Consider the following 144,179-nt stretch of genomic DNA (forward strand, 5'->3'; position numbering starts at 1 on the left):
ATTGTCAATGGTTTGATAGAGGACAGAGGAGAAATGATTTCTAATGTCTAAAGGGTCAGTCCCTAAAAGATGATTAGTGAGAAAAAGACAATTAAAAAACAGGTTGCTGTGATCACAATTGCATTGCCTGAAAAGGTGATAAAAGCCGATTCAATTATGTTTAAACAGATTTATACACTTGAAGGGGCAAGTATAGGAAGAAATAATGGAATTAACTGAATACCCGTATCAAAGAGATGGCATAAGCATGACAGGCTAAATGGTCTCCTTCTTTGTCAGGAAAGATGACAAAATGCAGGACAATTTTTTCTCTTGGCCATTGATTGGGTAAAATTGGTGCTGGTTCCGAATTCATTGCCAAGGGGTGGAACAATCTAGCAGTGTCATGTTTAATGAGCTCGGTTAATGTAACAGTATTTAATTATTTGAGGCATGGCACATTAAACACTGTCAAGTGTGGGAATTTGTAGAGATTGTACAGAGATAGGGACCAACATCATGATATGCTTTTTATGAATAAGCACGTGGAGCTTCAGTTACATAAAAGCCTTGGGACAGTATATCCTCAATATAAATCACATGTAATATAAAGCAATATTATAATTTGACAAAAAATCTAGTCAACGATTGGCTTCTGAAATACTGGTGAGTTTTTATTCGTTGGCACAGGTTTATTACAATCTTCAATCTCTTGCCTCACATGTGCGTCACACTCAAGTCAGGTAAAACAAAAAGACATTTCCAGTGACACTCTCTCCAGGTGAAGTATAAAGGTTGCATTAAAATGTGAAGGACAGGATAACATGCCGTATATTTTTACCAATACGGGCCATTGTAAAAGCCAGCACTTATCCATTCCATCTAAGGCTTTACACAGGAAAGCACCAAAAATGACACATATGTACAGTGCATTAATTGCAGGTAAAAGCTGAAAACATTAAGTGGTCATAATCAACTGATTCCATTGGTTTCTTCACTTTTTTTTTACATATTAACAAGATTTTCATATTTGCTCATCAGAAGTACAATTCACTACTCAATTTTACTTTGACTGTAACTTAATTTCTCACATTTTCAGGTTGTACTTAAGCACAGTAAAACAGTTGACGACAGCTGTCACTTTTAAAACACTAGAGAATAGAGGGCGATGCTTTTGTAAAAACTCATTTACGCTACTCCAGTTTGTTTAAAGCCTCACCACTGAGTGAGGATTAGGTTATTTTGTTACCCTGTGTAAAACAGTTTCTAATTTTCAAATCTTCCTTCAACATCTTAAAGAATGTGATTGGGAACGTATGTAAAGTGAAAGCATATTTACACTGCTCTTTAACTGGGCAAGATGAAAGGATGCATCTAACTTTTGACCAACAACTTTCATTCTTTAAAGAAAGCAGCCCATCCAAAATTGACAAATGTATATTTTCTCCAGCAATTTACTTTTCTTGTTTGAGCCTACAAGATTCAATCCATTGATAGCCATCACACTATACATGTCTTAGGATAATAATGATAATCTTTAGGAGATTCTGGGTTTCTATATTTATGACTTAAATATAAAACTTAAAATAACTCAATTAAATGGATTGACACACTTCAAAGTGATCAATATAGAGCACCCATTTCAAGAGAAACAGTGCTATATTTCTCACAGTAAAAAAAAAGACTGTTTATCTTTATAAAACAGGAAATATACTGTACAGGGTAATTTTTGTTCTACATTTGACAAGTCTAGAGTTGGAATTTAAAAACAAAGTTAATCAGTTTAAGTGCTTAAGCAGTATACAGTGTCCTTTTTAATTGCAAGAACAACAAAAACAATCAAAAAAATTCTTAACACCAAATTCTCAAGTCTGTTAAGACCTTTAATTACCTGGAACGAGCATCCTTTAACTCCAGTGTAGAACGATAGGGAGAACAGCACAGATCAGGAGAAAGAAGTTGAGATACAAATGTGTTCTGCAAAACTGAATATAACCCAAAGCTCCACAGATGACAAGACCCAATATGCATGGCTTGAAGTAGTCTTACACAAGAAAAAATGTTTTAAAGGCCTTATTCAACAGTTTGTGTACAAGTTAACAAAAGTATTATGATGAAATGTATGTCTTGAAGGTTATTCCACAAAGTAATACAAGTCAGTGATCAACTGTTTCTTTGCATCCATTTTTTTCGTAAACAGCAGTGGTGTATGTGATAAGCCAGCAAAAAATTTACAAAAGCTGTATATAAAAAGTTGCAGAGAACTAAAATTGGCATCCAAATATCCCTAGGTTGAAACCCAAGCCACCTTACAATTATGAATTCCAAAGGAAAATACCAGGGAGACAATTGGATGCAACACCAGTACCTTAATTTCACAATTCTATCAAAAATATACAATTATCTAACAAAAAACCTTACTAGTTATGGCTTTGATCTTCAGCACTATATTATACATCACAATATAAAGTATCGTTATCAACATTGCGCAGGTCTCCATGCAAAATTTATTTATACATATACAATGTATAGTAGCAATCAAACTAGATCAAACATTCTTTCACTGAACACTTTTCAAGTCCATGCCTTTGGGACTTGATGTACTTGAGTCAATTACTGTGGAGCTCCTCTCAGTCATCTAATACTGGATACTGAACTTTGATTGGCAACAGCATATGTTGAGGCCTTCTCTTCAGATAATGTTGCAACAACAGGAGTTCCATTATTTGCCAAATAGCCTTGTTTGAAGGTTTCAAAGTATGAGGCCTGTACAGGTTTATGACACTGAAGAACTTTAATGGCATCATCTATTTTAAACCATTCCCTTTTTCTCCCTAAATAAAAGGAGAAAGATTAAACATACACAATTGATAATTTTTATCACAAGGATAGTAGAGGTATAAGTAAGGTTTTTTTATATAAAGTTACAGTTTATGCATGGATTCTGGTACCCTGGTCCATTTAAGCATAAGTGATTAAGAGTTTAGTAGTTCAGCAGTTCTACACATTTGTGAACATGGACACAAACTAATTCTCTCCACATGAGAAATCTATACGAGAAGTAAAAAACCCAAATACTTAGACTTGCCAAAGCAAGAAAAAAATCTTCATGTAACATTGCTGCACTTTTGAATTTGGGAAAATGAGGCACAGCTCATAAAAAATTACTCAAATTAGCATGGCATTACCATCTGGCAGAGGAAGACATAGTCGAGGAAGAAGAACACAGTCACAAACTGACATTAGCATATTGAAAGAAATTTCCTCCAGGAACCCTAACAGAAACATGGCTGAGAAAAGGGCAGGACTGGCAGCTCAATGTTACACATGTGACGGAGGTACAGGTAACGGAGGAGGGGATGTTGCCTTTTTGATAAGGGAGGATGTAAGAGCAGTGCTTAGAGACGACATCCTTGGAGGATGGTCCAGTAAAGCCATACGGGTAAGAACTTAGAAACAAGATGGGGAACGTCACTCTCGTGGGGCTGTACTATAGACCCCCCCAATAATAAGTGGGAACTTGAGGAGCAGGTGTGTAGAGAAATTGCTCATAGTTGTAAGAATAACAGGGTTGTATTAGTGTGAGGTTTTAATATCCCTGGTATTGACTGGGCCACCCAGAATGTTAAAGGACTGGACATGGTGGAATTTGTGAAATGCATCCAGAAAAGTTTCCTGAGCCAATATATAGAGGGACCTACTCGGGATGGTGCAATACTGGACCTCCTCTTGGGGAACAAGGCAGGGCAGGTAACTGAAGTGGCAGTCAGGGAGCACTTTGGCTCTAGTGACCATAGTTGTATTAATTTTAAGATGGTGATTGAAAAGGATAGGACAGGTCCACAGGTTAGGGTCCTAAACTGCAGCAGGGATAATTTTGAGGGAATTAGGCAGGATCTAGCAGAGGTTGATTGGGACAGCCTTTTGAAGAGAACGACGAATGGCAAGTGGGAGGCTTTTAAAAGTGTGATATCAAGAGTACAGGAGCAACATGCTCCTGTTAGAATGAAGGGTAAACCTGGCAAGTTTAGGGGACCTTGGCTGACAAAAGATATTGAGGCTCTGGTTAAGAAAAAGGAAGCATACATTGAGTTTAGAAGGTTGGGGACGAGTGATTCCTTTGATGACTATGAATAGATGAAGAAAACTCTTAAGAGGGAAATTAGGACGGCAAAGAGAGGGTACGAGATGGATCTGGCAGGTAAGGTTAAGGAAAATCCCAAAAGGTTCTAAAATATATTAAGAGTAAAAGGATGACAAGGCAGAGAGTAGGTCCCCTTAGAGATCAGCCTATGTTTCGAGCCACTGGAAATGGGTGGGATTTTTAATGACTATTTCTCTTCAGTGTTTACGGAGGAGAAAATCATGGTTGCTTAAGAGACAAGGGAAACAAGTGGAGATGTTCTGGAGAACATTCATATCACCAGGGAGGAAGTATCTGCAGTCTCACAGCACATTAAGGTGGATCAATCCCCAGGGCCTGACCAAGCACATCCTCGGACTTTGTGGGAGGCTAGAGAAGAAATAGCGGAGGCCCTTGCGAATATACTTGCTTCATCGTTAGCCAAAATTGAAGTTCCTGAAGACTGGAAGGTGGCTAAAAAAGAAATAGCGGAGGCCCTTGCGGATATACTTGCTTCATCGTTAGCCAAAATTGAAGTTCCTGAAGACTGGAAGGTGGCTAAAGTTGTTAAGGGTAGCAAGGACAAGCCAGGGAACTATAGGCCAGTCAGCCTGACATCAGTGGTGGGGAAGATACTGGAGGGAATTCTGAGGGACAGGATCTACCAGCATTTGGATAGACAGAGTCTGATTAGGAGGAGTCAGCATGGCTTTGTGTGTGGGAAGTCATGCTTGACGAATCTTTCTAGAGTTCTTTGGAGAGGTAACCAAAAGGGTAGATGAGGGTAGGGTAGTGGATGTTATCTACTGGGACCTTAGCAAGGCCTTCGACAAGGTCCCACATGGCACGCTGGTCTGGAAGGTTAGGTCCTATGGAATCCAGGGAGAGCTAGTCAGGTGGATTCAAAATTGGCTTGGAGGTTGGAAGCAGAGGATCTCGGAATGGAGTCCAGTGACTAGTGGTGTGCTGTAGGGGTTGGTTTTGGGACCCTTGTTATTTGTTATTGATACAAATGGTTTGGATGTGAATGCACAAGGCTTGATCAGCAAGTTTGTAGATGACACGAAATTAGGAGGTGTTGTTGATTGTGAAGAAGGTTATTGTAGATTACAGGGGGAGATCTTGATCAGTTACGGAAGTGGGCCAAGGAGTGGCAAATGGATTTCAATACAGATAAGTGTGAGATGATGCATTTTGGGAAGTCAAACTAGTGTAGGACTTGAACTATGAATGATAGGGCACTAGGGAGTGTAACGGAACAGAGGAACCTAGGAGTACAAGTGCACAGTTCGCTGAAAGCAGTGTCACAGGTAGACTGTGGTGAAAAAGGCATTCTGCATGCTGGCCTTCATCAGTCAGGGCACTGAGTGTAGAACAGTACAGCACAGTACAGACCCTTCGGCCCACAATGTTGTGCTGACCTATATAAACCTATTCCACAATCAATCTAACCCTTCCCTCCTACAGAGCCCATAATCCTCTATTTTTCTTATATCCATGCATCTATCCAGGAGTCTCGTAAATGTCCTTATTGTATTAGCCTCTGTCACCACACCCGGCAGTGTATTCCCAGGCAGCCACCACTCTGTGTAAAACAAAACCTACCTCTGACATCTACTGCAAACTTTCCTCCACTCACCTTAAACTGATGACCTCTGGTATTAGCCATTGCTGCCCTGGGAAAAAGATGCTGGCTGTCCACTGCATCTATACCTCTCATAATCTTATACACCTCTATCAAGTCACCTCTCATCCTCTGTCGTTCCAAAGAGAAAAGCCCTAGCTCGCTCAACATTTCCTCATAAGATATGTTCTCCAATCCAGGCAGCATCCTGGTGAATCACTTCTGCACCCTCTCTAAAGCTTCCACATCCTTCCTGTAAGGAGGCAACCAGAACTGAGCACAATACTGCAAGTGTGGTCTAACCAGAGTTTTATAGAGCTGCAACTCTTGAACTCAATCCCCCAACTAATGAAGGCTAGTAACACCATACGCCTTCTTAACCACCTTATCAACTTGCGTGGCAACTTTGAGGTATCTATGGATTTGGACCCCAACATCCCTGTTCCTCCACACTGCCAAGAATCCTGCCGTTAACCTTGTACTCCGCCTTCAAGTTCGATCTTCTAAAGTGCATCACTTCATATTTTTTCCAGATTGAACTCCATCTACCACTTCTCTGCCCAATTCTGCATCCTATATCCTGTTGTAACTTATGACAACTTTCTACACTATCCATAACACCTCCAAACTTTGTGTCATCTGCAAACTTACTAACCCACCCTTCAACTTTCTCATCCAAGTCATTTGTAAATATCACAGAGCAGGGGTCCCAGAAAAAATCCCTGCAGAACACCACCAGTCACTGACCTCCAAACAGAATCCATCTACTACCACTCTCTGCCTCCTGTAGGCAAGCCAATTCCAAATCCACACAGTCAAGTCTCCATGGATCCCATGCCTCACGACTTTCTGGATGAGCCTACCATGGGGAACTTTGTCAAATGCCTTACTAAAATACATATACACCACATCCACCACTCTACCTTCAATTTGTTTTGTCAAATCCTTGAAAAACTCAAGTTGGCTCATGAGGCACAACCTGCCTCTCACAAAGCTATGCTGACTATCCCAAAGACAATGCTTCCCCAAATGCTTGTAAATCCTGTCCCTGAGAATGCTCTCCAATAGCTTGCCCATCACTGACATGAGACTCACTGGTCTGTAATTCCCAGGATTATCCCCTTAAATCTTTCTTGAACAACATTTGCCATCCTCCAATCCTCTGGTACCACTCTTGTGTCCAGGGAGGACATCAAGATCATCGTCAACGCCCCAGCAATCTCTTCCCTTGCTTCCCGTAGTAACCTGGGGTATAGCCCGTTCGGCCCCGGGGACTTATCTGTCCTAACATTTTTCCAGCGACTCCAACACTGCCTTTCTTAACCTCGACATGCTCCAACACATTAGCCTGTTCTACGCTGACCTCACATTCATCAAAGTCCCTCTCCCTGGTGAACACTGAAGTATCCATAAAGGACCTTCCCTACCTCCTCCAACTCCAGGCACATTTCCCTCTTTATGCCTGAGCAGTCCTACCCTCACTCTAGTCATCCTCCTTTTCTTCACGTACATGTAGAACATCTTAGGGTTTTCCTTAATCCTACTCGCCAAGGCCTTTTCATGCCTTCTAGCTCTCCCAAGTCCCTTCTTAAGCTCCTTCTTGGCTACCTTAAAATTCTCAAGAGCCCTGTCTGAAGTATGCTTCCTTCTTCCTCTTGACTACATGTTCCACCTATCGTCAACTATAGTTTCTTCACCCTACCATCCTTTCCCTGTCTCAATGGGATAAACCTATCCAGAGCCCCATACAAGTGGTCCCTAAACAGCCTCCACATTTCTGCTGTGGATTTCCCTGAGAACATGTGTTCCAAATTTACAGCCTCAAGTTCCTGCTTAATACCATCGTAATTAGCCCTCCCCCAAGTAAAACTTTCCCTTATCATCTGCTCTTATCCTTGTTCACGGCTATGTGAAAGGTCAGGGAGCTGTGGTCACCATTTCCGAAATGCTTGCCCGCTGAGAGGTCTGTCACCTGACCATAGGAGTTGGGACATTTGGAGTACTGTGCACAGTTTTGGTCACCCTGTTATCGGAAAGACATGGTTATTGCTTGGAATACAAGGAGAATGAGGGGGTGACCTTATAGAAATGTTTAAAATTAGGAGAGGCATAAATAAGGTGGACAATAACAGTCTTTTCCCCAGAACTAGGGGGCATAGGTTTAGGGTGAGAGGGGAAAGATTTAAAAGACATCTGAGGGGCAACTTCTTCACAGTGGTGAGTATATGGAATGAGCTGCCAGAGGAAGTGGTTAAGGCAGGTACAATAGTATCATTTAAGCAGCACTTGGATAGGTACATGGAGGGGATGGTCCTGGAGGGATATGGGCGAACATAGGAAATTGGAACTAGCTAGGTGGACAATGTAGTCGGCATGGACTTGTTGGGCCGAAGGGTCTGTATCCATGCTGTATTGCTCTGACTCCAAGATCCACCAAGAGGCATTTTCTCCTGATGCTGAAAATATTCAGCCAACCTTAGGCTGAACGGTTCAGTTCAATCATAGAGTAAGACAAGATCATTCCAGTTACAATGGATCAAACAATATTAATAGAAAACCAGAAACAAACTACACATTTACAACCTGGTTTATGTGTAGATTTTCACCTCGTTTGAATGACGTGGAAATCATCTCACAACACCACAGGCAAATTATATATCATTGAACCCTCGGGTGATAATGCAAGATCAATTCTAAAATATAAATGAATCATAAAATTATCAAAACATTTAAAATCTCAATTTAAAATAGTGTGGAGAGTTGATAGTTTTATCTTACCAATATTTACTGAATCCTCCCAATCTTCTAACACTTCTGTTATTACCAGAACATACACATATGTTCTATGCTTTCTGTCTTGATTCTGAAAAATAAAATTTATGTTATTTCACAAATAACCGACTTTGGCTGCAAAACATTATAGAATACTAGTTGCGATTGCACAGGTTTTTCACATTTAGAAAAAAGTTCTATCTTAAGGAAAATATTTTTATTCCTTAAAAAGATGAAAGGAATCTTAGATCTTATCAGAAAGATTTCATTTTTCAGTTGCATCTAGAGTTCTACGTACTTCCACAAAGTGGGTGAAAGAAGCACTGTGTTTGTATTTGAGAGAAAAATAATAATTTAATTAACAAGTACCACCAGTGACAGCAACCTAATCAAAAATTGGAAGAACAGAAAATAAATCATCACATCACAGGATGTCAGGATAGCAGCTTGTGAGAACGTTCTGTTTTTTCACCTGTCTTAAAGACATTTGCACAACATCATAATCTAATTGAATAAAAGCAATTAAAATTTGTACCTTAGACCAACTGTAAAATAATACTCAATTGGCAAAGAAACAATAACTAAATGAATAAGTTATGATAGTCATATAGCAAGCCAAGCAACAAGCTGTGGTACGTGGGGGCCGATGGAAACCAGAGAGATCCAGAGTGACCACATCTGCAGTAAGTGCCATCACTGTGACTATTTCTGCTTCCATTATCTTGCCCAACTCCATCTCTGCTTTAGCTGGTCATCCAATGCACCCCTGTTCAGGTTTCCTCATTCTATTTACCATTGACTTTAACATCATCCAAACCTTTGCTTCCTTTAACCTAACACTTCAATCCCCATTTAGCAACTGCTCTTGTGTTAGATGACCTATGTTGGCTGCATGTTCAATATCACCATTTTAAAATTCTTAGCCTTGTTTTGAAGTAGTCCCACCTCTCCCTGTCACCATATTCTACTCTGGCCTTATAACCCTCAGAGATACCTGCACTCTTGATCACTTTGGCCTCTTGATCATCCCACTGACAGATGCATCTTCAATTGCCACATCCCAAAGATCTGGAAGATCCCCCTCTACTCTACCCCAAAAAAAGATACGATGAAAGGCAGGTACAATTACAATGTTTAAAGGGCATTCAGACAGGTACATGGATATGAAAAGTTAAGAGGGATATGAAAAGTTAAGAGGGATATGAAAAGTTAAGAGGGATATGAAAAGTTAAGAGGGATATGAAAAGTTAAGAGGGATATGAAAAGTTAAGAGGGATATGAAAAGTTAAGAGGGATATGAAAAGTTAAGAGGGATATGAAAAGTTAAGAGGGATATGAAAAGTTAAGAGGGATATGAAAAGTTAAGAGGGATATGAAAAGTTAAGAGGGATATGAAAAGTTAAGAGGGATATGAAAAGTTAAGAGGGATATGAAAAGTTAAGAGGGATATGAAAAGTTAAGAGGGATATGAAAAGTTAAGAGGGATATGAAAAGTTAAGAGGGATATGAAAAGTTAAGAGGGATATGAAAAGTTAAGAGGGATATGAAAAGTTAAGAGGGATATGAAAAGTTAAGAGGGATATGGACCACACTCGGGCAAATGGGACTAGCTCAGGTAGGCAACTTGGACACTGTGCTACATAGCCTTGACTCTATAAAGCACAGACTTAGAAATATGACCTACGCTTGCTGTGTTAAACTAGGGAGAAAGCTTCAGAAGAGCAACTGCTTGAGGCTGTCAAATCTGCACAGACTATTTGTTTCATGACACTGGATAGAAGTGCTAAATTAGAGCAACAAACTTAGATTATTAAGTACTGGAACAAAGACAACACTGCAAAAACTCAGCAGTTCAAGCAGTATTTATGGAGGAAAAAGATGCAAGTTAATATTTTGGATCAAGAACCTGCATCAAGACTGAGAGGGAAGAGAAAAGCAGTATGAGGGAGGGGTGGGGCAAAGGTTGGCAGGTGATGGGAATGATGAGCAGATGGGACCAGGTAGGGCAGGGAGAGGGGGAGGAAAGGTGAATGGAGAAGAAAACTAGGTGGACAGGCGAGTGTGTGTGGGAGGAAAACACAGGCAGGTTACCCAAAACTGAAAGATTCAGTGTTCATACCCTTGGGTTGTAAAAGCTACCCAAGCGGAACATGAAATTTCTTCCAATTTGTGGTTGGCCTCATTGTAGCAATGGAGAAGGCTGTGGGCACACTGGTCGGTATAGGAGTGGGAAGGAGGGTTAAAATGGCACGCAAGCAGAAGCACAATATAGATTGCAACAAGTACAGATTACATCTTTGAAGGACAGGTTAGCCAAGCAGTAAACAATAAAATATATGCAATCCTGGCATTTATACAGCTACAAGATTTAAAAGTAAGAAAGGTAATCTGGCAAAAGGTATTGTGACCAATAACCAGGCACTACACCTTTAGAAGCAACATGAAGACAGGAGAAAGTTACTTAAATAGTCTTAGCATTGAATGATTAGTGTTACTTGTGGACACTGGGAAGCAGGCTGCATCTTCTCTGATCCTTAGATCAGAGAAGACCAAGTTTAAATTTGATAGATGTTCAAAATCATGAAGGACTTAGATAAACTGCTAGATAAAAGATACTGGTTTAACAATTGCCTTCAAAACAGAATTGGATAAATACTTGCAGGAAAAAAAGTACTATGTTATGGGCAAAGGGTGGAGTGATGGGTCAAACCAAACTGTTCTTCAAAAGACAGGAAAATCTATGGGGCAAATACTCTCAACTATGATGTATTTGTTTTACTGTTTCTAATGACTGTCCAAAACTGAAGATTGGTACAATCTGACTTGTTTCTGCGGTGAGGTCTGCAGATGAAACTCTTATGTAGCTTGGAACACTTATTGCCCGTTAGACCTAGTCCTTTTTGCAAGCCTTCTGAAGAGATAATGGAATTCATAGATCTCCCTGGGATGGTTGAATCTGCCAGAGTGCTAAACAACCACATCCGTACTACCACTCAACTTTCCCACAATTCTTTCTTGGTAACATCCTTCAAGGTTAAAATCAAAGGCATAACACGCTTCAAGTCTGACATTAATTTGCTCTGTGCTTGTCCCTCTTAAAAGTTATACCTTCAGAGTTTAAATTCATGGAGCCTCCTTCCATAGGATTCCACTGAATTATGGCCTTTTGAACTTCAAATTGTATATGTAACAAGCCAAGTTAAAACTGGATATGATCAGTAACTTGCCCATCAATTCGAGAATTTGTGCACTTAAGCCACTGGATATTGATTACATTGCCTATTATCTGCATTGTTCACTTTGTTCTTAATATTGTAACATTACCTATCACTGATCAATTTTCCCATTAATTACTGTCATCCAGATCAAAATTACAAACAGCATAGAAAGCAAACATATTTTCTGCAACTGTTTGCTAGTTGGAGCGCCGACATTAATACTTCACGTTAAAATAGGAACCTACCTCAAATATTCCAACTAATCTTCCTAATGTCCCTTTGACTCCAGCCTGCAAAATAAATAAGTTTGACATTTTAAAATCCATGTCCACTTAATCAAAAGGAATTTGAACTCTTTGATCTACAATACTTTTGGAAACCATACAAAAGGATCTCTGCCACATTATGTTAGAACAACTATATTTTTAACAACTATATTTAGAATTATAAATTTGCAACTATATTTTTAACAACTACATTTAGAATTATAAATTTGCCACTGTCATCGATAAAGGACAATGATATTAATGCCAATGATAGGGTTAGAGAGATTCAGGCAGATGCTCCACTTGATTAAGATGTCAATAAATGCACCTCTGGTGCTTTTCTCTTATTTAGATATTCAAGAGAAAATTGTACAAATAAAAAATATCTTGTCCATGTAACTGCCATACAGACAACCCAGGAATACATGTATACCAAGCATGACTGTAATTCAGAGGTAAAAACCAAAATCTAAAGTATAAAAACATAGAAGTTATGCATTATATTAAATTCCTCTACAAAGCCTCTTTACAATCCACTGCATCCCAACGTGAATTCTTTATTGAAATTAATAACATACCAAAGATTTCAACAGTTGGGTTGAGCTAGAGATAAGGGGAAGGGAACGGTAGGGAGAAAAGTAAACTTTAGAAATGCCCACTTTTCTAATACTTGATTTCTAACAGAGTGCACTCTATCAAGTAATGTATTTCAGATGACTACTTCCATAAAATTTACAAATTTGATCATGCCTCACCCTGAAAAGTACTTGGGCAGAATGGCCCATTTTTGTGCCATATTTTCAGTACAATTCCATGAAATTATGTACTTCACCCAGATGATACATTCATTTTAAATACTGTGATCTCACCTAACGAAAATGTGGCTCTTAAAATAGAGTTTACAACAAGTTCAAATTGCTAAAAGATATTTCAATTTGCTTTGTATTTTTGCTTCATATATGCTGGGATGGGTGATTGATAATTTTCTATTGTGTCCAAAACTCTTAATCATTATCCTTGGCTGCTTCTTCCATTTAAGAAAATGATAAAAATTATGGGATTTTTTAAAAATATAGTTGTTATGGGTAACGTAGAAGACTCATGTTCAAAAAGAAACAAAAAAAAGGTACAAAAAGTTTTGTTTCCACCTTTCACCCTTGTCTACAGACCTTTTAAGCCAAAGGACCCGCTTTTGCCATTTCTACTTCACAGATGGACTTTTGTGTCCTGTGCTATACACGACTTGGACAAGGACAGGGAAAACTCTTTCCATGGAAGTGAAAGTTTCCAAGTATGAAATCACAAAGTAATATTCATCTTTTCAAAAGACAACTGTCAGCGTGCAGACCATACATTAAGTGAAAAATGCTGTTTATTAACAGTAGCACATCAAATGTTGTCAAATCAGGCTCCTCTATCAGCTGGCCTACATTTACAGAAATGGCTTCCATTCCATTAAAGATGGCATAAGAGTATTGAACTATCACTCAGTTCATCAACTGTCATTATTCAGGCAATAGCTGTGACATCCGTTACACTGCACTCCAATGACAGATATGCCAAGGTTACATCATTTTTACTAGTCAAGTGCTGATTCAAATGAACAATCCCCAACTGAAGAACAGCCAGAAGTATAAAAAAAATCTTTTGACGTTCCTAAGCTTCATCTATAAGACTATGCTACATAATCCTTGAAGGTGCAATGCATGCACCTTGGATTGTTCATATTATGTTCCGACAAGAAACAAAAAAATTGAGCAGCATGATTCATTCTAATTTTCCAGCAGCAAACAACTTTCTGGTTTACAATTAAATAATACAAAGCACCTGACAGCAATGATTCAAAACATTTTGATGTAGTTTGTAAGAGCACATTCACTGGTGGCAACAAGGCCACAGCCATCCTTTGGTAAAACTTCCATCATAAAAGCTGCAAACACCTTGAGAACAAACTGTTTTTGCAATTTCCACTGCAAGGAAGAAAGCACTCCACCTTCTTTCTCCACCACTCTAGTGGTGAACTGCAAGCAATTAGGAAGGCAATTGGTATGTTAACCTCTATTGTGGTGTGTACAACGTGGTCTGTTACAATCTATTATGCATTCAGGAGTAAGGCATCTTACTGCAATTGTATTGGGCCTTGGTGAGACCACACCTGGAATATAACGTACAGTTTCATCCCCTTTTCCCCAAGGAAGAATATACTTACCCTGGAGGGTTTTCCTTATGAAAAGAGATAGAGTAGACAAGGCATGTATACTCCAGAGAGTTCAGAACATAATAATACAGGAGTAAGTCACTCAGCTCTTCAAGCCAGCCCTGCCATACAATAGAATCATGGCTATATCCTAGCCCTCTTCTGTGCCAGTTCTCCATAAGCCCTCAATTCCCTGATCATTCAAAAAATTATCTGCTTCCTGTTTCAAAATCCTGACAGATCCAGAAAAATTAAGCTTACAAAATTCTTACAGGACTCAAAAGCCAGGATACCGGGAGGATGTTTTGCCTATTTGATGGCGAGAACCTCAGTTCTCAATTGTAGAATCAGGTGAAGGCCATTTTCTCCTGGAGAATGGTGAATATTTGGAATTTTCTACCCTGGAGACTGAAGCTTATTGAGTTAATTCACAACAGGTTGATTGATTTCATGATTTTAGAAGATGGTATTGGTATTGGTTTTGGTTTATTATTGTCACTTGTACCGAGGTACAGTGAAAAACTTGTCTTACAAACCGATCGTACAGATCAATTCACTACACAGTGCAGTTACACTGGGTTAGTACAGAATGCACTGAGGTAGTACATGTAAAAACAATAACAGTACAGAGTAAAGTGTTACAGCTACAGAGAAAGTGCAGTGCAATAAAGTGCAAGGTCACAACAAGGTGGATCATGATGTCAGAGTCCATCTCATCATATTAGGGAACCGTTCAATAGCCTTATCATAGTGGGATAGAAGCTGTCTTTAAGCCTGGTGGTATGTACCCTCAGGCTCCTGTATCTTCCATCTGATGGAAGAGGAGATAAGACATATTAAGGGATTCAAGGGAAATGTGGATAGTGCAGAAGAATGGCGCTGAAGTCACTAATGATTTTGTTGAATGCAGAACATGCTTGAAGGACTGGATGGCCTACTCTGGCCTTACTTCTTATGTTCGAATGCAAACACCATGGATAGCTACTGTTTTATCTAATTTTAAGTTGCCCAGAGGAGTGTGTTGAGGACTGAGCTGTTCATGTAACATTATGCTTTTTCCAAGTGAAAAAGTGTCTACTAATACAGATTCACGTACGAGCTATCCATTCATGCAAAAATCATTGCGCTTTTACTACTAACCAAGAAGTAAATGATAAACATGATATTACTGTTTCTTATATCTGGTCATAAACTAACAATATTATGGCTTGGTGTTGTTCACACACACAAATATTCCAAACTACTTGCATGTTGTTATTCTTGACCAAGGAATGAAAGTTCCCAATATGCAGAATTCAGATTAATATACTCTTGGATTTCATACACACTTCAGTTTATTGACCCAAAATAACAAACAGATTTTCCCTATTACATATTGATTCTCACACAAGTTCTTGGTTTCCATTTTTCACCAGTTTCTTCTCTTCATTTGGCAAGGTTACATTTCAACTACCAAAATAAAAATGCAAATAAATACATACAAATACAATTATTTGAGAAATATAGTGATCCTACTATTCTAGCTGTTTCAAATCTGGGTGCAGTCTGCTCAATTTCTCCGAGAGTATATTTACCACTTGATGCGACTGGAGGATGACCCGGGCAGAACACATCATTCAAAAACATTTGAAAGATTTCAGAAAAGATTAAATAATATCAACAAGACAAAATAATGCATGTAAAAGTTCTATCACTTTGCATAAGCCACAGATATGTCAAGTTCATGTCGTTTGAGGAAAAAAAACAGTTACAGACTCTAGGAGTCATGCAAAACCCAAATACTAAATTGCAACAGCCTAGCTGTTATTTTAGGTCATTCCAAAACCACTCACATTTTGCAAGTCCTTAAGGCACTTTAGCACTGGCTAAGATTAATCACCAGGTGACATTAAGTTTGAGTTTTAAAAGTCTGACTGTTGTAGCAGAAAGAGAAGACAGTGCAAGCGCTTCCAGTTTTGAGATCCTGAAAGAATTAGAGCAGCTGGCGTGTAATGTGGTCAGGTAGCGTGGTGGTTTAGTCAACAGATAAGATGCTAGAGTTCTGAACCATTGATCAAGAGATACTAATTCAAACCACCAGCGCAGAGAGGAAATACAAATTCAAGTGAATTTTTTAAAAATTGAAACTAAAAATAAGCTAGTCTCAGTAACAGAAAACTATGCTATTGCTGGATTGTTGTAAAAACATTAGTTCATTAACACGCCTTAGGATACGAAATCTTCCATTCTAATCCAGTCTGACCTATAAATCACTCCAAATCTATATGATTGCCTCTCAACTTGTTCCTCCTTTCAGGAGCAAATAGGGATCAATAACTGCCAGCATTGCCAGCAACACCTCTACCTTGAAGGAATAAATACTTTGTTTAGAAAAAATAGTTTTAGTAGCAAGCATGGAGTCATACAACATGGAAACAAGCTATTCGGCCCATCACATGCATGCAGACCATCGGGCACACATCCATATTAATCTCATCTTCCAGCACTCGGTCCATAGCCTTCTATGCCAGAGCAATTTAAGTGCTTGTCTCAGCAGTTCTTAAATGATGTCAGCGACTATGCTTCACACTCTCTCTGGCAGTGTATTCCAGGTACTGACCACTCTCTGGGTGAATAAAGACCCTCTCCAAATCTCCCACCCCTCACCCTAAATTTATGTCCTCTAGTTTAATTCACATCTGATTAGTGGAAAAGTTTCCTCCTTCTACCCCTCATAATTTTACATACCTCAGTCAAGTCCCCACTTCACCTCCTCCACTCCAGGGAAAACAAACCTAGCCTTTCCTCATAACTGAAACGCTCCATCCCAGGCAAAATCCCAATGAATCTCCTCTGCACCTTCTCCTGCACTACACATCTTTCTGATAGTATCTGATACCGTACTCCAGCTGAGGTCTGACCAAAGGTTCATAAAGTTGGAGCATAAGCTCCCGACTCTTGTATTCAATGCCCCGTCTAATAAAGAACAGCATCCCATATGCTTTCTTAACCACAATCAACCTGCACTGCTACCTTCAAGGATCTTTGGACTTGCACACCAAGGTTCTTCTGTTCCTCAATCCTCCCTAGGACCTTACCATTCATGGTTTACGTCCCAGTCTCATTAGTACTCAAAGTGCATCAGCTCACATTTATCAGGATTAATCTCCATCAACCACTTCTTAGCCCATTTCACCAACACACCCATATCAGCCTGTAACCTAAGACAACCCTCCACATTGTCAACAACTCCACCAAGCTGTTAACTGTAAACTTACTCATCGTGCCGCTTGCATCCACATCCAAATTATTCAGGTGATTATGCTTCCAACATCCTAATCATCCACGTATGTTCCTTTACTGTAGCTGCAAGTACATGCTCCCAGTCTACCTTTGCCAGGTCCTGTTTTATTTTAATAAAATTGGCTTCCCCCCGATTTAAGGCCTTTATTCCTGGTCTATCTTTATCTTTTGCCATAATCACTTTGAAAGTGATTAAAATTTAAAGCCTTTTACTTTCTGGCCTTCTGTCTGTTGGAATGCTTTAATATAATTGGCTGATCAGTCAGCTTGATGGCATCCATAGTTGCAAGTCACCAGAGATCCCTTAAAATTGGCAATGGATTGCTATCAATGTCCGGAAAACAAAAATCCACACCACTGAGTCAGGATGGGCAGTGTTCTTGGATGGCGGCAATTTTTTATGGAATGACAATCATACAAGAGTAATGAAATGGCCCAATCCACCATCCTTCCCTGTGTTTATGTGGTTTTATTCGTGGGATGTGGACTTTACTGGCAACATCATTTATTGTCCATCACTAACTGCCTCTGAACTATGAAGGCAATTAAGAGTCAACATGTTGGCAAATTTGGAGTCACGTATAGGCCAAATGGGATAAGGAAGAATTCTTTCTCCGAAAGATATTACTGAATCCAGCAGTTTCATGATCACCATTACTGGGACTAATGTATTCAGCAATTCCAGATTTATTCAATTACTTGAACTTAAATTCCGCAACTGCTGCCATGGCATTCAAACTCCTGCCTCTGGATTGACTAAAGACGCTGGCTGCCATTCCAATAACATAACTACTACCATCCCCATAATCCCTGCAATATTTTCTCATTTCCAAAACATTATTTATAATTCAGAGGTTACATGAATACAGAAAAGTTAAAATTTAACAAATTTATCAAGGTTAAGTCTCCTAACATAATTTTGCATGTTCATGAGTTATTTTGACAGTGTCTAAGTTGCAGGCATTTCATACTTGTATCTTGGGAAATACATGCAATTGGTTTCAAGTAATGAACACAATTAATCATTTTAATGTGGGATAACCATGTTAGAGCCAAAATCTATTTCCACAAAATTCAAAATGAACCTCCAGCATTCCAGACAGCATGCAAGATAATGATGGAACTGCACAGAGAATTATTTGTTTTATCTAAAGGAGTTCATACCATTGCAAAGAAAAAGCACAAGAATTGCTGAATAAAGAATTACAAGCTTTGACTGCAGGAAACTATTAGCTTAAATTGTAAAAATCAACAGCACAAAAGAAAACCACTGAGATCATAAAACCTGTGCCAGCTCTTTCAGAGTCATTTAGTCCCACTTCCATGGCCTTTGATTGATTTACAAATCTCAGTTATATCTCCATTCCCTTTTAAAAGGAACATTTAAATCTGCTTACAATGTCTTTTTTGACAGTGCATTCCAGTTCATAACACTTTCCAAAAAAAAATCACCTTCCACTAGCTTCATTCATTTTACAGATTAAATTGACAATGCTGTTGAATGCATCTAGCTTATGCTATAGGATTTCACTGAACCAAAGCAACAGTCACAGGTGCACAAATGTAGCTGGTTCAAAGGCACAATTTGTAGCTTTGTTTTCTGAAGTTTCATTATATCAGTGAGTAGGAATGCCATGTAGATCAGGGATAAGAAATCCTTAAGTGGCTCTGGCTCCCAATTACCAGAAAAGATTCATGTTCCAAGAACAGTTTACAATTAAACCAGCGCGCTCACTTCCTTCCTAAGAGAGCCAAAAAATATCTTTAACGTCACTGTATCAGCCAATATTTCTGTCTCCCTCAGACGGATTTGCCTTTAGGGACTATCAACTTAAGACCAATGTGTAATAGAAATGCAACTGAAAATGCAATAAAGTTAGTTACAGTAAAACTCTGATGATCCGTGATTGATGATTCAGAAATCCTAGTGGTTTGGCCTCTGGCTCACCAGGTGATGTTTGCTGTGCTTTTTCCCCACTTCCAAATGCCCCTGTCCCCATACTCCCTTCCCAGTCACAATGGCCCCCATTTCTGCTCTCCCTTTAAACTTCACTGGTGAACTGGAAAATTTATTATATGCAACATCAAAAAAGTCAATTAAAAGGATGTTGTGATATTAATAGAAATAACATCTAATAGTCCAGAAAACTGGCTAGTACAGCATCAAAGTCCCGATTGGAGTTTTATTGGATATAGCTATTTGGCAGTTAACATACTTTTTAAAAAATGCTTTGGTTCTTTTGTACATGAGCTTTGAGATTTTAGTTAAATTAAAGCAAAGCACTCCGAGTAAGTCAGGCACAAAGAGCAGATTCATTATAATTTCAATGTTAGAAAAGCTAAATGCCCAAGACTATTATTGGGATGGTAATGATGGTTATGAAGTATTTTGGGATAGAATTATGCTGTGTAAAGAGTGACGACTGTAGCCCTATGATTCTTCAGAATTATTGGCAAGAATTTTCTGTTGTCTGAAAGGTTCCACTATGAATGGGATTAAACTAGTTCCCTGTGGTCACCATGGATGTAACAATGGTGTGCTGCAAGAAAATGGAAAAATCTCCAACTGTGCAGTTCAGAACTTTTTTTTTGAGGACAGAATTAGTATGGTGTTGAAGCAAGCAAATTAAATGGACCCTGCCTCCTTATCTGTACAAACAAATTCTCTTGGAAAGTTTAATTTTAATTTCATTTCTGAATGGCAACAACATCCCTATCTTGATAATCAGTTTGACTCCTCCTAAAAAATAGCAATGTCATCAGTTCGAACTTCTCTCCCTCTTCAACATCACCCCAAACCACTGTTGCCACATTTGGCCAAGATGATCTCCCAAACACATTCAGTTTATCACCAACATATCACCCACCTTTAGCCTGTAGCTCATTTGCTGAAACATTTATTAATGGCTTTATTGCTTCTTGACTTCTAATGCTCTTGCCCTCTGACCATTCATGCTCCACAAGTCTGAACTTGCCCAAAACTCTATTGCCCTAATCCAATTTACACCAAATTCTTTTCACCCATCGTCCAGACTTTCAATCTTTCTGGTATTGGTATTGGCTTATTATCGTCACTTGTACCAAGGTACAGTGAAAAACTTGTCTTACAAACCGACCATACAGGTCAATTCATTACACAGTGCAGTTACATTGAGTTAGTACTGAGTGCATTGATGTAGTACAGGTAAAAAACAATAACAGTACAGAGTAAAGTGTCACAGCTACAGAGAAAGGGCAATGCAATAAGGTGCAAGGTCACAACAAGGTAGATTGTGAGGTCAGAGTCCATCTCATTGTATAAGGGAACCGTTCAATAGTCTTATCGCAGTGGGGTAGAAGCTGTCCTTAAGTCTGGTAGTATGTGCCCTCAGGCTCCTGTATCTTCTACCTGATGGAAGAGGAGAGAAGAGAGAATGTCCTGGGTGGGTGGGCTCTTTGATTATGCTGGCTGCTACACCAAGACAATGAGAGGTAAAGACAGAGTCCAAGGAGGGGAGGCTGGTGTCCGTGATGCGCTGGGCTGTGTCCACAACTCTCCGCAGCTTCTTGCGGTCTTGGGCAGAGCAGTTACCGTACCAAGCTGTGATACATCCAGATAGGATGCTTTCTATGGTGCATCAGTAAAAGTTGGTGAGAGTCAAAGGGGACAAATCAAATTTCTTTAGCCTCCTGAGGAAATAGAGGTGCTAGTGAGCTTTCTAGGCCGTGGCATCTACGTGATTTGACCAGGACAGGCTGTTGGTGAGGTTCACTCCCAGGAACTTGAAGCTCTCAACCCTCTCGACTTCAGCACCACTGATGTAGACAGGTGCATGTATACCGCCCCCTTTCCTGAAGTCAATGACCAGCTCTTTAGTTTTGTTGACATTGAGGGAAAGGTTGTTGTCATGACACCATGTCACTAAGCTCTCTATCTCCTTCCTGTACTCTGACTCATCGCTGTTTGAGATATGGCCTACAACGGTGGTATCATTTGCAAACTTGTAGATGGAGTTAGAGCAGAATCTGGCCACACAATCATGAGTGTATAGGGAGTAGAGAAGATGGCTGAGGACGCAGCCTTGTGGAGCACCAGTGTTGAAAATAATCGTGCCGGAGGTATTGCTGCCTATTCCTCACTGATTGCAGACCACTGATTTCTAATCCATACACTCCTCCAATTTTGGCTTGTGCGTGTCGTGATTTTAAGTGCTCCATCAAGCCCCAAGCTCTGGAAATCCCTCCCTAAATTTCTCTACCAATCTCTTCTTTGTAAAAATCCTAATATCTCACATGACCTGGTGTCAAGTTTTGTTTGGTACTGCCTCTTGAAGAGATTTAGATTTTACCATGTTGAAAATACTAAATAAATGCAAGTTCATTGAGAAAAACACCTATTTTTCCCTTTCAACTAAATTGCTATTTTTCAAATAAACAATCCACACATGTCGGAGAGAATATTTGATGAAAACTACTCTATAGTTATCAAAAGCTGAGCTATGTTGTACAAATAACGTCAAGACCATCAAAGTTGTGCAGCCACATTTATAATATGAAAACAATAGTTCAATTCACACAGCTCTTGCTTATTTCTCAAGTGAGACAGAATTACGAAAAATAGGCCCTCGTCTCTCATAATGGGCATAATCACACAAATGCAATTTATATGTGTCAACCAATATAATATAGTAATGCTGCACAACTGAATAAATCTAATTGCAGACCCTGAGGCTGGAACTGAAAAGAAACCAGAGATCTGCAGAGACAATGACATGAAAATGATTTGACAAGTCACACAAGTTGCTGAACTGCTTCACAAGCCTACTGTAGATGCTTTTGATCCAGAAATCAGGAGAATAAGGGACTGTGTTCATTATAAAGTCAAAAATATTTGCAATCTACAAAAACATACTGTAGATCAAACCCTTGAGGTCCAAAACCGGTAAATAAACACATCTATTTATTAAAAAATGAGTGAAGCACTTGAGAGGTTGTTACAGACAAATGAAGTTGAAGCTAAATGGATATAGCTGATGGTTATCCCTACTTGACTGAAATAAACAACTCCCTATTTTAAATATGAATGTTTAGCAAAGTAAGATTAACCAGACGAATCACATGCAAGCTAATTTTACTATCGAATTTTACAATTTCTTTGTTCCACATTAATTTTTAATCCATCTTTTGTTCAGTAAATTTTGTGATGCACGATTATTTTTCTCCCAGGTTTGGGTGGATGGAACTTAAGCAGTGATTCTCCCATTTATTTGGAAGAGCCATAATAACTCAGTAAAACAGCACGAGAGAGAAAATTTGCCTTCACTATCTAGGCTGAACTATTTTACCACTTTCGGCATTACTTCATTTGTGCTAAGGACCTCAGTTTTGAAACATTTTGACAATTAACCTGTCAAGAATTTGGAAATATTTTGTAAATTACGCAACTTAAATCCAGAACATGCTACGAAGCACAGTTTTGACACTGTAAAAATAAATTCTCAATTGTCTACCACATTGAAAGTAACAGAGTGCACAAATAGAAGCCAGATGATATTGAGAAGGAGAGTCATATGATACCATTTTCTTTAAGTTCTCTAGAAAAAAAGTCCCTTCTAGTAGTTCTTGCTGCCTTAAGGAACACTAAACTAGCATTAATACAAAGCATTTATCCCAATTTTTTGACCCTTGCAATGCAAGGTTATTCTTATCTGGGTAGATAAGGCTGAAAACAACTGATTATGCCAAATCTGCATTTCATTTCTAAACAATTTTTAGCAGGAAATGGGGGCAGGTATTTCCCCCTTGCAGAAATTATAGAATGATATCAGCTAGAATTTATAACACTTAACATGGCCATATAAATTTACATGTCAGGTTAGAATTAGATGCTGGCCTATCCAATTCATCCTTTGGCAAAATTGCAAGTTTCTCAATGGGGAACATTTATCAATTTTAGGGATCTTCTTTACAACATAACAAGAACAGGAGTAGGCTTTATGGCCCTTCAAGTTTACTCCACCATTCACCTTAGCTGATTCAATCACAGCCCTACTTGACTGTTGTTCATAACCTTCAATCTCCAAAATCTGCCTATTTTGGCCTTCAACAATTCACTGATTCAGCCTCCAGAAATCCCTGGGAAAAAGAACTCCAAAGGTTCATGACTCAGTAGAAATTTCCCCTCGCCTCAATCTTAAATGGCTAACACCTTATTCTAAATCTATATCCTGTTGTTCTGGATTCCACAATGAGGGGAAATACCTTTACACCCTTCTTGTAACAACCCATTTGTGTTGTCACTGTCATTGACTACACTCAGTCCCTTCAGTATAGATTATAAATTGTTGAGGCCCAACACTGATCACGAGTTGCAGCTTGCCAATCTAGAAATCCCATTTTCCCAATTCTATTTACTCTGGGCAATCCTCCATCCATACTAATACACAATTTCCAATGTCACAAGTTCTCATCTTATGTCACCTTTTCTGTTGCATCCTATTGCATGCCTTCTGTGAATATAAAGTACCTCCATCCATTGGTTCCCCATTATTCATCTTGCTTGTTACATGCTCAAACAAATCCAGCAAATTCATCACATAATTTCCTTTTCAATAAAGCTACAACCAGCTGCTACTACTACCTTAGTAATGGGTTCCAGCATTTTTCCAGTTATCAAGTTAACTGGCTTATTATTTCCTGCTTCTATTTTACTCTTTCATGAAGGAATATTACATTTATTTTTTCTAATCCACTGGGACTTCTCTGTAATCTTGGAACAATACGACCAATGCATCATTTTTTTTTCTGCAGCCATTTCCGTTAATACCCCAGGATGCAGACCATCAGGTCCAGAGGACTTGTCAGTCTTTAATCCCATTAGTTTACTAAATGGCCTTCTCTTAGTGATAATGATCCCCTCTCTCTTGCCTTTGGATATTCTACTGTTAATAGGAATGCTTTAAGTATCTTCTATTGAGAGGATTAAACATATTTTGATTGAAGTCTCACTTAATGACATAACAAGATTCAACTCTCACAGATAATTGCTGGTACCACCAAAAGAATATGCCAGAGGCTTGGAATAACCAGTCTTAAATCCATTTTGACTTGAGTTGAAATAGAATTGGGGATATAAACAATGAGTTGAGATAGAAGGGAACCTGTATCAGTGCAGCATTTTGATTTCTAGAAAACATTCAGTAAGGTATTACATAAAAGGCTAGTGCATAAGATAAGAGCTCAGAATATTGGGTTGGTGGGTTAAAATGGATTTAAGACTGGTTATCACAGAAGTGAGTCACAAAAATAAGGGTATTTTGCCGACTGTCGGATCTGGTTATTTTCAAATCCACAGGTTCTTCCATGAGTCCAGGAATGAGTTGAAAACAACTTGGTGCTTCACAAAGTTTAAAACGAAGAAGCAGTCACAGAGCACATGGCACTAGAGCTGAGACAAAAGTAACTAAAGATGAGCTAGGGCCGGGGGGCGGTGGGGTGGTGGTGGTGGGGGAAAGAGAGCAAAAGAGTGATGAACAAAAAAAATGACACCTTTTATGCCAGAGTTAAGAGGTACTCCTTAGCTAACAATAGTCCAATCAGGAAACCTATTAGATACCTGTGGCAAAACCAACCAATGAGAAAACACATTCATTTGATGGATGAACCAATAAGCTAGGAAGCGGCCATTCCTTGTGCAGCCACTTAAGGCTATTAAATACTATACATGTTTTTAAAAAAACTATTTAAAACAGTTGAATCCAACAAGACCAAAGAGTCCTTGGCCCTCAATTATTTCCTTTCTATATTAATGATAGAGGAGGGGGCAGAGTGCAAGGTATCCAAGTTTAATGACATCACAAAAATAAGTGGGAGGACATGCTGTGATGAGGTTGTTTGGACTCTGCAACAGGGTATAGACAGCTTGAGTGAGTAGCCAAAACTGGGTAAACAAGTTAAATGAAAGCAAGTGTGGGTAAAGCATTTTGGTAGGAGAAATCAAAAGGCAAGACTATTATCTAAGTAGAGAGTAATTACATATGAATGCAGAGGGATCTATATATCCTTAGATATAAAAGTTTCCATGCAACTACAGGAAGTAAGGCAAATAGCATAATGGCATTTATTGCTATGATGTTGGAGCCTTGTTAAAAATAAGTATTGTTACAGTCCACAGAATGTTGGTGCAGCCACACCAAGAATAGCATGTGAAGTTTCGTCTCCTTATTTAAAATATACACTGGCATTGGAGGCAGTCCAGAAGACATTAACTAGGCTAATTCCTGAGATGCGAGGTTTGTACTACTAGGAACAGCAAAGAAAAGTTAGAACTATATCGTTTGGAATTTAGGAGAATGAGGGGTGATTTTGTTGAAACAAATAAGGCATGACAAGGTAGCTGTTAAGATATTTCCACTTGTATGAGAGACTTGAATAAGGGAACAAAGTTACAAGGAAGTAGTAATTTCAAACTGAGGCATATAGGAATTTCTTCTTTCAGAGGGTGGTGAATTTCAGGAATTCTCCACCTCAGATGGTTATGGAGATTATACCACTGGAGGTATTTAAAGAGGAGGTAGATACATTTTTGAAATATCAATGTATTGAGGGCTATTGGGAACTGGCACAACAAGTTATTTGAGGGCTGGGGTAGATCAGCCATGATCATGTAGAGTAACAAAGCAGATTGAGGGACCTACTCCTGCTCTCAGTTCCATATTCGTATTCTTGCATGCATTCACATTTGTCACAGTGCTTGTCTGAGTAACCCTCTTGCCTCCAAGTCAGAAGATTCAAGTGAATTGAAGTCCCACGACAGAAATCTGAGTACATTCCTGTTGGACATGCCATCTTCCTCAAGAAACATTAAACCAAGGTGTCATCTAAACATTTGGGAGCCATCCCTGGTTTTCCTGGTCAACACATATGCTTCAGTTAATATCACTAAAACAAATCATTACGCACTATTGTCTGTGGGAGCTTACCATGTGCAAATTAGATGTCAGACTTGCTATGTTTTAACAGTCCCTACACTGAAGGTACTTGATTAACCAAAAAGTGCTTTGGGGTATTGAGTTCATGAAAGGCATGTGTATTTTTACATTTTTCTTCTATTCCATGCCCATTGGGAAACGGTGAATAAGAATGAACAAGTTTTCAACCAATGGTACATGTATCTCCAAACGGGAAGGGATGTGGCAGATATAATCCTGCCAATGGGCTTAAAAAGGTGCTCGCATCTGCTGCTGGTATGACATCTATCTTTAACAAGTCTAATCTGCTGGCTTTGCAGCAACCAATTAATCAAGTCTCCAGAAATATGTATTTTCAAAGTTTAATCTCGTTTTGTCTGTGCATGTGCAATCTTTTTTTTCATCTTTCTATGCTTGCAACTGCACATTTTACACATAATTACAATATTGCTGAATCAGTAATCTACAGAGCTCTAATTTTATCAGCCTTTTGTACTTAAGCAAAAGCTAGAGTCCTACCTCTGTATAATTAAAAGTACTGCTTGACTTTGTGAAAATCTAACAATTAGAACACAGGACAGACATACTTAACAACTCCTTTGCAGATTATACCTGTAAACTTTATAACAAAGCACATTACTCTATTGGCTTTATATTTTAAGATTATGTGCAGAAAATCTCATTGATCATAAAGACAAATTATCGATGATAACAAAATTAAATTAATATTGGAAAATAACTGACCTGCATTCTGCTGGGGAGATTTGAATCTACCAGTGCTTACCTATTTAATCTGAAGTTTGGAACTTCAATGTCCTCAACTTACTGCAGGATCATGTGCATCTATATTTCATAACTTTTCATGAGAACATAAGTGATAGGAGCAGCAGTAAGCCATCTGGCTTTTCGAGCCTGCTCTAGCATTCACCAAGATCATGATTGATCTTCTACATCAGCTCCATATTCCTGCATTATCCGCAGAAAACTATTGATCTCTTTTGAATGAAATCAATAATTGAGCCAGGTATTCACTACTCGAGAGGAAAAGCTTATCCTCATTCAGCCTATCCCTTATCCTGAGATTGGGTACCCAGGTTCTTGATTCCTCAATTAGATTGTTGCATTCACCAAATCGAGCCCTGTAAGAATTTTGTAGGTTTGAATCAGACTCTCTCATCCTTCTAACCTACTCAATCTGTCTATTGCCACACATCTGCCATTTCAGGAACCAGTCCAGTGCATCTTTGTTATACTCCCTTCCTGGCTAATATATCCTTAAAGGAGACCAAAACTGTACAAAATACTATTGGTGCCAGGAATGGTAGTGGAGGCAAACACAATAGAACCACTTAAGAGGCTCTTAGATAGGCATATGAATATGCAGAGAATGGAGGGATATAGACTTGCTGTAGGCAGAAGGAAGTAGTTTAGTTAGGCGTTTAATGACTAGTTTAATTAGTTCGGCACAACATCATGGGCCAAAGGGCCTGTTCCTGTGCTGTACTGTTCTACGTTGCTATCTCACCAAGGACCTGAACAATTCCAGTAAGACATCTGCTCCTGTATCTAATCCTCTTGTAATAAAGACCAACATACCATTTCCCTTCCTAATCTGTTGCTGAACCTACACCCAGGTTCCTTTGGGCATCAACACTACTCACTCACCACTTAAAAAAAAGTTTTTGTTCTGTGCATTGAAATGGATAACCTCACATTTTTCCACATTATATGTCATCTGTCATGATCTCTTCCACTCACTTAGCTTTTCTATATCTCCTTGATTCTTTCTGTAACTAACTCCCTATTGACAATCCCATGCAGTTAGGTATCATCAGCAAACTTGCCAATAAAACATGAAACCCATCAGCCTAATCATTGATATAAATTGTGAACAGTTGTGGTCCAAGCAGTGATCAACTGTTGTCACCCCAGTAGTCTTAGCCTGTCAACTAAAGGCCCATTTATTCCTACTCTTTGCCTTTTGCCTATAAACTTATTGTCAATCCATAGTATAACGTCCTCAGTTCTATTGCTCCAAATCTGAATAACTTTCTGTGTAGAACCTTAGTAAAAGCTTACTGAAATTCTTACATCACTACTTCCACCAGCTCCTCTTCTTTTCTATCATTTAAACAACTGCAAGCATGATCTCTCTACCTTAAGTTGTTATTTTCTAGCTCCTACTATGTCATTATAGATTCCCTACTTGGAATATTGTGTGCAGTTCTGGTCACCCCATTATAGGAAGGATGTGGAGACTTTGGAAAGTGTGTGGAAGCAGTTTAAGCAGGATAGTGCCTGGATAAGACTGTAGAAGCTGCAAGGAAAGGTTGGACAAACTTGGGTTGTTCTCCCTAGAATGTTGGAAGCTGAGGGGAGACGTGATACAGGTTTTTAAAATTATGAGAGGTAAAGATAGAGTGGACAGTCGAATCTTTTCCCCAGGGTAGAAATGTTGAACACCAGAGGACATGCTTTTCAGGTTAGAGGGGGGAGTTTCAAGGCAACGCAAGATGCAAGTTTTTTTTAAAAAAACGCTGACAGCGGTAGGTGCCTGGAATGGATTACCAAGGGTAGTACTGGAAGCAGGCAGTTTAGAGGAGTTTAAAAGGTTTTTAGATAAAAAAAAATGAATATGAAGGGAATGAAGGGATATGGATGATACACAGGAGAAGGACAATTAGTACAAATTGGCACCAAGATTGGCACATTGTGGGCCAAATGGCCTGTCCAGTGCTATACTGTTCTATGTTCTCTTTCCTTCCATTCTTAAATAGTGACATCAGACTTGCTGCCCTCCATTCTGAAGTATTATTCCAAAATTCAATGAATTTTGAAAAGAAAATCAATGATCAAACTAACTCTACACTGACCTTTGGTGCTGTACGTGTGAAGTTTGCACTTTCTCCCTGTGACTATATGGGTTTCTTCCAGGTGCTCTGGTCTCCTGCCATATCTCAAAAACGTGCAGTTTGTTAGATTAATTGGCCACTACAAATTGCCCCAAGTGAGTGGTAGAATCTGGGGGAATTGATGAGAATGTGGGGAGTGTAAAAATGGGATTAATGTAGGAATGGTGGAAATGTGTCGGATTCCGTGGGCTAAAGGGCCTGTTTCTGTACTATATCTTTCTGACTCCATGACTTTCCACTGCTGAGCTATCAGAACCAGAGTCAGGTTAAACCTTCATAGAATCTGAGATGATTTCTTATTTAGTGTTTCCAAATTTCAGAGCCATCCAGAACTATCTTAAAACCCTTGACAACTAGAACAGTCCTCAAAGCTAGAATCAGAGCATTGCAAGCTATCGGAGGCTTTTAGAGAAATTTCAAGGTAGAACTTCTTCAGTTTGCTACTGCCACTACTCAAGTCTCTCTGTACATGGTGCTTTGAGCCATCAAAATGGTCATTTTGCTTCCAGGCAAAGCAATATCTGGCCCAAAATTGGTTGTGCTGGTGAAAGGGTTACATAACTGTGGTTGGAGGGGGGGGGCATGAAGTGGAAACATGAGTGCAAAGTTTAATGATTCAGAATATCCACGGCTGCGAACAACATTCTTTTACTGCAATGAACCATGCACCAACAACCAAGCTGTAGATAAACCACACTGGCCAAAACCAGTTTCTATTCTGGAGTTACTTGGCTGCATAGTTAATCTATTGAATCTATTACTGTTGTTTTCTTTCTGCTGGCAACCATAACCACAATACATTAGGAAGTATTTCACATAAAGGTGGCCAAATATTTTTTTTCCCAAATGCCAAGAAAGTGAAAATCAACATACTTCTGTTCCTTTGTCTCTATGGTTCAATATTTTTTTATTTACTTGCTCATTATCCTCTTGCCCAAATTAGCTCTTTGGATACCTTTGATATTGAAAGACACCATGGGCTATAAATTCTATAGTACTAGGGAAGGTCTGTTAACTGTCAATAAGCAATGAGCCAATTTGGAGTCTTCTGGAGAGTTCCATTGCTGTAAAATTTTATTACATAAAAAAAGGCAACAGGAAATCATTCAGCTCCTCATATCTGCTCCATCAAATCTGATCATCTATTTCAGCACCACTTTCTTGCAGTAACCCTATATCCTTCGATTTCCCTAATAACTAAAAATCTATTGATCTTGTTCTTGATTATACCCAGTTACTGAACCTCTTGGGTTCACTACTTGTATGTGAAAAAATTTTTCTTCATTCTTGTCCTGACTGGCCCACTCATTTTTAAGACAATGACCACAGCCCTTGAAATCTTTGCCAGGAGAAATATCTACTCTGTATATACTCTCAAGCCCCTTAAAAATGTTTCAATGGGATCACATCCAAATTCTAATAAAATAAGAAATCTAAATGAGATCACTTCTAAACTCTAGAGAATAGTTGAGAGTTTTGCTCACTCTCTCCAGATACATCAAACCCACAATCCCAGAAATTAATCTAATGACTTTTGCTGCACTCTCTCTTTTGCAAGTACCTATTCCCTTAGCCATGGAGACTTAGCCTGTGTACAATATTCTACATGCAGTCTCACTCGGCCTCTATATGAAAACCATCAGTGTTCCCCATTGCTTGCTAGACCCGTATGCTGAATTTCAATGATTTGTGTACAAGTACACCAAGGTCCCACTGAACACTTAGAACTTTCAATCTCTCACTGTTGAAAAAATGCTCAGCTCTTCTATCTTTTCTACAAGTGGATGACCTCTTATTCTTTAGATAATATTCTACCTGCCACATCTTTGCCCATTCACCTACACGTCTATAATCCAGTCAAGTCCTTCTGCACCCTCCCTACTGCCCGCATAAGCAAACTTGCACCCTTCATCCAAATAGTATAAACATCTGCTGCCCCAGTGCTGATTCCTACTACCCCAGTCCAACCATAGCCTCGCAACCCAAAAACAATCCACTGTTTTCTAATCTCTATTTTCTATCCATTAGCCAAACCATGCCAGTATATCACTCGATGCTATAATTTTGTTTAATAACCAAGGTGAATGTGCCACACAAAAGGGTACATTCTTAGCATTCCAATGCCTCTCCTCCACTTGCTAGGTCACTAAATGAATGGAGGAAAGCAAAGTTGGTGGGTCACGGAGAGGGTGACGGTGGATGTGTTGTTGAGTGGGGGAAGAGACCTAGAGGGAAAATAACTGGGAGAGCCCAAAGGAGGTAATGCACCTAGTTGTATCAGATTCCAAGCACTGCACTCCAAGTCCCCCTTAAGTTATGCCAAAACATGTTGTGAAGATCAGCTTTTATATGAGCAGTCTGCACAGCCTGTAGGTTGATCATGCACCAAAGTCATTATTGCCAGTGGTTTCCAAATGTGCACTGCACACCATGGATGCCACTGAGTCTTCTCAGGTATTACAGAACAGTATTTCATATGTATGGACAATTGAAGTTTCATAGCTAAAAGTGTAAGAGGCAAGAAATGGAAAACATTATAGCATTAGTCTCTGGCTTTGTGTCGCTAGATAGTTCCGTACCAATAAAATGATTTTTTATTAAATCCTACCAAGCATCTAGTCAAGATATTTTTAGGCTTACCAATGTCCAATATTTGACAGCTAAAATTACATTTACAGATATTAGGCCTTAAAGAAACAACAATCACACAAACAAAAGTGAAATACTACAGATGCTGGAAATCTGAAATACATATTGCTAGAAGTACTCAGCAGGTCAGGAAGCATTTGTGGAGACAGAAACAGAGCTAACATTTTGGGTTGTTAACCTTTCATCATAATAAAGAAGCACATTTGGTAAAGTTTCTGTTAATTAATGCTAGAAAGGGCATAATCTATGCTGGTAAATTACCTATTGACTATGGCACCAATAAGATTTCTTTGCTATAAATTTAAAGACATTAGGAAATGAGTTACTAAGGTCGAGACAAATTACATTATATAAAGCTGTGAACATTGTGATTCATAATTTAAAAGCTTTAAAATGCAAGAATTCCACAAAATTACATATTGCACAAAGCTAAATACTTGCTGAACTGTGTAACAGTATGACTTAGTACCCTGCCAAGAACAGTTCTAGCTTTGCTCAACAGACTCACACCCCTATGCAGACTTCTGCACAATCCAAGCTGAGCTCTTCAACAAGCTTAAGAAAATTCAACTACACGTCTGAAACATAGTCAGGGTGGTTAACTGTTTCAAGCAACAATAACCAAAAAGTGGTGCATGAACTTCATGTTTTTTTTTACATAAATGAGTCTGTTGCACATTTATCATTAACTAACAATAACTCTTTCCAAAAGTGGAAACATTAATGTCAAGGTAACCAAACAGCCCAACCTGGACTGCACCAAAAGAACTCTTTGGTGTGCAGGCCATCTACCTAGAGCGCAACTAGTTTTAAACTCACTTCCAGAAGACCAAATCACCAGGCCAATTTAATCAAAAATCTTGCTGCAATTACTCACTGTTCTCAATATTAGGGAATGAAAACAGCAGAAGAATCAAACGTTTGCCTGATATCAACACTGGGTTTGTGCTATAATGAGCTCCGTTAATTTATCACTACCTCATTAGGTGGATGCAGTCCATAGTACATTTCAGCAGTGAAAATTCTGAACTGGCAAATTAACCCACAGGCACAATGCAAGACTTTATTACCTTGTTCAGCCATGTCTATCAACCTACAATTTGCACACTGATGCTGTCACAATTTGCACTTCTGTTTCGGATGCTGATTACACCATGAAAATAATAAAACTTAAACCTTTATATACCAAAACAATTACAGAACATTTGAAGCTCAAAACAACTGGAAATATGTGAAGTACTGCATTTATAAATGAAGGGAATATTACAAATGATGAAACTTCAATATAAAATCATTCTAGAGAATGTTTATTCTCAATTCTCCAGGTACTTCAGATTACATTAGAGGTAAACTGGGAGATACAGCTGCAAGGATTAAAGTGTCAATTAAATATTGTGCAAGTGAAAGCCAAAAGGAATAAGAATGGAATTTTCTACATTTCATCCAAAATTACACTTAGCGATTTCAATTTTAGTGATTTCAATTTTAGCGACAGACTGAAGAAACTGGCAGGCACAGTTTAATCATCCAACAAAAATTTGATGAATAATCCATTTAAAAAAAAGTTCAAAATATAGCTAGAGAACACAGATCAAATGAGTGTTCTGTACATACTTCTTCACAGACTTCTCGGACAGCTGCCACACTTGGTTCCTCGTCAGGTTCCATGCCACCGCCTGGCACAATCCATTTGTCTGGGTGACGACTGCTGCTGACCAACAGAACCTAGGATAAAAGAGTATTTAACTTAGGAAAAAGGGCACTGTTTTCTTCCATCATCTTCAATTGCATTTGAAATGCATTAGATATGTCCTGTGCAAGGAACCAATATTTCAAAATATTTAGCACACTTTGAAATAAAGGCTTCAAAGGAAAACAAAAACCCCCAAAGATCTCAAATACCTTTTTTCTAATTTTATCGAAGAACTTCATGAATTATCTAACCACTAATCTTGACACTTATATTTTTAGATCCTCGATAGAACCCTGCAAAAATATTAAATTTAGTTAAACAATTGAATCCATTTTCCTTAATGGCTAGATATAATTTCAACAGCAGGGTTCTTTTTCACCTATGCCATGTAATTTAGTTATTGTCCATATCAATAATGCAATATGTATTATCTATAAGCAAAGTCAGGTGCATGTGTGAATTGTAAATGTGAATAATGATTACTGCAGTATCAACAATAGAACCCACTTAACCTGCTGTACCTGATAGAGCTAGATCAAGTTTGAATGTCTGCTTGATTTCAACTTTTTATTTTTTGTGAAGTAGCAATCACAATATTTAAATATGACTGTTGAAAACAAGAACTCTAATCAATTTTTAGTATGAAAACAAAATCTAATCCCCACTTCATAATTTCATACAAATCTTAAAAATGTCCCTTCATTACAATTTAACCTGTTGCTATTTTAACCTTCGACACAATAATACTGATTAAAAAAAGGTTTGTTCATTAAAATGACCATAGATATGGAGGAAATTCACTTCAATTTCTACAGATTTCTACCTCAGTGCTTCTGGGCAAAGATTCTACATCCTCTCAGCTAGCAAGTTCTCCTCCAAATCACACACCTCCCTGACTTGGAAATATACAACTGCTCCTTCGTAGTCACTGGGTCAAAATCCCAGAACACCATCTAACAACATTGTGAAATTGCCTTCACTAAAAGTAGACACTTGGAGTTCTATTTATGATTCTCAATTTACCAGCAGTTTTGATTTTTTGAACCATGATCAAATTCATGACACATACAGGCAATTGATTTATTAAAATACAATCACCACAATCTCAGAACTCCCATCTGTCATTAGGATCAAGCTGGGGAGATAGTCAACAGAAAATGAGACATTAACTGTTCATTAAACTATCTTGCTATTTCTACAGGTTACATTATTAAAAATGGAAAGGACCTGCACCACACAAACATGGCTGTAAGGAGGCAGAGACTGTGTTGAGTGATTCAGTTCCCAAAACCTTTTCACCATTTACAAGGCACAAGAAAATTAATAAAAAATATTTGTCCTTTAGAATTCTTCAATAACCATAATGGTTGAGGCGTCAACATTAAAAGAAAATGAAGCATCATATCAGTTAATATCTGGGTTTAATCAGACCTGCCATTTAAACACTACACCTTTTGTACTATGTATTTAAATAGTAAGTCATATTTTGAGATACGACTTTTGCCAAGTTGGGGTGGGGGTATACCTCAGAAAATAACTTTTGGGTATTGTCCTTATTCTCAAGACATTATACCATGTTTGCTTTGATAATGCAGCGTTATCATCCTTAACATAATTTTGACAGCAATTTTGGATCAATGCAACCTCTGATTTAATTGCAAGAGAGGCCCGCATGCAGGATGTGCTTCTGCTCATTATCTTGTCAGATGATGAAGACAGTTGAAGAAAGTTACTTTCTAATAGTTTATAACAAATGCATCCACATCTGACTTAGAATCACTATTTTAAAAGGATCCACTCCATGTTAGAATTTTCCTCAATTGTAGTTAAGGATCTCAAGTGAACTATATTCAACAGCGTATTAGCATTTAAATATCCAATGCTATTCCATTTGCAACTTAATATATTTTACACTTCTCAGATAAGCAGACAAACAAAAGCATGAGAAAACACAGTAGGAGAACTTGAAATTCATATCATACCAACCTTTCAAACTGTCTCGATATCAAGAATATTGTACTTCAGATTACATATCCAATGAGATCTAAAATATAGCAGGGCTGAACAGTGCCACCCATTGCAGATCATGTGCAAATATATGCTTTAATTGAAAGGGAAGAAATAGCACACAGGAAATCTTATTGAGATACACTATTGTCTATCTCGATTAACTACAGATCTGTTGCTTTTATGTTTCAGTATTGTAGGTCACCAATTTGTTTGAAATAATGTATAAACCCATCAGCAGTGAGTGCATTACAATGGTTAGGCATTCAGTATAGGGCACTGCATGACACTCAGGAATAAACATCAGATTCAATCATTTACACTAACCTGCCCGATTTTATCCAGTGCATTGTTTGGATAATCTAACTGTCTTCAGCCACAAAAGGAAGCACGAGATCAGATTACTGGCACTAATAGAGGATCCCAAATTGAAAAGCATCATGCATGAAGAGGTGGATCAGCTGCAAACCCACTGGAGGTTGATGATAATCATTGTCCAGAATCATGCTGGACGAGTGGACACAAGGGCAGAATATTAAATCCAGCAGAAATGAAATTGTACCCCATTAGGAATCAGCAAAAGGAGAACAGATATTAAAATTGTTCAAAAGGGAACTTGTAGTAGTACAAAGTACATTGGGAGATGCTGGCAATAACTAAACTCATTGAGAAAACTTATAAAATTACTTATGTACCTTTAGTTAAACTATTAAGGTTTTTTTTATTTATATATACTTATGACTGAAAAAGAAAATTAAAGGATACAAATACTGGAAAGCTGAAATAAAAGCAAAGTGCTGCAAATACTCAGTAGGTCAGGCAATCTCATAGAGGTGAATGAAGTTAACATTTTAGGTCAATGACCATTGATCAGAACAGATTGCGTTCTGATGAAGGGTGATTGACCTGAAACATTGTTTCTTTCTCCACAAACTTCTGTGACCTGTTGAGTATTTTTAGCAACTTTCTCCACAAACTTCTGTGACCTGCTGAGTATTTTTAGCAACTTTCTGTTTTTATCTATTTACTATAGCCTTATAGGAAAGTTGATAGTCACATTCGTAACAGAGACATTTTCTTGAGGAAACATTACTTGCCATAGCACAATTACAAACTGCCAACCTGAGCAATAATATTGTTGAAACAAAACCTTTTCAACAATATACTATTTAAGTTTGAATAATCTACAATCATTAATCCTCATACTTGCTTTGGCTGATAAACTGCATAGCCTTGAACTTCTATTTCTCCCTTTCAAATCCATCTTCCCATTCCCTCAAAACACAAATTCACCTTTCAACTTTCATTTTTTGGCCCAGACTCTACCTGGCTATTGAAAGAGGTGATGATCAGAAATGCCAGCATTCAGCTATTGAAACTGCAGTGAGCCTTGAACTTCCATGCTTGCAGTTCAAATGTGAAAGCCCAAGACTTATCCTTGACAGCTAAGCCATCTGAACTTGTCAGCGTGCAAGAGCCCAGTCTTGCTGCAATTCTCCACTTGTAGGGCAGGGGTAGGAAGGTAAAGTGGAGCTACCTCTCAGATCCTGCACCAGTTCTCAATATCAGAGACATCCAAAAACTACTGCAATTAATTACAGATGCCAAAGCCATGCCTTGTTCACTGTTTTGTTGTTTGTCAAAATCTGCTATGGGGTTTTGGAGCCAGAGGCTCCTTCCTGTACAACCTGAGGCTCTGTGTAGTTATAGAGAAAAGTCTACACCAACCATAATGCCAAATTAAATTGATCCTATCTGCCCACACATGGTCCTCATCCCTCTATTGCCTGCCTGTTCACGTGTCTAAATGCTTCTTAAATGTTGCTATCCTATGTGCTTCTACAGCAGCATGTTCCAGGCACCTACCACTCTCTGTGCAGAAAAGCTTGCCGAGCAAATCTCCTTTGAACTTTCCCTTTCTGACCTGAAATCTGTGCCCTCAGGCATTTCCACCCTGGGAAAAAGACTCTTTGACTAACTACCCTATCTATGCCTCTCATAATTTTATACCCGTCTGTCAGGTTGCCCCCCCGCCCCACCCTTAATGCTCCAGAGAAAACAATCCAAGTTTGTCCAGCCTCTCCTTATAGCTAACACTTTCCAATCCAGGCAACATTCTGGTGAACTTTCCCAAAGCCTCCACACCCTTCCTCTAATGCGGCAACCAAAATTGCACATGATACTCCAAATGTGGCCTAAGCAAAGTTTTATACAGCTGCAACATGACATCCCAATTTCTATAGTCAATGACCCAACTGCTGAAGGCAAGCATGCCATATCCCTTCTTTACCACACTATCCACTTGTGTTGCCACTCTCAGGGACTATGCGTTTGCACCCCAAAATCCCTCTGTACATCAATACTCCTAAGCACCCTGCTACTTACTGTGTGTGTTCCGCTTGCAGTTGAGATCAAGCCACCTTGTACTGTCATGTAGAAAGCCTGTTACGTAGAGCCCGTGTCTGCCCAGGTAAGTGTTTGGTGGTGGGAGGGTTTGCATATGTGCCCATGATATCTGACCTAGTGTCTTGCTCAGATGGTTTACAAGATTATAATGTCACAATTTCACTTATAATGAAGGAATTTTCACTAAATCACTTGGAAATAATTTGAAGATCTTTAGGGGGTAGGACTATTGGGCTATCAGAAGTTAATCATGGTTGAGATTTTTTTCCATTTTAACCAGAGGGGAGATGTCTAGGTGGGCCTGTTTGAGGGTGAATGGAGCTCAGCAAGTGCAACCAGAAGCACCCCACTCAGAGTGAACTAACCAGCCCTGTGACACCAGTTTGACTCTCCAAAGAAGCCACAGAGGCCAACAACCAGCGTAAAGTAATTTCACTTTTTAAACTGTTTTGTTAAATGTTATTAAGGTTTTAATTAACATTTTTAGTAACTAGTTTAATAGTTTAATGTATTTTCAATAGTTTCAGATTCCTTCCATCCATGGCACTCAAAAATGTTCAATATTTTGAAAGCTGTTTGAGGCAAAGAGTGGTTTAGCCATTGGTCAAAATTTCTGTCATGGCAATTTTTGTGGGCCAAGCTTATTCTCTTCCTGTCACCCCAATGCCCGCCACACTGGGAACAAGCCATGGTGTGAAATCACCGAGGGAACCACGTAAGTACAGACTTGAATAGTAGGGGTTGGCAAGCAGTTTGTCATCTCAAAGAATCCAGGGTCTTTGTTTTTTTTTATTACTGCACTTGATTATCATATTAAAGTAGTTTTATGCTCATCTGTCTTTATATTACCATGCATATGCAATCTGTGATTTATTGATAGCTTCAGTTGGAGTCATCCAATCCATAATGAAGATGCAATGACCTTTTCTTTGATATAATACTATCTAAACAGATTCAATACTTCTATTTTCTAGCATCAGGGTGTGTTTGCAATGCTACCAAACAAAATTAGACTCTTTGACAGCAACTGGATTTACTAAATAAGGTATGGGTCTTCCCCGCATTAGGACTTAATGAACTGAGCAATGCTATGTTGGGTTCATCTTCAGTACTGCACTGGTTGGAGTGGTACATCAAAAGCATAACTTTGCTGCTTGCAATCAAGACTGACAATGCCAGTCTTATGCAGCCAAAATGTAAACCTACTGGATTTGCTAAAGCCAGCTGCTGGGAATATCAGATTTATGTTAACTGCATCTTTCACATGATTACATTTAGCAAGTCCAGCAGATTTATTTTGGGCTTGCTACTGACTGCGAGATCCGCACTTTGGGAACAAGAATTTCAAAAGCACTGCTACCAGTATTAAATCACAGTTGATTAATAAGACACCATACTTTGAACCTTCAACAGGCAAAAGATGAGGCACAAAATAAAAAACACTTGCCCATCAACTTGGCATTGAACATTGTTGGCAATGAAATAATGCACAACTTTATCATTCACTGTGTCTTGTGGGTCCAAAATACACAGACCTTGTAATTCCTTCACATAAGTTCAAAACACAAAGTGCTGTGCTGTTTAAAATCAGCTTAAATCCTAATGCATTGGCATTTCATGGCATTTCTGGGCATCTTATATTATATATTTGAGGCTTCTTATAACATTCCAATGCATTTCCTTGTAAATTTGAACACAATTATCCTGTAGCCTATTATGAATACTGATTGTCTGCATTCTCTTATTTTCTCTGTAGAAGGAATAAAATCGTTAAACGTCAAAATATGCCCCCAATTGTCGTGGGGCACACGGGTGTCAATTCTAATCCTGTGTATTATTTAACCACTTAATATTGGCGAACTGCAGGACCACAAGCTTTTCCAATATCAACTGGAGAACTCAAGGAGAGAAATTACAGGTCACTGCATTTTGTCAGCACCTGTATTAATTTCAAATCTAAATGTACAAATTGTTTTCAATATCTTCTAATTATCCATGTTTTTCTAGGTAATGTTAACTATTTTGCATGTTCCTCCACCCACCCCCATTTCTTTTTCTTGTAATTCATTTGAGGGCCAACTTCTTCATGAGCAGGGGGAGCATTTCTTATCCATTAGGGTTTTTGCTCAAGAAAATGGTAGTAAGCCACCTTGAACCATAATGGAGTGAAGACATGTAAACAATACTTTCATGTGTGAATTTGCAGGTCTTTTCCCCAGTATTGACAAAGGAATAGTACTATATTCCAAAGTATGGATCACATGCAACTTGGAGTAATCTGTAGATGTTCCCTCAAATCTGTTGTTTCATCCTTCCAGATGGGAGAAGAATTGGGAAGTGATGTTATCCAGAGAAGTGTAGAATATTACATCACACTACTGACAAGCATCCAGTGGAAACTGCGTAAGTTTTGAGGAGCTGGGCTATGATTCAGTCATCACAGAATACCTTAATTTTACAGTAAATTGTATTTACATGGCTGGACTTAACTTTCTGGTTAATCATGCCCCCAGGGTGTTGATAGTGCTTATTACCATTCTGCTGGATCGTGGTCAATCCAGGTCCTTCGCCTGCAGACATAACCACACTTTTCCAATAGCCACAATTTACATTTTGAAGCTCCATGACAGATCAGTATGGAGGTCTGGATTCTGCAGCCATTCTATGAGAAAGAATAGATTATGATAGCTACCAGGACTCAGGCAGTAGATTCCTATGACCAATGGCCTTTTGCCTTCCCACTGCTGTCAAAGGTCTTTTTACAGGCCCTTTCAACTGTTTTTAAATGTCTCTGTCAATCATTTAAACAGATTTAGAAGGAAAAATGAATTTACCTGAAGTAGTAGAAATAACAAAATCAAAACAAAAATAAAATCAAAACATTTCACTGCTCTTTAATTCAAATTCAACAAGCCAAGTTCAGGATGCACTTATTTCGTTACTGCACTCTGATTAGACCAAACTACTGAGCCTCTGGCGAAAAATCTGTATGCTCCAGCTTAATGAATGTCAACATTGACAACACCAGGCAGTCTGGCACAGCAGCATAAATCTTGGAAAACAAAACATTGCAGGGTTTTATCTATCCATATCCAATGCTCAAGTCAATACATATTAGTTTTCATTATCTGGTGGTTTGATACAATTGAGTGACTACCTAATCTGTTTTAGAAATCAGAAAAAGAGTCACAACACAATTGTGCATCTGGAGTCACATCCTCAGATCAGACCAAACAAGTACAAATGATCTTCCTGAAAGGACAGTGAACTGGGATTTTTATAGCAATCTAATAGTTTCATGCCCACCGCTACTACATTTTTTTCCAGATTTCTGAAATATAAAACTAAAGCAAATTTCCCTCACCCTATCCACTATCATGTGAAATCATATCCCCAGATGATTATTCTTTGGATTACTACCCTTGCAATAGATCTATGCTACCATATCCGCAAATACTTTTACAACATTTAACTGTCATTCAGCCATTACTTTTGCGCAGTGTTGTTTGTTTATCCTTCTGTTTTCATATTTCCATTGAAACATTAGTTTATCTTTCATTTTTCAGTGCTGAAGGACCAAGCCCAAAATATTAATAGTTTGCTTAGAGTTTTTCTGGTCTGTGAAGCTCAACAGTTATTGTTTATGCTTAGTATCTGACACAGCAATTAAACATAATGATCAGATTAAATAAATAGTTTTGAAAATGTTACTTCAAAAAGCAAAACATACTTTATATTTACATATTCATGCTACATATAAAAGTAACTTTTTTTTGAAAAACTGCACAGAGAAAATTAATATTGTATTGGTTGGGAACAAATACATGGAACTACCTAGAAAAATGTAGAAACCAGCTTCTGGAGCCATGAGGATCAAGTTACACTGGATTCATAGAGCATATTTCAAAAAGTTTACTTTCCAATGAGAACATCATATTCAAGAGGCATCTCACAATACTTGAGCTTTTCAAAAAATTCTAAGAACTTCAGGAAAGGAGATTTTGTATTCATTACTGAACATAGAAGATGGATTTTTCACGTCCTGCACAATGATCCCAGTTTATTTCTGAAAACAAATTCTGAAGCTTGTTTCATCCAATACCAGCTTGCAAAGAGCAAAATGTAACCTGATTAATAAATATATTTGAACATTCCCAATTCATTTTAGACCAGTGGAATTTGATGGTGTAAAATGTAATCTGATATGTCAGAGATTTTGTTTTAAAGAGGTGTTTAAAATATAGATACTGGGTTTATCTCTGGACAGCACAATCATTTTCTCCAACATTCAACTGAAACAGTTTACTGCAATTCGTTATTTATTACAGCTACTGTTCAAATCCTGTTCTCTTCTACTGAACCTTTAGGAATATTAAGTATAGCTCAACTCAAAAAAAAAACTCAGCACCAAGTTTAGGAAATGTTTGACCAAATTATTTAACAGAAACTACTAGTAGCTAATGCCATCAATAAATTATTATGTTTGAACCATGGTACAGATGAACACAACATTAGCTAATTAATGAGTAGGCGAGTACTGTGCTCCCAGACATCATCCAGCAAGTGAAAAAAGCAAAAAAAGAATTCACATATCCCTATCAATTTAAATAAAGTTTTTCACTTGGTTCAGAAACTTACTGCCCAAATTCCACTTTTATAGAGAATCAAAAGATTTGCATTGGATACACTTGAATACTATGCAGAAATGGCAAGCAACTCAACAGCAGTATGACTACAACAACCCAGTAGCACCAGCAGCTCTCCAGCAGTTTGTAGAACACTTCAAAGAGCAGCATACCAGCTGGAGATCACACATCATTTGACTCTCTTCAACCATCGCATATAACATTCTAACAAAAAGGTTTTCTTTTCCCCAATTTATTCCCCAAATTCTGATATTTCCTTTAACTTTACATAAATTTTGGAAGTTTCTGCTGCACTTCAGAGAAGCATGTGGTGTACTAAAAGCAAATCACAGCTGAAGACATCTGGCATACAATAGAACATAGAACAGTACAGCACAGGCTCCTCAGCCCAGGAAGTTGTATTGAACTAATTAATCTAGGAATTAAATACCTAACTAAACTAATCTCTTCTGCTGACAAAATGCCCATATCCCTCCATTCTTTGCCGATCTAATAACCTCTTAAACAACTATCATATTTGCCTCCACTGGAACCCCTGGCAGCACATTCCAGGCACCCACCACTCTGTGTTTAAAGAAAAACTTGCCCTGCACATCTCCTTTGAACTTGCCCCCTCTCACCTATATGCACGCTATGTATTAGACATTTCAACCCTGGGAAAGAAAGGCATGGATAGAGCCTCTCCATGCCTCTCATAATCTTAAAAACTTCTATCATATCTTCCCTCAGCCTCCACCACTCCAGAGAAAACAATGCAAGTTTGTTGAACCCCTCCTTAGAGCACATGCCCTCTAATCCAGGCAGCATCCTGGTAAACCTCTTCTGCACCCTCTCTAAAGCCTCCACATCCTTCCCATGATTGGAGTAACCAGAAATGAATGCAATACTCCAGATGAGGCTTAGCCAGAGTTTTATAAAGCTGCAACATAACTTCCCGCCTCTTGAACTCAATGCCTCGACCAATAAAGGGTATGCATGCCATACACCTTCTTTACCACCCTATCAACTTGTGCAGCCACTTTCACAGAGCCATGGATGAAAATCCCTCTGTACACTTGCCATTAACAGTGTAATGTCCCTTTACCTTTGATCACTCAAAGTGCAACACCTCACATTTAGCCAGATTAAGCTCCATCTGCCATTTCTCTGTCCATATCTGCAACTGATCTATATCCTGTACCCTTTGGCAATCTTCTATACTCTCTGCAACACCAATTTTTGTATCGTTTGGGAACTTACTAACCCACCCATCTACATTTTCATCCAGGTTATCTATAAGTATCACAACCATATAAATGTTTGTCAGAAATTTAAACAAACAATGAAAAACCTTCCAAATGTCATTCTCCAGCTGAACAAATCAGCACATTAAAGATGCATTCACTAGCCCTAAGACACATAAGATCTTTGAACATTACATAGAACAGTGCAGCACACGACGGGCCACTCAGCCCACGATGTTGTGCCGATCTTCATGCTGATTTTTACTAAATGTCCTTCTCCTGTTTATCATCCATATCCCTTTCATATTCATGTGTCAATCTGAAAGCCTCTTAAACTCCACCAAACTACTACCCCTGGTAACCCATTCCAGGTACTTACCACTCTCTGCATAAAAAAAACTTGCTCCTCACATCACCTATAAACTTACCCTCTCTAACCTTAAAACCATGTCCTCCGGTGTTTGACATTTTATTTCTTCAATGCAAGTACAAAATCAGACATCAATAAAACACACTATCAAGTCTCCTACAGGGGCAAGATTTGGTTTTGATCAACACTTCTCCAGGAAGTGCTTCCAAAGAAATTTGAAAGGGAAGCTTTAACAGCAAAGTAAGAAACTGTACTAGAAAGTGTCAGAACATTTCTACTCTCCTATGATATCAGCAATGCCTCCCAGAATACAAAATTCTGAAATAAAGAAATGAAGAAATTTCAAGATCTCATATACAGCTCCATTGTAAATGACCCTTTTTGTAATGGGAAGTAATTTTGTTTTCTTGTATACATACAGAATTCAAGTTGTGACCATGTAGCTTTAGGAAAATAGTACATCTGTCATTATAATCCAATCAATTTTAGTTCATAACAAGTTAAAAAGTAAGTTAGTTTTAAAAACAGTAAGCAAATTGGCTCAGTTGGTGGGATTCTTGCTCAAATAAGAAAATTATGGGCTCAATACTCGCGACTTCAAGATAATAATCTGGCAAGATAGAGCAGTAAGGAGGAGTGCAACTTAACTTAAAGTGCTGACTTTCAAGAAAGACTTTTAAACCATGGCTCCTTCTGCTCTCCTAGGCAGATGCAAAAGATCCCTGTGAACATTTTGAAGAGCTGGGAAGTTATCCCTGGCATCCTGGTCAATAATTAGTTCACGATCAATATCACTAAAACACTATATATACAGTATATATCAGCTTTCTTTTTTGAGGAAGCTGTGGGCAAACTGACTGTTGCATTTTCAGAAGTACTAATTGGATGCAAAGTGCTTTGGATATCCTGAGATCATGAAAGGTACTCTTTAACCCCAAGTATCTTTCCACATTTTAATAACCTCCCACTCTAAACCTCTAAACTTAAGATTTTTTTTAAATGACTGCAAAATATTGATTTTAATACCTGATATTAGAAATATCACTTCCTTTCACTAACCTTTGGAAGAGTCTCTCAATACCCCACCAGTAGTTGCTTCTTCTAATGAGGACATCACAAGTGTCCAAACTTTGAGGTTTGCAGGGTAGTTTTCAGATCAGAGCCAAAGAGCACTGGCTGAATTTATTTCCACATGCATATGTTATGTTATCTTGAGGATAACTGGGCACTCACAGAGACAAGAAATTATATACTTGGACATCACTTTGTCTTCCAAAGCATAGGACACCTGCAAATACACCTGAACAAGTCTTAACCAATGGGTCAGGAACTGTTTCAGCATAAAAGACTCCATACTACTTGGCCATTGATTGATGCATCCATCTTTTGCCAGGTACATGCCTTAAACTTTCCACTATTATCCACTGCCAGCACATCTCCAGTTGAACTCCTCAAAATCATCCACCCTGGACGACTCCTCCCACATTCATCTGCCTTTCCCTTTCCACCACCACAATCCCCCCCCCCCAAGAAATTATCCACCTGACTTTCACCCCAAAATGATTTACCTGATTCCCTGACTTCAGCACCCCTCCTCCTCATATCTCATGATCCTCTTTTTGAGCCTATGGTAATCCTTTTACTAACCACTGGTAGTATCTACAGGGGGCAGTGCTTCGAGAAGGCAACATCAATCATCAAAGATGCACAGCACCCAGGACATGCCATCTTTTCGCAGCTACAGGCAGGAGGTACAGAAGCTCAGAGTCCCACACCACCAGGTTCAAGAACAGCTACCTCCCTTCAACCATTCAGTTCTTGAACCAACCGGCAAAACCCTAATCACTACAGTTTGGCAACAATATGTCCACTTTGATCACTTTGCACTGAAATAGACTGTTTTTGTTCTTATTGTGTCATTCTTGTAAAAATTGTATATAATTTATGCTTAATTTACGTTTCTCATGGGCGTTGTGCGTCAGATGCCATGTGCCTGTGATGCGGCTGCTGCAAGTAAGTTTTTCATTGCACCTGCGCACACATGTACTCATGCACATGATAACAAACTCAACTTTGATTTTAAGCCACTCAACCCCATTCTGAAACCTCCCCAAAATATTTACTGGCAATCCTCTCTGTGATTAGCTTCCCTCTGCAATTTCCTCAATTGCACAAAATCAAGGAGGAATACCTTTTCAACACAATGTAGTAGACATTATACATTATAGAAATTGGAAACTGTTCAAAGCAGACCAACTCAAAAGTAATCAATTTAACCTGTAAGCGATGTAAGCCCCTAATGGCCCAATTTAACCTTCAAGCCATAGGTGACTCTAGAATGTTGCAAACCCTAAGGATTTAAAACTTCTGCAGGACATTTCATGTTAACAACAAATGAAACCTAACATTTCCAAACATATTATGGAACTCAGAACAAAAAAAAATTACTTAAAGCAGTCAATTCAGGAAGAACATTGAGAGATACAACAATCCTAGCAAGGATCTATCTATCACTGAACAAGCCTTGATGCAAACACCTGTTCAAGGGTTAATCACATACTCTCTTCACTGCAAGGTTTGATGACCAGAGTTCAACTGTCTGAGCTCATGATCACCATAAACAAGATGACCATTCTAATTACCCAAAGCACTCTCTCTATTGGGTATTACAAAAGTGTCTAATCAAGGTGCAGTGCAGCTGGACAATCCTAATCAGTCCAAAACTAAACATCCCAGAAACAGTACAAAATAGAGTTTAGAAAGTCAGAATGCACAAAATGTCACATCAAAGTAAGTCAAAGCAGTCAACCATAGTATTTGAGTTGCTTAAATTTATCAGTTGAATGCAATAAACAGGAAAATCAACCAGAACTTGAAACAAATCAAAGAAGTCTCTGCTAATATGACAACGTACTATAATCACCTTCAACTGTGTTAAAAAGCAAAATCATCTGTTTAATATTTTATTGCAATATCTTTGCATGAATTCTATTAAAGGGTATTCAAGAGCAGAAATCTGACCCTAAATCTAATATTAATTAATTTACAATCAACTATTATCGAAAAACACAAAACTGCTGAACAAAGGCACAGAATTTTCCAAAAGGTCAAATAATTAAATATGGTTTTCTAAGTTTCAGGCATAGAACTGGTACTCTTTAAACATTATTTGGTAGCTCCAGATTTTCATCACATCAGTGGATGAAAGCCTTTTTAGCTAATTTAGGAAAGTACTGAAATGTTCTTGACTACTTCAGATTTTAGTACTGAAATACCGAGGATTCTCATACAATTTAATCCAATGACAGAAAGGAACACAAGATGTTCACTCATAAGATGATCTTAACAAACATGATTTGTCAACCACTCCTATGTGACAAAACATCTACCACACCATCCTCATCCATCATCTTCTCTTTGTCGAGGATGACTTGCTTCCATTCCTGTTCTGAGGAATGGAAGATGCCAGTGAACAAATCTTTTAATGTGAGGTGGGCATTGCAGACCGTCGACAAATGGTCTTGACAAACAAAATTTAGATTAAATGGCAAGAGGGACAAGATTACTTCAGACCAAGTTGTGGTACATAGACTGGACAGTTACATACATAGGGACACACACACGCAATGCTACCCACAGCCTTGCCCCCCTGTTTAAGAACATTTTTTAGGAAGATCCTACAAATATGCTGAGGGTTCTGTACATTGCAACAAATTAAAATAAACTGCATTTTTTGAACAACAATATGCCCTCATTTCTTAATGGGGTGGGATACAGAATGCACATTAAAATCATTTAAAACAAAATTGAACAACAAACCTTTGTATAACAAAGTTAATCAGCAATTGATGAGGAGAAAGGTTGGGAAAATTTCTCTCAATACAGAGAGAACGGGTACCTAAATGCAAGCAGCAGCTGAAACCAGCACATTATAAAAGAGAACACAGAACAAGATTAGTTTTGAATTGTTCTGGGAAAAAAGCCAAAATAGAGACAATGGACAAAAGGCAACTTCAGCCTAGGTGCATAATGGAACTGCATGTGGTGAGGTGGGGAAGAGGAGGGAGTGGGGAGGAGCCCAGAAATCAACTCAGCTGGTTACCTCAGCCATCACAGTTCACAACAATACAATTTAAATAACTTAAACATGCGTTTACCTACTTTACCAGCTGTGCAAGTATGGAAAAAAAACAGTGCATTCAAACACCATGGAGATTCTTTATGACTGAAACACAATATTCAAACGGAACTACATTGCAACTCAATGTTTCATAGCAGTGCAATGTTTTAGCCAAGGAAACTGAACACTAAAGAACAAAACTGAACAGCACCCATTGAGATGATTATAACTGGAGTAACAAGAAAATAAAACTGATGCTATTTAGGGCTGCAATTAAAAACAAAAGAGTGCCTGTTTTGGAAAGATCAGTGGACATAAAACATTAAATTTTATTTAAAAACTCACAGTATAAACTTGGATCTTGCTGAATGATCACACCATTTCACCACTTTTCTTATTTGAAGCTTATGACTGTCAAACTTATAATTTCCATTAAATTAAAGAAGAGCTTCCAATTGCACATGAACCAAAAAATTGCTTAAAGTAACAAACATTTTGAGGAGATCTTCCTAATACACCCAGGATGCTGTATATTATTGTAGCAAATTGAAATAATCTACATTTTTTGAACAACAATGATGTGCCCTCATTTCTCAATGGAATGGGATACAATCATTTAAAATCTGACAACAAAACTTTTGTACAACTTAATAAAAAGAAACTTCTATATTACCATGACTTTGCAAGACCGTGTTTTTGGTAAGTGTCAGTGGCATATGTGTTATTAATCTATATTTTATTTCTTAATATTATTTATGAAAGGAGCTAGTCACATTATATTTACTTTACTACAACTGCTGGATAAACTAAATATACAACATTGCTGGGAAACAAAAACTGTTTGTACTAAAATGGAACACTCCAGCTGTTGATGTTTTAATTACAGAAGTCTTTTGAGAATCTGTGGAGAACTGTTCCCTGCCTTCAGTTGCCTTTGCAATGTACAAAACTTACTTTATGTGGCTTCAGCAATGCGAATTTGTGAAAAACTATGGTCCAAAATGGCAGGCCCCTGCTAGGCATATGGAGAAACCAGAAAAGCCCCAACTACAAGATGATTGAAAAAAAATCCCTGAGAGCTGGCAAAGCCACGTCACTACTTTGATGTCTGCCAAAGCTTTCAAAGACTTGAGGCTGCTGGGCTTCCCTTCCACAAAAATTAAATCACAATAGTTTATTAAAACAAAATTTATTAAATTCAGCTTAATTTATTCTTAACTATTTTCCCCACAGCCATTATAATCCATTTCAATGAATGGGTTCAAGAGTCTCATGTTATTCTGCAGACAGATTCCCCAGCACGGAAATTGAAGATAGAAAATCTGAGCTCCAAACTAGAGGAGTAATCCTGGACCTGCTGCCACTTGAGGGGAAATGCCAGCAAGTTCTGACCCAAAGCATCCATTGACAGGAATTGGCCATTCAACCAAAGTGGTTAATGCTGCATTTCAGGCTCAACACTTGCTTCCTTCTCCCATCCTCTTCATCTAATACCAACAGTGCTTAACCTCAACTGATTACAATAATCTAACTTATCTTTAAGCACATCTATCCAATTTTCTTCAAACACTTGTCGTATGAAGTTTCAAATGCTTATAACTCTTTGGGAAAATAAGTTTCTTTCAAGTTCTCTTGATTTATTGGTACCTTGCCTCAGGGTGGATTGGATAACGAATGCAGTAAATGGGAAGGGGTGGTGGGGGAGAAAGAGTACTGTGGGATAAAGCACAAGGTAACAGTTCTGGAGGAAAAAAAAAGGGAAAAGAACAGATTAACAGTCTAAAATTGTGCCTTGGACACCACGGGTAGGGAAAACTAAAATGTGTAAAATAATTGAACTGAAGAAAATGAAGACCAAGAACATAGATTCTGAAGCAGGTGGGTCTTCTGACCACATTAGAATGCTACATGATTTAACAAGATCATCTACCTTATCAAACCAATTTTCCTATCCTATTTTCCACATCCTGATATTACTTTAATAGTGTTCAGAAAACTATTTATCTCTGTTTTGAACACATGATGATTGAACCTCCACAGACCATAGAATAACCATACAGCACAAAACAGGCCCTTTGGCCCACCATGTTGTGCCGTCCATCAAACCAGACCTCAAGTGTAGAGTATTTAAAAGGTATCACTCTTTTGGAAGGAAAACATTTTTTTCATTTCAGTCTTAAATGAACTACTCCTTGTGGGATTACAATATCTAGCTCGAGACTCCTTGACTGGGGGTAACAACTTCACTACATCGATTTTGTCAAGACCTCCAAGAATTTCAAATGTTTCGATGAGGTCACCTGTCATTCTTCTAAATTCTAGAGAACAGAGGTGTTCAACCTCAGAATAAAAAAGTGTCATGGCTAGGTGGAAGATAATCAAAACAGCTATAGAATGCTTGCCTTTAAATCAAGATGTCTTTAAGTTATATCAGAAGTTATGCTGGGCAACGTATCTTTGGAAGACTACACTGGCCCTGAAATGGTGCAGCAGCATGTTACCAGGAGTACAAGTTTTGACTTAAGCAGAAATTTTCCCCACACAAGCAGAGTTGCATGTCTACTTCTTCCAAAGCACCAAATAAAATCAATGTTGCAGTCAACCCCACTCCAAGTACAACCAGCATTATACTGCCATCACCAATCTGAATGGACCAAGTTTCCAAGACATTGAAGTGAATCAACGGAGCAGAAAATAAGTTTCTACTGGTTGACAATGAATGAACTGAAAATTAGACCCAACCCTTACACAGTGATCTAGAAAGCACTTCTACAAGCTAAAGGGTCATGGAAGTTTAAGATTTCAGCAAAAAGGCATTTCATGCATGGTTATTTGTTAATTTTAACTCTGATATTGATAGATTGTTAACCAAAGGCTGAGACAAAGGGACCAAAAGCAGGTACATCAAGTTAGGTCAAAGAAACTACTTCACTTTCACTGACTCATAACATGAGGGACTAAATAGGATACCACTAATTCTACTTTCTAACTTTCATATATTCTTCAGATGATGGCAGTCTTAGCACTTATTTACAACAGTGTGGATTCATGGCCCATTTATGAGTTGAACACAAAATTCTGGGGCAACTTTCCAGAGAATAAGGGAATTGGGCTAGAAAAAGCAACATCTTTCAGGTGATACAAGCCCCAATATACCTTCTCAGGTGGACACAGAATCTCATTGTAGTATTCTAAAGAGATTGTGAGACAATGAACATCTGGCCTCAACTGATCATTAAATACTGACTCTATTGGAGAAAAAGAACATGGCTTTTATAATCCTTAATGATTCAATTTTGAAGCCAGTGTTCATATCTGTTTTTAACTTTCCCCTCCCTATCTGTGCAATCTCCTTCAATTTGAGTCCTCTTTGTTAATTCCAGCCTCTTCCACATCTTTCACCCAGCACTGATGATTATGTGGCCCATTATTAAATTACTTGGTAGAATCACAGCTGTGATAACATACCAAGAAGAGCTTCTTTTTGGGCGAGATATTGCAAAAGGAATGGGACACAAGAATACAAAAATATAGTAGCCCCTCAAGTCTGCCTGCCAGTCAATACGATTATGGCTGATTTGTGCTGGCCTCAACTCTGATTCTATGCATGTTCCCTGTAAGCTTCAATTCTTCAGGCCTTCAAATATTTATCTATATCAACCTTAAATATATCAAATGATCTGGCCTTCAGCACACCCATGGGCACAAAATACCAGAGATTCTCGATCCTCAGAGCAAAAAAATTTTGATGTACCTCAGTTTTAAATGACCAGCCTCTTATTTTGTAGCTATGTCCCCTTGTTCCTCATTTTCCCATTAGAGAAAATATCTCAACACCTACTCTGTCAAGCTCCCTCAGGATTTCATATATTTGAATAAGAGTAAAATCCAAGGAATACAGGCTCAAACTATCTGGCCTCTCTCAATCGGACAATTTTCTTCTGATGAATCTACAGTGAACTGCCTCCGATACCAGTAATTTTTTTTGGCAAGGGGACCAAAACTGTGAACAATAATCCAGGTATGACCTTAAAAACTGTACAACTGTACAAAACCTCCCTATTGTTGAACTCTAACCCCTTCGCAAGAAAGGCTAACATGCTGCTTGCCTTCTTAACTACTTGTTGGACCTGCCTAACTTTTTGTGACTCATACACAAGAATGCCTAGGTCCCTCTGAACTTCACTCATTTGGAGTCTCCTCCCCCACCCCCTTGGATAACAATCTGTCTTTTGATTCCTCTGACCCAAGTACATGACCTCACACTTCCCCACATTAAGCTCCACTAGGCAAATTTTTGTCCAATCACTCAATTGATCTCTCTCCCATTGCAAAATCACAATGTCCTCATCACAACAAACCCTTCCATCTATTTTTGTATCATTGTCAAACTTGGAAGCCTTGCATTTTGTTCCTTCCTCCGGGTCATTAATATAAATAGTAAACAACTGAGGGCCAAGAACTAAACCTTGGTGTCCTCCACACATTACATCCCTCCAGCCTGAAAAAGACCCATTTATTCCAACTTTCAATCCATGTTCACACCCTTCCTCCAATTCCCTGGGCTCTTAATTGGTGCACCAGCCTCTTGTGATACTCTAACATCATGCCAACAAAAGATGCTAAACTAATTGACCTATACTTCACTGCCTTCTGTCTTCCTTTTTTTTTGAGCGAGAGAGAGACTGGTCTGAGTTTGGTTCCAGTTGTTCTGAGTGCCAGTTTCCGTTCCAGAATCAATTTTGGGGTCATTTTTTTTTACAAAATCCTGAATCAAATTGGATCTTAATCCAAACAGACTTGCAGAGCTAGTGGAGAACTAGTCATTATCAATTCCACTCCTGGGGAAATCACCTGATCTTAACGCTGTCTTGAGCAGTAATGAAACTAACCCATGTTTCAGTGAAGGAAATGTAATCAAAGCTCTAATCTAATAAGTATCTGATCTAAGCTCTAAATTGAAGAGTTTAGGCTTTCACTATCTGCATGGCTCCACCTTCACCCTCCCCGTACTCATCTGCCCAGTCTTCATTTGGGTTGGTTAAAGAAATTAGATTTTAACATGATGGAATTCCAGACCACGTCACTGAACCTTAATTAAAATAAATGTTTCACCCAGGAATTCATTTGGTGTGCTTGCGACTCATGGCACATGGCTGAATACAAATTGGAATGCAGAAAGTAGTCCAATTCTTTTTTAAGAATGTGATTTTGTTGCAAACATGCAATCAACACATTAAAAAATACAACACGTTAATTATCCTTGGCATCAATCACACCTATTAACTGCAATTAATAGCCTCAGTTAAAACAGATTGACTCAAGACTGTCACACTCAAGATTGTGGAAGTTTGTTGTGAATAAATCAGCTATCAATTTTCTACAATACAACCCAAACTACATATCAGAGAATAGTACATTGGCTGTAAACTACTTTGGGACTTTGCAAGGTCATGATATCCAGAGTCTTTTATATTTTACCTACTGCAGTAAATTGCTTTGTTCTTCAAACACTGTAACCCAAGAAGCCAAGTAAACAGGAGTCCATATAGCCTTAAATTGATGGTTTTTTTCATTGTAAAGTTATTAGCACTGATCAAATGGGTATTCTCTTCTGTTTGGATGTCTATGGATAAATATTCTTTTCTTCTGGAATACTGTTCATATTATAATTTATCTACACCCATCATTGTTCTGAAGAAAAAAGATACTACCATAATTGTGCAGTCATTGTTTGTGTATTGCTCTGTTCTTTGGAATGAGTTGCATGGGGCACCATTGACCATTGCAGAGGAAAAATAAGTGCAACAAACATTGGTTAAGGTGCAGAATTATTACTAGTGTAGAAAGTAGTAAATCTCTGAATGCTGCTGTACCACAGAAGGATGTGCAAGTTATAAATATTGAAAACTGTCTGCTCTGAGTACCCTGAATATTTCTCTCAAACGAATACTCAAAAGGAAAAATTTGCAGGGTACTGGGGCATGTGCACATGACAGGGTCTTTGAAAGAATAAACAAGCCATATGGGTTGTCTTTTCTACTACTCAACCATTACTAACATATTAACATTACCAGTGTGGGATGGGTACTTTGCAACTATGCAGATGTTACAGGTTTGGGAGTTGCTGTTGAAATGGCCTTGAATGTTTAGTCCACTGCACTGGATAAATAGTATTTGCAGTTACAGTGCACTGGCCGAGAGCATCTTTGTTCAACATGATCGGTGGGGCTACTTAGTTATGCATGGTGCTCAGCTTTCTAATGCCATTAAAACTAATGCATCCATTATACGCCTCAATTTCCACCTTACAGGTAGCAGAAAGATTTTGGAAAGTTAGGAGATGAGTTATTCGACACAATTATCCAGCCTCTGATATGTAACCACATTATATATGTGGCTGCTTTAAGTCAGTTTCTGGTCAATGATGATATCAAGCTACTTATCACTATTAATTTGGTCATAATAATACAGTTGAAATCCAATGAAGGCAGTTGACTACACTTTATACTTGTGTATTGAGAATGTTACTTGACTTTTTTTCAACCTAAGCTTAAACATTACCCAGATCTTACCGAATGTCATCACAACAGACATACCAACAATTGACATGACAAAAGAAGCAGCTGAAGATACAAGCTATGTCTAGAACAACACCCTGAAGAACTCCTGCAGCAATAACCTGGGCACGATTGGATAAGCCTCAAAGCTGTACAGCCATCTTCCTTTTGAGGAATGACTCCAACCAATGGAAGGTTCATCAATTCCCAATGACTTCAATTTTACCAGGGCTCACTGAGGCTGCACATAGTCAAATGAACCATAGAATTGCACATTGGAGGAGAGGTAACTTCCAAGATATGGAAAGTGGTCCAACTAAGATGGAGCGGTCATGTTGTTCAGATGAAAGACGAACGTCTGCCGAAACAAATCATCTACTCCCAGCTTAAAGTAGGCAAACGTAAAAGAGGCGGACAACAGAAGAGATTCAAAGACGTCTTAAAAGCCAACATGAAGAAATGTAACATCGACATCAACAATTGGGAAACCAATGACAAGGACAGGAAACTCTGGCAAACCATCATCCGAAAAGGAACAGCAACCTTCGAAGCCAACAGATGTGCAGAATTAGAGGAAAAGATAAGAAAATGGGAAGAGAGGCAGCAACAACCAAAGCCCGATCTGCCATCTGGAACTACCTGTCCTGAATGCGGAAGAACTTTCAGAGCCAAGATTGGACTCATAAGCCACTTGAGAGCCCATCGATAGATCAACGGAACGAAGACCATCATCCTCGACCTCGAGGGATAGCCACGACGACGAGAATTGCACAATCACAGAACTGGCTCAAGAATCACAGAAACAGGCTCTTTTGGCACCACCCCTTCCATGCCAACTGTGATGCCCATCTACGCTAATTCCATTTGCCTGCATTAGGCTTGTATTCTCCTGTGACTTTCTTATCCAAGTTCCTGTCCACATGCCTTTTAAACATTGTAAAGGTGTACAATGTAATTGTCACTGCCTCTGGACCAGGCTGCAAGGAGCAATGGAGATGTGTGGACACAACAGAATATAAACTGAGCACCAGTGAGAAAGGTACTTGGGATTAAGCACAGCTTGACAGCACTGCTGACATCTATCCATGGTGATGATCGAGTACAGACTGATGGGGGAAGGGAGAAAGAGAGAGGGTGTGGACATTCTAACTGGATTAGTTCTGTGGACAGGACACAGGCAATTTTCCAGAGCCACTAGGTAAATGCCAGTGAGAGATACAGGCAGTTCTGGGATATAAATTTCAGCACTGCTGCTGGAATGTTGCCAGGGGCCAGAGCCTTTGCAGTAATGAGTGCAGTCAATCATTTCTTGACATCACATAGAATGTTTTAATAGGCTGAAGTCTGACATCTATGACGACTTTGATCTGAGTGTGGTCCATCCCATCCAGTACTTCAGCAAACACTTCAGCTTCATGTTTTGCAATGGGAGATTCAGATGTAATTAATGGGCTCCGCCCATTCATGGAGCAGTCTCCACCACTTAATGTTCATATTCAATTAAATAATTTGCAATTGGATGCAAGGTTGTGGAGTTTTAACATCTGATTTGATTGTTGTCAGGTCTCTCACCTCTCATCTTCCATGCTGTTTCCATTGTTTAGCATACATACGTTCTTGTGGTGTTGCTTCCAAAGATTGGCTCCTCATTTTTGGTAAGCTTGATGCTTCAGCTCTCTATTAGAGTGAGATTAAGTTGTGACAGAAACTAACTGCTCCTGCAAATGGCTACAGCCTCATGAATATTCTGTTTTGAGCTGCAAGAAATGATTAGAATCTCAGACTGTATACTAATCATGTCACACAAACTGACAATACCCTGAGTGCAAACAGGGCTCAACTCGTGCAGTGGGCATTCCTATCAACACTGAGATCAGTTGAACCTTCAATGGGTAAGTTCACGAAGACAAGGTCATGTTGTTTTTTCTTGCCTGTTCCCTCCAAGCCAAGTCTGTTGATTGTTTTCTTCAGGACTCAAACTGTTTAATTTCTACTGAGCCATGATCAGTAATGTCCATTCACTGCACTTTTATCACTGCTCAACACAGATTACCAATTCATTAACCAAGGAATAGTAGATGTCAATTACGTTTCCTTGTTCAAGTTTAGCCTCACTCTATCAAACATTGACATATGTTTGCCATTGAGTCAATCTTTGCCATTCCTAGGATAGCTTCCTTCTTACTGCATATCCCTGTTCCCCATGTTCAGTGGGTCTGTCTTCATATTCGGGGAAGGCGTGGAGAAATGTTGGCTGACAATATTTTCAGTTTGAACCATTTATTACATTGTCACAAACAAGGATGCTTCTTGGAAGTATTAGCAATGATTTAAATCAAAAGAGTGACTGATCACAAGATTACGAATCACAAATTGTTTTGAGAAACCCTTGTTGGCAATCAGACCGAAATAAATGTAACTGCACGATGAATCAAACCAGTATGAGAGGAAGGATAATAGCCTTAACATTCTCTAACTTCATGAAGAAACAGTAATGAACTGGGACATTGATTTAATTAGACCCAAGATCTCAGAGATCTAATAAACTGAAAGTAACAAAAATGGCCATCTACTTGAAGTGAGGTGAGAAACAATGGGTTCAATCTAAGACCAATGATAATCAAGGCCGCAACAACAGGCAGTTGCTATCTGAAATAATAATTTAGTATGGTTAGCGTAACGCTTTACAGCGCCAGTGACCCGGGTTCAATTCCGGCCGCTGTCTGTAAGTTTCCTCTGAGTTGTCCGGTTTCCTCCCACATTCCAAAGACATACAGGTTAGGAAGTTGTGGGCATGCTATGTTGGTGCCAGAAGCGTGGTGACACTTGCGGGCTGCCCCCAGAACATCCTACGCAAAAGATGCACTTCACTGTGTGTTTCGATGTATACGTGACTAATAAAGATATCTTATCTTATCAATAATGATAACCAAGTGGTCATAAGACCCAGAGGTAATGCCCTTGTATGAACTGTGAGAAGAAATCAATTTCACATTCTTCTGTATCTGATTGGCTCAGTACCAATAACTAAGATGCTACACAAATGAGGCGGGAAAATGGAGGTGATGCTGTAGCAACCAATAATCCAGCTGCAAAAGGTTGAAGGTAAATGAAAAGGGTTCCAAGTTGACTGAACTATCGATGTGGGTATCATCTTACTTGAGAACAGAAGGAATAGGAGTGAGCAAGGTCTTGGTAACATGATGCAACTCCTTACTGAACCCATGAACAACGTGAAAACCTTGCACCAATACTCAGGAAGCAGGAACCTTGAATCAGAGATTCAGAGAAACTTGGGTACCACAAGTCAGTGACTAATCAATTTGTGTCTTGACCAGTAGCTTACTGTGCAAGATGCAAGTGGTTGTATTTCATTCAAGCTCTTAAATGCAAAGATAAAGCAAAGCATACCTTCCATCAGTTGTCGTGGTGTGCGTCTTGAATACAAGTGCGAGTGCGACACAACAGCTAAGTATAGGACACTTTTGGGGTCTGGCAGTGGCTACCTGACAGAACCTTTCGTAGTGTTTTTTTTTGAAACACTGTATAAAGTGAATCAACTTGTACAAAACAATCATCCCTCAGCAGCAATACTTCAATAGATGCAACGCCTGTTCTTTTCACAGACAATCCTCAACATAGCAGTGATACTTGCCAGGGAACAATATCTTAATGTTTATTTTCCTGGGCAAATAAACCAGGGTTCCAATCCTACTGAGTAACTGGATAACATATATTCAGTTAGTTATTAAATTAAAATTCAGGAATAAAAAGCTAGTATCAGTAATGGTGGCCAAGAAGTGAGCAGGTTGTTGCAAAAATTCATCTGGTTCACCGATACCCTTTTGGAAAAGAAAGCTGCTATCCTACCTGGTCTTGCTGATATCTATACATGACTCCAGAACAAATCAATGTGGTTTACACTTGACTGCATTTGCAATGGACCAACAAACCACTGGGTGAAAAGGCAATAACTGCTGGGCTTTCCAGGAGGCACCTATATCCTGTGAATAAATTGAAAGCTTTTCATTGATCTTACATACAGTTCAAGAAAACTTGGTTCGATCATTAAAAAATATAGTACACTTGTCTTATTCAGAGTCACTGACTGAATAAAAGATTGCAATATCTTGTCAGTTAAATTCATTGTGATTAAAATTTAGTTTGAGTTTTTTTCCCCCTCAAAGGTTAACAGTTAATTCAAATAGAACATGCGGGAAATTCAGGTCCTTAAAGTACATTTGCTTGTAACAATGTAACAAGACTTCACAAAAAAATTACTCTGCTGATTCAAATTGCAGGCAAATTCACATGCAAAATTCACATTCCTATGCAAGTTCCAATTGAATTTATTCTGCAAACAGAACACCAAGATATTCAAAAGAGAATTCTAGGGACACATATTCACCAGTACCAGAGACTTAAATATCAGAGGTTAAATGCCTCCACTTAATAACTCAAAGTGACTGACAACTATTGGTTTGCTAAAAGAAGAAATGACATTTACCACACTGCAATAAGGGTAGGTAATCCCCAATTCTGTTGGGCATCATGTGCAACCTCACATGATCCAAATCTAACTTGAAGAGGTAAAGCTGAAAGATTAATCTGAATTTTCCCACTAAGGGTGTTCAATAATATAAACACCATTTATTCAAAGTGCCCTGAGATTGAGGATTTGTAAAAGATAGACAAAAGGTCAAAACATCAACTAAGTTAATCCCAACACAAAATGGCAGTTATATTTCATTGGCAGATGACGAAAAATGGACCACTGTTTTTCTTTTATTCATACAAGGGAGCTGGGCTTCGCAGACTGAGTAAGCATTTAATTGCCCTTCCCTAATTGCCCTTGAGAAGGTGCTGGAAAGCTGTCGTCTTGAACTGCTGCAAACCAAGGTGTGGGTATATCCACAAAGCTGGTAGGGAGAGAATTCCGGGATTTTGACCCAGCGATGGTGAATGAACAATATGTTTCCAAGTCGGGATGGGGTGTGGCTTATGGATGATTTCCAGGTGGTGGTGTTCCCATGCTTTTTCTGCCCTTGTCCTTCTAACTGGTAGAGGTCCTGGTTTGGAAGGTGCTGTCTCAGGAGTCTTGTTATGTTGCTGCATTGCATCCTTGTAGATGGTAGAAACTGATCAAACTCTGTGTTGGTGGTGGACTGAGTGAATGGTTATGGATGGGGTGCCTATCAAGCAGACTGCTATGAACTATATGGTGTTGAGCTTCGAGTGTTGTTGAAGCTACAGTCAACCAGGCAAGTGGAGAATATTCCATCACACTCCTGACTTGAGCCTTGTAGATGGTTTCCAAGCCTCTGACTTACTCTTGGAGCCACATTGTGTATGGGAACAAAGAGGCAGGTAATTGGGGAAGGAAACAAACATTGAAAAAACATACAGCAAGATAAAGACTTGTATCAAAATAGCAGTTTTTTGTTAGCATGGCCAATATCTGAAGCATTGTTCTGGATGTTTAGGAACTGACTCATACAATCTTCTCACAAACAACATAATTATTGCAGTCTCTCTCAACAATCCATCTGAAAATTTGGGCAAAAGAGAAATCTACCATGGATCCCAGTTCAGATCCAGAAAAAAAAAGTTGCTGAAAAGCAGGTCAGGCAGAAACTGTTTGCAATGAAACAGAGTTACTTGTCATTAAAATAATTTTAAAAAGCAGAGGAAAAGGGAGGGGAAGGAAAAGAAACCAAATGACAAGAGGTGATGGTGCAAGGTGACAAAAATGCAGAAAATTGTTAAAGGAATTTGGAAAGAATACTGGAAATCTAGAATAAAGAGGCAGGTCATCTAAAGTTGCTGAACTCCATATAGAATCCAGTTGTAAGATAAAGTACTTCTCCTTGAACTTAGTTTAAACTTCAATGAAAGAGTGTTGGAGACCAAAGTAGAAGTTCAAGAGGGAATGAGACAGAAAATTAAAGTAACAGACTTAGGAAGCTTAGGGTATTGCTTGTGATCTGAATGGGGTATTCCAGCATAGTCACCCAATCTGCCTTTTGTTTCCCTAATGTGGTGGATTCCATATTATGAACAGTGGTCACAGTATACTGAGATTACAAGTGCATTGGAACTTGGTCTGACCAAGGCTTTTGGGCCATGGACATTTGGAAGGTAGAAGATGAAAGGTCATCTGATGATACTACTCCACTGGAGGCATTCAAAATTAGAGCATGTGCTGTTGATTGCTAAGGCTGCAAGACTGAAAGTAAGGGGAATCATATCTCAATTCTGGGAAGTGCAGGTAAAACAACAAATAAAGTCGATAGCATTTTATGGTCGACTGGAACCAACTCTCACTCTACTATTTAAACAAACAACTTTCAAGCTCATATTTCAAGTACATCACTTGATAAATGCAATGGCATGAATAAGGCAAAGTCCTAAAAATGACCTAAACTTAGATTTGCCATTCAGGAATTTGCTGTAGTTTCCTGATCAATTTTAACAAGTGATTCAAGCTTTATGTAAAAGAAATTAGCTAAATCTGTGGCATTCATAATTTGGTATGGCAACACTGGCAACACCATTAGCTCTGTTGATACACAAATGTAACAGCAATTTTGCAAGGTATACAGTTGTCAGAGACATGAGAATACGGAAGCTGCTGTCCAAAGTGCACCTGAAGTACAGGTGTAGTGTGTATCCCCTGAAGGAGAAATAATGCCCGCTTTACAGGCAATAAAGGTTTGCTAAGCTGAAGGAGGAGACATTGAGCAAGATGGACCTATGCTCTTAAATTCAGAAACAGAGGTGTTTTCATCAAGAACATGACAAACAAAACAGTAGCAGCACTATGCCACATAACTATTCAAGTACAAGGTCTCATGACATTTTCCAGCACTATCCTCACATCCTTTAACGCCCAGAAATTTATCGATTGGTTTTCTTAATTAACATGATGACCGAGCTTCCACAGTGGTCCAGGGTAGATAATTCCATAGCTTCATCACCTTTTGAATGAAGGATATTTCTCTTCATCTTAATAAATGGCCTACCACTTATTCTCAAACTGTGCCCCAGTCCTACAGAATTCTCATTCAGGGTAACCATCCTTCTTTCATCAAGCTATCAAGCCCTTCATCAATCCTGTAAGTTTCACGGGATTTGCTGGTTTTACTAAACTCTAGAGAGCAGACCCAATATACTCCCTCTCTTCATACAGCAAATTCACCATCCCCAAAACCAGTTCAATGAATCTTTGTTACAGTTCCTCAATGGCAAGCAGACCACAGCTCTACACAATATTGCAGGTGCAATCTCACCAAGGCACTATACAATTGCAATAAGATTTCCTTCCTCCTGTAATCAAACCCTGTCATAACAAACCAGACCATTTGCCTTTCTGATCACTTGCTGTACCTGCATTTGGCCTTCAGTGACTTGTGTACAAACATACCACAGTCCTTTTGAACATCAATAGTACCCAATCTCTCCCCATTTAAAAACTCTTCTGTATGTGCACCAAACTGGATGACTTCACATTTTTCCACATGATGTTCCATCTACTATGTTCTCTACCTCACTCAGGTTGCACCACTTTACCCCCATCCCTCAATGTCCTCCCCCATTTCCTTCCCACCTCCCTCCTTTTCTTGCTCTCATTCTCCAAGTCAAAGCATTTACCTTTGGACCATTTAAAAATAACAGTGCCAATTAAACTCATTAAGCACTCAATGGTGCTCAAAAGAATCATATTCTCTTTTGTTTTAAATCCCATCCTGTTACTTCTGCCAAATCACTTCGAATTCACTTTCCCCCATTCTTCCTGTAATCCATCCCACTGCTACAGCAATAATGAAACATTTAACATGACTGTACAATTATCTCAGAAATCATTAATGCTCCTGCCACTCTTCACATCTTTCAAGTTCCGTAATCAGGTAATGGCAAATTTACCTACCATCCAACATAGAGCAATCTTATGGAGACCCATTTTTTCCACTGATCTCCCAATTTGAAATCAAATCTCTCTCTGCAAATCTGGTAATCAGATGGTTTGTTTCAAGGAATTTGTGCATTTTTATCATCAGTCAAAAACTACTGTTCATGAACTTCAATTTTCTCTTTTTAAAAGCAAGCATTATATTTTTTTTTCTAAACTAAGACTTCTGAACAGCCACTAGTAATATCTTTTCCTTGTTATAATTAACAACTATTCAAAATAATCTGCAATAATACTGGATTCAGATTGCCATAATATAACTGAGAAAATATTTCAATCTGTGTTTCAGATTACAACACAGAATGGTTCCCTGCAGATGTAAAATAAATTGAAGAGATTCCAATACTGGAAAGGGAGAAAGGTGCTGTGACATGTCTATAAAGAACAAATTTTTGAAATTAATGAAACTTCAGTTGAACAGACAAATGGAGAAAAATCAGAATCAGATTTATTACCAATGACGTATGATGTGAAATTTATTTTGCGGCAGCAGTACAGTACAAAGACTCAAAAATCTATAAACTACAAAACTAAATAAATAGTGCTAAAAAAGGAATAAATGAGGTAGTGTTCATGGGTTCATGGATAGTTCAGAAATCTGATGGCAGAGGGGAATAAGCTGTTCCTGAATCATTCAATTTGGGTCTTCAGGCTCCTGTACTTCCTGCCCAATGTTAGTAATGAGAAGAGGGCATGCCCTGGATGGTGAGGGTCCTTCTTGAGGCACTGCCTCTTTAAGATATCCTCAATGGTGGGGAGGGTTGTGCCCATGATGAATCTGGCTGAGTCTGCAACTCTCAGCAGCGGAGCCTCTATACCAGGTAATACAACCAGTCAGAATGCTCTCCACCGTACATCTGTAAAAATTTATTTTAAAAAGTCTTCGGTGACATACCAAATCTCCTCCAATGAAGTAGAGCCACTAAGTGCCTTCTTCAATGTGTTGGGCCCAAGATAGATCCTCTGAGATGTTAATGCCCAGGAACTCGAAGCTGCTCATCCTTTCCGCTGCTGACCCCTCAATGAGGACTGGTGTGTGTTCTCCCAACTTCCCCTTCCTGAAGTCCACAATCAGTTCCTTGGTCTTGCTGACTTTGAGTGCGAGGTTGTTGTTGTGACACCACTCAACCAGCCGATCTCTCTCATTCCTGGAAGCCTCCTCATCACCATCTGAGATTCTGCCAACAACAATGGTGTCATTGGCAAATGTATAGATGGTGTTTGAGCTGTGCTTAGCCACACAGTCACGAATGTAGAGAGCAGTGGGCTAAGCACACATCCTTGAGGTGTGCCTGTCAGACAAAATAGGACATCAAGCTACAAGTGGAAGTTAATCCAGCTATTTAGAGGTAGGGCTTGAGAATCCCAACAAGAGATAACTGGACATCTATAAGTCTTAGGAGGAAAATTCATGGCCCTGTGTATTGGCATCTTAAGCCACAACTGCCACTATTAGAATAGTGATAATTAAATTGTGAATGATCAATATTCTAGAAGTTGCAGAACTGCAGAAAATTACTGATAAGGATAGACAAATCCATGGAGTGATTTTAAAACAAGGTTGAGTATTATAAAAACTTAACCATATGGTCAAAACTATTGAATTTTATTACAACTGAGAAGTACTGTCCCACATATCGGTCAAATCTCGGGCTCACAAGCACTTCAGCATCTTGCATCACAGTATCTCCTCAAACTAGCAGCATGATCCCACCAAAGTCAGCAGCACAGTAATATCAAGCAAGCACGATCCCAGAAACCTTTAACAATATCACCAGACCACTACAAAGATTCTGTGAATACAACTTCACATCTTTACACTCAGTATACCCTCAAATTATGTTTCTGCTGCTGTTTTATTGCTGATTGGAACTGATTAAGCACACATCTGGCAGATAAAAACTGGGCACACATAAAGGTGCTGTGGATCATCAAGAACAATACTGTATTCACTCACAATATGGCCTTGCACATTCTATCATTACCATCAAGCCAAGCAACAATGCAACATCATGCTGGTAACAGTGTACATTCCACCCCGACAAATGTCAAGTTGGCACTGGAGGAGCTGAGCACCATGACCAACAATCACAAGACAGTGCACCCTGATGTTTTTCTGATCATCATGGGGGACTTCAACCAGGCCAGCTTGAAGAAGTCTCTCCCACTAGAATCACCACCAACATGTCACCTGCGGAAACAGAGGAGCCAACACACCCACTGTTACCGTGCCATCCCGCACTCGCACTTTGACAAGTCCGATCGCCTGGTTGTACTTCTACTCCCGACATATAGGCAGAGGCTGAGGTCCTCACCACCAGTGGTGAGGACTGCAAAGGTATGGTCAAGGGATGCAGAGGACATTTACAGGACTGCTTTGAATCGGTGGACTGAACCATATTCAGGGATTCATCTTCAGATCTGAATGAATATACCATAGCCATCATCGACTTCATCAAGACCTGCGTGAACGAGTTTGTGCGGTTGAGAACATAGCAAGTCTTCCCAAACCAGAAGCCCTGGACGAACCAGGAGATTCGCAGTCTGCTGAGGGCTAGATCTATGGCGATCCAAAAGCCTACAAGTAGTCCAGGTATGATCTACGGAAGGCCATCATGAAAGCGAAAAGGCAATTCCATGTGAAGTTAGAGAGACAATCGGATGCATGGCAGCTGTGGCAGGGTTTGCGTGCCATTACTTCCTATAAAGCTGAAACCAAACAGCATAAGTGGCAGTGATGCTTCACTCCCTGATGAGCTCAACATCTATTATGCATGCTTTGAAAGGGAGAATAACACTGCACCTGTGCAAATCCCAACAGCATCTGGCGACCCTGTGATCTGTGTCTCAGAGGCCGATGTCACAACATCCTTCAAGAGGGTGAACCCTCGTGAGGCCCCGATGGTGTACCTGACAAGGTACTGAAAATCTGTGCTGACCGGCTGGCTGGAGCATTCAAGGACATCTTCAACCTCTCACGGCTGCAGTCGGAGTCCCCACCTGCTTCAAAAGAGCATCAATCACACCAGTGCCCAAGAAGAGCAGGGTGAGCTACCTCAACAACCATCGTCTGGTAGCACTCACATCTACTATGATGAAGAGCTTTAAGAGATTGGTCATAGCTAGAATTAACTCCTGCCTGAGCAAGGACCTGGACCCACTGCAATTTGCCTACCGCCACAACAAGTCTATAGCGGATGCAATCTCACTGGCTCTCCACTTGGCCTTGGAGCACCTAGACAACAGCAAAACATACGTCAGGCTGCTGTTTATCGATTGCAGCTCGGCATTCAACACTATCGTCCCGTCTGCACTAATCAACAAGCTTCAAAACCTGGGCCTCTGTATCTCCCTACCTGCAACTGGATCCTTGACTTCCTTATCGGGAAACCACAGTCAGTGCAGATCAGTAGTAACATTTCTTCCTCGCTGACAGTTAACAGAGGCACACCTCAAGGATGCGTGCTTATCCCAAGGATGCTCTACTGACTGTGTGGCTAAGCACAGCTCAAATGCCATCTATAAATTCACCAATGACACCACTGTTGGCAGAATCTCAGATGACAATGAGGTGTACAGGATCGGCTGGTTGAGTGGTGTCACAACGACAACCTCACACTCAATGTCAGCAAGACCAAGGAACTGATTGTGGTCTTCAGGAAGGGGAAGTCAGGAGAACACACACCAGTGTTCATTGAGGGGTCAGCAGTGGAAAGGGTGAGCAGCTTGAAGTTCCTGGGCATTAGCATCTCAGAGGATCTATCTTGGGCCCAACACATTGATGCAATCATGAAGGCAGCACACCAGTGGCTCTATTTCATTAGGAGTTTGAGGAGATTTAGTATGTCACCAAAGACTTGCAAATTTCTACAGAAGTATGATGGAGAGCATTCTGACTGGTTGCATCACCGCCTGGTATGAAGTTGGAGACTCCAATGTACAGGATTGAAAGAGGCTGCAGAGGGTTGTGAACTCAGCCAGCTCCATCGCAGGCACAACTCTCCCTGCCATTGAGGACATCTTCAAGATGTGGTGCCTCCTCAAGAAGGCAGCATCCTTCATTAAGGACCGTCATCATCCGGGACATACCCTCTTCACCTTACGACCATCGGGGAGGAGGTATAGGAGCCTGAAGACCCACACTCAATTTTTCAGGAACAGCTTCTTCCCTTCTGCCATCAGATTTCTGAACAGTCCATGAACACTACCTTGTTATTCCTCTTTTGCATTGTTTATTTTCATAACTTGCAGTAATTTTTTGTCTTTATGTCTTGCAACAGTATTGCTGCCGTAAAACAAATTTCATGACATATGTCAGTGATAATAAACCTGATTCGGATGACTGTTTCAGTATAACAAGCCAATAACGTGCTAACCTGGTGAAACTATACAGGGATCACTTTCATGCTCAACTGCAAAAGCATATTATAAGCAGCCAAACAATCCCATAACCAAGAGTCCCATCACTGCAGTTTTGCTACATAGCGGTGAACAATTAAACAACCAACATGAATAGGAGGATCCATAACACTCCATAACATATTAAATGATGATGGAATACACCACTGGAGTACTAAAGCCAAGCTCATCTCCCAGAAACATTAAATTGATAATCCATCTGACCAGCAATTTCCATTATCAAACAGTCAGTTTTCTGCCAATTTACCACACATATTAAAATATGGAGAACCCCATTGGATATTGTAAAGACTATGGGCCTTAATACCTTACTAAGTGCAAGATTGAAGACATATTCCAGAATTTCCTTGACTCAAGTTATTCAAGTATAGTGAACAACACTGGCATCCACCTGGCAACATGGAATATTGCTCAGATATGTCCAGTCGAGCCAATTACCCCTCCATCAGGCTACACTTAAACTAACAGAAGGTATCACTGACACATAGCAGAGATGAATTCCAAGTGAAAGAGACATGAAGGAATGATTTGACAAAATATGTCATCAAAAAACCTTCTGAAAACTGAAATCAATGGAATCAAAAAGGAAAGCACTATGCTGGCTTGAGGCATGCTTAGCACAAAATAAGTTTGCTGTGGTTTGTTGGAGTTCAATTATCATATCCCCAGAATGCAGCTGTAGAGGTTTTCAAAGCAGTGACTGAGGCCAACCCATCAAGATGCTTCATCAGTGACCTTCATTCCATTGCAAGATCAGAAGTACAGCGTTTGGTTAATAATTGCAGTGTTCTGCTCCATTTGCAACTGAAACCAAAGAGCAGTATATGTCCACATGCAACAAGACCTGGATAACATTCAAGCTCGGCAAGGTAAATGCAAGGCACCACCCATCTCTGACAAAACAAACTAACCATCTTCCCCAATATTCAACAGCAAAACCATCCTTGAATTCTCTCACCAAAATTAGCTGCTGATATTTGACAGCAACTTCCCTCACAACTCCCAAATACTTTCCACTATTATAATGGAAACCAAAATCCTGATGGATTATTTTCATCTGAATCGAGAACAGCTCCATAAACATTGAAACAACTCAATAAAATCTTCAGATCTTCCTGGTCAAGGACAGCTCCAAGTGCATTCAAGCAGCTTAATGCAATCCAGGACAAAGCAATTTGCTTGATCGGAACCATGTTCAATACCCCAACATTCACTCCTTCCACTGCACATGATGATTGTTGTGCGTACTTTCTGTAAAATGAACTGCAACAACTCATTAAAGCTGCTTCTACAGGAAATCCTGTTTATTTAGGTTCAAACCTTATTATCCTCCTGTTTATACAGCCCGACACCCGTTCAATAGTGTTTAACCAGACCCACAACATATTTTCCCCTCACTTACAAACAATGGAAACTGTACGTGCTCAGCAGGTCGGGCAACATCCATGGGTGTTTGCATATTGGAACAGGTCATCGATAGGAAATAGTAATTGCTTCTCTCTCCAAAGATGCTGCCCGACTCACTGGGTGTTCCTAGCATTTTACATTTTAATTTCAAAATTTCAGTATCAATAATATTTAATTTTCCTTCATTTTTACACTACACCATGCCACACTGTTAGTACTGCTGCCTCATAGTACTTGGGACCTGGATTCAATCCTGACCATGGGATCTGTCTGTGCTAAGACTTGGATTTCCTCAAGGTGCTCTGGTTTCTTCCCATATCTCAAAGGTATATTGGTAGATTAATTGGTGAGTGTAAACCACCCCTTACTGGGGTTTCATGGCAAAAAGAATTAAAAGGGAGTTGAGAGACACTAAGTTGTGGGGTTTTGGTCTAATAGGATTGCTCTGCTGGGAACTGCCATGGATTCAACAGGCTGAAAGGCAATATAATACATAGAATAAGATCCCAAACTTCTGACCTCTGCAACCTACAAGCACAAGGGCAGCACTCACATAGACAGCCACTGCAATTCAAAATTCTGGAAGTCCCTGCTTAACTTCACTGAAGCACCCTCACTATTCGAACCGCAATAGGTTAAGGTGGCACCTCACCAAAACGCTCTCAAGAGCAATGACGAATGGGCAATGAATGGTTGTCAGAGAAACAGAAAAATAGCAGTGAACCATTTGAATCTTTGAACCTGCTCCATCATTAAGAGAAATCAGCGCTGATCTGCTACCTCAACACCAATTTTCTTCTATCTGCCCATACTCAGAGTCAAAGTCATAGAGCACCAGAGCAGGCCCCTCAGCCCACTAATGCCCACGGTAACCATCAAGTACCTTTTCCATATTAATTCTATTTACCAGCACTTGGGCCATAGCCTACTATGCCTTGGCAATTCAAGTGCTCAGTCAGATGCTTCCTAAATGTTGCAAATATGTGCCTTCACCAGTTTCTTGCACAATGTGTACCAGATTGCAACCACACTTGGGATGAAAAACATTTCTCCTCTAGACCTCTTACTCCTCACCTTAAACCCACACCTCTGTGGGGAAAGTTTGTTACTATCTTCCCTGTCTATGCCTCTCATGACTTTGCACACCTATATCAGGTCCCCTTCTCAGCACCAAAGAAAACAAACCCAGCATATCCAGTCTCTCTTCATAATTGAAACATCCCATGCCAAGTGAATCTCCCTTTGCACTCTCTCCAGGGCACATGTCCTTCCTATGATGTGACAAGCAGAACTGCACACAATATTGCAGTTGTGGTCAAACCAAACTCTTAGCAAGACCTTGCTGCACTTGTATTCTATGCCCCAGCTAATTATGGCCAGTAACTCTCTTCACCACCCTATCCACTGATGCTGCCACCTTTAGGGATCTTTGGATTTATGCACCAAGGCTCTACAACTCATGGGATGTCCAACCCCTCATTATACCCTACAGAATGCATTCTCTCTCACTTATCAGGATGAAATTCCATCTGCCATTGCCTTATCCAACTTACCAGCTGATCAATATCACACCAAGACTCCCTTCCTCACTATCAATAACACCACCAATTTTTGTGTCATCTGCAAACTTACTAGCCAAACCTCCTAGCTTCACATTTAAGTCATCAATGTATGTAACAAACAGCAAAGGTAACCGCACTGATACCTGTAGCACACCACTGGTCAGAGGCTTCCAATCACAATAGCAACCCACCACCCTCACCCTAAATATCCTATTGACAAGCCAATTTTGGATACAAGTTGCCAACTTGCCTTGGATCCCATGGACCAGCATTCCACATGGGACCTTTTGCAATGAAGCCCAACATACCATAGTTTTCTCAACTGTTTGCTGGTATTGCGTACAAGGACACCCAAGATGCTTTGGTTGTCCATCAAAAGTTCCCAATCACCTTTTAAATAATATCAACCTTTGTTTTTCCAACCAAAATGAATGATTGCACATTTATCCACATTATATTGCATATGACATATTTGCTTACTCTCTCAACTTGTCTAAGTCACCTTGAAGCTTCTTTACCTCTGCCTCACAACATAAACCAGTTCTGCACCTTGGCAAACTTCAAAATATTACATTGGGTTTCCTCATCCAAATAATTTATATATCGTGAATAGCCAGGCCGAAGCATTGATCTAAATTTTTAATCCATGCTGATACAACCCCAATTCCATATGCTTTAATTTTGTACAATAACCTCATACATGGGATTTTATCAAGGACCTTCTGAAAAATCAAAATACACCACATCCCCCTGATTCTCCCCATCTATTCTACCAAGTTAAACAATGGATAAATTTGCAAAAGTCTTGTAGCTGTTTACACTGCAGTAGAACAGAGCCAAAAAATACAGGTTTCTAATCTTTAAGTAGAGGATTATGAAAGACATCTAATGGCAACAGATCTGTTCAAATTAACTCCAACTCACTATTCAGTATTACAGTATTTTCATTAAAATCTCAAAATTGCAGAGAGCTCAATTATTTCTATCTACTGTTTATACAACACATTCTTAAAATCCTTCTGACCGCCCTAAAGTTGCAAAATCATGTCCAGCATCCTATGCTGCATGAGTGCAAGTATTCTTTTTTCCTCTTATATTTTAACCACAATCTGTGAACTAAGTATACACTTCTACATTCCAATTCTCTAGTACTTACATTTTTTGTGATACATCTTAGAATCGGTCTAGAGCATTTTCATTGTATTAATTAATTTGACAGCTACCATTGTCAAAAGCATTGTAATACATTAGTTTTGGGGTTGCCTTGGAAACAAGGTCAAGCTGGAGATAGATCAGAATGCTCAACTGCAGAAAGCTTCATCCATTGAAATTTAACAGCGCAATGGGGTGGCAGAAAATTATTTATTTTGATTATTTAACACTTGATTCTCAATAGGAGACACAGAAGTCAAAATTTGTGTACAAAACCTGACTGAAGATAACTGCAATAACTTGCTTCTAGATTACATTGACAAAATATTTTCTGCACTGCACAGAAAACCATTCAATATATAGATCAGTTCAATATCAAGTCTACTGGCAATGATTGAGACAGTTCCAACAAAATGGGTCACTTAAAAAGTTTCCTTGTCTACACTGTAAAAATAGCTACCAATTTTGGCCAATATTGCAACAGTTTAAGCATTTTTTCCTTCACAGTCTGTAACTGCAATAGCTCCAAGAAAACAAAGCCCCAGCTGAGCTGAAACTTGTATATCACAATTAGGGTAGCATGCCAGGATTCAACCTCTTTATGCAAAAGGACACAATGATTGTCCACCACTCCTCAATACACACTTTACATTAATCAGTGAAGTTGAAGCAAAAAAATCTATTCCCTAACAAGTCAATAACAGTTTCAAAGCAAATGAAAAATTCTGCTAAATGAAAATGGAAACTGTTGGGAATATTCACAGTTACAGCTTGACCTGAGAAAGAAGAGTTAATGTTACAAGCCAAATGATCTTTTAACCATATCTGTAAGTTAAGGTTTTTAACAGATCAAGTACGATGTTGGAGAAAAAAATGGTTCAGTTGAAAAATTACTGCATTTCTAGCCCATCAATTTAATTCTCTGCCCATTCCCACTTCCATGTTTGTTGCTTCAACATCCTACACTGTTCCAATGACTGTCAATATAAAAGCAAGCACTATGATTGTTCAGTTATTCTCACTCCATTCTGGACTGAACATTTGAATTCAACAACTTCAAATCACAACTATGGCCTCTTGACAGCACCTCGCCACCCCACCCCACACAGCCATTGGCACCAATCCAGCTGTTCCCATTTTATCCATCTTTTGTTTCTGTACTTGTTCCAACACCACTCTTTACTACCTTTTACCTTCATCCCTTCATCAGTTAACCTTACCTGCCTTCCAAACATTTACAGACTTGGCAATCCCTGCCTTCTTTCCCTACAATACATGAAACCTGTTTGCGTAAAACAGGAAATAAATACAAAAACATCTGTTATTAAATATTCACAATAGAGTTTATCTGACAGATTTTCCTTAACATTTTGGGTGTTAAACTCAAGGCATTAAAATCTCAGAGAAGTCAAACTTACTTTCTTTCTGAAAATTGTTATGCAGTGGATGTTCTATCAGCAAGTATAATGACAGAAGAAATGTCTAAATACAGGTCTCAAAAGATGGAAGTCAACTGGAAAGAATGACTTATATTAAGTACAAAGTTTCATATACTGGCTATCATTTGGGGCCAAATACAAAGGCTCAGCTAACTACAGCCAACTTTAACTTGTACTATTTTTAAATGTGAAAATTGCTGACTTCTTTGTATTTTCCTAATGTCATGCAAAACAGAGCACTGCCGAAATACAATACAAATGTTAAAACTCCAGTAGAGGACACATCTCAAACAAATTTAACCAATATGAATGAAAATAAAAAAAACCTGTAGATTCTGGAAATATGAAATAGAAGGTACGCAAGATACACTCAAGTCAGGCAGCAGCTCTGGAAAGAGAAATAGCATTAATGTTTCAAAGGCTTGTTTTCTCTCATTCCTAGTTCTGACAATGGGCCTTTAACCTAAAATGCTAAACCGTTTTTCATTTCATAGATGCTGCATGACCTGCTGAGTATTTATAATAATACAAATTCCAGAACATTCCCAAGCCTCCTTTTATATTTTCCATTATAGGCAGAAACTTTTCTAATCCACATTTTTCTTTACATACAGGGCTCCCCAAGTTACAGATGACTTACAGAAATGCAACTTTATGCAAATCCTCCCATATATTTTTCAAGCATATTTCAAGATAGTAATAACAATAATAATAAATGTTTTGTGGCATACATTAATGACTGGGTACAGTATATATTCCATTAATTTAATTACAGAGTGCTTAGGTGACCATTTGATGAAATGAGTGTATGAAGAGCGATTCAATACCAATAGCTCAAGAAAACTGAGAAATCTGCTTACGGACAGTTCTCAGGAACAGAACCCTGTGTAACAAAGACAGCCTGCGTTCATTTTTCTTGATGTGGATACTGCTGGCAAAGACTGAGAGTTTGCAGATACCATTGAATAGCCGAGGCAAGTAACTGCAGTGCATTTTACATACTGAGAACTACAAAGAACAGGTGATAAAGTGATTGTTTAGTGCTGAACATGGTGTCGTTGTCCCCGATGGTATAGAGTTTTTCAAGTGTTGTTGGAGCTATACTCATCTGGGCAAGTGGAGGGTATTGCATCTGACTTGTGTCTTGTCGATGGAAGAAAACCTTTGGGTTTTATGTAAGTGAATAATTTGGGATGGGAGAGCCAGCCCATAGCTTCTATTTGGAACCATAGCATTTGTATGGCTGGCCAAGTTGAGTTTCTGGTCAATGATGACCCTAAGGACATTGATCAGTCATTCAATATCAAGGCTGGTGGGTCAGACTTGTGCCAGGCCATGACCATCTCCACCTTTTGGAGAAATCTTACCTCCACTTATTATGCCTGAATCTTGTCTGCCAGATCTTGCTGCTTGCTGGCATGAAGTGCTTCAATTACAGAAGAAAAATTACATCTACCTTACTCCACATAAAATGGAATTTACACCATACAACCAAATGGAATTTAACTGTGAAGGGCTTCTGATCTCATGATGAAGTTCATTCATAAAGGAATCAAAGATCACTCCCTGAATAACGCCTATACCGATTAAGATGACGAACCTCCAATAATCACAACAATATTCCTTCATTCCAATTTATTTCTCTAACCAGTGGAGTGCTTCCCCCTTGATACCCATCAACTTCAATTCTATACATGGATACATTTTCATGAGCAGTCACTCTAGCTTAACCAGGGGAATTCAGCTCATTTGTCCACATGCAAGGCCAAGTGATCCAAGCAAAAACCAAACTCGGCACTGGTGAACAGGTTACTTGTGAGTTAGCACTTTGTGCCAGCAATTTTGAGATCACCTTCCATCACTTGGCTGATGACAGGGTAGACTAATTTGGAGGCAATTCATCACCATAAAACATAGGAGCAGAATTAGGCCATTTGATCCATCAAGTCTGCTCTGCCATTCAATCATGGCTGATTTTTATTTTTAAAACCCATTCTCCTGCCTTCTCTCCATAATCCTTAACCTGCTTACCAATCAAGAACTTATCAATCTCTGCCTTGAATATACCCAATGACTTGGCCTCCACAGCCCTCTGTGGCAACAAATTCCACAGATTCACCACCCTTTGGCTGATGAAATTCCTCCTTATCTCACTTTTAATGTGACATCCTTCATTCGGATCCTAGACTCTACTAATGGAAATATCTTCTCCACATCCACTCTATCCAGTATCCAGTAGGTCTCAATGAAACCACCACCAACCACCCCCCCACTCCCTCAAACCCCACCCCCCCCCCCCCCCCCGTCCTTCTGAACTAAATGTCCCTGGGGCCGTACTCAATGGACATCAAACACTCCTCATATGTTAAGCTTTGTCATTTTGGATTTGTCCTTATGAACTGGACTTACTTGACCAACTTTCTGCATGGTACGGTAAATGTTAGTTTTGTAAATGTGCTGGAAGAACTTGGCTAAGCAGCATAGCTAGCTCTGGAGAGAAAGTCCACAGTGCCACATATGGTATATATAGTCTTACAGCCTTTCCTGTATCAAGCATTCCTTCTCTAGCACTCCTATGATGGGACCTACCACTGTTGAGGATGGGAGGTTCTTGGAACCTCTTCCTCCTATTAACTGTTAATTGTCCAGCACTATTCATGACTAGATATGGCAGGATTGCAGAGTTTTGATCTAATCCATTAGCTGCCTGTTGCATGCTATTTAACATAGATGTCATCCTATGGGTGGAGCTTCATTGAGTTGGCACCTCATTTTCAAGTACACATGGTGTAAACCCAATTTGACCCTTCTCTGAACCAGGCTTATCCCTTATCCACACCCGCACTACCTCCCATGCCCTCCCCGCCACCACTTTAACTGGAGAATTAGGGACATGCAAAGTCATGAGATTACAGACTGCTTTTGTCTATCAGTGCAATCATGTTTATAAACATCTGCCATAGCTTAACTGGTGAGGATGACCCAAGCTGCTTTATCCCATATTGAAAGACAAAAAAGAACTCATTTCAGGTTTCCATCATCTAGAAAGTGCTGGGAATACTCAACAGGTCAGGCAGCTTCTGTGGAAAGGGAAACAACTAACATTTCCGATCAATGACCCTTCATCAATACACATTCTGATGAAGACTCATTGAACCGAAATACTAAATACCATTTTCCTTTCTCCACAGATGATGTCTGATCTAGTGAACATCTCCAGCACTTGGTTTTAATTTAAGGTTTATTCCTCATACTCATGTGCCTACCACAAATCAGGAAGCTACATTCCTCAGTAACTACAAAGCTACTTTCGATGATAGTCAATGAAATCCCCCAGCCAGAGTGCATTTTGTGCACTAGACATGGAACCAATTCTCTATTCCACTGGAGGTACAATGGAGAACTTCATCACTGTTCACAATCTTAGATAATAAATCAGAAGTAACCATGATCCTTATTCATATGCCAGGTTAAGGTGCAAAGCTATTAGGGGAAAAAAATCAATGAATTATCAAGACAACCAAAAATATTTCCAGATACCTTTGGCTCTAACCATTTAAAATGTGCAGCTACCAGCTGTCCTCACTACCAATTATTCAATTTCTCATGTTACCATTAAACTGTAGAGCACAGATTAGTTCACAAATCCAACGTGATTCTCATAAATACATTTTGTCAAATCAAATAATCTTACGTTTATCTCCAGTGTGCGAAGAAATGCACACTTGCCATTTCCAAAAATCAAGACCGGCTTCTACCAAGAAACCAATGTGCTTTCACGCATCGAGTGCTTTCTTTAAAAAAACGCATAATGTGATTTAAACGAGATCAAAAAACAAAGGGCATTTTTGCTTATAAACGCGCATCTGATGACAATACAACGGGTTAACTCATAAATTGTGTAGCCTCGGGAAACTAGAACGTCTCGAAAAAAATCCAGTGCTATTCGCGGAGTCCACAATCCTGACTCACTCAAGTTCTGTCTGAGAAAACTGAACCTAATTCATTAAACGTGGATTAATGCTACCGGTGGTGACATTTGTGCTGTTAATTTTAGCACAAAGCAAAGTGCATGTGGCATCTCTCCAAGCGATGCCACACCATCGAAGTGGCCGGATAGTGAATTTTTTTAAAAAAAATGAAGCATAAAACGAAGAATTCCAAGAGTAAACAAGGCCCATCCATTGGCGATCTATGCCCCCTCCCCCAGGGTAACGACTGAGCCCGAGGTGGAGAGCAGACGTGTGGGCCCAGGGCACCATCGCTTGCCCCAGTAACCATGCCCCAGACCCCCATTACCTCCTCTTCACTCTCGCTCTTGAAGCACAAACACGCCGCTCGCTTCTTGAAACCGTCCCCATCATAAGTCCGAGTCTGGTTTTGCTTTAATTTCATCATTTATATTTTCTGTAACTGTCTTATTTCAATTATTTTCTTTCTTTTTAAAAAAAACTTCGCAGAAAAACTAAGACGATGAAATGAGGAATCCTTTTCTTTATTATTTCTAAATGCCAACGACACGAAGCCGCCACCGGTTATCCGCTACGTCTCCTCATATTCCCGCAACCATTCTCCCCGACACCGTCTCCACCGCTACTGCCGCCATCTTGGCCGCTCCGTCCCCCTCCCCCCCACCTCCCAACCTAACTCGCTCAACAAAAGGGCGCGGGCGCCGGGGCGGGACTTCAAGCCCGGCGCAGCCACTCAGCAGCCCAGCAGGCGGACAAGTGCCTCGGCTTTCGCCAATCATGTCGTCGGTCCCGTGGAGCACCGCCCCCCCCTCCTGTCTCCGCCCTCGACAGCAAGTTTGGTGGACGCCGCCCTCAATGAACCACAAAACCGGCAGGGGGCGTGCGGATGCTGCCCCTCCCGCCCCCGCCCCCTCCTCCTCCTCCCACTACCATCCTCTCCTACACCAGTGTGTGAAGACAAAGAGAAGGGCTATTTTTCGATGTGATTTATGTCTTCGTACCTTGTTTTAAATGTGAAAGTTTTTTTTCTGCTCTGTTATTCTTGTATAGTGAAAGTAAGGTGGCTACAAATTAATATTACAAAAGATTGAGAACCATTTTCATGGGTCAAATATATATCACAAAGATAAGCAGCATATGTTTCTGATAAAATCGAGCATGTTTGAATTTATTCTGTCCAAAAACTTAATTCCCTTCATAGACTAGAGGCCCAAGCTCTGCTGTCAGTAGCCTGACAAGCACCAAATCTCGTTCACATCTCACTTCAGTGCTAAATTATCTAAAATTTGGTCAAGTCTTGGCAAATTTAAATATTAATTTTATAAGACAGGATATCTTTATTAGTCACATGTACATCAAAATACACAGTGAAATGTATAACCATCGATTCTCCCCTCCCAATCTGCCTAATTTATTCCATACCCACAACTTTCTGAGATTTCTGTGGTTCTGGGCGTCTTCATATTCCCAGTTGTAATTGCTCCAACATTGCCAGCTGTTTCTTCATTTGCCTCGGCTCTGAGATTTGGAATCATCCAGTTAAGCTCTTCACCTCTCTATTTCGCTCTCTTCTGAGAGGCATCTTACTTCTTAGGCCAAATTTTTGATCACCCTTCCTTTTGTATGCAAATGACAATTTTTCATTTCATAACATTCCCTTGAAGTATATTCAAATGTTTTATGAAATTAAAAAATGAAATATTCATTTATAAATGACCTTTAAGTACACTCTAATGAGGTAGTACATTTTGATGCGTCGTCATTGTTGTAGGAAATTTAGCAGCCCAAAACTCCCACAAACTGCAATGTGAGAATAACCTGTTAATCTCTATTTAGGTAATAAATATTAACCAGAAACACTGGGGCGATCTCTGCATCTTTCACACATATAGCTCCATTTGCTTTTTTTACACCTGCCTCTGAGAACAACCAAGAGAACCTCAGCTCGTTCAAACGAGGGCACTTGTGCATACAAACACTTGTGCATATGACAATAAATTCGACTTTGATCAAAGTGCAGCACTCCTGCAGGAGTGCTCCAGGGAATCAGACAGATTTTTGTTCTCAGGTTTCTGAAATGGACGTTAAAGTCATAATCTGGAGAGTGCTACCTCAAACCACAGCTGATATTACCGGCAAGGAGGAAGTGACTTGAAGGGTCCAGTTATATTATATGGCTGGAAATTTTGTTACTGATATTTCTTTCCACTGAATGTTACTTATATATTACCACAGGACAAAACTTACAACACAGAATTATAGAATTTTGCAAGGTTTATTACTTTCTATATTTCTAAAAACATATCTCACCTGTGCTTCCTTGGACTATTGTGGTTTTATATTTTACCCTTTTTGCCCTACTTTGTGATCGAAACGGAAGGAAAAGCCTTCGCAACAAATATCACCTGTAAATGACAACTCAGAAACACTGTTGCACGACAAACGCTTTGAATTGTTTAATCATTTACGTTTAAAGCTGGTCTCCAAGTGGCGACGTTCCTGTCCTACTGCGGTTGAATTCCAGAAAAGGAACTTGCATTCTAACTGTATAATCGGACTCTGTCAACTTCTCAGGCCAACTGTCACAGAATACTGCTTCGATTCAAACCGGTACCTACAATTGATTTAAAAAAATGTTTCAGATTTTTTCCATTGTCTTTCACAACCTCAACAAACGGAAATATCTGCTGTCAAAAGAAGAGGGTGGGTACTCCGAGATGCAAGACCTGACTATAGAAAACTGGCAAGAAAAGGCAATGTCGAGATCAGTGTCAGATTCCTCGCCATCGGGTATCAGGTCTTTAAACCAAGGAGAAGGCACCCTGTTGAACGACTTGAAGGATCTCCAAATGCTCCCTGAGGGGTCATATGTTGGACCTAGTGTGCCGTCAAAACAGCCAAACGCACCAGCTATGCTCGAAAACGTGTCTCCTTCTCCAAAGCGAATGAGTAAGGGAATGGAAGAATCTGGGATAAAAACCTCAGCAAAGCCCTCAAAAGAGTTAGAGATCCAGGCACATTTTAACAAGGAGTTAATAGACAGGAGCTCCAAGCTGCACGCAAGCAGTCCGGAGAGAAAAAATACGTAAGTAACGATGGAATGAAGTGAGGTTCAAAATCGTTTTTTAGTAGGCCCAATAGTTAGGGTTAGTGCACTATCCTTTCACCTCTGGGACATAGGTTCAAGTTCAAGTCAGACTTAAAAAGTCTTCATTTAAGGCTTCTGTATAGTACGGTATACTTCCTATCCTCAAGTACAGAAAAAAAACAGCTATCCTCTTCCGATTAAGCACAGAGATGACTGAAGTAATATAACTATCAAACCTGTGCCACTGATGCGGAGCACGTTGAGAATTGTGTATGCTGCTTGCAATTGTCCATCCTGTCACTGGCAGCTGCCTATGTCAAGGGGAGTGGTGATGGTGGGCGGGGTGTGGGGTGCAGGAGGGTGGGAAGGTTTGTGGAGCCAGAGCCCAGTCCTTCCACAGAAAAATGTGTGTTTTTTTTCACCACAGCACAATAGGATTTTCAATGGAAAAGCACAAGGATAAAAATGACATGTTCAACTACTCAGTCCTTTTCCATCATCCACCTGTCTTCAGTCCATAATTGTTGCTGCCACTCCTTCAGTCTGAGAGAGAGAGAGAAAAAACTATTCTCACTACAGGTGTGATTTCCTCGAGATGCCAATAAATCCTACTTGTAGTTCTTGACATGGGGCCAATTGTTGGAATAAATAAAAATAGAACCCTGGAAACTTCTGAACGGGAAATACAATCAACCACAAACACTGCAGATGCTGGGAACAGAAAACTAAAAGAAAAGGTGCTGGAAATACTCAGCAGGTCAGGCTACAACTAGGAACAGCATTAACGTTTCGGGTCGATGGCCTTTCATCAGAATTGGAGCGGGTGGGAGGGGGAGTGGAACAGAAGTAAACAATGTCTTAAGTTGGGGAGGAATGTGGAGGGACAGGGAAATCAGAAGGGAAGGTTTGTGATAGGGTGGAGACCAAGAAAGACTTAATGACAAACACATGTGGGCAAAGACTAGTGAATAGAAAAGGCTATGACTGAAGGATGTGTAATGAAGACACAAATTAAATCTGAAGTATCAGAAAATGGGTGAAAAGGGTGAATACAGGAAATGTGAGATGCAAGATTATCTGTTGACCAATGGCTGGTTATCAATGGAGATGGAGAAATGGGAGAGTGAATATGGACTAATAGAGCCAAATATAGAAGAGGAGGTGAAACACTGCAGGAGGTGAAACACTGCATAAATCAGGGCACTGAGTACAGGAGTTGGGATGTTATGTTGAAGATGTATAAGATGTTGATGAGGCCAAATTTAGAGTATTGTGTGCAGTTCTGGTCACCTACCTACAGGAAAGATATCAATAAGTTTGAAAGAGTGCAGAGAAACTTTACACAGATGTTGCCGGGACTTGAGGACCTAAGTTATGGGGAAAGGTTGAATAGGTTAGGACTTTATTCCCTGGAGTGCAGGAGAATGAGGGGAGATCTTATAGAGCTATACAAAATTATGAGGGGTATAGATAGGGTGAATGCATACAGGCTTTTTCCCCTGAAGTTGGGTGAGATGAGAACAAGAGGACATGGGTTTAGGGTGAAAGGTGAAATATTTAAGGGGAATCTGAGGGGAAACTTCTTCGCTCAGAGGGTAGTGTGAGTGTGGAATGAGCTGCCAGTGGAAGAAGTGCATGCTGGTTCAATTGTAACATTTAAGAGAAGTTTGGATAGGTTCATGGATGGGATGGGTTTGGAGGGCTATGGTCTGGGTGCAGGTAGTTGTGACAAGGCAGAAGATCAGTCGGCATGGACTAGATGGGCCGAAAGGCCTGTTTCTGTGCTGTAGTATTCTATGACTCTATGACTGACTTTCATCCAGAAACTACAGTGCCCACTGACTTCCTGATCTCATCTTAAAAGGGATCCCACAGTGCTGCATCTGAACAGGGTGCAAGTTCTCCAATAAGTCGGTCTTGGCAGGTTATTGACATCGGGATGACCTGAAAGTTGACTTCCTGCCTCAGCCTCTGTCCTGTGTTGTGCAGGCTGCTTAAATAGCTGCCACAGAAAATCCAGAAACACATTGAATAGAAGAAGCTGAAGTGGAGTAACTTTGACCATTGAAGGTATAACATTGCTTTGCTGCAATCTTAGACTTTAAAGAAATGTTGTCTTTTTTTGAGTGAATTAAGAACCTTTGTCAACGCTGTTTAATAGGTGTGTCCTTTGCATACCTCTCTTTTCTGGAGAAGAGCGAACTGCAAAAAGCTCTTCTGGATGCAAGACCAGTATCCAAAGGAGTGACCATATGGAAGTGAGAGGATAATATAGGGGAGTAAAACAGACATTTCTGGAACTCAGTGAGAAGAAATGCCTTTTTCATATTTTTATATGTGGGGAAAGTCATCAGAGTTGTGTCATCTGCTGAGAGAGGACTTGACACTATGGCTCCAAACCCTCTCCACATATTGTCAGATCCAATTAAAACCACCACATAAAAATGCCGTTGGATGCTTTCAAGGGCTGCTGAGGACATGGCTTATACTTAATCATGTATGTGCTTTCTGGCCATCAATGAATGATCACACATTGAAAAGCAAAACAAAAAATGCTCAAGCTATCTGAAATAAGAAACAGATAATGCTAGAAATATCCAGCAGATCAGGCAGCATCTGTAAAGAGAGAAAAAGAGTTAATATTTCAGATCAATGACTTTTCAACAGAACTAGGAAAAGTTCAGGATAAAATATGTTTAACATATTTACCAATGATACGAAAAATGCCTCCATAGTTGACAGTGAAGAGGAAAGAAGGAAGATACTGTATATGTGGACTGGTCAGTTGATCAGAAAAGTGGCAAATGGAATTTACTCCAAAGAAGTGTGAGGTAATGCGTTTGGGGAAGTGCAACAAGGCAAAGGAACATACAATATGTAGGAGGGACTGAGGGACCTCTATATATACCGCCTGACCTGCTGAGTATTTCTAGCACTTTCTGCTCTTATTTCAGACTTCTAGCATCTACACAAATCCTTGAAGGTAGCAGGAATGACAAGATAGTTAAAAAAGAAAACAGGATACTTTACTCTTTTAACTATGGCATAGAATATAAGAGCAGGGAGATTATGCTAGAACCATTTGCAACAAGAGTTAGGTCACAGCCTGAACACTGAATTCTGGCTGTCATGTAATTACTAGAGATCTGAGGAGTGGAAAGTCGGAGCTGTGAAGTAAAATAAACAGCATTTTAGTTCTTTTCTGTGATAAAATAGAAGCTGAAGTGAGACTTAATTGACATGTTTAAAATTATGAGGTGACTAGACAAAATAGGAAGTATCTGAAGTATCTATGTCCCTTGGCGGTCGGGGGGTGGGGGGAAGGTGGTAAGAAAGCAGGGGACATAGATTTAAAATAATTGGTAGAAGGATTAGAAAGGAGATGGGGGGAAATGATTTCACCCAGATGTTGGTTGGGATCTGGAACTCAGAGCCTGAGAGAGTGATAGCAGTGGATAGCCTCGACATGTTGAGAAATTACTCAGATGCATACAGAAAAGCTGCGACCTACAGAGCAACTGCTGGAAGTTGGGATTTGGCTGAGTAGCAGGCACACAGGAGACTGCAGATGCTGGAATCTGGAGCAAAAACTAACTGCTGAAAGAACTCATAAAATTATGGAACTCAGCGGGTCAAGCAGCATCTGTGGAGGGAGATGGACGGTTTTTGGTTCAGACCCTTCATCTGGAATTTTGGACTGACAAGCTCTTTTTCAAATGTCACATTTACTGTCATTTCTTCCATAATTTTATGATTCTGTCATTTTTGCTGGCTTGCCCATTGTCCAGACAAGATTGTTGAGATCCATTGGGATTTGTTGTCTAATGTGGAGAGGAATGCTCCTCATCTGAATCAAAAGTGATACTACTATATTAAAGTCTACTTAATACATGATCATTGGTATAAAACTTCACAAATGAATGCATTATTTCTTCATCAATTCACTTCAAGAATATATGTTAATACATCATCTCCTCACACACGCATGATCTGGATTCCTTTACATATGATTCCATGGTGCAGAAAATGCTCCTTCCTGGCTGCCACAGCCAAAAACATGTATTGAAAGCATTATTTTGAATGCTGGACAATGGCCTCTGGATCCAATGTCTGAATAAGTGCTCGAGGAGCCTCTTTCTTTCTTCCCTTCTGCTCTGTACCTCTATCCTTTTCATTACTACATTTCAGTTTTCATTGAGTCCTCCTCAATAGTGCTTCAGTCATATACTCCAGCAATATTTCACCACTCCCAGCCCAGTAACTGCATCAAATGGCTGTCATCCAACTTATTGCATGACCGCATCTTGAAACTGTTGAAATTGAGTCAGGTCCACCTTTAATAGCTGTGCCCTATATTTTGTTAAATGTAAATTATAGACTCAAATTAAATTTTTATTCCTTGCTGCAGCATTAGAATTTCCTACAGGATCCATATTTTCTTGTCCTTTTTTATTTATGTGAAGGAGGTACCTCTTCACAGGTCTTTCATTCATTTACAATACCTAGTTCTACTGAGATTCTGCTTCCCAGAAAGATTCTCCATTAAAGTTAAAAATAAAAATCAATCTTCCAAATAGATTAGTCAAAAATCAAGTCCTGGATTTTTTGAATCCATTTTCCAAATGGTGAAAATCTCTGCATGGTTCACAAGGGGAACAACATTTAGTTGCACACTGTATCATTGGGTTAATTAATAACTCAAAAGAATATGAGAACATCATTTTAAAAATTAAAAACATGGACAGAATTTTCTGTTTTTTACTTATAATTCCAGCATAGGCTTATGTATGACACCTACAGCAGTGAAAATGCAGGTCACAGATTATAGCTCTCCACAAATTGTCTGCTTGACCGTTGAGTACTGCTGGCCATGTGGATGGTTGACCCCATGAAATGAGGACACTAAACAAACCGACCCCGACTGAATGGCTACTGAACCTATGTGGCAACGCGTCTTCTCAGGTCCACAGAGATGTGTAGACAGTGCGAATAATGAAAGATATTTGCGTGAACCCAATCCCTTAAATCCATAAAACACTCAACAACTCAGCACAAGCTTGATTTAAATCAAGAAGGATGTTGTGGGACTGATTTAATGTAACAAACTAACTAATATTCAACAGTGAAGCCCAATCAAAGGGATATTGTCCATATCAGCAATACATCACCAACCCCAAGGAAATGCTACCAGACTCAGATCTACCACAGATGATATGGGCAGTCATCAACTCATGCCAAACTACCCATGGGAACAGCAGTCTGCTTCTCTATCCCTTGAAAATCAAATCCATTGCCAAACACAGCTGCAAGTATAAGTACTAGATAGTGGCTTTAAAACCTGGGTTTACCACTTCAATGTTGTGGAATGAATCTCCATAAAATGGTGGATAGATTATCCAAACGATATTTGAATTTGACGTTAGTTCTGTCTTTAACACCTATCAGCATGCAGTTGGCTGTCAGTGATAATATAGCCCTTTATCTTTTAAATTTCCCACAGCTGTACTAACTTTGGAGTCCATATGTAGATAGCACAGACTCAGCCATAAATGGACAGACATTTCCTTCAATAAAAAAAAGTCTCCAAAAAGGTGGTGGGAGGGTGGGGTGGTGCTCCCAGTAGCTGCTTAAATGGAGAGTTGGGTGAGTAATTTTTAGGCTGATATTATCATGTTCACTGAAATGGCACAAGGAAGGAGTGAAAATTCTTGACTCACAGGTGAAGAATGTTAACAAGGTCACTACAGAAAGGGTGGCTGGACACATTATTTCTATCTCCATTTCAGTAGTAAAACAAATAAAAGTACAAAGTACTTGTAATATTATACCATCTCATTACCTTGAAACACCTGCAAGTTATTTAACAATAGTATACAGTGACTTATTATACAGGATAATAACAGGATGGTTACATTGGTAACACACTACAGTGTTAATTTAAAACATGAGCTTAGATTCCTGGTGTACAGCTTATATCCTCAACTTTCTGCTTCAGACATGAGGGTGTTGCTGATTGAACCAAACAATGTCAGAAATTAATGACATGGACGGATATTTGCTGCACAATTGCTGAAACCTATACCTCAGACACATTGTTTCAGGAAATACTTGAAGAAAGAGAACCATGACCATGGTCATTATTTATGATCAGAAGTGGTTGAGAAGGGAGAGGGAGGTTGCGGGCAGGAAGAATTTGACCAGATAAAGTAGAAGCATGGAATAGAAACAAAGGGCGAAGGAGAGAGAGCACAAAAGGAACATAGAAACATAGAAAACCTACAGCACAATTCAGGCCCTTCGGCCCACAAAGCTGTGCCGAACATGTCTCTACCTTAGAGTGATAGAATGGCATTCAAAGGTGAAAATGGGAGCGAGGAGAAGAAAGAAAGAGGAGGAAAAGATGGAGGGAAAAGTGGGGGGGGGTGAGAATCTAGGAGGAAATGTGCTAAGATTGCTTTGAAGTGGGCAGTGGACTATGTGATATGAATATGAAGTGAGGCATTAAATTCACAATGTGAGGCATGGATAATTGTCTTATAAGTAAGGGACTGCATGGAGTTACCAGGAAATTCTGGTATCGTGGACGGTTCTTTGTTGCTGTCCACTGTTTTGCAAATGCTGCATATATTTTTTGGTTTCTGATAAATGCATCAGGGTCATTTGAACATGTATATGATCTGATGATTGAAAACAAAAGGTTTTGGAGGACACAGTGTATGTGGTTGGTCTACTATTTTTGCAGAGAGATTACCTAGTTATACATTTTAATTGTGCATCAAAAGTCCATTTTATGCTTTTGCATCCTGATTGCTTTCTGTGATTCATTGTGTAGCCGGCAAATATCCCCTGTGGAGTTGACTGTAGCAGCAATTTTAAAGATAGGAAGGATGAAAAAAATAAACATTTTCAGATAAACATAATTTGCAGCTGAGTGGTTGTGGGTATTATACAGGGTTTGTCATGCAATATAAAGTGCTATTGCATTGTAATCAATTAGACACGCAACAAATATTATGGTGTAAACCACAGCAGCAATAATTTTTATATTTTTTGAGTCCCTGCACTTAGTATTTTCCATATATTATTATTTGAAAGCAAACTTTTCTCCTTTTCTAGTTTCTGATAATATATTCAGTATAGAAGAAATATGAATAGCCATTTTACAATATTATTCTGATGAGAATTGCAGGAAAAAAAATCATCAAATTTAAGATGATTGTGAGGATGACAACTTCATCTAACACTGTACCACATCCAGAGCCTCGTTATTACCTGGGGTCTCTACAACACAAAAGAAACATTTTACTGAGAGGAATCCACTGCCTGCACTTGCTGCTTATATTCTCCATTGCCCCAGACTTTTCCGTCTGGATGTGAATGGCTGATCCTGGTGGCAGAGAATGACTGGTCTTCAGTGGTGGCTTCAAGCAATGTAACTGACCCACATGGGAAGGGCTGAATAAGCCACGCTTACAAAACTCCCCTGGATATGTTTGATAGGCAGCAAAGCCATGTCCCCAGCTTTGTGATCTGTCAAAGCTGTCAAGTTTATTTAATCTCTCTGCATGTGTCAGAAATGCAAAAATATTTAAAAGTTAAGCAAAATTAAATAAATAATTAATATTTCAGGATTGTTTAATTATTATAAACTGAAATTACAGAAAAACATTCAACCAAAAACACTAAAGCACACAAATAATTAACAAAATATAGCTTGCCTTGTTATTCCTCACAGCAGTGAAAGCAGCATTCTAATAAATTGTTTTGTGGACCCTTATTTGGCCTCATTTCATACAGATTCCCCACCATTACATGCTGGGGAATTCCACCAAGCTTGTCCACCATTCCCAAACTCCATCTGGAGTCCACCAGTAGAGTGATCATGGAGTCATGAAACTGGAGGGCTTGAGTTGTAAGGAGCGACTGGATAGGCTGGGACTTTTTCCCAAGAGCATAGGAGCCGAAGGGGTGACCTTATGGCGGTTTATAAAATCATGAGGTACATAGATACCATGGATAGTCACAGACTTTTTCCCAGGGTAGGGGAGTCTAAAACTAGAGGACATAGATGTAAGGTGAGCAGGGAAACATTCAAAAGGGGCCTGAGGGGCAACTTTTTCACACAGAGGGTGATGGGTATATGGAACAAGCTGTCAGAGGAAGCTGTAGAGGTGGGTACAATTACAATGTTTAAAAGACATTTGGGCAGGTACATGGATAGAAAAGGTTCAGAGGCAAATGGACTAGCTTGGACAGACATCTTCGTCAGCATGGATGAGTTGGTTATAGGGCCTATTTCCATGCTGTATACTGTAACTCTATGACTCATACAACACAGACACAGGCCCTTTGGGCCACTACAGCCATGCCAACCTCATGCACCTATTTACATTAATCTCATTTTTTTCCCCTTTCATCATCATCAACTTTGCTGATTCTCCTGTCACCCACCTACACCAAGGGCAATTTACCTACCAACCAGCTCATTTTTGGCATATGGGAGAAAACCAGAGCATCCATGAGAAACCAACATGGTAACAGAGTGAACTTGAAAACTCCACACAGACAACTACCGAGATCAGGATCGAACCGGTGTCTCTGAAGCAGTGAGGGAGCAATGCTAACTGCTGCACCACTGTGCTACTTGACTTTGCAACTGGGAAGTTGCCAATGGAGTGTGGGCAGCAAGAATGGGACTTCTGCATTTGTGTAGGAGTCCCGAAACTTGCAGGCTCTCATGTCTATAAATGCCAGCTGGAACTGCCAATATTTTTATATCATATTTTCTTATCTTATATTAATTTCCTTACAAAATAAAAGGAAGTGGTTTGGCCCATTAAGTCCATGCCAGCTCTCAGAGCATTCCCATCAATGCCATTCCCCAATTTATTTTCTTGTAACCTAACCTCTCTCTCACATGCCCATCAATTCCTCTCTGATTCTCCCACCACTAGAGGTATTTTGCAATAACCAAATAACCTACCAGCATCTTTGGGATGTGGGAGGAAACTGGAGCACACAGGGAAACCCAGTCACAGGGAGAACATTCAAACTCTACACAGAAAGCATGTGCCCTCAAGATCAAACCTGAGGTGCTGGAACTGTGCTGCAGCAGTACTAACTTCTGCATCACTGTGCCATCAAAAACCCAATAAAATTCAGGCCAAAGACACACATGGATAATGGGAATCTTCCTCCTTACAAAGAGTGTTCTATTATTCTCTATTACATTACAGTTAACAATGAATAAAACTAAAGCAAAATTGATAAATAAATATTAAAATATATTAATTCAAATTTTCACTTGTCATGCTACAATGAGATTAGATGTTTCCACTTCAGAATAAAACCAAAATTATCACTGCAACATTTTTTATTCTGAGGAGCTAAAATTCCCTGTAGAAGAATTAAATAGCCTGCCTGGCTCAGTTTTGCTGCTTGTATTCTTCTGTGCAATCCAGTATTACAACAACCTCTTTTATTTTACTGTTACATTGAACAGGTTAAACGTCCACAGCAACCCAGTTATGCCACTCGAAGAACAGAATACATCTATGAACTCAAATGAATCTTTTCTGGATTATCACAGTTCCAAGGATGAGAGTGAATCTCTTCTAAAGGGTATGCAAAAGTCTGTATTGCATTCCTTAGCTCCGTGTGATGGTTGATATTGTCATTACTTCATAAAATTGCAATTTAAAACATTTTGAACATACATCCAAAATACATCCATAATTGCTTCCATAAAAATAGTTAAATAATCATTTTCATTTGTGACCTGAAAGTGTATTTGTTTCACGATGTATATTTGACAGCACTATTTTTGTCGAATAAAAACAAACAAAAAATGTTGGAAATGCTCAGACAGTCAGAAAGAGAAGCAGAATTAACATTTCAGGTTGATGACATTTCATAAGAATTAGGAAAATAGGAAATCAAACATTTTGAGTTGCAGTAAAGCAGTGGGAGGGGGAGGGGATGGAGAGAATGAAGGGAATGTCTATGATAGGCTGAAGAGTGAGAGGGGCTGTTGTTCAAATTGTGATCATTCTTGCTGAATGAAAGTAGTGAAGAGCTGGATAGAGGAGATGTAAAGAGAAGGAACTTAATAAGGAGAGAGAGAAAAGAAACACTGGAATTATGAGGTACAGAACACAGCAGTTGTTGGAGATCTGAACTAAAAAATAATGCTGGAAGTTGCCAACAGGTTAGACAGCATCTGCGTGGAGAGTTAATGTTACAGCTTTATAACCTTTCATCAGTATTGGCCTGTTCTGATACAAACTGGAAAGACTGGTTATCTGAAGTTGCTGAATAACATTTCTGCCAATATTTCTCTGATTTTTAATGTGTCTAAATTCACAAATACAACAGAACAGGATCGTCACAAACATTTTAAAATGTGTGGAAAGAAATATTTAAGTAATTAATTATTAAGACATACGTATTACTAGCAAAGCAAAATGTATTACCCGGTAGGTTAATTGGCTACTGTAAACTACCCCGACTAGTGGGAGAATCAGAGAGGAATTGATGGGCACGTGAGAGAGAGAATAGGCGATGATGAGCCATGATTTGGGCTGTCCCATCTCTGCCATTTTCTGGAGGAGCTGTCTTATTTAATCCAATAGTTTACCAGTTCTCTATAATCCTGCGAATTGGACTTCCAAGTTGATTTCCATTTGTCCTTTGAAAGTCCCTGTAGAATCTACTTCCATCATCCTTTCAAGTTGTGCATTCCAAAGTTTTACATTTCCTCTCTCATTCTACTGGCAATTATTTTAAATCTTTTTGAATTTTGATTACACACCTAATTGCCAGGGTAAGCTGTTCTCCTTACTTGATCTATCAACATTTCTCATAATTTTGAAAACCTCTGTTGGTTCTCCTAACCTCTGCTCTAAGAATCTCAGCTTCTGGAATCTCTCCATGTACTTTCAATATTTCCTCCTTGGGTATCATCTTGGTAGTTCTCCTACTTAACCTCTTGCAAGACTTTGACATTTTTTCTTAATCATTGACTCTAAAATATTATAGATTACTCCAGTTGGGGCCTAAATAAAAATTTGATAAAAAGCTATTTTTTAATAACATTCCTGTGATTTTCCGTGGGACATGTTCTCCACTTTAATTTCTCCACCTTGCTCTCATTATAACCATGCTGTTTTTCGCCTTCTACAATGTTCAAAGACAGTTTAGTGTAATATCAAGGAACAGCACCTCATTTTTCAACTAGGCACATTGCAACCTTCCGGATTCAACACTGTTCAACAACTTCAGGGCCCCTGTGAGTCAAATATCTCTTTCTCCTGGCTACAGACTTTCAGAGGATTTCCTGAAAATTTCTCTTCTCCCCCCCCAATGGTTTTCCCCAGCTTTTGAAGCTGTAGAATAACTTTCATTACTGACTGTAGGCAGTGAGCTCCTCGCCATCTCGAGGTTCAGACTTGGCTCCTTTCATCAATTACTTGATTCATTTTGTGTCAGCCTCTCACCAAATTACATTCAGTGGAGGCATGGTAAATTGACAGGCAAATTTGTTAATGCTGCCTGAATGCTAAATTCATGATAATAAGTGGGAACACAGATTTTATCCACCTCCTGACATGGGTAAGGAGTTGATTGTTCATTATGCATTTGGCAGTTAAGAAACAATATAGTCTCCAGAAAACTTTCTACTTTGGTAATTTAAGATTATTATATCTTCAAAAAACAATGATTTACAGTAGGGGCACATATAAGATGGATGTTACATTGATATTTATGGTAGCAGACATTGTTTTGCATGAGCAACAGATATATTTATAAAAAGATATGCAGATTATGGTAATCTGCAATTAAAACAGAAAAAATGTAAGTGAAGCTTCAGTACGGAAAAAGATACACAATAATATTATGTCTGTGTCAGTGTGCATGTGCATGCCTGTGTTTGTGTGTGTGTGATTGTGTGCATGAGAAACATTGAGAGAATTGAATGGATAATTCAGCTTGCCTGATCAGTCAAGTTCAACTGCTTCTCATCCAGGATGAATATTTTTCATGGAGTGGAGTGTTTAAACAACTGCTTCATTAGAAATATTTGAAAATGCAAATAAACCTTTGTTTTTGGATTTATAGATCAGTCAAAGGAGACCAGTATAAGGATGTCTTTCTCGCCATGGGGCAAGCTGTTAAATATGTACAGCAAAATGAAAAAGTCTCCTATTCCCAAAGTAGGTTGGTTTTTTCTTTATGCCTTTTTCGATTGCACCTTTTATTATTATGCCTTTGTCATCTGATCTCTATGGAAAAAAATATCCTATTGTCTCCTTTGTTATTAAAATCTTTCTCAATGATAAATTTCGAGCTTTTGATGTTTCACTTGGCATAGATACTGGCAAAAGTCCAAGAGTAAGTTCTTGGCAACACACTATAAACAATGCTCATATAAAAGAATACAAGGCAGACAGAGTCAAACCAGAATGTGAGGAATTTGAATTAAGATGATTGAAAGATGGGGGATGTGATAGGTTCTTAGGAAGAAATAATTGAAAAAAATAGTTTGGAATTGCAATCAGAATGTTGAAGGGTAATGAACAAAATACAGTGATTATTACACATTGTTGATTCATTTATGTGAAACAGTTTCTCAATACCCATCTTCATAGGAATAGAAGGAACATGGGTTAGTGGACAGTATGACATGTTGTTTGCAAACCTGAGGGATTTTCAAGGAGCAGACAATATAATTACTTCCATGAGTTAATATTGATTTTCTCAGGGCACCTGTGTGGACTCATAGAATCTTCCAATAATACAGCCCTGAGGAGATACTTGGACTCAGTGTGCCTGTGCTGTGTCTTTGAAAGAGTTATTAGATTAGTTCCACTCACTTGATCTTTCCCTTTGCCCTGTGATTTGCTTTCCCTTCAATTGTTTATCAAACTCTCTTTTGGAAGTTATTATTGCATCTACTTCTACCATGCTTCCAGGTAGCTCATTCCACTGTATATAAGTGGAATATATCAACCCACTGTATATAAAAAACCCTAGATCTATTGTCTGGTTCTGTTGTCTTTCACCTTAAATCTCAATCATCTGGGTTACAATCTTTCCTGCCAGCATAAACAGTTTTGCCTCATTTACTTCATCAAAGTTGTTCATGATTTCAATTCCACTTTGAAATCTTCTTTTAATCTAGTCTGTTCTTTAAAATACAATACCCACATCTTCACATAATGGAAGGAAATAATGGGAATTACTGATTTAATGAAATAAAACCGGAAAGTATTAGAAAAATATGGCAGATATGTCAGGATCAAAAAGCAGAAATGTTAATGTTTCAGGTGTAGGTTCTTCAGCAGAATTAAAGTCTAAAAGATAAGAAAGCCCTAAATAGCAGTAAATGCAACGTGAAAGACAGAACAACTGTCAGGAAGAGTAGCAATTGAAGTTTGAGAAAAGCAGCAAGATGGTAGACAATATATTCTTGGTGAGCCAATCAAAAGATATTAAAAGAACTAAGGAGTGTGAGATTATTAAAGTAACAAAAGGGATGACTCAGCTGACATCAGGAAAGAAGCCAAAAGTCTGACAATAATCCTTTTTGAAGACATTTTCAAGACAATTTCACCTACACTTAGAACACCAGTTCCTCTGTACACTGCAGAGGAAAATGACAGGTTAAAGGGAGGTAGAGACCAAATGGCACAGGAATGAAGTTACCTCCACTGAGCGATTCCTCCAGAAACAGTATGGTGAAAAGAGTCAGTTAACCTGTGATAGCTATCAGGAGAAATCTATGTGGTAATGAAATCTATTAAGAAAAAGGTAAGTGAGCCATCTAGAGGTAAGTATGAGATGAAATCTTGAAATGTATTCAATTAAACTTTTCAGGATCAGAATGAAAGCAATTAAGCAAAATTTTCAGCATTTGCGGTTTTTGCTTTTGTATTGATTCATCTGACTGATTTGTGTGGAATTTCAGTGAGAGTAGTTAGTTCCCTGTCGTATAAAATTATTCACACCCTACACAGGTGACCCCCGCGTTATGGGGCAGTTTGTCTTACCAGAAAACGTGCTGTATTACAATTTTCTGTTATACAAAGCTGCGTCATCGGCTCATGCATCCAGAAACACGAGTTCAAAAAAAATGTGTTGATTTTTTTCACATAAATTCCTTGAGAATGAATTTTATTCCATATCTCAAATTTCTGGGTAGTGCTTTGTGAATTCTGCAAGAGAGAATTTCCATAACCCAAAAGGTCATAACATGGGAGTTGCCTGTAATTGTTGATTGTATCAAATCAGAAAATGCTGGAAGTACACAATAGTCCAGGAGGCATCCATGGAGGGAAAAAGGAATTAACATGTGACTTTGTGGATATACAAACATATGAGCATACAAATTAAAGGCAGAACTAAGCCTCTTGGTCCCTCAACCCTGAGAAACATTCTGTTGGCTTTCCTATATACTTGCATTCTAGCTTTTGCAAATTATGCACCAGGGCACCTAAATATCGTACATCAGAACTTTGCATTCTCTTGCCATTAAAATAAAATGCTTCTCTTTAATCTTTCCTCAGAAAATGGGGTACTTTTCCATTTTTGATATTATACTCCATTTACCACTCACTTACTTAACCTATCTATATCTTTAGAGCTTCCTTCTGCCCTCTTTGCAACTCACCTTCCTACCTATCTTTGTATCATCAACAACTTCAGCAACCATATCTTTAGTGTCTTCATTCAAGTCACTTACATAAATGTAAAAATGTTGAAGCCCCAGCAATGATTGCTGTGGCACACCATTCATTAGATTTTACCAACCAGAAAAGACCCACTTTGGCCTCCTCTCTGTTTAGACAGCCAATCTTCTATCCATGCCAAAATGTTACGTCCTGCACCTTGAGATTTTATTTTCAGCACCTAATCAACCTTCTGGAACGGTAAGTACAGTACATTCATCTTTTCCCTTATATCCACAGCACATATTATTTCTTCAATGAACTCTAATAAATTGGTCAGACATGATTTCTCTTGTGATTTTTGCCTAATTACATTGAATTTTACTAAATGCCTTCCTATAATGCCTTTAATAATGCCCTCCAACATTTTCCCCATGATAGATGCTAAGCTAACATGCCTATCATTTTCTACTTTCTGTCTCCTCCACCCACCCCACACCCTTCCTCCAATTTTCCTCAGAATTCTGAAAGGTTAGAGATAAACAGTTTTTAAGATAAACAATGAGGAAAAGGGAAGAGAGATGAAGAGGGAAAGCCTGTGATACATTGGAGGGAAGAAGAAGTTAAATAAATGATGAGTGGGATAAAAGTGGAAGATGGGTGGTAAGAACCAAACATCAATCCAAAGGAGATATAAATGGGAGCAGGAGGATTGTTATCTGGGATTACAAAAGAAAATACCGTGTGTGTAGGAAATCCAAAATAAAAACAGAAAATATTGCAAATGCTCATCTGAACTTCTTGAACACAATATCAATTCTGGAGTTCTGTAATATGACGAGATGGATGCTCCCTTATTTCCATGGGGAATTGGCTATCCAGATCAAGATTGATACAAGATGTCACATTTCCAACATACAATATTTAAGTTCTGGACAGGGAAGACCCAATGCTGTCAGCTTTAATTGAAACTTGCCTTGGAGTGATCAATCCAGTGGCTAATTCCGGGGAACTACCAGGAGTCTTCTCAACGAGGCAGAATATGTCCTGCCTACAACAAGCCCTGTCCCAAAAATTTCAACCCACAACCTGTTCCTTTGGTTTGAAGAACAATGCAGCAAACCCTTCATGAAAGATTCATGTCATTATCCAAGGGGGAGCAATAAAATCCTCTGGTATCTTGAAAAACTGAACTTACACTCAATGTTGGCAAAACTGATTTCACAGTCACTTTGCTCTCTGTTGTTTGCAGATGCTATCTTTGTGCAAATTGGTTATTACATCTGCATTTGTAACAAGACAACTATAATTCCAAAGTTGACTGCAAAATATTCTGGAACATTTTGGCAATGAGAAGGGTGCCACGTAAATACAGGTTATTTTTGTATGGGGAGTGCTTTGAGATTCTTTGGAATATGATACAATGTTTTATAAATGCAAGTTCTTTTCTGTATGTGATATACCTTGCACATGAGTTCTCAGTTTGATGTTTTTGTGCCTTTTCTATATTCCATTGGTCGGTGACCTTAGCAAAGGGAAAGGAACAATTGGGTTCGTTAATACTGTTCCAATATAATTATCATTCCAGTTGTACAGCAAGGAGAATGCTCAAGAACTTCAGAAAGAAGACGGCCAACGCATTCAACTGATAGTATATAGATGTAATGAGAAAAATCCAATGATTTTCAGTCACTTTAGAACAACTGATTCTGTAGGTAAGGTTAGCAGAATTAATTTGGAAAACAAATGTATTATTAACGTATTTAGGAAAGCATGCAGATAAACAAGAAGCATTAGCAAGCAGGGTTCTTGCATGTGTTAATTGAACCATGAATTAGAGAATACTAACTTATGCTCAAGATTTAAAATAGCCTCTTTAAAAGGAAAGTGTAGGAAAATTATGCATAAATAGCAGCATCTTCTATTAGCATGGTCTCTGAAAGCTGCATTAACACTGTTTTATTGTAAGGTCTATTGACAGCATATTGAGGTATTTCCATGCTTCAACACTCCAACAGAACTGCAGATTAGAGGGGGTCTTTTTTAGACTCTCATCAAGTAGAACTCTCTGCTGGGAATTGGGATCAGAGTTGATTGTAGCACATGGAAAACTTAGCAATCAGAGTCAAATTGACAAACATACAAAGCTGTTGTCATGCTTAAATCTACTTGAAAAGGATAATTTTATAATGAAATATTTTCTATTAAGACCCTGCCATGAAAGCGAAGCCGTGCTGCTGTAATTTCTAAACTCTGCTGTGTTTACCTAAGTTCCAGGGTGTTCGACTGAAACATATTGAAAACAAAAATGGTATTAAAATCTGTAGAACCTTCCTGCATCTTAAGTAAATGCAAAGAGGTTTAGAAATTCCAATAGCATGCAGGCTTGCACCGTGGAACCTTATTTATCAGGACACTTTGCACTAAGTGAGAATTCAAAGTCATCCTGAATCTCAGGAGGTTGCTTAAGAAGAAATAAGAGAATTCAATGATAAAGGGTCACTAGTTGGAGAAAGCAGTCAGTTCAACTCAGCCACAGTAAAGAGCGATTCAATTTTAAGATACTGCTTTGTCTAGAATGATGAATTGAATAGGATTTTAAAGATCTATTTATTTGATCATGGGAAATTGGTAAAACCAGCTAGGCCACATTTTTCACCTGAAAGTCACCTGAGGACAGAATGGGTAGGGGTGGCACACCTACTCAACTAAAGAGAATTATTTCAGCTTTTCAGCTTTTATGACAATACAGACATCAATCCAAAGATTACTTGATATGACATCACACTTCCTGGTTTCACAATCAATACCATAGCCATAGTTGATGGGGATGTGGAGGGATAGGTTACTGGAAAAAATAGTTGGGAAAGGGGATTGGTCTGTGAGGTGGTATGAACTTGATGAGCCAATACAGCCTCTTTATGTCATTTGGAAATATGAATAGGAATACGTTTTGTGTCCTGTGCTAAGTTATAAAGAAAACATTTAAATGGTAGAGGCAGTACAGAGAAGAGTCAAAGGAATGACCACTTTTGTCAGAAATATTTGTCTTTGATTGCTATCACAGAACACATGTTCCCTTCCATACAATGACTCAATGGACCTAAATGTGGCCAGGTGTATGTAAATGGTAGCAAAAGTTTCTGGCGATCATATACTAATCTACTTTTGAATATTTCCATTTTTAAAATATATGTTTGTGAGGTGATTTATAGAGTTACAGTGCATAAAATTGTATTGAAAAGCGAATATTGAAAATTATGCTGAATCATAAAAGCAGAAAATGATACATATTCAAACCAATAAAGGTAGCATTTAACAGTGTAAAGTAATAAACATGGAATAGAGAAATGGAGGCATAAGAATCATTTACAATAGCACTTGGACATGGCAGTGTGTGTACCTTAGATTTTTTTTATCTTTATATTTTTCCCTACCTTTAACTATCAGGGAATTTTGCGAATTAAATACATGGTCATCTTCAACATGCAATAACCAGGCAGGAGGATTCTCTATCCTTCATACAACTTGCATGTTCTTGGAAAGGGTCAACAACCTGCTGTTGGCTTATTGGTCTGCCATTAAATAGCTTACCAAGTCCACTTTCCCATGAAGTTGAAGTACATCTTGATTCAGTGAAAACAAAAATCTTTGAGATTCTAATTCTTCAGTCACATCATATGCTGTTGTCTTCTATTTAATGTTGTCAGTTTATCTGTGTCGGAACTGGTATGATATGATCTGGCATGGATTTTTCATGCTGCTTTGTTGAAATTTCCTGACACTAAATGGCCCAGAACAATCAAATGATTATCTTTATTTCACTAGGCACTTCTGGAAATGTAATTCTGAAAAATGTCCTGGTGCATCATTAGTGGGGCAGAATCTGCAGATAATTACCATTTACTGTAACTCAACCATGCTTCAAATCAATATCATGAGAAGTATAAAAGGCAGAGTGAGATAGCAGAAAAGACAAATTTCTTCAATAACTGCACTTTTCACTCTGCATTTGTATTTATCTAAACCTTTAACATAGTAATGTCTTCCAAACCACTTCACAGGATACAGACAAAAATTGACAGTGAGCTAAAAATAGGAGATGCATAGTTGAACCTTTTGTTAAAGAGTTAGGACTTAAAGGAGTGTAAGCAAGGCAGAGTGGGTGAGATTTAGGAAGAGAATACAAGAGCTGAGGGCATGATTGGGCATGAATGCAGTGGTGATGAAAAAGGTGTGGCTGATGCACAAAAAGCTAGAGGTTGAAGGAATTCAGACCTTGTAGACAGGGTTCCAGTTGGAGAGAGGGCTAAGGCCGTAAACGTTATAACAGCGCTGAAGAGAAATTTAAAATTGGAATGCTGATGGACCAGGAACAAATGAGGGCCAGAGTTTATGGGTTTACAAGGCTTTATGTAATTAGATATGCTCCAGTTCTGAAAGACGCAAGATGGAAGTCAGGATGGGTTTGGTGATAACAAAAGAGAGGATGGAAGCTTCAGTTAGGGTGACCTTTCATCCCTATTTGGTCAAGACTGCCCTGATCCTTAAAGTTCAGTCCTTGTCCTGGACTGCATGACTGGGATAGCATATCATCTGCAATCCAGCAGATAGCTACTTCCTTCCAGTGGCACTTAGAGGTGGAAGTAGTGGAGGCAGTAGATCCTCAAGGGTGCAACAGAGGTGAATGGGGTTCCAGAGGTGATTATCTCCAATAGTCTCACATTGTTTGGAGGGAGCAAGGAGAGAATGGGATTTAACAATGGGTTATTGAAAGGTGCAGGGAGTGAGGGGAGAATGAGATACTGGTTGGGCTGTTAAGGGGCATGGGGAGTGGGGGAAGAATGAGCTTAGACTGGTAAGGATTGTGAGTAAATTGAAGAGCCTTTTTGAGGGAAATGAAGAGCCAACATGCTTTGATGATTCAAAATAGCTTTGGTGGACATTCTTATCTGTTCCAAGACCTTTTAGGATGAGGTATGGGGCTAAAAGAAATGAGTAAGTGTTCATTTATTTGGGAAGACCTGTCCTAACCTTCAAATATCCAGTCTTAGTCAAATGTTGACTTTGTTCCAGACAGCTTTTCTGTGGGTGGGGTTGTGAGCAGCTGGAGGCAGCACTGAACCAGTGACAGGATCAGCTGCGGGCTGCTGGAGGTGGCAGTGAGTTTTATGGGGGGGGGGTGGGCAGAACGATTGAGGAAGGGAATGGGTGGCAGAAGCATGCACGGAGCTTACAAGATCCATCATCCCCTGGTCCTTAGCCCAGGCTCTCTTCTCTCTTTGAGTAAATGATCTGTGATTATATACTTCAGTGCCAGGCTGATCCAGGGAGATTTGGCCGATGGGTTAGTTGTATTCTAAAATCTCTTTGGAGAGGTAAATTAAGATGGACCAATAGCCTTCTACATCCATAGCTATCAGGAACTTGTGAAATTAATAGCACATCACAAATCTGATGCGTCAAAGAGCCCAGGGATTCACAGACATGTTTGAAAGTCTATTTTCTATTTTATTATTTTATCTTGCATTTCTTTTCTTTCAACCGAAAGCCAGTGTAGCAACTTTGTACAAAAAGTTGTACTTAATTTAGAAGAGGAGTTTAAACCACAGGGGTATTTTAAAACAAGCTTTCCTTTTTCTACAGACACTACTTGATCTGCAAATCATTTCCATCATTCTCCTTTTAGTTTCAGTTTTCTGCAACAGCTGTGATCTACATTTCACAGCTTTTACATGTACTTTTTCTTCACTTTCTCTGTCATTAATCTATCAACCAGATGGCTTTGAAAACAACATATAATCATGGCAACGCTGGCCTTATCAGAGATATTCCTTTTGTCCAATACATTCCTCCCCCACCCTCTCTACAATTTGTTCTCTCACTTTTCTGATGAAGGGCCTTTATCCTGAAATTTTAACTTTGTCTCTCTCCACGAATGCTGGCTGATCTGCTGAACATTTATAGAATTTTCTGTTTTTCTTTTAGATTTCCAGTGTTTTGACTTTCATTTTAAAACCATCTGTTCTCTAATTTTTAGGTTTTTGTGATCTGCTGCTTGATTTATATTATTGGTATTGCAGCCATAGGGAAATGTGTGTATCAGGTGTGTAACACACAGGCAAATATGGAAGAGCAATAAATGCTGAAAGTGTTCAGGTTTATCCTTCCTCTAACATTGAATACTATTTCTATTGAATGTTGTCTTCATTGTTGCTGCCAGTTAAACTGTGCCAACAATGTGTTAAGGGATGCCAAATGCTCTACACGATATAGATGAGGAAGAGGAAATCCTTTGGCGGGGAAGTGGGTGGAGGTAAGAGTTAACATGTGCAGATGCAACAACATCTGATTCCACATGGCTGCTCCAGTCAACGTCTTAGGAGGAGGCAGCACAGAGGTGCAGCGGTTAATGCTGCTGACTCACGGCACCAAAGATCTGAGTTTGATCCTGACCTTGTTGGGTGCCATTAACATGGAATTCACACATTCTCCCTGTGGCTGCGTGGGTTTACCCCGGGTGCTCTGGCTTCCTCTCATATGCCAAAGAACATAGATCATAGAACAGTACAGCACAGGCCCTTCGGCCCACGATGTTGTGCTGACCTATACAAACCTACTCCATGATCAAGCTAACCCTTCCCTCCTACACAGCCCATAACCTTCCATTTTTCTTACATCCATGTGTCTATCTAAGAGTATTTTAAATGTCCCTATTGTATCAGCCACTACCACCACCCATGGCAGTGCATTCCAGGCACCCACCACTCTCTGTGTAAAAAACCTACTTCTGACATCTCCCCCAAACTTTTCTCCACTCACCTTAAATGGACATCCTCTGGTATTGGCCATTGCCGCCCTGGGAAAAAGGTACTGGCTGTCCACTCTATCTGTGCCTCTCATAATCTTATACACATCTATCAAATCACCTTTCATCCTCTGTCACTCTAAAAAGCTCAAGCTCGCTCAACCTTTCCTCATAAGACATGTTCTCTAATACAGGCAGCATTCTGGTGAATCTCTTCTGCGCCCTCTCTAAAGCTTCCACATTCTATCAAAGAGGTGCTGGTTGGTAGGTTAATTGGTTATCATAGATTACATCCAGTGTTGGCTGGCAGGAGAATCAAGGGTGGGGGACATTGATTGGGGTGTGAGAAGAAAAATGGAAAAATGGGATTAATGTGTGTTTGAGGGTCAGTACATATGCTGTGGGTTGAGGGCCTTCTTCCATACAGTACGAGTCATGATGAGACCAGTTTCCAATTCTCACTATATGTGGTTTATAAGTGAGTTTATTAGATGCACCACCTTTCATAGATTGGACAACTTTTGGAATGGGGACAGCATTTGTTATGCAGCTTTTCACAATGTTCACATTATTTGCAGAAGGTAAAACACTGGATGGATGCTTAGTAGCAAATAACTGGTGTTTTCTAAAGTTCTTAATGCTGACCACACTGAGAATGGCTCCCAGCAGCAGCACAGTGCCTTAGATTTGAAAATCAAAAAATTGTACAACTGGAAATCTGAAGTAAAAACAGAAAGTCGACCTTCTACAGTAAATATTTTAATTCCTCTATTAAAGAAACAGATAGTCCTACATTTCCATTAGACCATAAGATATAGGAGCAGAATTGGACCATTTTGCCCATCAGGTCTGCTCTGCCATTCAATCATAGCTGATTTTCTTTTCTGAACCCCATTCTCCTGCTTTATCTCCATAACCCTTATCCCCCCTACCTATCAAGAACCTATCAATCTCTGCCTTAAATACACCCAATAACTTGGCCTCCACAGCCCTCTATGGTAAAGAATTCCACATCACTAAGATTTCTCCAAAGTAATGTCATGAACAATCACTCAACTTTGCTGTGGTGCGACAGTCTTTTCTTTAAAGGCAAGTTGTAGCTGTTTATTAGCTGCTGGCTTGTTGAAACTTGAAGCTTTTCATTCAATTAGGGTTCAGGCCAAGCTGCCTGCACTTACTTTCCATCGAAGCATATTCAAACTCGAGGCATCTGCCAGTTTGACTATGATTTTGTTGGTCTTTCAAAATGGTTCTTCCTTTCTGCAAAGGAAAATAGAAAACTAATAAGATAAATCTTTGACACAAGATGCACTGATTAATCAAGCTGTATCACAAATCAGAATCAGAATCAAGTTTATTATCACTGTCTTAAATGACATGAAATTTGTTGTTTTGTAGCAGCAGTATAGTGCAAAGACATAAAAGTCTATAAATTGTAAAAATAAATAAATAGTGCAAAAAAAGGAATAATGAGGTAGTGTTCATGGGTTCATGCATGTTTCTAAATCACTGAGTGTGGGTCTTTAGGCTCCTGTACTTCCTCCCTGATGGTAGTAACGAGAAGAGGGCATGTTCCGAGTGGTGAGGGTCCTCAGTGATGGATGCCACCTTCTTGAGGCCCCGCCTCTTGAAGATGTCCTCGATGGTGGGGAAGGTTGTGCCGTGATGGAGCTGGCTGAGTCTACAACCCTCTGTGCATTGGAACCTCCATACCAGGCTGTAATGCAAACCAGTCAGAATGCTCTCCACCATACATCTATAGGTGACATACTAAATCTCCTCAAACTCCTAATGAAGTCGAGCTGCTGGCTTGCCTTCTTCGTGATTGCATCAATGTGTTGGGCCCAGGATAGATACTCCGAGACGTTACCACCCAGGAACTTAAAGCTGCTCACTCTTACGACTGCTGACCCCTCAATGAGGACTGGGGTGTGTTCTCCCAACCTCCCCTTCCTGAAGGCCACAATCAGTTCCTTGGTCTTGCCGAACTTGAGTGGTGTGAGGTTGTTGTTGCGACACAAATCAAATCAAGCAACCAGTTCTGCTGAAAATATTAACAATTGATTTATTAGTTTGTTTTCAAAATTTGCTTCCTATTTCTCAGATATATTCCAAGATGAATTTATTCCACTTGCTTATATGATTGTTTTCAGCTAGCTCATAACATCATTGAACAATTCAAAAATTAGAAAGAAAATCACAAGATATAAAGTTATTTGTAAAATTCATTTCAATGTGTCAGCCATTACAGAGGAAATGTTAATTTTTGAAAAGGTTTCGTTGAAATGGAAATAAAGAAAATGCTTGATGTTCACCATGATGTTCGGTTGTGGAAGAAAGGTTTGAATGATGAGACCAGTCTCCTGCAAAGGTCAGATTCAACACTGAAAGATGCTGGAATCCTTCATGAACAGGTATAGGAATGGGATTGCCTAATAGTGATCAGTTTAGTGATATAGTAGCATCATTGCAGCATCAATTATAGTCTCTCATTATGAATTTGTGAAGCTTCCTGGAGAAATTAATCAATAAAAGATACATTTGAAATAAAGTGTGAATTTCCACTGGTACTAACTTGAGACAGTTTGAGATGAACAGACAAAGTCAAGTGGAAGACTATCACTGAGGGGATGCACAAGGATGCTATCATGCTGTTTGTAAGGTTTTATTTGTATTGTTTCAGTATGGTTTAGAATATGGATTTAGTTTAGTCTTGCATTCGTCAACTGTGGTCAAGCAGATGCTGTGATGATCAGCAGGAGAAGGAAAATAAGATAATTGTCATAGAATGAGTCATTTTCTTTACTTTTGTACACTCAAGGGATCAGAACCTCATTGGTACGACCAGACTTTATCAGTCATTCCTCCTTTAGATGTGAAGAGCAGCTTTCTTGGACCTTCTTTATGATGAGGGTCTCTCCACAATTTTGTTAGACAGGAAAATCCAGGATTTTGCTCCAACAAAAATGGAGAAACATTTGAATATTTCCTACTTATGATACTGTGTGATTTGGAAGCAAGCACACAGCTGGGAGCATATGCACGAATTTGCTGACTGAGCTTACAGGTGGCAGTGGTTATAATGTTGGAAGTATCTGTTGAAAAAGTATTGGTAAATTTTGTAGATTGTACACACTGTAGCTACAGTATGTTGTGGTAAAGGAAGGGACAATTCAGGATGGTGGATCATACGCCTAATGTCCTCAGCAGAAGGTGGGAAGGTTTTGGGGGTACTGGCAGTGATTCACTTGATGTAGAATACCCAGCCTCTAATACACTTCTTTGGCTATGGTGATTATGTGGTGGACCGTTTAAAAAGTCTCTGTTTACTGCCGGCCCCAGCATGCTGATGGAGGTGAGAGGTCTGAGGAGTTGATATTGAACATGAAAGATTATCTGAGAAGAAATAGAAAGTAGAAACAAGAGTTAGCTATTCTGTACCTGAGCTTGTCCCATCATAGATTATAGTTGCTCACGTGCATTTTCTTATGTAGTTCCCAATCCTTTGATTCCCTTAAGTATCAAAAATCTATCAGTGTCATCCTTACATACCCTCAATGATTGTATCCACTTTTCTCCATGTTGCCATTCTAAATATTACCTTTATATTAAGACAAGTCCCTTATAGTTCTAGAGAATCTTCATCCAGATGAACCAACCTCTCAGCATCTACTGCTTCAGCCTTCCTCAGAATCTTTTATCTTCCAAGAAGGTGATTGCTCAACTTTTTAAGCCCCAGTGAATGGAGCCCCATCCCACTCAACCTCCCTTCCAAGGGAATATGTCGCCCTGGGAATCAACACCTCTTTCTATGCTCCTTAACCTGATAATTGACATTACCATCTCTGACTTTGCAAACATGAGGTATTCAGGAGCAACACATGCATGATTCAAGGTATAGGTGTGCCAGTGCAATCAGGGCAGCATAAACTCCCACTTGAACTGAAGTTAAATGATAAGTGACTTTGTAAAATAATATCTGCCTAGAAATTCTAGAAACAATGGTTTTAGTTGTTGGTCCACCTTTGAACATTGCTGGCATTTGCAGAGACCCAAGAGCTTCAGTTACACCTTTTGGAGGGCAGGTTTGAGGTGAAATGTGTATGTGGAGGTGGTCAATGCCTGCAAGCACAGCTAGTCTGCAGATGCAGGAAGATATTTGTAGAATGTCTCCTGCTGATCATCACAGCATCCATTTGATCACAATTGATGAATACAAAACTGAACCAAATTCATATTCTGAACCATAATGAAACAATACAAACAAAAACCTTATGAACAGCATGTTAGAACATCCTTGTGCATCCTCTTAGTGATCGTTCTCCACTTGACATTGTCTGTTCAACTCAAACTGTCTCAGGTTAGTACCAGTGGAAATTCACTCTTTATTTCAAATGTTTCTTTCATTGATTAGCAAGCAAATTAGTCTGCAGGTAAGATAATCCAGTAGTTGTGTCGTTGGGGTTGAGAGGACATGGAGTTAATTGGGGGCAGGAATTTCTGAGGGAATTTGGAAAACATGCATTTCTGAGGGAGGTTGACAGAGCAGTGTTTTCAATGGGGAGAAAGATTGTTGGCCGGGGTAGCAGGTCAGTGTGGTCAGGGGCTGGGGCAGGGAAAGAGGGAGGCAGTGCACGCAGCTCAGGAAAAGCTGTATGGATGCTGGTAATCTGGCAAGCTTCTCAGCTGGGCATGAGGAATCCCAGGATTGTTCCACAGTTCCAGGACAATGTTGACCAAGTTCCTTGCAATGCGCCAAAAGTAGTTTTGCATGAGGAATGATGTCATCTCATACACCAATAATACAGAAGTCGTACCTGGTGCAATTTCCATTGTCTTGCAGAACAACCCAGAAGTGATCAATATCATCTTTCATTATTTAGAGTTGCATAGTGGTGCAGCTGGTAGAGCTGCTGAGACACAACGCGAGAGACCTGGGTTCAACCTTGACCTGGGGTGCTGTCTGTGTGGAGTTTGCATGTTCTCCCTCTGACCAGGTGGGTTTCCTCTGGGTATTCCGGTTTTCTCCCACATCCCAAAGACATATGGGTTGGTTGGTTAATTGGTTGCTGTAAATTGCCCTCAGTGTGTAGGTGAGTGGTAGCACCTGGGTTGGGGAGTGGGAGGGGGGAATTGATGAGAATGCAGAAAGAAGTAAAATGTGGGATTAATGTAGGATTAGTGTAAATGGGTGACCGCTTGCACTTTCCTTTGTGTGAGGTATGATTTCCAAGCAGTTTGATTTGTCCCTTTTATTTTGATTGACTTCAATTTGACAAAGACTTTTTGATGGTGCTTGGTCCAGTGCCTTGCTTCTAAGGGAAGTCAATTTCATCTCTCGTGTGACTCTTTTGTTCATATGTGGACCAATGCTTTCATGACATCTTGTCCTAAGTGGTTCTGGTATAACCCAAACTGAGTTCCAGAAGCAGGTTAATGTGTTGCTCCACAGCACAACCAATGACCTATTCCATTTCTTTGGCAATGACTGAGAGTACAGCATTGGGGTGGTGATTATTTGAATTGGATTTGTCGTACTCTTTGTGGATAGGACACAGCTGGGTAATTTCCACAGTGGGCAATTTCCACAGCTTGAAGCCTATGAAAATGCCCTACTGCAACAACTTGGCTGGAGGTTCAGTTAGTTCCAGAGCAGAAGACTTCAGCACTACAACTGGGGTGTTGTTGGAGCCCATATCTTTGACTGTAGCCAGCGGTCTCAGCTATTTCTTAATAATAAAGAAATTGACTCAAATATATTGGCTTCTGTTATGCTGGGACTTAAAAGATATTTCTTAGAAGTTATGCCTTTGACCAAGGTTGTGGGCTCCTCTCCTAATATCTCCTTATGGAAATTGATGAAACTGTGAAATGTCTTGGGGCATTTTACTACAATAAAGGCACCAGGTAAAAGCAAGTTATTGATGTCTGAGATCAAACAGCATTGTTAGAATTACCTCAGAGTTCAAAAACATTGAAGGGAAGAAATAGAGGCATGTTAGATTATGTGCCATGGAAAACAATACCCACTTGGAGTTTGGGATCTTTGTGACCACAGCTACCTTGAGCTATCCCTGAAGATGAAAAAAACTAAGAAGCAATTAGAAGCACTTTATCACATAATTAAACACATTCCAAATTGCAAATGTATGACCAGTGATGAAAACAATTTGGGTATACTGAACTATCTATTTCAAATATTATTAGTAAGTAATTGAGCGATTGAATGACATTGTGATTTGTATCTAATTACCTTCACTAAGTCTAAACTTGCAGTTAATATAACGAGAATGTTTTGTGGAATAATTGATTATAAAATCAAAAGATCTTATGTACTCTATAATGTTAATTTCCTCTTCTTTAGGTTCTGTTTCTTGAGGAGAAAGGTATACATGGAAGCAAATCTTGGCATTAGAATGGAAGTTCTAACTGAGAAAATGAAAAAATTCATAAAAATTATTCCCATAGCAAAAGAAGAGAGAGCATACTGAAGAAATATCATGTTAATTTAAACAGACTATAATTCAGATTTCATCTTAAGTGGCCCAGTGGGAATGGAATGAGTTTGGGTAAAATGTCCATTTCACATCCTTTCCATCTTAACCAATGAATAATAAAATAAGGTGGGGTGTAACATGGATGTCCAATCCAAACTTGCCCATTCTCTCCACATTTTAATGGAATTCAGGGTTCATGTCTCTGAATGTTTTTAAATTCAGTCAAATGTTTTACCATTGCAAGTTTTCTCAGGGTTCAATATTTTCATGTTATCATTCTGCCTCAAAATCAACTATTTTAAAATCTTCAAATACAATAACATAAGACAAAATGATCTTCACATTCATAAGATGAGAAGGAACTTCCTTTAAAGAATGCTTTGGTTTTATGAATGAAGGATTGTTGTGAAGAATATCTAGTTTGCAATTGCCACTTCTGTTCGAGAGGTTGATCATATTTTACTGGATATTGGAAAGCAGCAGGACTTGTAGGCACATTCATGGTTTGAATTTGATACCGGTGCCCTTCTGTGGATTATAGAAGTAATTGCATTTGTGCTGTTAGCAGGTTTTGATGCTTATGGAATCCAAAGATAGGTGGCTGTGCCATGCAAGTGAGTCCTACTATTTTTTATGAAGTCCGTGTTTAAAAGTATCTTATGATGGAGTTCTGTGGCAAACCACAACTGAATTAAGAAGTAGTGAAGCAAATGTTTTCAGTTGGAATTGACTATGACTTGTAGTCTGGAACTTCGTGGTTTATATTCCAGAAACTCTAAAACAATTTGCCCTTTAATAATGCACTACACTCAGACATGTTTCTCATTTGAGAATGTCAATTGGCTGTAAGTGACCCGTTTGATCTGAGTCTCAAGGTGGAGACAGTACTGAACCATGAGAAAACAAGAGACTGTTGAGACTTTTAGTTTTCAATTAGCTTCATCCTTGAAAAATTGTCCTCCATCTTTGTATAAGTGTTTCGCCTCCATCTATATATGACAGTGAGTAAATTAATGTAATAATTCAAGAGCATTTATGACTTAGTACATATAGATGAACAGATGCTGTGGATACAAAGCTGTAACTCAGCAGAAGCAGCTCCATGAGTTTTATCAACTTCGGCAAGATCCCAAAATAGAATGACAGCCTTTAATTTGAGGTGAATGTTAATGACAGCTGGTAACTGAGTTATGATGCCACTTAAGAAAGGATATGATTGATGGTTATGCCAATTGTGAAGCTCAGTAATATTGCACGGTTTACTGAAGAGCGATGAAGGCTATTTGCAGCTATTTAATGTATTTAGTTTGGTAGCAAAGCATGTGGGATCCATGACTTCCTTGAATCTCTAAAGATTGTTATAACATTACCAGCACATTTTTGTTATTTTGTCCCTTTAATCTGATCCTTTATATTACACTTCAGTCCCCTGTTAAAAGGCTGTGCAAATAAGTTTCCACGTCTTTCCCTCTGACTGCTATGACTTTGAGAATCACATCTTCTGAATGATATTGGAAATACGTCTTTACATTGTGCAGAAACTACATTCTGCCAGTCAAAAGGGAAACTTACAATGCAATGTGTACTCTATGTACCTTGCAGGATGGATTTTTATACATATAGAAGGGAACATAATGATGTAGTTAGACAGTTAAACACAACATCCTTCAAACAAAATTTCAAATCATTAAAGTATATAGTCTCTGTGCTTGTAATATGTTTACAGATTTGGTTTTAAATTATTGTACCTTTTGGATAAAGCTCAGTATTAATGATATGCTAATTGCAACCACTTTGCTCTTTGCACAGCCATTCATTTTTGTGAATTGTTTTGCATAGCACTTAGTAAGTTCACTAATGACTCTAACTGGCAGAAATTGGTATTGCATAGTGGAAAGATGCCTTCCTGCTCCATTATCCTCACAAGAAAACAGATTTAATTACAATTGAATACAAAATACAAACCCAGCTCAAATAAATTGTGGTTATGAACTCACCTTTTGCAATTGCAATTAGATGTTTTGTTTATTGAATTTGGTTCAGTGCCACATGCATTTGTTGGTCTCCAGAAGTTACATCACTCAAATACATTCATATGCTACAGATTGAAGGAAATTAACTAAAGGCAAAAATACTGTTAGACATTTGAGCTTCCAAGAATTGCAAGGGGATGATTTTCAACACAATCTGAATTTTCTTTTGTGGTATTAATTGTACTTAAGAGCAGTCTTAACTTCATTGAATCCTATCTCAATTCTTTGTTAAGAAAAGCCTGTGGCTCTGTTCCCCAAAATGTTTGGAAATCTGCTCTTTCTGAAATAAATATGAATTTTCTCTGTGTTGACTGCATTTCATTGTATCTTTATACATTAGTTCAAAAACATCATCCTCAGATCTGAAATTGACACATGAAACCATGAGACTGTCTTTGTGTGAAAATGCAAGCATTAAAGTTGGATCCCAAAGTGGCTATTTTTATGCTTAAATTGCACAAGAAAACAATTTAACCTGGATTAAATCCTGCCAATGACAATTTCTGATTGAAATCATGCCCCTTGAGAAATTGGTCTGGCCACTTCCATTCACAGTTTGCAGAATCTGACAACTCATTAAACCAACTCATTGTACACCTGCATCAGCCTCATCATGAAAGAATGCAAGTCGTGGACTAAGTTCTCTATGGCAGTGGTTCAGGTGGTTCACAGGGTATTAAAAAATATGTTGTTATCCCCACTCCTTTCAATAAACACTTCCCTGCTGACTGAAGAACTTGTTGGGTTATATGGATGAACCATTTGGCCAAAGGGGGTTTCCTGAAAAAAAAAAGTGAAAGCTATTGCTTTCGAGTGATATAGATGCTCCACTCCATTGATTCCCCGCACCAGAATCCCTACACTTGGAGCCAGACTATTGCCTGCCAGTGCCTGGGGTAAGTCCTGTGACATGCATTGCTGTTACCTAATCTGCTCATCCTTCACATTGTCAGTTCTAAGGTGGTCCTATTGGGTGTTTGGCATAGTAGACAATAGACAATAGGAGCAGAAGTAGACCATTCGGCCCTTCGAGTCTGCACCACCATTTTGAGATCATGGCTGATCCTCAACAATCAATATCCTGTTCCTGCCTTGTCCCCATATCCCTTGATTCCCCTATCTATAAGAAACCTATCTAGCTCCTTCTTGGAAGTGCCCAGAGAATTGGCCTCCACTGCCCTCTGAGGCAGTGCATTCCACAAATTCACAACCCTCTGGGAGAAGAAGTTTTTCCTCACCTCTGTCCTAAATGGCCTAGCCCTTATTCTTAAATCATGCCCCCTGGTCCTGGACTTCCCCAACATCTGGAGCATATTTCCTGTCTCTATCTTGTCCAATCCCTTAATAATCCTGTATGTTTCAAGCAGATCCCCCCTCAATCTTCTCAATTCCAGCGTGTACAATCCCAGTCTCTCCAACCTCTCAGCATAAGACAGTCCCGATATCCCTGGAATTAACCTCGTAAACCTACGCTGCACGCCCTCTATAGCCAGGATATCCTTCCTTAACCCTGGAGACCAAAACTGTACACAATACTCCAGGAGTGGTCTCACCAGGGCGCTGTACAAATGCAAAAGAATCTCTTTGCTTTTGTATTCAATTCCCCTTGTAATACAGGCCAACATTCCATTAGCCTTCATCACTGCCTGCTGCACTTGCTCATTCACTTTCAGTGACTGATGAACAAGGACTCCTAGATCCCTTTGTATTTCCCCCTTACCTAACTCCACACCATTCAGATAATAATCCGCCTTCCTGTTCCTGCTCCCAAAGTGGATAACCTCACACTTGTCCACATTAAACTTCATCTGCCAAGTATCTGCCCACTTACCCAACTTATCCAAATCACCTTGAGTTCTCCTAACTTCCTCTACACATGTCTCACTGCCACCCAACTTTGTATCATCAGCAAACTTGCTAATGTTATTCACAATGCCTTCATCTAAATCATCAACATAGATCGTAAACAGCTGGGGTCCCAGCACCGAGCCCTGTGGCACCCCACTAGTCACGGCCTGCCATTCTGAGAAACATCCATTCACCCCTACCCTTTGTTTCCTATCCGCCAACCAGTTTTCTATCCATGTTAATACCCGCCCCCCAATTCCATGAGCCCTAATTTTACTCACCAATCTCCTGTGCGGCACTTTATCAAATGCCTTCTGAAAGTTGAGGTATACAACATCCACTGAATCTCCCTCATCTATTTTCCTGGTTACATCCTCAAAAAACTCCAGTAGATTAGTCAAGCATGATTTGCCCTTGGCAAATCCATGTTGACTCGACCCAGTCCTATCATTGCTATCCAAATATGCTGCTATTTCATCCTTAATAATGGACTCTAGCATCTTCCCCACCACAGATGTTAGGCTAACTGGATGATAGTTCCCCGTTTTCTCCCTCCCTCCTTTCTTAAAAAGTGGGATAACATTAGCCATTCTCCAATCCTCAGCAACTGACCCCGAATCTAAGGAACATCGGAAAATGATCACCAATGCATCCACAATTTCTAGAGCCACCTCCTTTAGTACCCTGGGATGCAGACCATCTGGACCTGGGGATTTGTCAGTCTTCAGCCCCATTAGTCTACCCATCACCATTTCTTTCCTAATGTCAATCCACTTCAGTTCCTCTGTCACCCTCTGCCTTTTGTCCATCCTCACTTCTGGGAGATTTCTTACGTCTTCCCCCGTGAAGACAGATCCAAGGTACTTATTAAATTCGACTGCCATCTCCCTGTTTCCTGTAATAATTTCACCCGATTCGGTCTTCAAGGGCCCAACATTGTTCCTAACTAACTTCTTTCCCTTCACATACCTAAAAAAGCTTTTGCTATCCTCCTTAATATTCCTGGCTAGCTTGCCTTCGTACCTCATTTCTTCTTCCCGAATTACCTTTTTAGTTAAATTCTGCTGCACCTTAAAAATTTCCCAATCTTCTATCTTCCCACTCAGCTTGGCTCTGCCCTACTTCTTCCTTTTTAACACAATGCTATCTCTGACTTCCTTTGTCAGCCACGGTGGCCCCTTCCCCCTCTTTGAGTCTTTCCTTCTCTGGGGAATAAACTGATCCTGCACCTTGTGCATTATTCCCAAGAATACCTGCCATTGCTGTTCCACTGACAATTCTGCTTGGATGCCCGCCCAGTCAACTTTAGCCAGCTCCTCCCTCATGGCTCCATAGTCTCCTTTGTTCAACTGCAAAATTGACCGTTCTGATTTGCCCTTTTCCCTCTCCAATTGCAGATAAAAATTTATCATGTTATGGTCACTACCTCCCAATGGCTCCTTTACTTCGAGTTCTCTTATCAATCCCTGCTCTTTACACAGCACTAAATCCAGAATAGCCCTCTCCCTGGTCTGCTCTCGTACCAGCTGCTCCAAGAATGCATCCCGGAGGCACTCTATAAACTCCCTTTCCTGGGGTCCAGTACCAGCCTGATTTTCCCAGTCCACTTGCATATTGAAATCCCCATAACTACTGTGACATTACCCTTGCCACATGCCAACATTAACTCACTTTTCAGCTTGCACCCAATATCCATGCCACCGTTCGGAGGCCTGTAGATAACACCCATTAGGGTCTTTTTGCCCTTACAGTTCCTCAGTTCTATCCACACTGACTCTACTTCTCCTGATTCAATGTCCCCCCTTGCAAGGGACTGAATCTCATTCCTCACCAACAGGGCCACCCCACCCCCTCTGCCCACCTTCCTATCCTTACGATAGCATGTATACCCTTGAAAATTCATTTCCCAGGTCTGATCTCCCTGCAGCCATGTCTCCGTTATCCCAACAACATCATACTTACCCATTCGCATCTGAGCTTCAAGCTCGCCTGCCTTATTCCTGACACTCCGTGCATTCAGATATAGGATTTTTAACCCATTTCTCCTCTCTCCATTTGTATTAATGTTCTGAAATTGTGTAGTTCCTACCGGTCCTCTACCCTCCATCTCGCTATCCCCTCTCTCATTCTGGATCCTCTCCCCCTGCAAATTTAGTTTAAACCTCCCCGAGCAGCATTAGCAAACCTTCCTGCAAGAATGTCAGTACCCCTCCAGTTCAGGTGTAAACCGTCCCGTTGGAACAGATCCCATCTTCCCTGGAACAAATCCCAATTATCCATAAACCTGAAGCCCTCCCTCTCGCACCATCCCCTCAGCCATGTATTAATCTGCCTAGTCTTCCTATTCCTCTCCTAACTCGCATGTGGCACATTTAGCAATCCTGAGATTGTTACCCTGGATGTCCTGCCCCTCAATTTAGCACCTAACTCCCTGAACTCCTTACGCAGGACCTCCTCTCTTTTCCTGCCCACGTTGTTAGTCCCTACATGGATCACAACATCTGGGTTCACGCCCTCCCTCCTGAGAATAACCTGAACCCGATCTGAGATATCCCGGACCCTGGCACCAGGGAGGCAACAGACCATCCGGAATTCCCGATCATCCCCACAGAATATTCCATCTATCCCCCTGACTATAGAATCCCCTATCACTACCGCTCTCCTCTCTTCCTTCTTCCCCTTCTGAGTTGAGGGTCCACTCTCGGTGCCAGGGACCAGACCTCCGCAACTAGTTCCTGGTAGGTCATCCCCACCAACAGTATCCAAAGCGGTATACCTATTACTGATGGGGACAACCACAGGGGTGCTCTGCTCTCTCTGCCTGCTCCCCTTCCCTCTCCTGACAGTTACCCAGTTACTCTCCTCCTGTCTTATCAGTGTGTCTTTCTCCCGATAACTCTTATCTATCTCTGCCTCCGCCTCCCGAATGATCCGTAGTTCGTCCAGCTGCTGCTCCAATTCCCTAACTCGGTCTGCTAGGAGCTGCAGCTGGACGCACCTTTTGCAGGTGTGGTCATCAGGGACAACTGTGCCGACCCTGACCTCCCACATACCGCATACGGAGCACATCACTGCTCTAACTGTCTCCCCCATATCCTGCTCCCAGATTTGTTACAACAAATCAAGATAAAAAGTACCCACCAGACCTTACCTTATATCTCAGCAGCACGTACTCAGGCTTACCGGCTTCCTCTTGGCGAAGTCCCTGTGTGCTGAAGCCCCTTGTGCCAAAGCCCGACCACTCTGCTTCCCTCTCACTCCGCTGCCCGCTCCGACGCTGCCCGCTCTAGAGGCTGTTTGCCTTTTAAGCTGCCCGCCCCGCGCCTGCGCAGTCCAGCCCCCCCACTCAAGCACTTAAAAACTTTTACAACCCTACTAATAGCACCTTAAAACAACAAACTAACCCTAGTGATACACTATATCCTCCTTGACCATCATCATTGTGCCTATCCTTCACTTGTCCTCCACTCCCCCTGTTTCTCCCACTCCATGTAACTCCTCTTTTGGGGAGAAACATGTGGGCCCTCCAAATACCCTTCAGAGACAAAATAGAAAACACAACAAACAATCTGCTGGAGGAACTCAACGAGTTGATCAGCATCTGTGGAGGGGAAAGGAATTGTCGATGTTTCGACCCCAAATGTCAACATTTTCTTTCCCCCTACAGATGCTGCTCAACCTACTGAGTTCCTCCAGCAGATTGTTTGTTGCTCCAGATTTCAGCATCTACAATATCTTGTGTCTCCAAAACAAAAGATAGTTGTGCTTTTAAGTTAGAGCCAAAACACTTTAGAGTACAAATGGTGTGGATCAGTGGAGATGCAAATGGGGGTGTTTGTTGGTGATCATATCAAAAAAGGATGCATTGGTTGCAATAAAACATTGTGAATGAGCATAACTGGCAAAATGTTCTTTCACTTGGAGCCATAATGGTTCCTCTGGCTGGTGAGACACAGTACGGTCTCTTTAATATGGGTAAGATGCTGCACTTGCAAGAGCCACTCTCCTGTATGGGTGGCCTTCCTTTTATTCCCTGTAACTCCATGGTCCGATCTTCCGGCCCTGCCTCCCACCCACCTTATGGCACTTTCCCAAGCACAGGAGGTGCAAACCCTGTCTCTTCACCCCTTCCCACCATCCAGGGACCCAAACTGTCTTTCACCTCTTCCAATCCAGTATGCTGCATTCAGTGTTCGCAATTTGGCCTCCTCTACTTCAGAGAAATCAAATGCAATTTGGGTTTTTGCTTTGTGGGGCACCTGCACTCAATCCACAGAAGTGACCCTGAGCTTTTGGATAGAATTAATGTTGAGCGTGGTTAATGGGGTGTCAATCAAGCGGGCTGCTTTGTCCTGAATATTGCAGAGCTTCTTGAAAGTTGCTGGAGCTGCATCCATCTGGGCAAGTGGAGAATACTTCATCACACTCCTGACCAGACCTTGTAGATGGGAAAAGGCCCTGGGGTGTCTTGAAGTTAGATACTCACTGCAGGGTACTTCTGGCCGCTTTTGGCCATGGCATTTATGTGGCGAGTTTCATTGAGGTTTTGGTCAATGGTGACTATTGATCGTGGGGGAATCGTGTAATTTCTTCTGGCACTGCTCTGTGGTCTGGGGATTCTCAGTCCTGGAGGAGACCACTATACCCATCTCCTGGTAGGCTCTACTCATAGATTCCCTCCCCAAAGAACACCATCACCCCTTCCAGCACACAGAACCTCCCTCCTAGCCTCCATCTCATTCACCAGGACTTTCACTTCCCTTAAAATGAACCTTGGTGCTCTCTGTGGGGATGTTGTTTTAGTGCAGGGATAGGGGTGGTATCCAAGGATGTAGATAAGTAATGTACTTACCTCTCAGGCCTGCTAGATTGGTGCTACAAATTTAAGACCATGTCATTCTCAACTTGTGCCCAACAATGAACATCACCAGGACAACATGGTCTGACTTTGCAAAAAATGCTCCCAAAGGAACAATGCACAGGAAAACATGTTCACAGGTCAGAAACGTGACTGATGAAATATGTGCCCAGTTAAATTTTCTGAGTGATGCAAAACACCTTGGAAAAGGTTGTTATTATGCAGCACTCCGGAAAAAAATGGTTTCAATTGTTTAATGCCTAAATATTATGGTATTGGATTTTTTGGCAATGATATGTAGGTAGGTTTTCTTGATTCTGTTGGCAGAAGCTGGTTCAGTGCAATTTCTCCCCACTGTTTGCTTCTACCCAACACTTCACAGTGATGTTTACTCTAAATTTTCAACCAACAAGCTCTGTGTTGGGCTCAAAATGCTTATCATATTATATCTTAATAGATAACTGCAGTAACTAATTCTCTTGGCCCATAAAAATAAATTGGCCAGCTTTATGAGGAGAGACTGATAAACACAAACATGTAAATATATCTTAAGTAGCCATTCTGCTTCACCTTAGGCCTGTTGTGTAAAATTGCTCTTGCTGAGTAATGTTTCTCTCTTGAAGCAAATATTTCAGTTGTTAGAGAAGAATATTCTGTTTGACAGAAACATATTGCAAAGGAAAGCTATTTTTAGTTAACTTTGAGAACAGTGCCTTTTTTGCATTATGGGATAATGTAGCTTGGGATTCTGTTGCGATGGAAAAGGTGCATATTGTGTGGTACAGCAATTGTTATTGGGGCCACTGGAAAATTCTTTCACACTTGAGACACAAAGAATTGTGCACAATAGGCTTTGTACATTGAGCATGGTCATGGCCATTTCTATTGTTATTTTGGAGTGAATTGGTGACGGAGTGGTAAGTCGTGGGTCAAGGGACAGGAGTGACTTGAGGATAGGGTGGGGGATGGTTCAGAGAATCAATCATGGAAGGAAGTCAGAACCTCGTAGATTGGGTGGGAGCAATGGGCGGGAGATTGGTCACAGCTCTGCTGCTGAGACAAGGCTAGAACAATAAAACCATAGACCAATACGGCCTTCGGCCTTCGGCCCACCATGTTGTGCCGCCCTTCAAACCACACCTAAGACTATTTAACCCCTTCCTCCCACATATCCCTCTAACTTAAATTTCTCCATATGCTTATCTAACAATCTCTTGAACTTGTCCAATGTATCAGCCTCCACCACCACCCCAGGCAGCGCACTCCATGCACCAACCACTCTCTGGGTGAAAAACCTCCCTCTGACTTCACCCTTGAACTTCCCACCCAATACCTTAAAGCCATATCCTCCTGTTTTGAGCATTGGCGCCCTGGGAAAGAGGCGCTGGCTGTCCACTCTATCTATTCCTCTCAATATCTTGTATACCTCTATCATGTCTCCCCTCATCCTCCTTCTCTCCAATGAGAACAGCCCTAGCTCCTTTAGTCTCTCCTCATAATCCATACTCTCTAATCCAGGCAGCATCCTGGTAAATCTCCTCTGCACCCTTTCCAACGCTTCCACATCCTTCCTATAATGAGGCAACCAGAACTGGACACAGTACTCTAAGTGTGGCCTAACCAGAGTTTTGTAAAGCTGCATCATCACTTCGCGGCTCTTAAACTCAATCCCCCCGATTTATGAAAGCTAGCATCCCATAAGCCTTCTTAACTACCCTATCCACCGCCAGATCCCTCTGCTCCTCTACACTGCCCAGAATCCTGCCATTTACCTTGTACTCTGCCTTGGAGTTTGTCCTTCCAAAGTGTACTACCTCACACTTCTCTGGATTGAACTCCATCTGCCACTTGTCAGCCCAGCTCTGCATCCTATCAATATCCCTCTGCAAGCTTCTACAGCCCTCCACACTATCCACAACACCACCAATCTTTGTGTCACCTGCAAACTTGCTAACCCAGCCTTCCACCCCCTCATCTAAGTTGTTAATAAATATCACAAAAAGTAGAAGTCCCAGAACTGATCCCTGTGGGACACCACTAGTCACAGTCCTCCAATCTGAATGCACTCCCTCTAGCACAACCGTCTGCATTCTACAGGCAAACCAATTTTGAATCCACACAGCCAAGCTTGAGGGATGATTTGAGGTAATTAGTTGGGGGGTTGTGTTTGGAGGAAGGTTTGGTATGATGGTTGCACTGAGGTACAATAATGGCGGGTGTCCAAAGGAGTCCTGAAACAAAGAGGATATATTTTTAACAGGAGGGTGGTTTCAAGTAGTGGACTTTCTGGTTATGGACCTGGTCAAAAAACAATGCAGTTATCACCATTGCAGGCCTCACATTTGTTGTGAAGCCCTATGTCTGTCTGATTTGACCAGAACTGGATGTGGGCCGTGCATGTGCAATACAGCTTTCTGCAGCTGGCCTCCAAATATGTGTCACATGTCATTGGATGCCACTGCAATATCTTGGTATCTCCATTTAATGTTATTCAATATGCACAGAGAACATGGAAGCAATCTTGCAAACTCTGTAAACCAGATCAAGACTGCATGCCCACTTTTGGCAATGAATGTTCTGAGAAATGTTATCAGGTAGCTCAAATAAAAGTTGCACTTTTCAACAGCATAACCAGCATTTTTGATGAAGTTTAATTAGCAAGCTGTTCGTCCAGTCTGCACAAAAGAATGGGATAAATTCACTTTCCCAGCCTGGCCATTAGGGGGAGACAAAGAATGAAGGATGAATGTTAATCAGAAAGAAGGAGATGGCGAATCTCCAACATTTATTGATTAAAGAACTGGCAAAGGTAGCAAAAGTTCAGCAGCAATTCATTGGTAAATGTGTCAGCATGAGCAAAATATATGGTGTGGCATTTCGACCATAAAAGGAGAAAATGAAAATAACTAAAGACTGGGAAATCCTTTGTATTGTGAAAAAACAAATTATCAATTAAAGAATAATCAGCCAGTGTATAAACAGTAGACTGTGGAAAAACTGTAGAATTAAGGGCTATCATAATGAGTTTTTATTGTGCTACTTACCATTGTTTTACCAAAGCAGGGTTCCAACACAACCTCTAGCTGTGCAAGCTCTAATCTATACAAAATGCTGGAGGAACTCTGCAGGTCAGGTAGCATCTATGGAGGGAAATAAACAATTGACGTTTCAGGACTGATGAAGGGTCTCGACCCAAAACTTCGACTGTTTACTTCCCTCCATAAATGCTGCCTGACCTGCTGAGTTCCTCCAGCATTTTGTGTGGGTTGCTCCAGACTCCAGCACCTGCAGAATCTTGTGTCTCCGTGAAGCTCCAATCTATGCCCATTTTATCAAAATTTGTTGTCATTAGTCAATGAAGTTAGCCATGAGAAGATACTCAGCTAAATTTAATCTTATTGTTTCCAACATGGAAACTCACTCATAACCAGGCCAAACTGGATTACAGTGCAGAGGTCAGGTTCCCTGATTCAGGGCCCACCCAATATATTTACTGGAAAATCACAAGACACACAGGTCAGATTTCTTGACTGATTATTCAGTCTGATCTCCTGTCAATCAAACAATTGGAAATTCCCACCTAGCAGTTGCATACATTTGGAAATATAGGAAAAGTCAGATTAAGAACATCCACAAGGGAGAGCCTGAAAAATATCCCATAACATGCAAACACCCTGTCAGTACCCCCATCTTCACCCATTCCTGAGCTGAAATAGAACAAGTTCTTCTTGATAGACATGCAAGATTGAAGCTACTTACAACGCAGCGGAAAATGTAAGATTTCAAAAACTGTTCACTGTTGCCTTTTACATCCTGCCAATAGGACGTGACCCATGAGAAAAAATATGGCAAAGTAGAACATTCAGTCCAAGGGGACAGTGCATCTGCACATTAGTTTGAATATACTGCACATATCTTTATAGACCTTGATAACTGAAGTATTCCAATGCTGTAAAGAATTAATAACTTCTCATGTAAAATGTTTGAAGGAACAAGCAATAGTGAGGATGTGAAAATCTAAAATAAAATTAGAAAATGCTGGTAATGCCCAGAGGATTAGGCAGCATCTGAGACTTTACAAGGGCATTGGTTGGATAAATCAGGGAAGGCTAATGAGCTTTTTATTCATGGGGCTCCCACTGGGAAATTCAATAACACGGGCCTTTCTGGCATCATTTGCAAACTAGAGTTCAACAGCAGTGTTGTTAGTTATGTTTGCAGTGACAATCTAGACTCCCAGACAACTTGCAGGTTGTCTGGACCTCATGAGTTGAGAAACCATTGATTCCTTCCTAATGGACACATAGTTAATGTACATTAACTTTTATGATGATATACTGGTTGTCCTATACTATTTGTGCATTGAGGAGTCAGAAATTCTGCTTATGAAAGACAAACCAAGGGGAATCAAAGATTTCTTGTACCATGTGAATGATGCCCAACTGATGACGTTGAATCTGTCAAGCCAACTATTGTTGAATTCTATTGTTAACTTGTTGGTATACTGACTATTTTTCACTCACTGATGGGATATGGGTGTCCCTAGCAAGGTCAGTATTTTTTGTCTATTAGTTGCTCTTGAACTGACTGAATTGCTAAACAGGTCACTTCAGAAGGCAGTTAAGAGTCAACTATTTAGCTGTAGGTCTGGGATCACACAGTAACGTAGCGGTTGGCGTGATGCTATTACAGCACCAGCAATTGGGGTTCAATTCCCATCGCTGTCTGTAAGAAGTTTGTGCGTTCTCCCCGTGACTGCGTGGGTTTCCTCCGGATGCTCCGGTTTCCTCCCACTTTCCAAAGACATATGGGTAGGTTTAACATGGGTTTAAATGGGCGGTGCGGACTTGTTGGGCCGGAAGGGCCTGTTACTGTGCTGTAAGTAAAGATTTTATTAAAAAGATTTTATTTTTTATTACACATGAGGTAAACCAAGTAAGGATGTTAGCTTTCCTTCTCTAAAGAAAGAGAATGATTCAGATGAATCTGTATCACTATTAGTAGCTTCAGAGACCATTGCTGTCACTAGTGTCTTCATTCCAGATTTATATAATTAATTAACTAAATTTAAATGACCCATCTGCCAGTTATGGTATTTGTCCCATCCTCCCCATTACCAGTCTGGTAATACAATCATTATACTACTGCACCTTGTGTGATATGTGGCAGGATAGGGTAACTGCAACTCCTATGACACAGTGGTGAACCTCACACTGTTGAATTCCCTTTCATCTTGTTGCAGTGATGTTGAGACATATTGCGGAGATGTGTGCTAGATCTGTCTTTTGAATAATACCTTCTGCTATATCTGTCAGTGGGTTGCTAACATCTCTCTGTGGGACTATGATGGATGGCAGAGGTTCAAGAAGAGGGGTCACCACCACCTTCTGAAGGTCAATTAAAGATGCGCAATAAATATGGCCTTGCTAGTGATACCTGCACCCAGAAAATGATTCAACAAAATTAACAATTTAGTTGTGTAAAACTTGACCTATTAAAGTAAATGTTGAACAAATTCTCTGTAAGGATTATACAAGCAAAACATACCATTAAAGCCAACGACATCAATGTAGTAATTAAGTCAAATTACCCAGTGTGTGAAACTTGCTTTGGGATGTAGGAAAATAACTCTCCATCAATTTAATGACACTTATTGTGTATCAACCAGTGGATAAATATTTTCAGAAAGCAGGTTAATGTTTACAGATGTGAAACTACTGTCATGTCAAAATACTTCTGGAATTACATAGTCAAAATGGCGAAGTACACATTTAGGAGAGAAAAATTCTCCTACCCGGAAAGCCAATGTATATAAATCATTACCAGCTGCAGTTTATTTCTATTTGAGAAGATAATCGTTTTACGTTATCATTTGACCACAAACGAAGTTGTTTCTTATGCCCAGATAATGTTACTCAAAAATCCAGTTTTTCAAGTTTGCTGTTTTACAACATCAAGACTATATGGTCCCAAGGCACTTTGTTTCTTATGTCATCTGATGAATCGTGCAGTCTTGACATATTCTCAAATGCATTTCACTCAACACGTTGAAATTTCCTCCACAGACTATGAATAAAAGAGCATGATTGCATTCTGAATGTTGCTGAGATAAGACTATTTAAGAAAATAGCCCATTTGTAAACCCTTAAGGGAATGTAATTGTTACCTATATCAACAATAATTTTGTCAACATCTGAATAGCTTATGATTTATGATTTATAATATTATCGATGCCAGTGTGTGATATGTGTGTGAAATCCTCTTTCAGTGATCTTTTGGTAACAACGTACAAGATTTAAACTCTTTTTGTGGGACTTCTCTGGGGAATAAAATAACCATGGAGACTTAGGTACATTTACATAAAATTTAACAATTCAGAAACAGGACCCCTAGAAAATAAACAAATACACAGCCATTTTTTAAATTATTTGTATTTTTTGAAATACATTTAGTATAAAATTATGTAAACTGGAAGTGTCTCCTTCATTTTCTACAAAATTATAATACCCTCCAGCAGTGAAGAATTATTATACTTCTTTCTCCTGATGTCCTTAATCCATGAATTATAACTTGTACAGTAACTTAAATAATTACTGGAAAATCTAAAGAAAATTGTTAGTTTAAAGATCTTTAAGCTTAAGAATATTAAACAATTTTCAGTGGTAGTGACTTAAGGTTTCAATGATCATGCAAATAGTTTTAAGGTGTGGTCATATGAAGCAGATGAATTATTACTGTTAAGTAGCCAAATAGCCGCAAATTATTTACAAGTTAGTTTATTGACGTTTTCCTCATTTACAATGCACTTCAATAATTTCACAATGTGGTGTTAAGAAAGGGTTTATGATTTCATAAAATATATCAATGGCAATCAACACAGCTGAAATTCCTGTAAGTGAAATAACAAGCACAGACAGCACGCATGGGAGATCTTTTATAAGTAGGAGTATGTTATCTTAGACAGAGTATTGTGAATGGTAGTTCAGCATCTTACTTGACACAAAGATTGTATGCATTTAATGAAGAGCTGATGATTTCATGAAAGGAGGCTGCTTTGCTGCCCCATGCTGATTTACTTGTTTCACAAGTTATAAAGACTCTAAATTTCATTTAATATTTTAAACTGAACTAAAAATGCACCCAGACAGAACATATTGATATTTCATAATTTTAGTTATTTTTTGAATAAAATTCAAAATAGTGGATTTTTTTTATTTTGAACCCCATGCTGCCTCCAAGCAGAGTAACCCCATCAGTCCAATTCCCCCTCATTTTATGCCCCTCTAGAACTTATTTTCTCTTTCACAGGCTCTCAGGCCAACCAACTCCCCCTTTTTTGATTCTTTTACCACTTAATTTTACTCAGGGGCTACTTACAGTTGCCAATGAACCCACAAGTAATCTATGTGTAAATCCCTCACTTCTTTGTCTCCCACATGATCTACAGCACAACTGATTTTGTCCTCAAGCTCCAATGGTTATAATGGGCACAGCTTGTGGACAAAAGACGTTTGCACATGTTCATGCATACAAAGGCCCATTCCAATGCATACAGATGTTCATGTGCAATGATCCAGTGCTGGAGAACTTTGCATAGAATTGGTGCAAAGGCTTGCATGCAGGCTTGCTTTAACGTGCTTTTTTATGTGTGGAGCATTTCCAGCCAATGTTTCTCCCAAAGTCTAAACTATCTGCTCTGTAAGTGCCAATACACACAAGCTTAGAGATTAACTCCTGTTTGCCGTGAAACAGAAGTAAAATGTTACTGCATGGTGGATCTGCTTTAATTTTATCCAATCCAAAGAAGGATTTTGGGAACCAAATGAGAAACAGGAACTTACACTTTCCCAAGGACTTGAGGTGGAGTCCGCTGCAGCTGAATTGGAAACAATCTCTGATGATGTGTAGTCTGGCAAGACTGCAGGCCTTGGCAATGAACATGTGAACAGATAAGAATAAATAGGGGTCATTGGAAGGGAGTGTCTGCTGAGCTTGTTCAACACCGGCATGTGACTTAATAGTCAATCTAAGATCTGGAAGGCATCAGGTGTTTTGCACTTCTGTAGCTAGAAAAAGTCTTCTCAAAAGTTCAGGGCTTCAAGGTAATTTCCTTCCTTTGTCACCACTCCAAGCATTTTGAGTGCATTATCCTGAATTGAGTCTCACCCATTCTAGAAAAGCAATTCACCCCAAACAACTGGTCTCCAGCCATTTGGGCTATGCACCATCTAGATGCTGAATCTTATGTAATACATTGAAGGTGGCTTAGAGAAGGTCCACTAATTGAGCTCTTAGCAACATATGGCATGCTCAGTTGTCAGACTTTGCTTTGGAAGACATATGACATTATAAGACACAATTATTTGGTGCATGGTAGCCAGACATTTGTGGAAAAATGGCATTCTTACATCAAACTCAGAACAAGATGATCACTGGTATTTGCGAGTAAATCTATTGGCACCTCCATTCCTCAAATGTTTACAAGACTGGACAATGCATCCACACACAGGTAGCTCTATTTATACTGCTCTGGCAGTAGCTGTGGAAGTAGGGGACTTCACCCAGATCCAGCACAATATAGCAGCTGCACCGATCAGGGTAATTGATTACTATGTTGGTGATCAACTTAAATCAAATCCCAACAACCATGATACAAATAAACTGGAATGGACCACTAAGTTTCAAGCAATGGCTAAGTCCAGCAATGGAGAATATATCTATTTCCTCTTGGCATTCATGAGAGGAAGGATATTGATATGGTTGCTGAGAACCATATCAATATCCTGTGGTTCTCATTGGTCAGAAACTGATCCATCTACCAGACTCTCATTAGAACATCTGAAATCTGAATTATGAAACATCAATATGTCTGTCTGGGTGCATTTTTTGTTCCGTTTAATACATTTCATGAAATTTAGAGTCTTTATAAATGGTGAACCAAGAAAATCAGATCAATACACCATCAATTCTCTCTATTACACTCACACAGGAGAACTTCCAATCTGTTCCTGCTATTTTTGTGCCCAGATTCCATCATAATTTGGGCAGAATCAGACGATTATGAAAATTCGAAAAAAAGATTCAATTAGCCATAAAATTAGCTGTATGTATATGGATGTGTGCCCACTGATCAGCCTGGACATGGTGGGCCGAATGGCCTTTTTCCATGCCATGTGACTCTATGTCTCTAAAACTGGTCTTGCCTGGGGATAGTATCCAGAGATTTTAAGATTTCCTTATTAGTCACATGTACACTGAAACACACAGTGAAATGCATCTTTTGCGTTGAATGTTCTGGGGGCGGCCCAATTGATTTGGTATGGGAAAACTCCTGGATAGCTAGACAGCTGCAACACGCCTTTTAGCTACCAGGGAGGAGAGGCTGTGTGGATAGGCAGAGACCGCTAAAATTTACTGAGGTGGATGTAGAAGTCATGGTTAGTAAAATCTATGGCATAAGTGAGGTCTTGTGTGCCAATAGGGTAGGAGACATGCCAGGATTACCATTAGATGAGCCCAGCAAGAGCCTCTCCTCCAGATGTGCAATTCCACGATGGAGCAATGTTGCAATAAATGTCATGGTCTCACAAGATATGTCAACATGAGGTGTGCACTACTGAAAAGACTGGTCTGTTATACAGACACACAACCATATACACACCCAGTCATGTGCATGCACGCGCGCGTGTGCGCACGCGCACACACACACACACACACACACACACTTAATCAGTTAAACCATTAATCTATCCACAATGCCCTCACACCCCACCTTCTCTAAAGACTACTTCCCACACCCACCCAACATTCTATCATCTCCATTCCACATGGTGAGGTCTAACCTTTAATGGTAGGATAATGGAAACATCACTTAATATCTTTCATTATTTAGGCCAAGAGGGAGACAACCTGCATGTAACATGACCTTTGTGAGTATAGAGTTTCACAAGGCATCATCTTCTTTCCCATGGGCAGAAGGGCCACAAAGACTCAAATCACCTCATGAGTACAAACTGTATGTAAAATGCCAGGTACGTCCACAAACAGTGTTTCATTGTGTTCACTTCATCCTCTTTGAATCAGTTACTAAGAGACACCCTGATCGCCATTTGTGCTGCTACATCACCAGACAGGTGTTTTGGCCAGTTTATAAGTGCAAGAATCCTCTGTTTTATCTCTGCAGGGTATCCAGAGAAACCCCCTCTTTTTCCCTCACCAGGGCATGAGAAACAGAGAAGAGGAGCAGTAGGGGCAGGACAATGGGTTGCATAGAGATGGAGAGTGGGGATAATGATGATCGGGGAAGTATTCACTCCATTGAAACCTGAGAAAATTTTAAAGATTAGAGCACCCCATATCCTTCTTTGCCCAAGAAAAAAAGAGGCACAGTCTGTTCATCTAATGTTTATGTTCTTTGCATGACTGGTATCATTTTTAGAAATCTTCTCTATTCCCTCTCTTCATCCTTTATTATAGAATGGCAGCCAGAAGTGTATGCGGTATTCCATGTGTGATCTAAGCAAAGTTTTTTACAAGTTTTACATGACTTTCCTAAATATCATTCTCAAGATGTAAGCCCTAGTACTTTTGTTTGTGTTTTATTTACTATGTGGTGCAACCTTTAGTACTGCAACAGTACTCTGAGATTCCCTTGTTCCTCTACCCACCTGTTCTTGCACTTTCCAAGTAATGTGACTTTGCTCTTCTCCCTACCAGCATGTACCACTTTGAATTTATGTGCTGACGTTCTTTTGAGAATTATATGCCCATTCTGAAATTCATTAACTTCTCCTGTTTGAAACAATGGTAGAGCAGTGTACATGTCAGCAGGTCATTGCACCATTAACTACCCCCAATGTGTCATCTGGATTTGATATTTCCCTTTCACAAGTCAGCTCAAACCACAGACTCTCAGGCAACATGCTCATCTGTGTCCCACAGCCAGCTATCCTAGACTGCTCCTGGGCAGGGGAGTCTGAAACTAGCATGCCTGGGACAAGAGGGAGATACCAGAGACTGCAGATGCTGGAATAAGTCCAGGTGAAGGGTCTCAATCTGAAATGTCGACTGTCCATTTCCCTCCACAGATACTGCCTGACCCACTGAGTTTGTCCAACATCTTGTTTGTTGCTGTATGGGACACGAGCTTCTTATGGGTCACCTGTGTGAACTCAGAGTGAAAGGGAGCAACTCTCCGATAGCCAGACTACAGCCAGGGAGGGCTGTCTAAAAGAAAAGGCACTAATGTGTAAAAGTTTAGAGATAAATGCATAATTTTTAATTTCTACGATATTTGATGTCAACCTCAATATAAATGATCTGTAAGACACCAACTCTGTTCAAAAGAATTCACTTTTTGGGTGAAGTACATCCTTCATTGTGCAAAGAGGTAGCTGGAGGCATCGCTGCAAAACCAACCACATCTCACCAAAAGAGATTGCTAATGTCATACACGTCCGGTCATTGTACTCAAGCAAAACTTTGACAGCTGTTAGACATAATGCTTATCCCTTAATAATTAGAGCACACCACACGGAATAATTAAACTCACTCTATAGCTGCAAAGATTGCATGTGACTTGCAATGCCAAGAGTTACACTATCTCAAGGATCTGATTCCTCTCTTCCAATACTTGTCCTCTGAGGAAGAGATTCCTATGAGAAGGAAGGAAATATGACGCTGTTCACTTAATGCGATGAAACATCTGTTCCGCTTGCCTATTCTTTTGGAGCTCCTCTTTCACATGAGAGATTGAAAACAACAGGAATAGGTGAGTGTCAGTGAAAAGTGATTGCTTCTGCAGGATAGCAAGACAATACAATGATCAGATCCATTTGTTGTAAGCCAGGCGACATGTCGAGCTTCTGCCATTGATAATTTACTGTTTACCTTGAAATTGTCAATTGTTGCAATGATTTAAAATGAACCTCACAAAGTCTCATGAGGGATTTCTCTTTGCTGAATGATTCCAGACTCTATTGACTTGACGTTTTAGCTTCTTAATGCATTGTCATACCCTCTGGATGCCGATCTGATCAATGTGTTTTATGAGCAATAGTCTCTGTTGCTGCAGCTACAGAACTGTTCAGCCACCATCAGTGGAAACCAGAGACCACAGATGCTGGAATCTGGAGCAACAAACAATCTGCTGAAGGAACTCAGTGGGTCGAGCAACATCTTCCCAAGATGGTGCGGGATCGTGGCAACTCTTTGTGAGGTGGCTTTAACAGATTTATTGCACCTTATTTGACAACCAGCACTGTACTTTCTCTGTAACTGTAGCAGTATATTCTGCATTCTGTTATTGTTTTTCCTTTTGTACCACATCAATGTACTTATGTATGGAATGATCTGTCTGGATGGCATGTAAACAAAGCTTTTCACTGATCTCAGTACATGTGACAATAATAAACCAATTACCAATTACCATTCTGTTGGGGGGGAAGGAATTGTTGACATTTCGGGTACTGATGCAGGGTTTTGACGCGAAACAGCGACAATTCCTTTCCCCCCACAGATGCTGATCGACCCGCTGAGTTTCTTCAGCAGATTGTTTGTCACTCCAGCCACCATCAATGTTGAGCTGCAGTCCAACACGTTTAAGTTTCAAATAAGGTTTATGGTTGCAGAAAGCAAAACTTGTGTGCTGTGCTGAGATCAGAATTTGTTAAACTATGTGCAACTCACCAAGAAGGACAGATATTCTTTCAGAAATCTATTTAAGTTACAGGAGCAAGGAATAAGTCATGGGTGAATTATGATGAGTGCAGGTGGTTTTGCTAAGGAGGATGTGAGATGTAATCATACTTCATCTGGGTTTTCCAGTCTCATTGTTGGCAAACTATGTTGGTGTTACATATTCCACAGGACAACTTGATCTGCATTGGGAACTCTCATTTAGCAGGATCGTTATGAAAAACACCTTGCTTTGAGGGAGTCTATTACATCCTGTCACAAAATACTTTTCTCGGCTTTACAGAAAGATGAAGCTCTTGCTGTTTAGCAGGGACATACCCTCGGTAGTCTTCCTCATACCCCTGCTCCTCTTGTTATTACTCACTTCAAGCACTGCCACACGTCCCCCAGCCTCCATGTTTCTCTTTCTGCTGTCTCAGTTGGCTATGTTTTGCAGCATGCAACACACCATGATGAAGTCTCTGTCCTTCACTGGTGTATACTGCAGGGTGTCTCTAGATAGCTTCAGGTAATGGAATCTCATTCATAGATAAATAGCATCTCCAACAATGACTCTGGTACACAGCCACTGTGGTAGAAGTGCAAGTTGATATAAGGAACCAGGCATGTTAATGCAGTCCTTGTCAACCAGGATCCATCAATCCAGGCAATGCTGGTCACTGAATAAATCTGGTAGTGTGATCTCCTGAGGATGAAGATGCCATGTGTGCTTCCTAGAAATATCGCATTGACAATGAAGAAAAATTTCCAATGATCCACAACTACCTGAACATTGAGGAGGTGGAAATCCTTCCTGTTGATGTGAAGGACAGGGTTATTAATAGGAACACTTAATTTAGTCCGAGAAAAAAATGGAAGCCAGCAATGCTGGCAGATCTGAGTGCCTGAGATGTCATTTGCGCCTCAATGAGATCAAAGTTGATGGGAAGGGGAAAATTGGAACTGCTAATTGGAAAGATCAAGTGATGAGGAAGTTGAGAAGCAAGATGGCCTTGACTTACAAAGAGAGTGGTCTTGGTGTGAAAGCGTGGCTCTCAGTCTTCCCACAGCATTCCCTATATCTCAGTGAATATGGGCTTGGAAAACCTTCTCATTGATGAGATCCAGACATGATGCTGTATTTCTGAAGTCTCTTGGGGTATAGGCTCTTCGCTGATCAGACAAACCACCCTGAATTAAAGAAGAAAAGTACTGGAAACACTCAGCAGGTCAGGCAGCGTCTGCTGAAAGAGAAACAGAGTTCAGGTCCGAGACTCCTTGTCTCACACCGAGGCTGGTAATGCACCATGTAACCAGCCATGACAAAACTAATACCACCTGTAGTGGAGTGATGCAAGTGGTGTCACTAATGAGGCTGCAGTGAAATGAATATCTCATCAGCTAATTGCTGGAAAATGGGCCTCGCTGTTGGCTGTGGTGCCTTATATGAACTTTGGAAGGTGTTTGATCAGCGTGCAGTGTGTTCTGAATCTGCCCAATCAGGTTGCCCAATGTCATCAGAATGTCCCTTTAAACAGTAAGAAAAGCATCAACCTGGCATGACATGCCACTCGTTGTGCTAAGTACGTTCCACCTTTATGATCTTACTTAGGAAGGCAAGAAATCAACACTGAGTGAATGGTGACAACATTACTCAGAGTCATAAAGTCATAGAGTACTACAGCATGGAAACAAGCCCTTTGCTCCAATGAGTCCATACTGACCAACATGCCCATCTAGGTTTTATGTATCTTGTGCTAGCAAAAGATCAGACACCTTTGCATGGATTGTGCACAAGTATGTAGTCCAATTTCCCGATGGGCTTGATTTCACACAGAAATAATCATTTGCTTAATCTTCTCTGGGTAAAAACAATCTTGGAATGATCAGTACCTTTAAAATAGTCCACGATCCAATTTATAGGCCTTCGCCTTATTTTTCTAAGGTAGCTGCTAAATTTATTTTGTTCTAAATTGCCTTTGTTGCTTTTCTAAAACACAGGCCATCAGACTTCCTTTATCAACAATTTTTTGTTTGTCTAGTCTGACTGGTGCCACAAAACATGTGATGATGGAAAAGGAAAATTGTTATAGAGGCCGTGGCAAGAGAGTAGAGAGACTGGTGGAGGTGAATAAGGTCAGAGATGGACAGAAAATCGATGGCGTCACGAGGGGGAGATGGATGATAGGAGTCTTCCAACTCATTGAAGAAGCTCAACTTATTTTCTACTTTGTATGCAAAAGATTTCTGATTTTCATCCCACTAGTCTGGAGACCAAAATCATGCAAAATACAATTGGAAAAATTGCTAAAATGTTGTCTATTGTACTTTAACTTGGGGTAGATTTTATGCTCAGTGTAAAAACAGAGAGACATTACACCTAAAATTGCTACCATTTTGACATGTTGAATCAGATCCTTTAATGTGTGGCATGTCTTTTCACATGGGCCTTGACATGTAGCAAAGATACAAGTCAGTGTTCAACACACGTCATTCTGCTGCAACTTATATTTACCTGACCAGGAATCAGTGTGACTCCAACCCAGAATGTAGGCCTGGTTGGAAAGGGGAAGGCTGGCTTCAGTGCTAATTGAAGTGACAATCTGACTTCTGTTTGGAACATGGTATGGACGATGAAGGTGGATTATTCTCAGGTACACCGTTGGTCCTAGGTTACACTAATGATACCTGCCAAACACGTGACCTTGACCACCAAGAAGGACAACAGAAGCAAACCCATGGGAACATCACCACATGCACTATCCTGTTTGGAGCATATGCACCATCCAAGCAACACCAAAAAAATGCTACTCTGCAAGAGGTGGTTCAGCAATATGTTTGCAATGATACTTAATGTTGGGCAATAAATGCTGGCCTTGCCAGAGATGACTACATCCTGATTTTGCATTCAAAGTCTTTTGAGGTGGGTGTAGCCAGCTGGTCTGATCTTTGTCAGGATGCCTACCTCTGGTTCCACAGAGAAGCAGGAGCTGTCCTGACCGAGTCCATCCCACTGCTTGCAGAAGCTGTCAAGAACCACTTCGTTAGGAGCATCCACTTTTGTGGGCGATCACTCAGATAAATGCTTTGTCCACACACGACTCCTGAAATTAATTGCACATGGAAACTGTACATAACAGCATTAAATGCCAAAGAATCATATCCCTTCATGCAAGACACTTTATATGTCCTGTGCATACAAAATTTACTCTCTCATGGTCCTGGAGGAAGCTGGAGTAATTTGACCATACACCATTACTTTTAGTCTGTAATTATGTGCGTGATACACTTTCTAACCAGATCATCTTAATTAAAAATGTTGGTTTAAAAAGTTTTACTCATTGAGCTAAAAATGGGTTTGTTTAAAAAAAAACATTTTAATCACATTGTCAATCTACTATCTGCAGTTGAAATGAGTTCAAATTACAGCAAGTGATTTAAGATATACAAAACCATTTCCTTGTTATTTTTGGATACAGCAGTTTTTTTTAGTAAATTGAAAAATAAAGTTCAAAGCTTTTTTTATGTTCCAATTAGCCTCCTGGTGCACAAATTTATTTTACTTTTTAAAAACCTGCCTGAAATCCCACAAATGAGTGCAATTGTCAGAAATTCCCAGTTGTGACTCAATGAACCCCAAGGCTATGGAATGAACGAGTCTGAGTGAAGGGACTGCTTCCAGGATTTTTTTGTTATTCAGCTAGCAGTATTATCTTTGGAAATGAATTCAGTTTCTTCGCTCATCAGTCAATCTCAAGGATCTAAACCTATTGGCTTTTGGAGGCGTATGAACACACATCTTTAACGCTGCAGAGCAAACATAACTGTGCTTCCATGACCTCAATCTACAATTTTTTGATAATTTGGAGAATGGGGGCTGCAGCTACTTTGCTTTACCCTCCTTTTTCACACATGTACTTGCTTGTACATCAGTTTTTTTGTTTCAGTGTAATAGTTTTGTACTTTTCTCTTTTGCCTCCATTAGTGTTATGTATTTTGTTTACTGCTGGTTGATGTGTTTTCTCCTTCTCTATTTGATCTTATCTTGCACATCTCTATCATTTTTTGCTAGCCAGCTGCTGACTTGGTCTTCCTCTGCTCTGTCAGCTTTCTTTCATCCTCCTTCTACAGTAATATCCTTTCAGCCATCTATGCCGCTTCCTGCTTTTAAATAATGTTTTCCGTTTTCCAAACATCACTCTTTAAATCATAGACTGGAATTTCGAGTTCTTATTTTAACCAGAATGCAGATGAACATTTTGAATGGTAAACTACACTCTTTCTGACACGTTTGGCTCATTTATCTTTAAAATTGATAGAAATGCAGTGACCTCACACTTACGAACTCTATGCCACCACTCTTTCCACTAATTTTCAGTATCACAATTGATTCGCATCCTGACGTATTGTAACCAACAATTTTAATGTGGCCAAAAGCATTTTGAAGCTCTTTACGGAAACATAACCAGAAAAAAAATTGCCACTAGGTTACATGAAGAGGTGCTGGGCTGAATCATGCTGGTAAATAGCAGAAGTTTTCCTGTGAACTTTTGGCATTAAACATCAGCTCATGAGGATCTAAATGTACAAGTTCTGAACTATTTGACACATGTTAGATGGTGAATGTGTCAGTATGCTTTGCATTGAATTCTGCTTGAGATCCAGTGGTGGAGCAAAAGGTGAGGTTGCACATTATTTGCACTGGGCACCTGTCCACAGATCCTGCACCAAGTTGGGCCTGGAATTGGATCTATGAATTCATTCACTTCCACAAGGACTTCTCGCTGCCTCAGTAAAGCAGCTAACATAATCAAAGACCCCACCCACACTGGACATTCTTTCTTCACCCCCTCCCATTGGGCAGAAGATACAAAACCTTGAAGTGACATACCACCAGGCTCAAGGACAGCTTTTATCCCGCAGTTATAAGCCCTTTTGAATGGTCCCCTTGTATGATAAGATGGACTCTGGACCTCACAATTGACCTCGTCACAGCTTTGCACAGTACTGTCTGCCTGCACTGCACTTTCTCTGTAACCGTAACACTTCGTTCTGCATTCTGTTATTGCTTTTCCTTTGTACTACTTCAATGCACTGATGTAATCTGTGTGGATGGCATGCAAAACACAGTGTTTCACTGTAACTCAGTACATGTGACGATGAAAAACCAATTTACCAATTTAGAATGTCAAGAGTAATTTGCGTTACTTTTCGCCATTTATGATTGCTCTAATGATTCTAATTATTTAAATTCAGATGACTTTTAAAGAAAACAAACAATGGTCAAAAACATTCTAAATCATCTTTGAGAAATAGCAAATTTGGGGGCACTGCTATGGTGTCAATCAAGCTGTTACATGGGCAGGACAAGCTCTACCTTACCCTCATGATCCACTTGTGTTGTACGAGACCCTGGTGCCTCACAAGGCCTCACTGTTTGGTTCCAGGATGGCCTAAACCATATGGATCCAGGGACAGCAGGGAATTCAGATGACAAGTGCAGGCCTCACCAAAATCCAAACCATTGGGACAGGTCTAAAGGTCTGTCAATGATTAGTTTTAAGGTGCATGAAAAAAGAACATGATGAAAAGAAGGAGAGAGGTTTAGGAAGGATTCCAGGGACTTGAAGGCATGACAACCAATGATATAATGGTTAACTGCAAGGATAAGCAGGAGGCCAAATTGAGATGTGTTGGAGAATTATAGGACTGGAGGATATGACAGAGACAGGGAATGTGAAGCAACAGAAGGATTCAAAAGCAAAGATGAGAATTTTTAAATGGAAATGCTGTAAATGAGGAAACCGATATGGGTAAACAGAAACAGGGATGATGTGTGAATGGGACTTTTAGCAAGTCAAGATTTGAGCAAAGTAAATAGAATGTTCAGACTTGTTCAAACACTTGTTCTCTATGGCTAATCACGTCACTTGTTTCATCCTCAATAGACTGCTTTGCCTCTTTTTCTAACATGTTTCATATCACTGGATTCAAGTTATTTCATGACTGTGTCTCTGCACCTGGTGTCAGGTGAGCATCAATTGTTGATTCATTTTCCACTTATGTTGGCTAAGTAAGGTGATATGAAAAACTACACGCAGGTGAGAAAACAATTGGAATTCTGCACTGCCAAATGACAGCACAAATCAAAAATTCATCCATTCCAGCCTTTCATCCCAATTTAATTTCTTCCTCAACTAGTAATTTCAGATTTAGCCATCTCCTCCTGTATACCTCTCCTCCAGACCAACTTTTTGATATGGAGTCATGGAGTCATAGATTGATAGAGAGATACTGCATGGGAACAGGCCCTTTGGCCCACAGAGTCCATGCCAACTATTATTTACACATCCCACATTAATCCCTTTTTTATTCTCTCCACATTTTCATCAACTCCTCCCAGATTCCACCAGTCACCAACACATAAGGGGCAACTTATAGTGGCCAACTAACCTGCCAGCTTGCATGTCTTTGAGATGTAGGAGGAAACCAGAGCAGGGCACCCAGAGAAACCCATGTGGTCACAGGGACAATGTGTAAACTCCATGCAGACAGCACCTGAAGTCAGGACTGAATCCGATCACTGCCACTGTGAGGCAGCAGCTTTACTAGTTGCATTACTGTCTCTGACCTTTCCAACCCTGCCACTACTTGTCACTCAGTCTCTTCTGATATTTATCCTATCATACATAAACTATTTTGTTCTCTTGAGTCCTTTCCTCTCTGCTACTTAAAACTTGTTTTAAGTTCTCACTTTTCCCAATTCTGATGCAAGGTCATTAACCTGACATATAGTTTCTGCCTCTCTATAGATGCTGCCTGGCCTGCCTTGGACTTGCAGCATTTTCCTTTTTTATTTTAGAGTTTAGCTTATTAATTCCTGCAAAGATTCAAAGATTATTTGTTCATGAAGTATTGCTCTACCAGGCGTGTTGTATCGTGCGATGCTCAGAGCATAGAGCTGTGTTTAATCAGATACGTGCCTTTTATCTGCTCCAAGTTCTTGTAAATAAACAGTTCCTAAGGTCAGCTGAAGTCTTAAAATTGTTATTTATCTCAAGATTAGCAGTTGCTTTTTAAATACACAACTTACCCTTCTGGGGAGAGGCCAGGCTGTCAGTTTTAGAAAAACCAATGAACCTCAAATGAAGTCTTTGTGATTAATTTTCAAACTGTTCAGTTCTGAGTTGTTGCTGCTTTATAAATATGATAAATGAGCTAATCTGGTGAAAGCATGGCAGAAATTTTGTTTGTGTAACATTTTAAAATGAATAAAAATGCTTTTAATAATAAAAAATGGCTGCATTAATTTTATGATAGAAAATCAGTGTGCAGTATGCAATGGATAATATTGTGCATCAAGATGCACTGGTCAGGAATTTGCATTGCTGCAAATTTTTTTCCCCATTTTCTGAATCACAGGAATGTGCATTAATAATTTTTAGAAAGCTTGAACAATTTCAACAGGCAAGATTTACATCTAAAGCTAGTAGAAACTTGCCACTGAATTTTGAACAATGTAGGTTGACGGAACAGCCCCTGGGAATTCATCTAATGTTGGGATCACACTGTCAAATTGCCAGGCAGCCATTATTAGTCTAATATTGAAACGTCATGATGACCGCCCCAGAACATCACAGCAGGGCTAAGCAACAAGTTTGAACATATCTATGGCTATTTTTAAGTTCTTCAAAGTCATTTTTGAATCTCTCCTTGTGAAAACTTCTGGACCTGGTTAAAATTTTGGCAATGAACTTCTGTGTGCTCTCTAACCAATTTCCAGTTTTAGTAATGGTGAAAGGCTTAATGTATGAGGAGCATTTGATGTCCCAGGGCCTGTACTCGATGGAATTCAGAAGGATGAGAGGGGAATCTTATTGAGAACTACCAGATACTGAAAGGCCTGGATAGCGTGGATGTGGAGAGGATGTTTCTATCAGTAGGAGTGTCTAGGATCCAAGAGCACAGCCTCAGAATAAAGGGATGTCCCTTTAGAACTGAGATGAGGAGGAATTTCTTCAGCCGGAGGGTGGTGAATCCATGGGATTTGTTTCCACAGAGGCTGTATTTAAAGCAGAGATTGATAGGTTCATGATTGGTAAAGGGGTGAAGGGTTACAGGGAGAAGCGGGAGAATGTGATTGAAAAAAATCATCCATGATTGAATGGCAGGCCAGACGCGATGGGCTAAATGGCCTAATTCTGCTCCGATATCTTATCCTCTAAAGGGTATGATTTACATTACTTGTCAGGCCCAGAAGTGTATTTTGGGCTGTTGGCAGCCCAAGACCTTAATGCATGGCAGCTGTGATTTGTATCCAAGATTTACCTTATTTCCATTGGCCTGAATCCTGTGAATTACATTGATTGGGCCATTCAGGGAGGTGACCCACCAATTTGCTTGAAAACAAAGCCTAAGCTTTAAAATGTCTCTTCACTGCTGGAACAAGTGGTTTATACAGCACCAGCTGGCCAACCAAGAAGTTAATACATACTTGGTGGACTTGTCTAGTGAGCCCCCAGCAAACTACATTGATGGCAAAAGAGGATAATTGGTTCTGCACCAAGGTACATTAATGGTACATTGAGGTTGATTTTTAACACTGGTCGGGCATTCTGGCATGCCACTTTCTCAGGCACACACGAGGCTAGAACCATTTCAAACCCTGGACAACTAGAACAAATCCAAAATAGACATTTCATTAAAGTCTGTGGAAATCACATTGGTGCAACATCAGACAACAATCATGTCCCATTTCCTGGGGCACAAATGCAGGGAGGCTGCAGCCAGATATTTTTATAATGTACCTCATAAAACATATCAAATAGAATTTTGGAGCCTTTTGATTACTAGTAGAAATGATCAGAAATTATACAATGCTCTCTCTGACAGTTTGATCCCAAAATGACAATGGAGCTGGTTCCTTTGCAAACTGCTGACATCCTGCCCACAGATCAGTTCAGCTGACTTCCACAATTGGGCACTGTAAAGCAGACGTGAGCTAAAAGTCAGATGCAGATGCATCTCACCTCCTACCTCACTGAATCCAGTGGAGAAACACACAGGTCTGAGAGGCTGAATGTTCTTTATATTTGTCACTCAGAAAGGTAAATACAGATAATTTGTTTGAATGAGAACACAAAGGACTGCAGATGCTGGAATCTGGAGCAACACTCAAAAGAGCTGGAGGAACTCAGTGGGTCAGGCAGCATCTATGGAGGAAAATGGACAGTCGACGTTTTGGGTTGAGACTATTCATCAGAATTGGAAAGAAAGAGGGGAGATAGCCAGTATAAAGAGGTGGGGGGAAGGGGTGGAGCAAAAGCTGGTGGGTGATAGGTGGATCCAGGTGAGGGGGGTGATAACTCCCCTGACCCCTTTTTTACCTTTATCCCACTGGCCCTATCACCCCTATCACCCTTTCTCTTTCCCCTCCCCTGATCTGCCCATCACCCACACATTCCAACCATGAGAGAAACAAAGGACTGCAGATGCTGGAATCTGCATGAACGCATCTTGACAAGCGCCATCTGGAGGAACAGCACCTCATTTTTCGTCTTGGAACCTTGCAGCCTAACAGCATGAACATTGAATTCTCCCACTTTAAGTAATCCTCACTCCCTCTTCCCTACAACCCCCCCCCCCCCCCCACCATGCTTCTCTTCTTCCCCTTCCTAGCCTATCTCTTTTTCTCCCCTTTTTTTTCCTTTCTCTCCTTACCTTTGACCCATCTTCTGGTGGATCTGCTCTCCCCTCCTCCCCTGTACCTGCCTATTACTATTTCTTACCTGCATCTACCTATCACCACCTTGTGCCCACCCCACCTTCACTCTGTTGTTCACCTATCACTGCTCTGCTTTTCCCTCCTATATAACATATTGAACCTCCCCTTTTCCTATCTCCAGTCCTGAAGAAGGGTCCTGACTGGAAATGTTGACCACCTGCTTTTCTCCATGCCTAGCCTGCTGAGTTCCTCGTGTTTTTCATATTTTTACGACCACAGGTTCTCCTGTTCATCCCCTTCACTTTATTCCATTGTTCTCTGAGCTCTCCAATCATATTCCATCTTCTTCAGCCCTTTCACCGATCACCTCCCACCTTCTTACATCATTTCTACTCTCCTCCCCCCCTCACCTAGATCTACCTACCACCCACCAGCTCTTGCTCCACGCTTCTCCCCACTTTTTTATACTGGCTGTCTCCCCTGACGAAGGGTTTCTCCCCAGTCCTGATGAAGGGTCTCGACCCAAAAGGTTGACTGTCTACTTCCCTCCATAGATGCTGCCTGACCTGCTGAGTTCCTCCAGCTTTTTACATGTAATTTGTTTGAATGTATTTATTTTACTTCATCTTAATTTCTTTAAGTGAATCAGAACTTTAATTTGTTTTTAAGTCAGCTTTTAAATTTACTTTAGACTTAAGCTTATTTGAACTGTCTCTGATGTCTGAGGCTTGTTTGTTGCTTCTTGCGCACTCTGGGACAGAGGGTTGGCTTGGTTGACCTTCCACATTCGAATCATTTAGTGCAGCTAGGTGATCAGCATGGGCAGTGAATTCAGGTCGTGGGCCAGAGCCAGCACAATTCAGTTCAATGTGAACCGTAGGATCATGATCTGTGCATCAAAGAGGGACAACCAGCCAAAGAGGCGTATGCTTTGTCTGCCCGATGAAAACGGCATCTGCCACTATATTGGCATAACCAGGATATGCTAGTCCACCGATGCATTTTTTGAGGATGCTACTGCCTTATTAAATGCAATTTTTTAGAAATTAAATCTGTCAAGTTTGATGCTCATTAGAAAATGAATTGAGTGAAAGATCAGCCAGAGAATATAACTAATTCTTGACCAGTCCTAATATCAATCCATTGACATCATTAAAAAAGACAATTGTTTGAATAAATCTACCAGTTAATTGTCCAATCAAATCAAGGTTAAAACAACCTGAATAAAATATGCATTTTTAGTTATGTATTAATTAGACAGTTAACTGATAGCTGTCCAGAAGACTGGACTGGTTGAAAGGCACATCTGGATCCCAAATGGCATGGCCTATGAAGTGGAGATATTTGCTTGCCTAAGCATATTCACATGCACCTGACCAAAAAACATATGATAATCTTTGACAGGTGCCAAAATTTCATCTCCAACTTTGCCAACTGTTAAAGCTTTCAAGGACATTGAACGGTTCTGGATATTCTTGACATTCAGAAACATTCATAGAGTCATAGAGGCCCTTTGGCCTAAATCTCCTTGCTGACTATAAGCTAGTCCCACTTGCCCATGTTTGGCCCATATCTCTCTAAACCCCTTCTATCCATGTACTTACCCAAATGTCTTTTAAATGTTGTTATTATATCTGCCTCAACTGCTTCCTCTGGCAGCTCATTTTATATCTGCACCCCCTCTGCATGAAGAAGTTGCCCCTCAGATCCCTTTTAAATCTTTCACCTCTCACCTTAAACCTATGCCCTCTAGTTTTTGATTTCCTACCCCAGGAAAAAAGACTATGTGCGTTCACCCTATCTATACCCCTCATGGTTTTAGACACCTCTATACACTTCTAATTCACATTATGATGTCAATTAAATGATTAAAACAGTTAAAAGTATTAAAAAATTAAAACTATTTCTGAAGTAAATCATAATACACTCCTAAAGTCTATATTTTTTGCTGCTGTGAGGCTCCCAACATGTCCCTGACCCTCTCTGTGCAGTAACTAGGCCCCACCTACAGAATGCCTTTGATGGACTTTTGACAGCTCGCATTGTCATAAGGCCTTTTCGCTGTCTCCAAATGTCCCCATTATCCAAGGCTTTTGGAAAAGGAATTGATTTTTTTAAAGTTTTGTGAAAAATTATTAATCTGCAGATAATTAAAAATATAAAAAGACAATGAAATAAAGCAAAAATAGCAAAAACACACCACAACTTGCCTTGATGTGAAGACTGGTGATCCCATTTATTTGATTCGAGCTGAGAGAGACCTGCCAGCTACAGTTGGCATCAAGTTGAGTAGCCAGGTAAGAAGTGCATCTGACTCCTCAGCTCAGCAGCTTACAGAGCAGTATGTTGGATGTGCATGCATCTCACCTACCATGCATTTCTGACATCTGCACTGCAGTATGCAGCTGAGGGAATCAGGAATGTGCTACCATACACACTGCAATTTTCTAATACCTTTTTCTGGACCTGCCAGCTGGCCATCAACATTTTCTAGCCCAATAATGCAAACAATTAATGAAAAATATTAGCCTGTCTTATCCTTCACATTTTTCAAAGATTCATAGAGAGTCGCAGATGGAAGCAGGGCCTTCAGCTCAAACTCGTCCATACAGTCCAAGTTGTCAACATGAGCTCGTCCCATTTGCCTGTGTTTGGCCCATATCCCTCAAAATGATTCCTATCGATGTACCTGTCCAAATTTCTCTTAAGCATTGTAATTTGCCCGTCTGTGCCTGGGAGCTCGTTCCATATACCCACTGCCCTCTGTGTCAAGAAGTTGCCCGTCAGGTCCCCTTTAAATCTTTCCCCTCTCACCTGAAATCTATGCCTTTCACTTTTAGACTCCCCTACCTTGGGAAATAAAACTGTGACTATACACCTTATCTATGCCCCTCATGATTTTATTTACATCTATAAAGTCACCCTCAGCTCTGACTCTCCAGGTTACAAAGCCCCAGCCTATCCATTGGTATTGGTATTGGTTTATTATTGTCACTTGTACCGAGGTACAGTGAAAAACTTGTCTTACAAACCGATCTTACAGGTTAATTCATTACACAGTGCAGTTACATTAAGTTAGTACAGAGTGCATTGATGTAGTACAAGTAAAAAAAACAATATCAGTACAGAGTAAAGTGTCACAGCTACAGAGAAGGTGCAGTGCAATAAGGTACAAGGTCACAACAAGGTAGATCATGAGGTCATGAGGTCATAGGTCATAGTCCATCTCTTTGTATAAGGGAACTGTTCAAAAGTCTTATCATGTGGGGTAGAAGCTGTCCTTCAGTCTGGTGGTACGTGCCCTCAGGCTCCTGTATCTTCTACCCAATGGAAGAGGAGAAGAGAGAATGTCCCAGGTGGGTGGGGGTCTTTGACTATGCTGGCTGCTACACCAAGACAATGAGAGGTAAAGACAGAGTCCAAGGAGGGGAGACTGGTGTCCGTAATGTGCTGGGCTGTGTCCACAACTCTCCGCAGCTTCTTGCGGTCTTGGGCAGAGCAGTTGCCATACCAAGCCGTGATACATCCTGATAGGATGTTTTCTATGGTGCATCGGTAAAAGTTGGTGAGAGTCAAAGGGGACAAACCAAATTTCTTTAGCCTCCTGAGGAAGTAGAGGCTAGGACAGGCTGTTGGTGATGTTCACTCCCAGGAACTTGAAGCTGTCAACCCTCTCGACCTCAGCACCATTGACGTAGACAGGTGTATGTACACTGCCCCCTTTCCTGAAGTCAATGACCAGCTCTTTAGTTTTGTTGATATTGAGGGAAAGGTTGTTGTCATGACATCATTCCACTAAGCTCTCTATCTCCTTCCTGTACTCCGACTCATCACTGCTTGAGATACGGCCTACAATGGTGGTATCATCTGCAAACTTGTAGATGGAGTTAGAGCAGAATCTGGCCACACAGTCATGAGTGTATAGGGAGTAGAGTAGAGGGCTGAGGACGCAGCCTTGAGGTGCACCAGTGTTGAGAATAATCGTGCCGGAGGTATTGCTGCCTATCCTCACTGATTGCGGTCTGTTTGTTAGAAAGTCAAGGATCCAGTTACAGAGGGAGATGCTGAGCCCTAGGTCTCGGAGTTTGGTGACAAACTTGCTTGGAATTATTGTATTGAAGGCTCATAACTCAAGCCCTCCTGTCCCTGTAACATCTTATGAATTCCTTCTACACCTTTTCCAGCTTAATGACATCCTTCCTATAGCTTTCATTGTGGAACTCCCTGTCCACTAAATGAATGGCCTTGATCTTCAAGTGTCAAGAATAACCTGGTTCAAGTTGAATGGGCTAGTTCCCCAGGGTAAGTGCTGGGAAATTCATCAACGTCCTGCTACATCTCTGGAACCCATGTGAGGTCCAGGGGTGGAGATTGGTCTGCAGTTTCAGGATCTCAGCACTTGAACGGGTGACCTGAACCTGCTGACACTTTTGAGGATAAATGCTGACAGTTCCATAGAGCCGGCAAAGTCCGCACCTTTTCTTTTCCTGCAGCTCTTATGTGATGCCAGTGGGGTTGGTGGCAAGCTGCACAGATCCTTCCACTGATTGCCAAACTGGGGCTCCCCTCTCCAGGGTTACATCCTCTCCTAATCATGCACAACTTGAGATAAATTTAGGGGCAAGGCGTTGCCTGACCTGCTGACTGCTTCCTGCATTTTCTGTTTTATTTAAGAAAGTACCCTCCATCAGTTTTACTTCAAGAGATCATCAACAACACGCTGATCAATTTCCACTGACTGTTGCTACAACTGCACAAGCACTACAATTAACCACGTTTAAGCTTCCTTTGATCACCTCAATAAAGCTTCAAATCACCACCTGAATGGGGTCAGGGTTGGATTTCTTACGATATGCATGTGGTGTTCGAACATGTTTGATCCTCAGGCACAGTTTAAATTCATTGAAGTGATCTACAGGTGTAATTGAAAAGAGGAGTCGCTTGCTTATCTTCTGTAGAATAATAATTGCAGACGTGGTTGAGCCCACTGCAACTATTTTAGCTGAAATAGAAGGTGCATATTTCCTGTGGTCAGATCAAACAGAGAGGAAAAATGTAGCCTGAAACT

The 144,179-nt window shown here is 39.8% G+C and overlaps 1 protein-coding gene across 1 annotated transcript; it reads right to left on the bottom strand.

The window, feature by feature from the left end:
* Positions 1-629: 629 nt before the first annotated feature.
* LOC127580661 (diphosphoinositol polyphosphate phosphohydrolase 1) lies at positions 630-77,576 on the bottom strand. Its single transcript, XM_052034337.1, has 5 exons — positions 77,243-77,576; positions 33,585-33,695; positions 11,962-12,006; positions 8,505-8,589; positions 630-2,813 (listed from the first exon to the last, which is right to left on the bottom strand). Exons 1-5 carry the CDS (start codon positions 77,339-77,341, stop codon positions 2,614-2,616), a joined length of 540 nt encoding a protein of 179 aa, XP_051890297.1. The 5' UTR covers positions 77,342-77,576; the 3' UTR covers positions 630-2,613.
* Between the last annotated feature and the right edge of the window lie 66,603 nt (positions 77,577-144,179).

Source organism: Pristis pectinata, chromosome 20 (assembly GCF_009764475.1).
Source record: "Pristis pectinata isolate sPriPec2 chromosome 20, sPriPec2.1.pri, whole genome shotgun sequence".
Classification (NCBI taxonomy): Eukaryota; Metazoa; Chordata; class Chondrichthyes; order Rhinopristiformes; family Pristidae; genus Pristis; species Pristis pectinata.

What these genes read in the sequence shown, in the direction of transcription:
- LOC127580661 (XM_052034337.1), bottom strand. Translation starts at nt 77,341, where the DNA reads ATGATGAAATTAAAGCAAAACCAGACTCGGACTTATGATGGGGACGGT. An exon ending in TCCGAGAAGTCTGTGAAGAA is followed by an intron (nt 12,007 to 33,584) that starts GTATGTACAGAA and finishes TTTATTTTGCAG; the next exon opens with GCTGGAGTCAAAGGGACATT. An exon ending in GATTAGTTGGAATATTTGAG is followed by an intron (nt 8,590 to 11,961) that starts GTAGGTTCCTAT and finishes TTTATTTTTCAG; the next exon opens with AATCAAGACAGAAAGCATAG.